Raw genomic sequence first — 144,179 nt, 5'->3', positions numbered from 1 at the left:
TGACAGGGAGAAGGACTTGGGGATCCTAGTTAATGATAAACTTACCTGGAGCAGCCAGTGCCAGGCAGCAGCTGCCAAGGCAAACAGGATCATGGGGTGCATTAAAAGAGGTCTGGATACACATGATGAGAGCATTATACTGCCTCTGTACAAATCCCTAGTTAGACCGCACATGGAGTACTGTGTCCAGTTTTGTGCACCGGTGCTCATGAAGGATATAATGGAACTAGAGAGAGTACAAAGGAGGGCAACAAAATTAATAAAGGGGATGGGAGAACTACAATACCCAGATATATTAGCGAAATTAGGATTATTTAGTCTAGAAAAAAGACGACTGAGGGGCGATGTAATAACCATGTATAAGTATATAAGGGGACAATACAAATATCTCGCTAAGGATCTGTTTATACCAAGGAAGATGACGGGCACAAGGGGGCATTCTTTGCGTCTGGAGGAGAGAAGGTTTTTCCACCAACATAGAAGAGGATTCTTTACTGTTAGGGCAGTGAGAATCTGGAATTGCTTGCCTGAGGAGGTGGTGATGGCGAACTCAGTCGAGGGGTTCAAGAGAGGCCTAGATGTCTTCCTGGAGCAGAACAATATTGTATCATACAATTAGGTTCTGTAGAAGGACGTAGATCTGGGGATTTATTATGATGGAATATAGGCTGAACTGGATGGACAAATGTCTTTTTTCGGCCTTACTAACTATGTTACTATGTTACTATGTTTGAAGTAATGCTTGAAGTCTGTTACTTCCTCAGTGCTCCGGCCACCGGCTACGCGGCTCAGTAGGATGTTGCCGATCTCTGGGCACGACTCCTACTGGTTCTATCTCCTTGTGCTGTGATCTCGTTTCTCACTTCTCCACAATATACTTTGCTTCGTGTCCTTCCTTAGGATGCCGCCGCAAGGTAGTGCAGGCGCGGCTCCGTAACAATCTGTTCTTTCTGCTAGGTCCCTGCCAGGAACCCACCCCTGACAGGTCCTCTCCCGAACTCTCCCGGGCTGCTTCTGACTAACTTCCTATCCAACCCCCAGTTTTACCCAAGTGTGAGGAGTGGCCTAATACATAGAGCCCTTTACTCCCCCTGGTGGCCGGAGTGTGAAGTGTAATGTGTGACTGTGATACCTGGTCGGATGAACTCCTTTAGTGCAATCAGACATAACATCACTCCCCTTAGTGGCAGAGAAACATTACTGCAATGACCAGGACTCTGGGGCGCTGCAACAACATAGCAGACAAGGCAGCCCATGACCAGACAGGCCCTTCTGGCATTTGCCAGAATTGCCAGATGGCCAGTCCGGCCCTGTGTGTCTGTGTCTTCCTGGTTTCATCGAATCGTGGACCATTTATGGTTACAATGTCTCCAGTGATGACAAATGTAATTCCAGAAGTCAACAGGGAAAATATGACACATGAAAAGAAAAAGGAGAATGGGGAGAAGGATGTAAAGGAAGCAAAGTGAAAGGAAGAGGAGAGGCTGATAAGGAAGAAAAAAAGAAGAAAAAGGAGGAGAACAAAAATGAGAAAAGGGCAAAGAACAGGAAAAAGATAGACAGAAGAATAAGGAGAAAAAGAAGAAGAAAAGGAAAGAGAAGAAAAGATAAAGAGGAGGAAAGAAAAGAAGGAAGAAAAATAAAAGTATGAAATTCAGGAGGAGGAGGAGGAGAAGAAGAGAAAAGAAGTAGAAAGAAGAAATGAAAAAGGAGGAGAAATAAAGAAGAAGGAAAGAAAGTAAATGGCAGTGAAAATGGTGGAGGAGAAAAGAATGGAAAAGTAAAAGAGGAGAAAGGGGAAGAAGGAAAATAAGCAAATGAGAAGAGCATGAGAAGATAAAACGGGAGGACCTAGAAGTGAAAGGATGAGAAGAAGAGGAAAGAAAAGGAAAAGATGGTGAAAATAGTGGAGGACTAAAGAATGGAAAGGTAGAAGTGGAGGAAGAAGAACAAGGCATAAAAGAAAGTGGAAGAGGAAGAAAAAGGAAATGAAAAAGTATACAAAAAGACTTAAAAAGATGGCGGAGAAGAGAAGGTAGAAGAAGGAAAAAAAGAAAAGAAAGGAAAAAAAGAAATAGGAGTAAGGGAAGAGTTAAAGGAAGTATACATAGACTAAGCAGATGAATATGAAAAGAACGGAGAAGAGAACGGAGCACATGAGAAGAAGCATGGACGTGTGTACTGAGGTAGTGATGGTCTGGACGGCTCGCTAGTTTTCTTTTCCAGAAACTGATGGAGAACAGATTAGGGGGTTCTATGTACCCCAAGAACAAAAAGAAATGGGGTCTGCAGGCTCTGCTGTGAACAGTGCCTGCCGTCTCCCCCGAGAGTCAGCTCCTGCCTGCCAGAGCCGAGCACTTGTGATGTTCTCCCTCCTAGATCCATCCGTCCCTCTCATCCCCTGGGTCACACGAGGACAAGACTTTCCCCTATGGCAGGAGATAAGCCCATCATCATCCATCATCATCCATCATCATCCATATATCATAAAGCCAAGAAAGAAGAGGAAACCTGGGACTGCTGCATGTCCGGTCACCGAGGAGTCTGGGCGTGAAACTGTATATGCACCCAATGGTAGAGATGGGACTGTATCTATATATTTATCTATCATCTATATATTTATCTGTTACCTATCTATTATCTATATACTTATCTATTATCTATCTATTTATCTATTATCTATCTATTATGCACAGTTCTGCTCAAAAGTTTACACACCCCGGCAGAATTTTTGCTTTCTTGGCCTTTTTTCAGAGAATATGGATAACATCAACACTTTTTCTCCACTTGTTAGTGGTCGGGTGAAGCCATTTATTGTCACTACTGTGTTTTCTCTTTTTAAATCATAATGACAACCCAAAACATCCACATGACCCCGATCAGAAGTTCACACACCCTGGTGATTTTGGCCTGATAACATGCACAGAAGTTGACACAAATGGGTGTGAATGGCTACTAAAGGTAACTGTCAGGATCCATGCATGTACACAACTCATTCCCCAGGTCGGCGCTCTGGAGATTTGTGGCGCCTCCGGAGCCTACGTTGTTGGTATCTCCATCGTGCCACGTTTGCCATAAACCTGAGTCAGGTGACTGCTGAGGTGAACTCTGGTGGATCGAGGCATCCTCACCGTGGGCTGTTATCTGGTGAGGTCCAGGGTTAAGTGTCCAGAGGCCCCTCATTGAAAGGGGGGTACTGTCATGATCCATGTTTGGATCTGTGGCAGATCTGGTTTCCCTCAGATTAAAACCTTTTTCCTTTCAGGTCATCGGGGGTTAATGCAGTTCCTCCCCCGGTGGCCGCTGGTGTAATTACATTGCTGCCTAGTCTGCTGATGCTGGCGGTGACCACTCCCACCTTCCTTTAAGAGGTCACCTGATGCATCAGCTGACTGTTGGTTATACAGGTCCTTTTGGAGACCAACCTGGCAGTAAAAAGAGATTGCTGAGTGCTGTGGTTCTTCAGCTGAATTCTCATATCTGGTGCCTTACTCTGCTGTGCGGTGCATTGCAGCAAAGAAAGCTAAGTGTTGTTTGGTGTTTCCTTTTCCTCGTGGTGTTTGTCTTACCTTACCTTGTGTTGTATTAGTGCAGCGGTGGGACCAGTGCTCTCACCTGCCAGTTCCCTACTTAGGGATAAGATCAGGGCAAGTGAGGGACTAGGTATCCTGCTCGGCGACGGGTTGAAAGAACCAATATAGGGACGCTAGTAAGAGCAGGGCACATCCTCAGGTGAGTGCAGGAGGTGTCCATTCCCCGTTCGCTACCAACAGGGCCCACCGTTTTTATAGTGTCCCCGGTGTACCCTTGTGTGTTTCGCCGATTTGTGACCGTCCCCTCATTGGGTCGTGTCACGCCAGGACAGTCACTTTGTGACAGTAACATCCTCACCTGTGACCTGTTTGCTTGTAATCAGTGTGTGTATAAAAGCTCAGTGAGTTTCTGGGATCCAGACAGACTCTTGCATCTTTCATCCAGCCACTGACATTTCTGGATTGTGACTTGTGAGTCATGGGGAAATCAAAAGAATTGTCAACAGATCTATGGGAAAGGTAGTTGAACTGTATAAAGCAGGAAAAGGATACAAAAAGATATCCAAGGAATTGATAATGACAGTCAGCAGCGTTCAAACTGTGATTAACAAATGGAAAATCAGGGGCTCTGTAAAAACAAAACCACGGTCAGGTAGACTAACAAAAATGTCATCCACAATTGCCAGGAAAATTGTTCGGCATGCAAAGAAAAACCCACAAATAACAGTAGCTGAAATACTGGACTCTCTGAAAACTAGTGGTGTGGCTGTTTCAAGATGCACAATAAGGAGGCACTTGAAGAAAAATGGGCTGCATGGTGGAGTCGCCAGAGGAAAGCCATTACTGCACAAATGGCACAAAGTATCCCACCTACAAAACGCAAACCAGCACAGAGACAAGCCTCAAAACTTCTGGAACAAGGTAATTTGGAGCGATGACACCAAAATTGAACTTTTTGGCCACAACCATAAACCGTACATTTGGAGAAAGGTCAACAAGTCCTATGATGAAAGGAACACCATTCCTACTGTAAAGCATGGAGGTGGATCGCTGATGTTTTGGGGATGTGTGAGCTACAAAGGCACAGGAAACTTGGTTAAAGTTGAAGGAGAGATGAATGCAGAACGTTATCAGCAAATACTGGAGGCAAATTTGCACTCATCAGCCCGGAAGCTGCGCATGGGATGTACTCGGACGTTCCAACATGACAACGATCCAAAACAGAAAACCAAGTCAACCTGTCATTGTCTACAGCAGAACAAACAAAGTGAAGGTTCCGGAGTGGCCATCTCAGTCTCCTGACCTCAGTATCATTGAGCCACTCTGGGAAGATCTCAAGCGCACAGTTCATGCTAGACAGCCCGGGAATTTACAGGAACTGGAGGCTTTATGACTTCAAGCCGTCATTGATGTTAGAGGGGGCAATACACGGTATTAAGAAATGGGGTATGTGAACTTTTGATCAGGGTCGTTTGGATGTTTTCAGTTGTCATTATGATTTATAAAGAGAAAACACAGTAGTTGACAATAAATGGCTTCACCCAATCACTGACCATGAGTGGAGGAAAAGTTTTGGTGTTATCATTCATATTCTCTGAAAAAAGGGCCAAGAAAGCAAAAATTCTGCCGGGGAGCACAACTGTATCTATTATCTATCTAATCTATCTATTATCTATCTTTCAATCTATTTTTTTTTCTATGGATCTTATTTCAATCAGATTGTTGTCAGTGAATGGAAACTACTTGCTGCATGTTCATCTCACAACCTATCTGCATCGATACATTGTAACAGATGCATAGGATAGTATGTAGCCTTCTCAGCTGTGTATCTATGGGGAGGCAGGTGTGCATCTGTCCTGGGTGCCGCCAGCAGTGGGGGGCTTCAGGAAGCCTTTTGTGGTGGTCTCCCAAGTGGCAGCGTTTTCCCTCTCCCCAGTGTGGGATTCTCCAGTTCTCCAGTCAATTGTCAAACTGACAAGGAGAAGATGTAACATGCCGGCTCGCTGCAATCAATTGTGCACACATTTTTCAGGCTCCAGTAAAATTGAGGTCCTGACCACCGGCAAGGTCAAGGCGACATCAGCAGCGTGATCAGGTGACCTGTTCATACTGCTCACGTCTCCAGCACTGTAGAGGAGCACAGTCGGTGATGGGGTAAGTACTGAAATGGAGCTGAAGAGGCAGAGGAGTTTGGGGTTTTTGAGGACAATTGATGAACAGTGTGGGAAAAATGTGTGAGGTGACAGTATAGGGGGAAAGTGTGAGGGAACAGTATGGGGGAGAAAAAGGCGAAGGGACAGTATGGGGTGGGAGGACTGTGAGAAGAAAAATTCAGTGAATAGGATAAACGATATAAGGGTATAAAAAAATATATATATGTATACAGTACAGACCAAAAGTTTGGACACACCTTCTCATTTAAAGATTTTTCTGCATTTTCATGACATTGAAAATTGTACATTCACACTGAAGGCATCAAAACTATGAATTATCACATGTGGAATTATATACTTAACAAAAAAGTGTGAAACAACTGAAATTATGTCTTATATTCTAGGTTCTTCCAAGTAGCCACCTTTTGCTTTGATGACTGCTTTGTTTGGTGATATAATAAAATGTATGTGATCAGTGTTACATGTGGGGAATTTTCCTATTTAAGTTAATCTGACGTCCCCTAGATGGCATTTTGCTTTTTTATTATTGTTTTTTATGGTGTATTGTCATTTGTGGCCTTAATAAAGAAAATATTGTTTTTAATATACCATGTGGATCTCTTCTTTGTCCCTAGCATTTAATAATGTGGGATTTTGTTGTTTTTGCATTTACAGTACAATGTAAACCTATTGAAACCGCAATACGCAGCGCCCATGCTGCAGAAAAAAACGCGCGGAAACGCTGCGGGTTACATTCTGCAGCATGTCAATTCTTTGTGCGGATTCCACTCCGGTTTACACCTGCTCCATAATAGGAATCCGCAGGTGTAAAACCGCAGTGGAATCAGCACAAATTCTGCATAAAGACTGCGGTAAATCAACAGGTAAAACGCAGTGCCTTTTACCTACGGATTTCTAAAATCCGCTGCGGAAAAATCCACAGAGCTCCTTTCTACGTGTGCACATACCCTGAGGGGTGTTATGACTGCCGAAGCACATTCCTATGGGTAACATACAATACAAACCAGGGAGATAGGCGATATTTAAGATACAGGTATCTCATTTCTCCTGATGAAGGAGTTGCGAAACGCGCGTCGGGGCGGCAGGCCTGGGGAATCCTAACCTACTGTCTTTATTGTAAGTTCTTTTCTATCACCCCATGTGTTGCTACGGGACAATTTACATGTCCAACATGCACTATTTGCACTTTATTTGATTTTGGCTTGCTTATACTCCAGGTTGCCCGATTTGGGGCCCTAATTTAATTCCTGTTAGGGGACTATAGCACTAAAACCTTGCGTGCACTTACTTAATTTTGGCACGATCCAGCACTTTATTTAGAGTTTTTCGGTGTCTGACACTATCATGTCTTTTCTTTTCACCAGTTAGCACTAATTGAATTCCCTATATGGGATCATAGGATTTTGACTTCGTAGTGTAAAAGGCAAAATGAATAGGTTCCATATTTATGTGCTCCCTGTGGCGAATTGATTAGTTGGTGACTTTTTATTGCGGTATATTAACTTTGGATTCCCCTTCTCTTTTCTTGCCTGCTTGTGTGCTCTGTTCATTGTATTTTAATCAAGTGTTGCAATATTTTTTGTAATAAAATAAAGCATGTTTTTTTGCATCTAAAAATGTTCTTTGACCTTTCTTGTCTGAATTGACGCTTTAGGGTAATTATTGATTAAGATAGGGACAGTGTGGTGATTGTAGCTGACAGGTGCAGGTATCTCATTCATCTTGTCTGCAGGGATTTACCGGAATTCATTTTCGATCTCGTCTTCACCGGATAAACATGGGACTTCCTGCACCGTGGAGAATATGGTGACTATCACAATGTGATTTGATCAAGGAAATATTGAAAGTTAAACATTTTGTTCAGTACCATTTTCAATTGCCTACTGATATCTGGCAGCATTGCGGAGAGCTGCATAACTGTACTGGAAATACCAAGGTCAGTTTCACTTTATTGGACCAGATGGAGAAAAAAAAGAAAAGAGGAAGATTCTTATCAGAGAAAATGTCGTCTATAAGGAACCCGGATGTAAATGTATGTTTATGATACTTACTAGGTCTTATCAGTGTTGCGGCACCTGTATGGTCCGCAGTCTGATGATTGCTGGTGATGACAACTCCCAGTATCTCTTTACCATTGATAAAGACATACTCGGAGTTGTAGGTTCATGCAATACAGTAATATATGAGTCTGACCTGATATTACAATTGATCGCTGTACTAACCTTGATGTATTCCTTTACTGATGGTGGTTCTGGTGATGTATTTCTGTATTGATGGTGGTTTGCGTAATGTATTCATGAACCGATGGCTGTTGTGATGCTGTATTTCTATACTGATGGTGGTTCTGGTGATGTATTTCTGTATTGATGGTGGTTTGTGTAATGTATTCATGAACTGATGGCTGTTGTGATGCTGTATTTCTATACTGATGGTGGTTCTGGTGATGTATTTCTGTACTGATGGTGGTTTTTGTGCTGTATTCTTGCATTGAGAGTGGTTCTGGTGCTGTATTCATGTACTAATGGAGGTTCCAGTGATTTATTGATGTACTGTTCGTGTTTCTGCTGATATATTCATGTGATGATGGTTGTTCTGGTGATGTATTTCTGTACTTATTGTGGGTGTGATGCTGTATTTCTGTACTGTTAGGGCTTCTGGTAATGTATTTGTATACTGTAGGTGACTCTGCAGATGCATACATATACTGTTGGTGATTCTGGTGATGTGCTCGTATACTCTTGGTGGTCCTGGTGATGTATTTATATATTGTTATTGATTCTGATCCTGTACAGATGTAGCAGTCCATAACTTGTCAGATAATGTGATACATGACTGTGTTAATAAAGTATTGTGCTGTCTGACAAGTTATGGATTACTGCATTTGTATTTGATAAGAGCATTAATTATAACATTATGCACTTTAGAGCTTCGATGACAGTTGGGGCCCTGGTGATGATCGCAGCCCTGGTGATGGCTCTGACCCTGGTGATAGTCCGTGCTCTGGTGATGGTTCTGTCCTTGGTATTAGTAGGAGCTCTGGTGATAGTTGGGGCCATGGTGATGGTTGGGCTCCAGTGATGGTACTGGCCCTTGTGATGGTCAGGGTCCTAGTGATGGTCGGGGCCCTGGTGATGGTTCTGGCCCTGGTGATAGTCAGTGCTCTGCTGTTGGTTCTGGCCCTGGTGTTGGTCTAAGCTCTGGTGATAGTTGGGGCCCTGGTGATGGTCAGGTCTTTGGTGATAGTCAGGGCTGTGGTGCTGGTTGAGGCCCTAGTGATGGTTCTGGCCTTGGTGATGAATCTGGTCATGGTGATAATTTAAGCCATGGTAACAGTTGGGGACCTGGTGATAGCCGGTCTCCTGTGATGATTCTGGCACTGGTGGTGGACTGGGCTCTGGTGATGGTTCTGGCCCTGGTGATGGTCATGGCTCTAGTGATAGCTGGTCCCCTGTTAACAGTCAGGGCTCTGGTAATGGTTCTGGCCCTGGTGATGGTCGGGGCTCTGGTTGTTACGGACTGACTGGGTTGGAGTAGTGATTTTGCAACCACTAGGGGCAGCACCGAGCAGGTAGCGTAGTCTGGAATAGCCAAGGAGTCGATACACAGGAACAGCAATGTAATTTGAAGCAATAAGCAGAAATTGTAGTCCAGGAAGCCAGGGGTTGTTTACCAGGAGCAGCGGTGTAATTTGAAGGAATAAGCAGGAATCGTAGTCAAGGAAGCCAGGGGTCGTTTACCAGGAGCAGCAGTGTCGTTTGAAGGAATAGCAGGTGGAAGGAAACTCAATAATCACGCAAGGAATTGAGAGCGAGGCCAGGTTTAAATAGGGTGTGCAATCAGAATGAGCCAATCAGGAACTCAGGGTGATAAGCAACAGGAAACTCAGGGAGAAGACATCAGCAACAACATAGGTTCAAGTATTTGGATAAGCACAGAACTGTCCAGCGAGCTGAATAGCTTAAAAGGAAGAGCTGCCGACTGATGCACAGAAGCTGCTAGGTTCGAATCCTGACACTGGTGATGGTTCTGGCACTGGTGTTGGTCTGGGCTCTGGTGATAGTTGGGGCCCTAGTGATGGTTGGGGCTCTGGTGATGGTTCTGACCCTGGTGCTGGTTGGGGCTTTGGTGATAGCTGGGTCCCTGGTAACAGGGTTCTGCTGATGATTCTGGTCCTGGTGATAGTTGGGGCCATGGTAACAGTTTAGGACCTGGTGATAATCAAACCTCTGGTAATGGTCGGAGCCCTGGTGATGGTCAAGTCTCTAGTGATAGTCAGGGCTTTGGTGCTGGTTGGGGCCCTGATGATGGTTCTGGCCCTGGAGATAATTGGGGCTATTGTAACAGGGGGACCTGGTGATAGTCGGTCTCTTGTGATGGTTCTGGCCCTGGTGTTGGTCTGGGTTCTGGTGATAGTTGGGGCCCTAGTATTGGTTGAGGTTCTGGTGATGGTTCTGGCCCTGGTGATGGTTGGGGTTTTGGTGATACCAGGGACCCAGCTATCACTAGAACCCAGACCAACACCAGGGCCAGAATCATCACCTGAGCCCAATTATCACCAGAGCCAGAATCATCAGCAGAGACCTGACTGTTACCAGGGCCCCAGCTAACAGTCAAGTCTCTGCTGATGTTTCTGGCTCTGGTGATAGTTGGGCTCTGCTGATGACTCTGGCTCTGGTGATAGTTGGGTTCTGGTGATTATTCTGGCCTTGGTGATGGTCGGGGATCTGGTGATGGTTGGACTCTGGTGATAGCTGGGTACCTGGTAACAGACGGGACACTGGTGATGGTTCTGGCCCTGGTGATAGTCGGGGCTCTGGTGATGGTTGGACTCTGGTGATAGCTGGGTCTCTGGTAACACACAGGCTCTGGCGAGGGTTCTGGCCCTGGTGATAGTCGGGGCTCTGGTGATAGCTGGGTACCTTGTAACCGTCGGGCTCTGGTAATGTTTCTGAATCTGGTGTTAGTCGGGGCCCTGGTGATAGTTGGGGAAAAGGTGATGGTCCGAGCTCTGGTGATGATTCTGGCCCTGGTGATGTTCGGGGGTCTGGTGATAGCTGGGTCCTTGGTAACAGTCAGGCTGTGGTGATGGTTTTGGCTCTGGTGTTGGTTGGGGCTCTGGTGATAGTTGGAGCCTTGATGATGGTCAGGGCTCTGGTGATAGTCGGGGCTCTGGTGATGGTTCTGGCCCTGGTGATGGTTCTGGTTCTGGCCCTGGTGATGTTTGGGGCTCTGGTGATAGCTGGGTACCTGGTAACAGTGGGGCTCAGGTCATGGTTCTGGCCCTGGTGTAGGTCGGGGCCCTGGTGATAGCTGGGTACCTTGTAACCGTCGGGCTCTGGTAATGTTTCTGAATCTGGTGTTAGTCGGGGCCCTGGTGATAGTTGGGGAAAAGGTGATGGTCCGAGCTCTGGTGATGAAACTCAATAATCACGCAAGGAATTGAGAGCGAGGCCAGGTTTAAATAGGGTGTGCAATCAGAATGAGCCAATCAGGAACTCAGGGTGATAAGCAACAGGAAACTCAGGGAGAAGACATCAGCAACAACATAGGTTCAAGTATTTGGATAAGCACAGAACTGTCCAGCGAGCTGAATAGCTTAAAAGGAAGAGCTGCCGACTGATGCACAGAAGCTGCTAGGTTCGAATCCTGACACTGGTGATGGTTCTGGCACTGGTGTTGGTCTGGGCTCTGGTGATAGTTGGGGCCCTAGTGATGGTTGGGGCTCTGGTGATGGTTCTGACCCTGGTGCTGGTTGGGGCTTTGGTGATAGCTGGGTCCCTGGTAACAGGGTTCTGCTGATGATTCTGGTCCTGGTGATAGTTGGGGCCATGGTAACAGTTTAGGACCTGGTGATAATCAAACCTCTGGTAATGGTCGGAGCCCTGGTGATGGTCAAGTCTCTAGTGATAGTCAGGGCTTTGGTGCTGGTTGGGGCCCTGATGATGGTTCTGGCCCTGGAGATAATTGGGGCTATTGTAACAGGGGGACCTGGTGATAGTCGGTCTCTTGTGATGGTTCTGGCCCTGGTGTTGGTCTGGGTTCTGGTGATAGTTGGGGCCCTAGTATTGGTTGAGGTTCTGGTGATGGTTCTGGCCCTGGTGATGGTTGGGGTTTTGGTGATACCAGGGACCCAGCTATCACTAGAACCCAGACCAACACCAGGGCCAGAATCATCACCTGAGCCCAATTATCACCAGAGCCAGAATCATCAGCAGAGACCTGACTGTTACCAGGGCCCCAGCTAACAGTCAAGTCTCTGCTGATGTTTCTGGCTCTGGTGATAGTTGGGCTCTGCTGATGACTCTGGCTCTGGTGATAGTTGGGTTCTGGTGATTATTCTGGCCTTGGTGATGGTCGGGGATCTGGTGATGGTTGGACTCTGGTGATAGCTGGGTACCTGGTAACAGACGGGACACTGGTGATGGTTCTGGCCCTGGTGATAGTCGGGGCTCTGGTGATGGTTGGACTCTGGTGATAGCTGGGTCTCTGGTAACACACAGGCTCTGGCGAGGGTTCTGGCCCTGGTGATAGTCGGGGCTCTGGTGATAGCTGGGTACCTTGTAACCGTCGGGCTCTGGTAATGTTTCTGAATCTGGTGTTAGTCGGGGCCCTGGTGATAGTTGGGGAAAAGGTGATGGTCCGAGCTCTGGTGATGATTCTGGCCCTGGTGATGTTCGGGGGTCTGGTGATAGCTGGGTCCTTGGTAACAGTCAGGCTGTGGTGATGGTTTTGGCTCTGGTGTTGGTTGGGGCTCTGGTGATAGTTGGAGCCTTGATGATGGTCAGGGCTCTGGTGATAGTCGGGGCTCTGGTGATGGTTCTGGCCCTGGTGATGGTTCTGGTTCTGGCCCTGGTGATGTTTGGGGCTCTGGTGATAGCTGGGTACCTGGTAACAGTGGGGCTCAGGTCATGGTTCTGGCCCTGGTGTAGGTCGGGGCCCTGGTGATAGCTGGGTACCTTGTAACCGTCGGGCTCTGGTAATGTTTCTGAATCTGGTGTTAGTCGGGGCCCTGGTGATAGTTGGGGAAAAGGTGATGGTCCGAGCTCTGGTGATGAAACTCAATAATCACGCAAGGAATTGAGAGCGAGGCCAGGTTTAAATAGGGTGTGCAATCAGAATGAGCCAATCAGGAACTCAGGGTGATAAGCAACAGGAAACTCAGGGAGAAGACATCAGCAACAACATAGGTTCAAGTATTTGGATAAGCACAGAACTGTCCAGCGAGCTGAATAGCTTAAAAGGAAGAGCTGCCGACTGATGCACAGAAGCTGCTAGGTTCGAATCCTGACACTGGTGATGGTTCTGGCACTGGTGTTGGTCTGGGCTCTGGTGATAGTTGGGGCCCTAGTGATGGTTGGGGCTCTGGTGATGGTTCTGACCCTGGTGCTGGTTGGGGCTTTGGTGATAGCTGGGTCCCTGGTAACAGGGTTCTGCTGATGATTCTGGTCCTGGTGATAGTTGGGGCCATGGTAACAGTTTAGGACCTGGTGATAATCAAACCTCTGGTAATGGTCGGAGCCCTGGTGATGGTCAAGTCTCTAGTGATAGTCAGGGCTTTGGTGCTGGTTGGGGCCCTGATGATGGTTCTGGCCCTGGAGATAATTGGGGCTATTGTAACAGGGGGGCCTGGTGATAGTCGGACTCTTGTGATGGTTCTGGCCCTGGTGTTGGTCTGGGTTCTGGTGATAGTTGGGGCCCTAGTATTGGTTGAGGTTCTGGTGATGGTTCTGGCCCTGGTGATGGTTGGGGTTTTGGTGATACCAGGGACCCAGCTATCACTAGAACCCAGACCAACACCAGGGCCAGAATCATCACCTGAGCCCAATTATCACCAGAGCCAGAATCATCAGCAGAGACCTGACTGTTACCAGGGCCCCAGCTAACAGTCAAGTCTCTGCTGATGTTTCTGGCTCTGGTGATAGTTGGGCTCTGCTGATGACTCTGGCTCTGGTGATAGTTGGGTTCTGGTGATTATTCTGGCCTTGGTGATGGTCAGGGATCTGGTGATGGTTGGACTCTGGTGATAGCTGGGTACCTGGTAACAGATGGGACACTGGTGATGGTTCTGGCCCTGGTGATAGTCGGGGCTCTGGTGATGGTTGGACTCTGGTGATAGCTGGGTCTCTGGTAACATACAGGCTCTGGCGAGGGTTCTGGCCCTGGTGATAGTCGGGGCTCTGGTGATGGTTGGACTCTGGTGATAGCTGGGTCTCTGGTAACACACAGGCTCTGGCGAGGGTTCTGGCCCTGGTGATAGTCGGGGCTCTGGTGATAGCTGGGTACCTTGTAACCGTCGGGCTCTGGTAATGTTTCTGAATCTGGTGTTAGTCGGGGCCCTGGTGATAGTTGGGGAAAAGGTGGTGGTCCGAGCTCTGGTGATGATTCTGGCCCTGGTGATGTTCGGGGGTCTGGTGATAGCTGGGTCCTTGGTAACAGTCAGGCTGTGGTGATGGTTTTGGCTCTGGTGTTGGTTGGGGCTCTGGTGATAGTTGGAGCCTTGATGATGGTCAGGGCTCTGGTGATAGTCGGGGCTCTGGTGATGGTTCTGGCCCTGGTGATGGTTCTGGTTCTGGCCCTGGTGATGTTTGGGGCTCTGGTGATAGCTGGGTACCTGGTAACAGTGGGGCTCAGGTCATGGTTCTGGCCCTGGTGTAGGTCGGGGCCCTGGTGATAGTTGGAGCCTTGTTGATGGTCAGGGCTCTGATGATAGTCGGGGCTCTGGTGATGCTTCTGGCCCTGGTGATGTTCGGGGCTCTGGTGATAGCTGGGTCCTATGTAACTTTCAGGCTCTGGTGATGGTTCTGGCCCTGGTGATGGTTCTGCCCCTGGTGTAGGTCGGGGCCCTGGTGATAGTTAGGGCCTTGGTGATGGTCAGGGCTCTGGTGATAGTTGGGGCTCTGGTGATGCTTCTGGCCCTGGTGATGTTCGGGGCTCTGGTGATGGCTGGGTCCTTGGTAACCGTCAGGCTCTGGTGATGGTTCTGGCCCCGGTTCTGGTGATAGTTGGAGCCTTGTTGATGGTCACGGCTCTGGTGATAGTCGGGGCTCTGGTGATAGTCGGGGCTCTGGTGATGGTCAGGTCCCTGGTGAGGGCTCTGTTGTTGGTCAGGGCTCTGGTGATGTTCTGGCCCTGGTGATGTTTGGTGCTCTGGTGATAGTTGGGTACCTGGTAACAGTGGGGCTCAGGTCATGGTTCTGGCCCTGGTGTAGGTCGGGGTCCTGGTGATAGGGCCTTGGTGATGGTCAGGGCTCTGGTTATAGTTGGGGCTCTGGTGATAGCTGGGTCCTTGGTAACCGTCAGGCCCTGGTGATGGTTCTGGCTCTGGTGTTGGTTAGGGCTCTGGTGATAGAGCCTTGTTGGTGGTCAGGGCTCTGGTGATAGTCGGGGCTCTGGTGATGGTCAGGTCCCTGGTGAGGGCTCTGTTGTTGGTCAGGGCTCTGGTGAAGTTCTGGCCCTGGTGATGTTTGGGCTCTGGTGTTGGTTGGGGTCTGGTGATAGTTGGAGCCTTGTTGATGGTCAGGGCTCTGGTGATAGTCGGGGCTCTGGTGATGCTTCTGGCCCTGGTGATGTTCGGGGCTCTGGTGATAGCTGGGTCCTTGGTAACCGTCAGGCTCTGGTGATGCTTCTGGCCCTGGTGATGTTCGGGGCTCTGGTGATAGCTGGGTCCTTGGTAACCGTCAGGCTCTGGTGATGGTTCTGGCTCTGGTGTTGGTTGGGGCTCTGGTGATAGTTGGGGAATAGGTGATGGTCCGAGCTCTGGTGATGATTCTGGCCCTGGTGATGTTCGGGGCTCTGGTGATAGCTGGGTCCTTGGTAACCGTCAGGCTCTGGTGATGGTTCTGGCCCTGGTGATGTTCTGGCTCTGGTGTTGGTTGGGGCTCTGGTGATAGTTAGAGCATTGTTGATGGTCAGGGCTCTGGTGATAGTCGGGGCTCTGGTGATGGTCAGGTCCCTGGTGAGGGCTCTGTTGTTGGTCAGGGCTCTGGTGAAGTTCTGGCCCTGGTGATGTTTGGGCTCTGGTGATAGTTGGGTCTCTGGTAGCAGTTAGGGCCCAGTTGGAGATTTTGCATTGAGGCCCTTGAGTTTCCGCTTTCGCCTCTGTCCATGAACCTTTCCGGTTTGGCGGCCCCTTCCTTTCTCACATTTCGCTCTTGGTCCAAGGGATGAACGTGGGACGAGTCTGAAGGGCAATTACTCTGAACAAATTCCTCAGCACCTTGTGTTTTGTTTGCAGATGAGTCCGGAGCTGTGCTCCCCCTCCCCCGCCGCCATCTTATTGACCTGGAGGTTTCTTTTTCATTAAGACTTGTTTTGACAGCCAAGTAATCAGGAGGCTGCGCCAGCACAAAGGCTTCTGGGAGACAATTAGAAGAAAGTGGCAAGAAATGTCTATTTACTGCAGCGTCGCCATCAAGCATCATTACCAGACCAATCTGGATACAAAGCCAACAACAGTTCTCCATCAGGGCCTCAGCTGCTGCAGAACATCCTGAGCACAGGGCACTACAATCACACCAGCTGCTGTGACACTACTACTCCCAGAGATACTGTCAGAAGCTCCCAGACCATGACAGGTGCTGGGGGACCCTTGTAATTATTAGCAACCACCACCCAAACATCACTTGGTACATCGGTGTCCCCCAATGATTCCCCATCTGCCAGGTGTCTGCATGAAAACTCAGCGCCTGGGGGCGACCGTGGACCTTGAAGTGGTCAGCAGCACAGAGTATTTCAGGAGAGGAGTGTGCTGATCTTGTGAAGGTCGCAGATTCAGAGTCACATAATGGAAGATGCAGACTCCGGAGCAGCACAGAACAGAATGGGGAGATGACATTTATTACATCTGACATTATTACTTGTCTTTAAATGGGAGCTGTGAAATGCGCCATCTGTGACATGTGGCAGCTGTGAAATGCGCCATCTGTGAAATGCACCATCTGTGAAATGTACCATCTGTGAAATGCGGCAGCTGTGAAATGCACCATCTGTGAAATGCGCCATCTGTGACATGTGGCAGCTGTGAAATGCGCCATCTGTGAAATGCACCATCTGTGAAATGCACCATCTGTGAAATGCGGCAGCTGTGAAATGCACCATCTGTGAAATGCACCATCTGTGAAATGTACCATCTGTGAAATGCACCATCTATGAAATGCACCATCTGTGAAATGCGCTAGCTGTAAAATGCAGCAGCTGTGAAATGCAGCAGGTAACAAATGCGTCATCTGTGAAATGTGAAATGCAGCAGCTGTGAAATGTGTCAGGTATGAAATGCGCCATCTGTGAAATGCATCAACTGTGAATTACGCCATCTGTGAAATGCGCCATCTGTGAAATGTGAAATGCAGCAGCTGTGAAATGTGTCAGGTATGAAATGCGCCATCTGTGAAATGCGCCATCTGTGAAATGTGGTCGCTGTGAAATGCGCCATCTGTGAAATGTGGTCGCTGTGAAATGCGCCATCTGTGAAATGTGAAATGCAGCAGCTGTGAAATGTGTCAGGTATGAAATGCGCCATCTGTGAAATGCGCCATCTGTGAAATGTGGTCGCTGTGAAATGCGCCATCTGTGAAATGCGGTCGCTGTGAAATGCGCCATCTGTGAAATGCGGCAGCTGTGAAATGTGTCAGGTATGAAATGCGCCATCTGTGAAATGCGGCCTCTGTGAAATGCATCAACTGTGAATTACGCCATCTGTGAAATGCGCCATCTGTGAAATGTGAAATGCAGCAGCTGTGAAATGTGTCAGGTATGAAATGCGCCATCTGTGAAATGCGCCATCTGTCCTACGCCGTGCGCCTTGTTCCTCTGTGTCAGCTCTGGTTTCTCCCGTCTCGATCTCGCAGTAATCAGAGGTGACTGATAGAACATGTCGCTGATGCCACTGATGCTGTCGCCGCTGATTATTTTCTGCTCGGCTTCTGGGAATTGTTTGCGCTGCTTAATGAATTCATCTATTTCAGTAAATTGCTGGTGACGGAATCAGAAGAGTCCAGGAATCGGTCGCTCCACAAACTAATGTAATTTCCATCAGTAAATGCAATCAGGGCCCGGATGAAGGAAGCGGCAGCACAGCGCTGTCCTCACTGCCACAGGTGACATCCATCAGTATGTCCCACCTTCTCAGCAGGAAACGCAGCAATCACGGCGCTGCTCAGACTGCGCCTCCTGGTGCATGAGTAGAATTTCTGACTACAGTGCAGCGTGACACCTGCAGAACAGTGACAATTTCAGGTACAAAGTGAGCCAGCAGCCTCCGCCCATACAGCGTGAACCAGACAAATCTGACATTTGTGCTGGTTTCGGTGTTTTTGTGCCATCTGCGCTAATTTCTTAGAAGTGGGTGGAACTTGAGAAAGTTGTGACCAAGCCCCCATGTCACTATACAGAAGATGTGCTCCGCTCCACAGAGCTGATTCACTCAAGTTCGATTTTCTGGGGGTAAAACTGCTTTAAATTTTGTGCCTTTTTGTGTTTTTACGCCAGTCCCAGCTGACTCCGCCTACTATTTGAAATTTGGGTGGAGCTCAGTTATGAGGGGGCATGGCCAAGTGCGCCAGACAATTTCATCATAATTTACACCACAAAGTTTACGACAGAAAAGAAAATAACATGAAGAGATGCAACAAAGTCGCCTAGAGACGTCCAAGATGTCAGCCATAATGATCGCCGCTCAAGTCCCATCATCTGCCGTCAGCCGTAAATGATCATCAGAAATGATCACCGCTCAAGTCCCATCATCTGCCGTCAGCTGTAAATGATCATCAGAAATGATCGCCGCTCCTGTCCCACCATCTGCCGTCAGCTGTAAATGATCATCAGAAATGATCGCCGCTCCTGTCCCATCATCTGCCGTCAGCTGTAAATGATCATCAGAAATGAACTTCGCTCCTGTCCCATCATCTGCCGTCAGCTGTAAATGATCATCAGAAATGATCGCCGCTCCTGTCCTATCATCTGCCGTCAGCTGTAAATGATCATCAGAAATGATCGCCGCTCCTGTCACATCATCTGCCGTCAGCTGTAAATGATCATCAGAAATGATCGCCGCTCCTGTCCTATCATCTGCCGTCAGCTGTAAATGATCATCAGAAATGATCGCCACTCCTGTCCCATCATCTGCCGTCAGCTGTAAATGATCATCAAAAATGATCGCCGCTCCTGTCCCATCATCTGCCGTCAGCTGTAAATGATCATCAAAAATGATCGCCGCTCCTGTCCCATCATCTGCCGTCAGCTGTAAATGATCATCAGAAATGATCGCCGCTCCTGTCCCATCCGCTGCCGTCAGCTGTAAATGATCATCAGAAATGATCGCCGCTCCTGTCCCATCATCTGCCGTCATCAGAAATGATCGCCGCTCCTGTCCCATCATCTGCCGTCAGCTGTAAATCATCAGAAATGTTCGCCGCTCCTGTCCCACCATCTGCCGTCAGCTGTAAATGATCATCAGAAATGATCGCCGCTCCTGTCCCATCATCTTCTGTCAGCTATAAATGATCATCAGAAATTATTGCCGCTCCTGTCCCATCATCTGCCGTCAGCTGTAAATGATCATCAGAAATGATTGCCGCTCCTGTCCCATCATCTGCCGTCAGCTGTAAATGATCATCAGAAATGATCGCCGCTCCTGTCCCACCATCTGCCGTCAGCTGTAAATGATCATCAGAAATGATCGCCGCTCCTGTCCCACCATCTGCCGTCAGCTGTAAATGATCATCAGAAATGATCGCCGCTCCTGTCCCATCATCTTCTGTCAGCTGTAAATGATCATCAGAAATGATTGCCGCTCCTGTCCCATCATCTGCCGTCAGCTGTAAATGATCATCAGAAATGTTCGCCGCTCCTGTCCCACCATCTGCCGTCAGCTGTAAATGATCATCAGAAATGATCGCCGCTCCTGTCCCATCATCTTCTGTCAGCTGTAAATGATCATCAGAAATGATTGCCGCTCCTGTCCCATCATCTGCCGTCAGCTGTAAATGATCATCAGAAATGATTGCCGCTCCTGTCCCATCATCTGCCGTCAGCTGTAAATGATCATCAGAAATGATCGCCGCTCCTGTCCCATCATCTGCCGTCAGCAGTAAATGATCATCAGAAATGATCGCCGCTCCTGTCCCACCATCTGCCGTCAGCTGTAAATGATCATCAGAAATGATCGCCGCTCCTGTCCCATCATCTTCTGTCAGCTGTAAATGATCATCAGAAATGATTGCCGCTCCTGTCCCATCATCTGCCGTCAGCTGTAAATGATCATCAGAAATGATCGCCGCTCCTGTCCCATCATCTTCTGTCAGCTGTAAATGATCATCAGAAATGATTGCCGCTCCTGTCCCATCATCTGCCGTCAGCTGTAAATGATCATCAGAAATGATTGCCGCTCCTGTCCCATCATCTGCCGTCAGCTGTAAATGATCATCAGAAATGATCGCCGCTCCTGTCCCATCATCTGCCGTCAGCTGTAAATGATCATCAGAAATGATCGCCGCTCCTGTCCCACCATCTGCCGTCAGCTGTAAATGATCATCAGAAATGATCGCCGCTCCTGTCCCATCATCTTCTGTCAGCTGTAAATGATCATCAGAAATGATTGCCGCTCCTGTCCCATCATCTGCCGTCAGCTGTAAATGATCATCAGAAATGATCGCCGCTCCTGTCCCACCATCTGCCGTCAGCTGTAAATGATCATCAGAAATGATCGCCGCTCCTGTCCCATCATCTTCTGTCAGCTGTAAATGATCATCAGAAATGATTGCCGCTCCTGTCCCATCATCTGCCGTCAGCTGTAAATGATCATCAGAAATGATCGCCGCTCCTGTCCCATCATCTTCTGTCAGCTGTAAATGATCATCAGAAATGATTGCCGCTCCTGTCCTATCATCTGCCGTCAGCTGTAAATGATCATCAGAAATGATCGCCGCTCCTGTCCCACCATCTGCCGTCAGCTGTAAATGATCATCAGAAATGATCGCCGCTCCTGTCCTATCATCTGCCGTCAGCTGTAAATGATCATCAGAAATGATCGCCGCTCCTGTCCCATCATCTGCCGTCAGCTGTAAATGATCATCAGAAATGATCGCCGCTCCTGTCCCATCCGCTGCCGTCAGCTGTAAATGATCATCAGAAATGATCGCCGCTCCTGTCCCATCATCTGCCGTCATCAGAAATGATCGCCGCTCCTGTCCCATCATCTGCCGTCAGCTGTAAATCATCAGAAATGTTCGCCACTCCTGTCCCACCATCTGCCGTCAGCTGTAAATGATCATCAGAAATGATCGCCGCTCCTGTCCCATCATCTTCTGTCAGCTGTAAATGATCATCAGATAACTTGTAATTGGTCAATCATTGCTCGGTTATCAGAAAGTGCAATTCTCAACCAATGGTCATAATTATAGCATCACAGAGCAAGAAGACAGAGGAGTCTGGAGGTAGGGAAAGAGGAGTCTGGAGGAGGGGAAAAGAGAAGGACAGAAGAGTCTGGAAGAGGAGGACAGAGGAGACTGGAGGAGGGTAAAATAGGAGTCTGGAGGAAGAGGAAAGAGGAGGAGGACAGAGGAGTGTGGAAGAGTAGGACAGAGGAGTCTGGAAGAAGAGGAGGAGGAGTCTGGAGGACATAGGAGTCTGGAGGAATAGGAAAGAGGAGTCTGGAGGATAGAGGAGGAGGACAGAGGAGTCTGAAGGAGGACAGATGAGTCTAGAGGAGGAGGACATAGGAGTCTGAAGGAGGATAGAGGAGTCTAGAGGAGATCAGTTGAGCCTGTGGCAGGAGGACAGAGGAGTCTCAAAGAGGACACAGGAGTCTGGAGAGGAGGAGACTGGACGAAAAAGACAGGAGAGGAGGATTGAGGAGTCTGGAGAGGAGGATCAAGGAGTCTAGAGAGGTGGACAGAGGAGTCTCAGGAGAAGGGAGGAGAGTGGAGTCTGGAGGAGGAGGACAGAGGAGTCTGGAATGGATCAGAGGAGTCTGGAGGAGGATGACAGAGTCTGGAGGAAGAGGGCAGAGGAATCAAGAGAGGAGGATGGAGGAGTCTGGAGAGAAGGACAGAAGGGTGACGGGAGAAGGGAGGGGAGGAGAGTGGAGTCTGGAGGAGGAGGACAACGGAGTCTGGAGGAGGAGGACAGAGGTGTTGAGGAGATTAGAGGAGTCTGGAAGTAGACAGAGGAGTCTGGAGAAGGACAGATGGGTATTGAAAGTAGGACAGAGAAGTCTGGAGGAGGACAGAGGAGTCTTGAGAGGAGGATGGAGAAGCCTGGAGAGGAGGACAGGAGTCTCAAGAGAAGAGGGGACAGGTGTCTGAAGGAGGAGGACAGAGCACACTGAAGGAGGAAAGAGGTGTCTGGAGGAGATCAGAAGTCGAAGTGGACAGAGGAGTCTGGAGAAGGAGGACAGAGGAATCTGGAGGAGGACAGAGAAATCATGAGGAGTAGGACAGAGAAGTATGGAGAGGAGGATGGAAAAGTCTAGGGGGAAGACGGGGGAGTCTAGAGAGGACAGAAGTGTCTGAAGAGGAGGATGCCGGAGTCTCGGGGAGGGGATGCACATAGGAAACTGGACAAGAGGGACAAAGGAGATCTGGAGGAGGAGGACACAAGAATCTGGAGAGGAGGACAGAGGAGTCTTAGGAGAAGGGAGGAGAGTGGAGTCTGGATGAGAGCATAGGATTCTGGAGGAGGAGGAGGATGAAGTAGTCTAGAATACATCAGAGGAGGACAGATGAATCTGAAGAGGAGGACAGAACAGTCTGGAGGAGGGGGAAAGAGGAGTCTGGAGAGGAGGATGGAGGAGTTGGGAGAGGAGAACTGAGGAGTCTCAGGAGAAGGGAGGAGATTAAAGTCTGGAGGAGAAGGACAGAGGAGTCTGGTGAAGGTGGACAGATGAGTTTGAAAAGGAGGACAGAAGAGTCTGGAAGAGGACAGAGGAATCTGGAGAAGGGAAAGGGGAGTTTGGAGGAGGACAGAGGAGTAGGACAGAGGAGTCTGAATGTGTGGGACAGAGGAGTCTTGAAATGGAATACAGGGAACAGAGGAGTCTGGAGAGGAATCAGAGGAGTCTAGAGGAGGATAAAGGAAAGATATATATCTTGAGCATGGACATGGCAGTGTCAGCACCGGCAGCTGTACCACTTGGCGGTTGCCTTATTCCTTATTGACTGGCCATACTTCTAATGCATCTCTTTGGGGACATAACAGCACATGTTCCCTGCACAGCGCGACTATGTGACCAAGGCCATTAAACTGGCAGAAACGTTTTGCTTGTCGCTTCAAATCACTTGTTGCAAATCTACACTATTAAGCATAAAGCTTCATCTTGACGAGTGCAGTATTTTCTGAATCATTGGTGGAGGAAGAGGACGGTGTAGTTTTGTAGAGGCCAGAGGGTTCTGGAGGAGGAGAGTGCAGTCTAAGGAGAAGGGAGGACAGTGGAGTCTGGAGGACACATTTGTCTAGAGAGGGAAAGAGGATTCTGGAAGGTCACATGAGTCTGTAGAAGGACGGCGGAGTCTGATGGAGCCAGTAGAGACATTTAGAGGTATACATAGGAGTCTGGCAGAGACAAAAAAAAAAGCCTGGAGGAGGAATCAGAGGAGTTTGGAGGATGACAGGGGAATCTGGAGGCGGTAGAAGAGTCAGGAAGAGTCCATAGGAGTCTGTAGGAGATATTAGAGGAGTCTTGTGGCAGAAGAAGGGTCTGGAGGGGCAGAGGAGTCTGCAGTGTCTCTAACAAGAGAAACTGGAAGAGTAGGAAGGCCGCAGATAGGCAAGACTGGAGGTGACAGAGGTACCTCCATGGCTGATCCCCTCGTAATATTGAGACTTACAGAGTTCTGCAGAACAAGAGTCGATCTCTTTGGCGGCTGTGGCTGGGAATGCGCATCTTTACCAGCTGTGGGTCAGGACTTGGGGACATAAACCAAATAAAGTGTTATTATCCCTCTCTGGAAATGATTCATACACGGTCTGTAGTTATCACTAAAAGTCCCTAATATTTCGGCTGTTCTTCGATCTCCCCCCATAAAGTTGTTTGATGCATGACCTTCATCCCTGGCTTCACGACCCTCCTGGAAGATCCTAAAGTCACTACTGGATATTTGGTCCCATTTTTCCAAAGATCTAGAGTCACATAATAAGTTTTATAGATTCACTGATTTATTACACCCAAAGTCCAGGAGACATCAAAAATCCCCAGAAGTCGCTGATCTTGGCTATAATTGCTGGGATTTTGGCATCTGCATCTCCTGGAGGAGACCTCTGTCCTTTTCATGATAAGCAGAGTATCATCAACTGCAGATCTGAGAGAGCAGGACCAGCACAGTCCACAACAAGGACCCCACGTGCCAATTACAACACTGGCACCCACGGCCGGGGGATCTCGGTACTCTGCATCCTCTAAAAGATCCTGAGGCTCCAGCATATGATCAGGATTGCGCTGAGTGACTACAGACAGTGTCAGGTCGGTGCCGTTATACTGATTACACTGATACCTGTGATCAGGATTGTGCTCAGTGACTACAGACAGTGTCAGGTCGGTGCCGTTAAACTCATTACACTGATACCTGTGATCAGGATTGTGCTCAGTGACTGCAGACAGTGTCAGGTCGGTGCCGTTATACTGATTACACTGATACCTGTGATCAGGATTGTGCTCAGTGACTACAGACAGTGTCAGGTTGGTGCCGTTATACTGATTACACTGATACCTGTGATCAGGATTGTGCTCAGTGACTACAGACAGTGTCAGGTTGGTGCCGTTATACTGATTACACTGATACCTGTGATCAGGATTGTGCTCAGTGACTACAGACAGTGTCAGGTTGGTGCCGTTATACTGATTACACTGATACCTGTGATCAGGATTGTGCTCAGTGACTACAGACAGTGTCAGGTTGGTGCCGTTATACTGATTACACATTACGCAGCATGATCGCATCTATAATGTGCATTTAATTATTTTATTTGCTGATATAAATAAATTCATTAAAAAAAAATTGTCTCAAAATGGGGCTGCCCACAGCCCCACCAACAGCCTGACCCACAAGCAGCCCTGGAGCATGAGAATCTCATTAACTTAGAACTTCAAATCGAGATTCCACAACAACCACAAGACGGATTTCATCACCAGGTATCACTGTAATCAGTATAACGGCACCGACCTGACACTGTCTGTAGTCACTGAGCACAATCCAGATCACAGGTATCAATGTAATCAGTATAACGGCACTGACCTGACACTGTCTGTAGTCACTGAGCACAATCCTGATCACAGGTATCAGTGTAATCAGTATAACGGCATCGACCTGACACTGTCTGTAGTCACTGAGCACAATCCTGATCACAGGTATCAGTGTAATCAGTATAATGGCACCGACCTGACACTGTCTGTAGTCACTGAGCACAATCCTGATCACAGAGGCACTTTATTATAAGCTGAAGCAGATAGAAGGGAGCAGTAGATAATGGGTGCAGTCAGTAGTGTAGCCACTGGAGGCAGAGGGTGCGGTTGCCCTGGGACCACCTAAAGCTACCTAAACTCTTAATGCAACACCACAGAGACCTGGTCGTTGCAGTAATGTCGCTCTGCCACTAAGGGGAGTGATGGTAAGTCTGATGGCACTAAAGGAGTCCACCCGACCAGGTATCACAGTCACACATTACACTTCACACTCCGGCCACCAGGGGGAGCAAAAAGTTCTATTTATTAGGCCACTCCTCACACTTTAGTAAAACTGGGGGTTGGATAGGAAGTTAGGGAGAAGCTGGCTGGGATTTGTCCAGGCAACATCCCGTGGCAGGGGGTGTTGCGGGGAAGATTCAGAAGAGTCCCTGTCAGGCGTGGGAACCTGACAGTGACTTAGCAACAAGGACAGATTGTTACAGAGCCGCGCCTGCACTACCTTGCGGCGGTATCTAAAGAAAGGACACAAAGCGAAGTATATTGTGGAGAAGTGAGAAACGAGATCAAAGAACAAAGGAGAACCAGTAGGAGTCGTGCCCCGAGATTGGCAATATCCTACTGAGGCGCGTAGCCGGTGGCCAGAACGCCGAGGAAGTAAGTGACTCCAAGCATTACTTCAAACAGAGGCAGGACAGTTGATTATAGGTTGGCTGTCTAACATACATCACCTAAGAAGACATAGGGGGCAAACGTGGAGAGGGGCGTCTCTAGGGTCTCAGAATAGCTCCGAGCCTTCCCGTTAAACGGGTGCGTCGTAGCCATAACAAACTGGGGGACGAAGCAGAACATCAGAGTAGAAACGACAGTTGCGAAGACTATCCCGAATGCTCAGCAGGGAAGGACTACAACACACAGGCGCTAGTGGTAGGCAATGATTTCCACCTGCAAAGGGAACTCTGGATGTGCCTTTGGACCGGCCGGTCTCAGACAGCCCTGTTAACAGTGCTCTGGATTGAGGATCCTGAAGTCTTCAGTAAAAGGTAAAGAGACTGCAACCCTGTGTCCTCGTTATTAACTGCACCTCACACCATCGCCACCTACACTACTGGGAAGCCCTGGGGATATACTTCACCTGTGGGAAGGTATACCATCTAGCTGCCATTCCATCACCCCAGCGTGCCCCCAAAGCAGCGTCGGTCGCCCTGACTGAACACCACAGGTGGCGTCATGAAACCTTGACAAACTACCATCAACCCTTTCATTGGACGCCCCTTAGCAGGGTCACGGACCGGGACCCACCACCGTGACAACCCCAGAACTGAGACACAGAGGACCGGTACCGAGTAACCTGTGGCCCTGTGTCTGGGGCGCTCCATTAACTGTATTGGTGTGCGGGTGTACACAGATGGACTTTGCAGTAGAGCAGGGAGACACGACCCCCCTGCACTACCACTCTCCGTTCATGCCCCCTGAGAAAGGAGTCTGCTCCGGGTGCGTCGGGGTGGGCTGGTGGACCCTGCTTCTGCACTTAGCCAGGTATTTATCTGTACTCCCATGGCTTTTATTAGATGTTGAACTATTTATTTTGAACCTTGCTGCAACTTAGGCCAGTGTGATGAATGTTATTAAAGGCACAACAACATGATGATTCTGCAGGGTCTTTCCAGCCCAATTTCTGTATGCTGGTTACAGGTGTGCACATACATTCCTTATTATATGAGAAAACAGTGGTGGAATTATTATGTGGGGGCACAGTGGCAATCATTATGTGGGAGCACTGTGGTGGACATTATTATGTGGTGGGTACAGTGATGGACATTATTATGTGGGGGCACAGTGGTGGATATTATTAAGTGGGGCACAGTGATGGACATTATTATGTGGGGGCACAGTGATGGACATTATTATGTGGTGGGTACAGTGGTGGACATTATTATGTGGTGGGTACAGTGGTGGACATTATTATGTGGTGGGTACAGTGGTGGACATTATTATGTGGGGGCACAGTGGTGGATATTATTAAGTGGTGGCACAGTGATGGACATTATTATGTGGGGGTACAGTGGTGGACATTATTATGTGGTGGGTACAGTGGTGGACATTATTATGTGTTGGGTACAGTGGTGGACATTATTATGTGGGGGCACAGTGGTAGTTATTATTATGTGGTGGGTACAGTGGTGGACATTATGTGGGGGCACAGTGGCGGATATTATTAAGTGGTGGCACAGTGATGGACATTATTATGTGGGGGCACAGTGATGGACATTATTATGTGGGGGCACAGTGGTAGACATTATTATGTGGTGGGTACAGTGGTGGACATTATTATGTGGGGGTACAGTGGTGGACATTATTATGTGGTGGGTACAGTGGTGGACATTATTATGTGGTGGGTACAGTGGTGGACATTATTATGTAGGGGCACAGTGGTAAACATTATTATGTGGTGGGTACAGTGGTGGACATTATTATGTGGGGGCACAGTGGTGGATATTATTAAGTGGTGGCACAGTGATGGACATTATTATGTGGGGGCACAGTGATGGACATTATTATGTGGTGGCACAGTGATGGACATTATTATGTGGGGGCACAGTGATGGACTTTATTATGTGGTGGGTACAGTGGTGGACATTATTATGTGGGGGCACAGTGATGGACATTATTATGTGGTGGGTACAGTGGTGGACATTATTATGTGGGAGCACAGTGATGGACATTATTATGTGGGAGCACAGCGGTAGACATTATTATGTGGTGGGTACAGTGGTGGACATTATTATGTGGGGGCACAGTGATGGACATTATTATGTGGGGCACAGTGGTGGATATTATTAAGTGGTGGCACAGTGTTGGACATTATTATGTGGTGGCACAGTGGTGGATATTTTTTGTGAGAGGAACAGTGGTGGTATTATTATGTGGAGCAGCAGGAGGATCTCTGTATTGTTGCCACACATCCTATCTGGATTTCTTTTTACAGCCGGTGGTAAAGTCCTTGGATTCATATGTGCGTGACTCATCTCATTTGATTGAAATTTGTGAAGGCTTAGAAGTTCCCGATAAAGCGATTCTAGCAACCCTAGATGTGGAAGCGCTTTACACGAATATTGCAAGTAAAGAAGCTGCGGAGACACCATCACGTGTTTCTCGACGCAAGCAATGAATAGCCAGGCCTTTCCCCGGGAAGGAACAACCACGGGAAGGGCAGCATCCTAAGAAGGAAAGCCACCTATGCCAAGCATGGTATCCATCCACAGACAGCTGTTTCGGGGTTTTTGCCCCTCATCAGTGTGGAGTAGGAATCTGGCTATTAGGAGCAGTGCCTAGTAAAAAGGCTATAAAGGCACAGATGATTGGCCTCGGGGAGACCAAAACATCCAACACCGCGGAGACACCATCACGTGTTTCTCAACGCAGTGATTCCAGAACACTGCCCCCATCCCTTATGGGAAATATGCAAATGCAAGTAAAGAAGCTGCGGAGACACCATCACGTGTTTCTCGACGCAAGCAATGAATAGCCAGGCCTTTCCCCGGGAAGGAACAACCACGGGAAGGGCAGCATCCTAAGAAGGAAAGCCACCTATGCCAAGCATGGTATCCATCCACAGACAGCTGTTTCGGGGTTTTTGCCCCTCATCAGTGTGGAGTAGGAATCTGGCTATTAGGAGCAGTGCCTAGTAAAAAGGCTATAAAGGCACAGATGATTGGCCTCGGGGAGACCAAAACATCCAACACCGCGGAGACACCATCACGTGTTTCTCAACGCAGTGATTCCAGAACACTGCCCCCATCCCTTATGGGAAATATGCAAATGCAAGTAAAGAAGCTGCGGAGACACCATCACGTGTTTCTCGACGCAAGCAATGAATAGCCAGGCCTTTCCCCGGGAAGGAACAACCACGGGAAGGGCAGCATCCTAAGAAGGAAAGCCACCTATGCCAAGCATGGTATCCATCCACAGACAGCTGTTTCGGGGTTTTTGCCCCTCATCAGTGTGGAGTAGGAATCTGGCTATTAGGAGCAGTGCCTAGTAAAAAGGCTATAAAGGCACAGATGATTGGCCTCGGGGAGACCAAAACATCCAACACCGCGGAGACACCATCACGTGTTTCTCAACGCAGTGATTCCAGAACACTGCCCCCATCCCTTATGGGAAATATGCAAATGCAAGTAAAGAAGCTGCGGAGACACCATCACGTGTTTCTCGACGCAAGCAATGAATAGCCAGGCCTTTCCCCGGGAAGGAACAACCACGGGAAGGGCAGCATCCTAAGAAGGAAAGCCACCTATGCCAAGCATGGTATCCATCCACAGACAGCTGTTTCGGGGTTTTTGCCCCTCATCAGTGTGGAGTAGGAATCTGGCTATTAGGAGCAGTGCCTAGTAAAAAGGCCATAAAGGCACAGATGATTGGCCTCGGGGAGACCAAAACATCCAACACCGCGGAGACACCATCACGTGTTTCTCAACGCAGTGATTCCAGAACACTGCCCCCATCCCTTATGGGAAATATGCAAATGCAAGTAAAGAAGCTGCGGAGACACCATCACGTGTTTCTCGACGCAAGCAATGAATAGCCAGGCCTTTCCCCGGGAAGGAACAACCACGGGAAGGGCAGCATCCTAAGAAGGAAAGCCACCTATGCCAAGCATGGTATCCATCCACAGACAGCTGTTTCGGGGTTTTTGCCCCTCATCAGTGTGGAGTAGGAATCTGGCTATTAGGAGCAGTGCCTAGTAAAAAGGCTATAAAGGCACAGATGATTGGCCTCGGGGAGACCAAAACATCCAACACCGCGGAGACACCATCACGTGTTTCTCAACGCAGTGATTCCAGAACACTGCCCCCATCCCTTATGGGAAATATGCAAATAAAGAAGCTGCGGAGACACCATCACGTGTTTCTCGACGCAAGCAATGAATAGCCAGGCCTTTCCCCGGGAAGGAACAACCACGGGAAGGGCAGCATCCTAAGAAGGAAAGCCACCTATGCCAAGCATGGTATCCATCCACAGACAGCTGTTTCGGGGTTTTTGCCCCTCATCAGTGTGGAGTAGGAATCTGGCTATTAGGAGCAGTGCCTAGTAAAAAGGCTATAAAGGCACAGATGATTGGCCTCGGGGAGACCAAAACATCCAACACCGCGGAGACACCATCACGTGTTTCTCAACGCAGTGATTCCAGAACACTGCCCCCATCCCTTATGGGAAATATGCAAATGCAAGTAAAGAAGCTGCGGAGACACCATCACGTGTTTCTCGACGCAAGCAATGAATAGCCAGGCCTTTCCCCGGGAAGGAACAACCACGGGAAGGGCAGCATCCTAAGAAGGAAAGCCACCTATGCCAAGCATGGTATCCATCCACAGACAGCTGTTTCGAAACGTGACGATTCCATCAGAAAGAACGTCAGCTGTAAGACATTATCTGTAACTGTGCTGTAATCTTATATGTTCTGCAGGGCTGGTATCTACCACTGACCATGTGGCAGTAATATCAGTGCTGGGCTTTGTGTAAAGATTTATTTTCAGTAATACCATGATCATCTGCTGAGTGAGTTGTGGGGTGGGTGGGTGGGGTGTTGTAGATTGCGGGGAGCTGTAGATTATGGGAAGTTGTAGATTGTGGGGAGCAGTAGATTACGGGGAGCTGTAGATTATGAGGAGCTGTAGATTGTGGGGAGCTGTAGATTATGGGGAGCAGTAGATTGTGAGGAGCTGTAGATTATGGCGAGCAGTAGATTGTGAGGAGCTGTAGATTGTGAGGAGCTGTAGATTGTGAGGAGCTGTAGATTATGGGGAGCAGTAGATTGTGAGGAGCTGTAGATTGTAGGGAGTTGTAGATTGTGGGGAGCTGTAGATTGTGAGGAGCTGTAGATTGTGGGGAGCTGTAGATTGTGAGGAGCTGTAGATTATGGGGAGCAGTAGATTGTGAGGAGCTGTAGATTGTAGGGAGCTGTAGATTGTGGGGAGTTGTAGATTGTGGGGAGCTGTAGATTGTGAGGAGCTGAAGATTGTCGGGAGCTGTAGATTATGAGGAGCTGTAGATTGTGGGGAGCTGTAGATTATGGGGAGCAGTAGATTACGGGGAGCTGTAGATTATGAGGAGCTGTAGATTGTGGGGAGCTGTAGATTGTGAGGAGCTGTAGATTGTGGGGAGCTGTTGATTATGAGGAGCTGTAGATTGTGGGGAGCTGTAGATTACGAGGAGCTGTAGATTATGAGGAGCTGTAGATTGTGGGGAGCTGTAGATTGTGGGGAGCTGTAGATTGTGGGGAGCTGTAGATTACGGGGAGCTGTAGATTACGGGGAGCTGTAGATTACAGACAGCTGTTTCGAAACAGCTGTCTGTGGATGGATACCATGCTTGGCATAGGTGGCTTTCCTTCTTAGGATGCTGCCCTTCCCGTGGTTGTTCCTTCCCGGGGAAAGGCCTGGCTATTCATTGCTTGCGTCGAGAAACACGTGATGGTGTCTCCGCAGCTTCTTTACTTGCATTTGCATATTTCCCATAAGGGATGGGGGCAGTGTTCTGGAATCACTGCGTTGAGAAACACGTGATGGTGTCTCCGCGGTGTTGGATGTTTTGGTCTCCCCGAGGCCAATCATCTGTGCCTTTATAGCCTTTTTACTAGGCACTGCTCCTAATAGCCAGATTCCTACTCCACACTGATGGGGGGCAAAAACCCCGAAACAGCTGTCTGTGGATGGATACCATGCTTGGCATAGGTGGCTTTCCTTCTTAGGATGCTGCCCTTCCCGTGGTTGTTCCTTCCCGGGGAAAGGCCTGGCTATTCATTGCTTGCGTCGAGAAACACGTGATGGTGTCTCCGCAGCTTCTTTACTTGCATTTGCATATTTCCCATAAGGGATGGGGGCAGTGTTCTGGAATCACTGCGTTGAGAAACACGTGATGGTGTCTCCGCGGTGTTGGATGTTTTGGTCTCCCCGAGGCCAATCATCTGTGCCTTTATAGCCTTTTTACTAGGCACTGCTCCTAATAGCCAGATTCCTACTCCACACTGATGAGGGGCAAAAACCCCGAAACAGCTGTCTGTGGATGGATACCATGCTTGGCATAGGTGGCTTTCCTTCTTAGGATGCTGCCCTTCCCGTGGTTGTTCCTTCCCGGGGAAAGGCCTGGCTATTCATTGCTTGCGTCGAGAAACACGTGATGGTGTCTCCGCAGCTTCTTTACTTGCATTTGCATATTTCCCATAAGGGATGGGGGCAGTGTTCTGGAATCACTGCGTTGAGAAACACGTGATGGTGTCTCTGCGGTGTTGGATGTTTTGGTCTCCCCGAGGCCAATCATCTGTGCCTTTATTACACGAATATTGGACATGATTTGGGTATGATTACTACATCCTATTTTTTAAGTAAATAATCCACGGGAGACAGGGCCCATGACACTTTCATCCTGCAATTACTCAAATTTGTCCTGGAAAAAAACTATTTTGTGTTCGATAGGGATTATTATAAACAGACATCTGGCACAGCTATGGGGGCGAAATGTGCACCCTCATATGCGAACCTCTTTATGGGGTGGTGGGAGGAGACACGTACAACAATTGGAGGAGTTTTCTAAATATGTGATAAAATGGCTACGTTACATAGACGATATTGTCATCGTGTGGTCAGGGACAGCTGAGGGGTTGCATACCTTCATAGAGGGACTCAACAATAATGTTTGGAACATTAAATTAACATCTTGTTTTTCCACTACTTCTGTTGAGTTCCTAGATTTGAAATTGATGATAGACCAGAATCGGATCAGGACCACACTATTCCGGAAAAGGACAGCCACAAACAACCTCCTCCATTTCGAGAGTTTCCACCCGATGCACCTCAAAAAGGGAATCCCAAAAGGACAATTCCTCAGACTGCGGAGGAACTGCAGCCGCACAGAGGACTTCATCGAGGAGTCTCGCCGTTTGACCGACAGATTTCGAGATCGAGGATACCCTCGCAGGACTATATCAAAGGCTTTTGAGACATCAAGAGAGAAGACAAGGGAGGAAGCCCTAAGATCGCGGGTAAGACCTGTTTCAAATACCATCAATGTAATCACCCAATATAACAACCAGTGGAGTGACATTTACCGCATATTAAATGCAAATTGGGGCATCCTGAGAAGTGAACCAAAACTAAGGCCCTTCATTGGAGATCGACCCAAAGTGGTAGCAAGAAGGGCAAAAAACCTAAAAGACCATCTGTCCAATAGCCATTTTAGACGCCCAGCTACAAGACTTAGATCCAGCCACTCAAATAGAGGTTCTTTTCCGTGTGGGAGCTGCTCAATTTGCCCCAAAATGATTGGGGGCACAGTGGTAGACATTATTATGTGGTGGGTACAGTGGTGGACATTATTATGTGGGGGCACAGTGATGGATATTATTAAGTGGTGGCACAGTGATGGACATTATTATGTGGGGGCACAGTGATGGACATTATTATGTGGGGCACAGTGGTGGATATTATTAAGTGGTGGCACAGTGTTGGACATTATTATGTGGTGGCACAGTGGTGGATATTTTTTGTGAGAGGAAGAGTGGTGGTATTATTATGTGGATCTGCAGGAGGATCTCTGTATTGTTGCCACACAGCAGGTGTAGTAATAGGGACACATATGGCAGCAGCGGCTCAGTATTGGGGTATCAGCAGAGTGAGGAGCTTGTGCAGGTCGGGGATAGATGTGTACGGTGCTGGAAATGTGAGAAGACAGATGTGTGTGTGCTGTAATCTCTGCAGACGAGTCCTGGCTGGAGAAGTCGTCATGTTGGTCTGGGCCAGATGGAAAAGATGTGAAAAGTGACGATTCCATCAGAAAGAACGTCAGCTGTAAGACATTATCTGTAACTGTGCTGTAATCTTATATGTTCTGCAGGGCTGGTATCTACCACTGACCATGTGGCAGTAATATCAGTGCTGGGCTTTGTGTAAAGATTTATTTTCAGTAATACCATGATCATCTGCTGAGTGAGTTGTGGGGTGGGTGGGTGGGGTGTTGTAGATTGCGGGGAGCTGTAGATTATGGGAAGTTGTAGATTGTGGGGAGCAGTAGATTACGGGGAGCTGTAGATTATGAGGAGCTGTAGATTGTGGGGAGCTGTAGATTATGGGGAGCAGTAGATTGTGAGGAGCTGTAGATTATGGCGAGCAGTAGATTGTGAGGAGCTGTAGATTGTGAGGAGCTGTAGATTGTGAGGAGCTGTAGATTATGGGGAGCAGTAGATTGTGAGGAGCTGTAGATTGTAGGGAGTTGTAGATTGTGGGGAGCTGTAGATTGTGAGGAGCTGTAGATTGTGGGGAGCTGTAGATTGTGAGGAGCTGTAGATTATGGGGAGCAGTAGATTGTGAGGAGCTGTAGATTGTAGGGAGCTGTAGATTGTGGGGAGTTGTAGATTGTGGGGAGCTGTAGATTGTGAGGAGCTGAAGATTGTCGGGAGCTGTAGATTATGAGGAGCTGTAGATTGTGGGGAGCTGTAGATTATGGGGAGCAGTAGATTACGGGGAGCTGTAGATTATGAGGAGCTGTAGATTGTGGGGAGCTGTAGATTGTGAGGAGCTGTAGATTGTGGGGAGCTGTTGATTATGAGGAGCTGTAGATTGTGGGGAGCTGTAGATTACGAGGAGCTGTAGATTATGAGGAGCTGTAGATTGTGGGGAGCTGTAGATTGTGGGGAGCTGTAGATTGTGGGGAGCTGTAGATTACGGGGAGCTGTAGATTACGGGGAGCTGTAGATTACAGGGAGCTGTAGATTACAGGGAGCTGTAGATTATGGGGAGCTGCAGATTGTGGGGAGCTGTAGATTGTGGGGAGCTGTAGATTGTGGGGAGCTGTAGATTACAGGAAGCTGTAGATTACAGGGAGCTGTAGATTATGGGGAGCTGCAGATTGTGGCTCCTGACTGAGGGGTGAGGACACAAACAATCAGGAAGTAGCAGTGTATTTTTGATGCGTCTCGGCTGCAGATAATGGCCATGCTGCCCTCGTAATCCCGCACCACAGGGAATGTACGCAATGGTAATAGGAGCACAGCGGGCGCGGGATGTCTATAAATCCACTGTGCCTGCACTGTAAAACGCGGTGCAGGTGTGCTGTGACCACAACTCTGCTATTAGTGATGGTGGGTGCATACCCTGAATGTTGACTGAGTAACTTGTCCTCGATTATTGTGTTTTTCTGAATCTAAAACCTGTTGGAGAAGCCAGAGCAAAAGAGAAGCAAGGCTTCGTTGCACGGACACCGTCATACATGGCAGCCTGAGCTGCACCATCGCTACAGTCCCTGTTATATTATTCTCCCCAGAGATTGTCAGGCAGGAAACACCAGGATAAGTAATACAAGGAGAGATTAACTGGTGCCCCCTGGAGTTGGCGATGCTTGTGCCAGTGGCTGCGGTGCCTATTACATGAGGGGGCAGCTGTCGCCCCCACAAACTCCAGAAAAATGACATGAAAGTTCAATCTGTGAGCGCTGACATCTCCGAGACTGAACTCCAGGGGAATGACCTGACAATTACTGCTGTTGCAGCATACTGCTCTACTACCGAGTCACCTCCAGAGCTGCAATCACCGCTCTGCTGTTACATCACATTATACATCCCAGTCACATCCAGAGCTGCAATCATAATTCTGCTGTTACATCACATTATATCTCCCAGTCACATCCAGAGCTGCAATCACAATTCTGCTGTTACATCACATTATACATCCCAGTCACATCCATAGCTGCAATCACAATTCTGCTGTTACATCACATTATACATCCCAGTCAAATCCAGAGCTGCAATCATAATTCTGCTGTTACATCACATTATACATCCCAGTCACATCCAGAGCTGCAATCAAAATTCTGCTGTTACATCACATTATATATCCCAGTCACCTCTAGAGCTGCAATCACCGCTCTGCTGTTACATCACATTATACATCCCAGTCACATCCAGAGCTGCAATCACAATTCTGCTGTTACATCACATTATATCTCCCAGTCACATCCAGAGCTGCAATCACCGCTCTGCTGTTACATCACATTATATATCCCAGTCACATCCAGAGCTACAATCACAATTCTGCTGTTACATCACATTATATATTTCAGTCACATCCAGAGCTGCAATCACAAGTCTGCTGTTACATCACATTATATATCCCAGTCACATCCAGAGCTGCAATCATAACACTGCTGTTACATCATATTATATATCCCAGTCACCTCCAGAGCTGCAATCATAATTCTGCTGTTACATCACATTATACATCCCAGTCACATCCAGAGCTGCAATCATAATTCTGCTGTTACATCACATTATATCTCCCAGTCACATCCAGAGCTGCAATCAAAATTCTGCTGTTACATCACATTATATATCCCAGTCACCTCTAGAGCTGCAATCACCGCTCTGCTGTTACATCACATTATACATCCCAGTCACATCCAGAGCTGCAATCACAATTCTGCTGTTACATCACATTATATATCCCAGTCACATCCAGAGCTGCAATCACCGCTCTGCTGTTACATCACATTATATATCCCAATACATCCAGAGCTACAATCACAATTCTGCTGTTACATCACATTATATATCCCAGTCACATCCAGAGCTGCAATCATAACACTGCTGTTACATCATATTATATATCCCAGTCACCTCCAGAGCTGCAATCATAACTCTGCTGTTACATCACATTATATATCCCAGTCACATCCAGAGCTGCAATCGTAACTCTGCTGTTACATCACATTATATATCCCAGTCACATCCAGAGCTGCAATCGTAACTCTGCTGTTACATCACAATATATATCCCAGTCACATCCAGAGCTGCAATCGTAACTCTGCTGTTACATCACATTATACATCCCAGTCACATCCAGAGCTGCAATAATAACTCTGCTGTTACATCACATTATATATCCCAGTCACATCCAGAGCTGCAATCATAACTCTGCTGTTACATCACATTATATATCCCAGTCGCCTCCAGAGCTGCAATCATAACTCTGCTGTTACATCACATTATATATCCCAGTCACATCCAGAGCTGCAATCATAACTCTGCTGTTACATCACATTATATATCCCAGTCACATCCAGAGCTGCAATCATAACTCTGCTGTTACATCACATTATATATCCCAGTCACCTCCAGAGCTGCAATCGTAACTCTGCTGTTACATCACATTATACATCCCAGTCACATCCAGAGCTGCAATCATAACTCTGCTGTTACATCACATTATATATCCCAGTCACATCCAGAGCTGCAATCATAACTCTGCTGTTACATCACATTATATATCCCAGTCACCTCCAGAGCTGCAATCGTAACTCTGCTGTTACATCACATTATACATCCCAGTCACATCCAGAGCTGCAATCATAACTCTGCTTTTACATCACATTATACGTATATCCCAGTCACCTCCAGAGCTGCAATCATAACTCTGCTGTTACATCACATTATATATCCCAGTCACCTCCAGAGCTGCAATCATAACACTTCTGTTACATCACATTATATATCCCAGTCACATCCAGAGCTGCAATCATAACTCTGCTGTTACATCACATTATATATCCCAGTCATATCCAGAGCTGCAATCATAACACTGCTGTTACATCACATTATATGTTCCAGTCACATCCAGAGCTGCAATCATAATTCTGCTGTTACATCACGTTATATATCCCAGTCACATCCAGAACTGAAATCATAACACTGCTGTTATATCACATTATATGTCCCAGTCACATCCAGAGCTGCAATCATAACTCTGCTGTTACATCACATTATATATCCCAGTCACCTCCAGAGCTGCAATCATAACTCTGCTGTTACATCACATTATATCTCCCAGTCACATCCAGAGCTGCAATCATAACTCTGCTGTTACATCACATTATATATCCCAGTTACCTCCAGAGCTGCAATCATAACTCTGCTGTTACATCACATTATATATCCCAGTCACCTCCAGAGCTGCAATCATAACTCTGCTGTTACATCACATTATATATCCCAGTCACATCCAGAGCTGCAATCATAACACTGCTGTTACATCACATTATATGTCCCAGTCACATCCAGAGCTGCAATCATAACTCTGCTGTTACATCACATTATATATCCCAGTCACATCCAGAGCTGCAATCATAACACTGCTGTTACATCACATTATATGTCCCAGTCACATCCTGAGCTGCAATCATAACTCTGCTGTTACATCACATTATATATCCCAGTCACATCCAGAGCTGCAATCATAACAATGCTGTTACATCACATTATATATCCCAGTCACCTCCAGAGCTGCAATCATAACTCTGCTGTTACATCACATTATATCTCCCAGTCACATCCAGAGCTGCAATCATAACTCTGCTGTTACATCACATTATATATCCCAGTCACCTCCAGAGCTGCAATAATAACTCTGCTGTTACATCACATTATATATCCCAGTCACATCCCGAGCTGCAATCATAACAATGCTGTTACATCACATTATATCTCCCAGTCACATCCAGAGCTGCAATCACATCTCTGCTGTTACATCACATTATATCTCCCAGTTACATCCAGAGCTGCAATCATAACTCTGCTGTTACATCACATTATATGTCCCAGTCACATCCAGAGCTGCAATCACAATTCTGCTTTTACATTACATTATATATCCCAGTCACATCCAGAGCTGCAATCATAAATCTGCTGTTACATCACATTATATATCCCAGTCACATCCAGAGCTGCAATCACAACTCTGCTGTTACATCACATTATATCTCCCAGTCACATCCAGAGCTGCAATCACAATTCTGCTGTTACATCACATTATATGTCCCAGTCACATCCAGAGCTGCAATCACAACTCTGCTGTTACATCACATTATATGTCCCAGTCACATCCAGAGCTGCAATCATAACACTGCTGTTACATCACATTATATATCCCAGTCACATCCAGAGCTGCAATCACAATTCTGCTGTTACATCACATTATATCTCCCAGTCACATCCAGAGCTGCAATCATAACTCTGCTGTTACATCACATTATATATCCCAGTTACCTCCAGAGCTGCAATCATAACTCTGCTGTTACATCACATTATATATCCCAGTCACCTCCAGAGCTGCAATCATAACTCTGCTGTTACATCACATTATATATCCCAGTCACATCCAGAGCTGCAATCATAACACTGCTGTTACATCACATTATATGTCCCAGTCACATCCAGAGCTGCAATCATAACTCTGCTGTTACATCACATTATATATCCCAGTCACATCCAGAGCTGCAATCATAACACTGCTGTTACATCACATTATATGTCCCAGTCACATCCTGAGCTGCAATCATAACTCTGCTGTTACATCACATTATATATCCCAGTGACATCCAGAGCTGCAATCATAACAATGCTGTTACATCACATTATATATCCCAGTCACCTCCAGAGCTGCAATCATAACTCTGCTGTTACATCACATTATATCTCCCAGTCACATCCAGAGCTGCAATCATAACTCTGCTGTTACATCACATTATATATCCCAGTCACCTCCAGAGCTGCAATCATAACTCTGCTGTTACATCACATTATATATCCCAGTCACCTCCAGAGCTGCAATCATAACTCTGCTGTTACATCACATTATATATCCCAGTCACATCCCGAGCTGCAATCATAACAATGCTGTTACATCACATTATATCTCCCAGTCACATCCAGAGCTGCAATCACATCTCTGCTGTTACATCACATTATATCTCCCAGTTACATCCAGAGCTGCAATCATAACTCTGCTGTTACATCACATTATATGTCCCAGTCACATCCAGAGCTGCAATCACAATTCTGCTGTTACATTACATTATATATCCCAGTCACATCCAGAGCTGCAATCATAAATCTGCTGTTACATCACATTATATATCCCAGTCACATCCAGAGCTGCAATCACAACTCTGCTGTTACATCACATTATATCTCCCAGTCACATCCAGAGCTGCAATCACAATTCTGCTGTTACATCACATTATATGTCCCAGTCACATCCAGAGCTGCAATCATAATACTGCTGTTACATCACATTATATATCCCAGTCACATCCAGAGCTGCAATCATAACACTGCTGTTACATCACATTATATATCCCAGTCACATCCAGAGCTGCAATCACAATTCTGCTGTTACATCACATTATATCTCCCAGTCACATCCAGAGCTGCAATCATAACACTGCTGTTGCATCACATTATATCTCCCAGTCACATCCAGAGCTGCAATCATAACTCTGCTGTTACATCACATTATATGTCCCAGTCACATCCAGAGCTGCAATCATAACTATGCTGTTACATTACATTATATATCCCAGTCACATCCAGAGCTGCAATCACAATTCTGCTGTTACATCACATTATATCTCCCAGTCACATCCAGAGCTGCAATCACAATTCTGCTGTTACATCACATTATATCTCCCAGTCACATCCAGAGCTGCAATCATAAATCTGCTGTTACATCACATTATATATCCCAGTCACATCCAGAGCTGCAATCACAACTCTGCTGTTACATCACATTATATCTCCCAGTCACATCCAGAGCTGCAATCATAAATCTGCTGTTACATCACATTATATCTCCCAGTCACATCCAGAGCTGCAATCACAATTCTGCTGTTACATCACATTATATCTCCCAGTCACATCCAGAGCTGCAATCACAATTCTGCTGTTACATCACATTATATCTCCCAGTCACATCCAGAGCTGCAATCATAAATCTGCTGTTACATCACATTATATATCCCAGTCACATCCAGAGCTGCAATCACATCTCTGCTGTTACATCACATTATATCTCCCAGTCACATCCAGAGCTGCAATCACAATTCTGCTGTTACATCACATTATATCTCCCAGTCACATCCAGAGCTGCAATCATAACACTGCTGTTGCATCACATTATATCTCCCAGTCACATCCAGAGCTGCAATCATAACTCTGCTGTTACATCACATTATATGTCCCAGTCACATCGAGAGCTGCAATCATAACTCTACTGTTACATCACATTATATCTCCCAGTCACATCCAGAGCTGCAATCATAACTATGCTGTTACATTACATTATATATCCCAGTCACATCCAGAGCTGCAATCACAATTCTGCTGTTACATCACATTATATCTCCCAGTCACATCCAGAGCTGCAATCACAATTCTGCTGTTACATCACATTATATATCCCAGTCACATCCAGAGCTGCAATCACATCTCTGCTGTTACATCACATTATATCTCCCAGTCACATCCAGAGCTGCAATCACAATTCTGCTGTTACATCACATTATATGTCCCAGTCACATCCAGAGCTGCAATCGTAACTCTGCTTTTACATCACATTATATATCCCAGTCACATCCAGAGCTGCAATCACAATTCTGCTGTTACATCACATTATATGTCCCAGTCACATCCAGAGCTGCAATCGTAACTCTGCTTTTACATCACATTATATTTCCCAGTCACATCCAGAGCTGCAATCACAATTCTGCTGTTACATCACATTATATCTCCCAGTCACATCCAGAGCTGCAATCACAATTCTGCTGTTACATCACATTATATATCCCAGTCACATCCAGAGCTGCAATCACAATTCTGCTGTTACATCACATTATATATCCCAGTCACATCCAGAGCTGCAATCACATCTCTGCTGTTACATCACATTATATCTCCCAGTCACATCCAGAGCTGCAATCACAATTCTGCTGTTACATCACATTATATCTCCCAGTCACATCCAGAGCTGCAATCATAACACTGCTGTTGCATCACATTATATCTCCCAGTCACATCCAGAGCTGCAATCATAACTCTGCTGTTACATCACATTATATGTCCCAGTCACATCCAGAGCTGCAATCATAACTCTACTGTTACATCACATTATATCTCCCAGTCACATCCAGAGCTGCAATCATAACTATGCTGTTACATTACATTATATATCCCAGTCACATCCAGAGCTGCAATCACAATTCTGCTGTTACATCACATTATATCTCCCAGTCACATCCAGAGCTGCAATCACAATTCTGCTGTTACATCACATTATATATCCCAGTCACATCCAGAGCTGCAATCACATCTCTGCTGTTACATCACATTATATCTCCCAGTCACATCCAGAGCTGCAATCACAATTCTGCTGTTACATCACATTATATGTCCCAGTCACATCCAGAGCTGCAATCGTAACTCTGCTTTTACATCACATTATATATCCCAGTCACATCCAGAGCTGCAATCACAATTCTGCTGTTACATCACATTATATGTCCCAGTCACATCCAGAGCTGCAATCGTAACTCTGCTTTTACATCACATTATATTTCCCAGTCACATCCAGAGCTGCAATCACAATTCTGCTGTTACATCACATTATATGTCCCAGTCACATCCAGAGCTGCAATCGTAACTCTGCTTTTACATCATATTATATATCCCAGTCACATCCAGAGCTGCAATCATAACTCTGCTCGCCTGCTCCGGTCTTCAGGATGCAGCCAGCCGGTGTGGTAGAGATGTTCGGAGCCCGGGGCAGGTGGGCGCTGCTGCCCCTTTTCTGCTGCATTCTTTCTTTTTGCTCCTCATTTTCCAGCATTTTTGGTCTTGTAGTCTGGGGGGTCTTCTGCCCCATGGGGTGCACTCGCCGCCGCCTGATCTAACAGTATGGGCGTCACTATTAACCCCTTAGTGACGGGGCCAAGTGTTTGAAATCTGACCTGTGTCCCTTCATGTGCTGATAACTCTGGAGCTTCTACAAATCCCAGTGATTCTGAGATTGTTTTTTCGTGACACATTTTACTTTATGATAATGGTAAATTTAGGTCGATGTGTTTTGTGTTAATTTATAACAAAAAATCAGAAATTCAACAAAAAATTAAAACATTTGCAATTTTCAAACTTTGGTTATCCCTCTAAGGCTCTTTTCCATTTGCGAGTCTTGCATGTGAAAACCAGGTTCTGTCGCCGGCACTGCGGAGCAGAGCGTGCGCTGCAGAGCCGCACATAGAGCAACACATGGAGCCGCACGCTCCGCTCCGCAGTGCCGAAGCCAGAGCTGGGATTTCACATGCGAGACTCGCAAAGAGCCCAAATCCAGAGAGTCCCCCCACAGCAAAGCATCATAACGTCCCCCCATGGCGGCGTCACTTCAGGACTTTTGTCAAATGTGATTTTATTTTGTTTGCATTTTAGGAAGTTTAGAAATGGAGCAGGAATTTTTCATTTTTTCCAAGGAAATTTACAAAATTTATTTTTTAGGGACCTATCCGGTGTGAAGTGACTTTAGGGGTCCTATATATTGGAAACCCCCAAAAGTGAGACCATTTTAAAAACCGACATATTGAAAACTGCAGTCAGGTATTTATTAACCCTTCGGGTGATTTTCAGGAATTAATACAGAGTGGCATAACTGAAATGAAAATGTGAATTTTTACCTCCTAAATGTCGGTAACAGGTTACAACAGCCGGCAGACTCTGAGGCTCTGTGCCCACGTTGTGGATACACTGTGTTTTACCTGCAGATTAACCGCGGATTTCCTGGGTTTTTTGTGCGGATTCCTATTAAGGAGCAGGTGTAAAACGCTGCGGAATCCGCACAAAGAATTGACATGCTGCGGAATAATAAACCGCAGCGATTCCGCACGCATGTGCACTGCGGATTTTGTTTTCCATAGGTTTACATGGTTCTGTACAACGCATGGAAAACTGCTGCGAAACCGCAACGTGTGCACAGACCCTAAGGCCGCTATTTGGTCATGAGTTGCCATGGTGAACATCAGGACCACACAATCATGATATCAGGGTGCCAGTGGGGTTAAATAGGAAGCCCCCACACACTACTGCCAGCAGCATCTGAGGGGTTAAACAGGTATGCAGGGTGCAGACCCTTTGGCTATAGTACGGGGATGATCGTCTCTCGTATCTCAGGTCAGTAAAAAGACGTATTTGCGGCCAGCGGCAGATTATAATAGGGTCAATCTGTGCGGTAGCCCAGGGCCCAGTGGTGTGGACCCCATAGCATGACCCCGTCACATGACCGGGGGGCCCACAGTGTCTGAACAGCCCGGGGCCCTGGCTACCCTTAATCCATCCCTGTTTGCGGCCATTAGAGGGACAGTCTGTGAGCCGCTACCTGCCATTGTTTATATAGCGATTTGTGATCACATAGTAACATAGTAACATAGTAACATAGTTAGTAAGGCCGAAAAAAGACATTTGTCCATCCAGTTCAGCCTATATTCCATCATAATAAATACCCAGATCTACGTCCTTCTACAGAACCTAATAATTGTATGATACAATATTGTTCTGCTCCAGGAAGACATCCAGGCCTCTCTTGAACCCCTCGACTGAGTTCGCCATCACCACCTCCTCAGGCAAGCAATTCCAGATTCTCACTGCCCTAACAGTAAAGAATCCTCTTCTATGTTGGTGGAAAAACCTTCTCTCCTCCAGACGCAAAGAATGCCCCCTTGTGCCCGTCACCTTCCTTGGTATAAACAGATCCTCAGCGAGATATTTGTATTGTCCCCTTATATACTTATACATGGTTATTAGATCGCCCCTCAGTCGTCTTTTTTCTAGACTAAATAATCCTAATTTCGCTAATCTATCTGGGTATTGTAGTTCTCCCATCCCCTTTATTAATTTTGTTGCCCTCCTTTGTACTCTCTCTAGTTCCATTATATCCTTCCTGAGCACCGGTGCCCAAAACTGGACACAGTACTCCATGTGCGGTCTAACTAGGGATTTGTACAGAGGCAGTATAATGCTCTCATCATGTGTATCCAGACCTCTTTTAATGCACCCCATGATCCTGTTTGCCTTGGCAGCTGCTGCCTGGCACTGGCTGCTCCAGGTAAGTTTATCATTAACTAGGATCCCCAAGTCCTTCTCCCTGTCAGATTTACCCAGTGGTTTCCCGTTCAGTGTGTAATGGTGACATTGATTCCTTCTTCCCATGTGTATAACCTTACATTTATCATTGTTAAACCTCATCTGCCACCTTTCAGCCCAAGTTTCCAACTTATCCAGATCCATCTGTAGCAGAATACTATCTTCTCTTGTATTAACTGCTTTACATAGTTTTGTATCATCTGCAAATATCGATATTTTACTGTGTAAACCTTCTACCAGATCATTAATGAATATGTTGAAGAGAACAGGTCCCAATACTGACCCCTGCGGTACCCCACTGGCCACAGCGACCCAGTTAGAGACTATACCATTTATAACCACCCTCTGCTTTCTATCACTAAGCCAGTTACTAACCCATTTACACACATTTTCCCCCAGACCAAGCATTCTCATTTTGTGTACCAACCTCTTGTGCGGCACGGTATCAAACGCTTTGGAAAAATCGAGATATACCACGTCCAATGACTCACCGTGGTCCAGCCTATAGCTTACCTCTTCATAAAAACTGATTAGATTGGTTTGACAGGAGCGATTTCTCATAAACCCATGCTGATATGGAGTTAAACAGTTATTCTCATTGAGATAATCCAGAATAACATCCCTCAGAAACCCTTCAAATATTTTACCAACAATAGAGGTTAGACTTACTGGCCTATAATTTCCAGGTTCACTTTTAGAGCCCTTTTTGAATATTGGCACCACATTTGCTATGCGCCAGTCCTGCGGAACAGACCCTGTCGCTATAGAGTCACTAAAAATAAGAAATAATGGTTTATCTATTACATTACTTAGTTCTCTTAGTACTCGTGGGTGTATGCCATCCGGACCCGGAGATTTATCTATTTTAATCTTATTTAGCCGGTTTCGCACCTCTTCTTGGGTTAGATTGGTGACCCTTAATATAGGGTTTTCATTGTTTCTTGGGATTTCACCTAGCATTTCATTTTCCACCGTGAATACCGTGGAGAAGAAGGTGTTTAATATGTTAGCTTTTTCCTCGTCATCTACAACCATTCTTTCCTCACTATTTTTTAAGGGGCCTACATTTTCAGTTTTTATTCTTTTACTATTGATATAGTTGAAGAACAGTTTGGGATTAGTTTTACTCTCCTTAGCAATGTGCTTCTCTGTTTCCTTTTTGGCAGCTTTAATTAGTTTTTTAGATAAAGTATTTTTCTCCCTATAGTTTTTTAGAGCTTCAATGGTGCCATCCTGCTTTAGTAGTGCAAATGCTTTCTTTTTACTGTTAATTGCCTGTCTTACTTCTTTGTTTAGCCACATTGGGTTTTTCCTATTTCTAGTGCTTTTATTCCCACAAGGTATAAACCGCTTACACTGCCTATTTAGGATGTTCTTAAACATTTCCCATTTATTATCTGTATTCTTATTTCTGAGGATATTGTCCCAGTCTACCAGATTAAGGGCATCTCTAAGCTGGTCAAACTTTGCCTTCCTAAAGTTCAATGTTTTTGTGACTCCCTGACAAGTCCCCCTAGTGAAAGACAGGTGAAACTGCACAATATTGTGGTCGCTATTTCCTAAATGCCCAACCACCTGCAGATTTGTTATTCTGTCAGGTCTATTGGATAGTATTAGGTCTAAAAGTGCTGCTCCTCTGGTTGGATTCTGCACCAATTGTGAAAGATAATTTTTCTTGGTTATTAGCAGAAACCTGTTGCCTTTATGGGTTTCACAGGTTTCTGTTTCCCAGTTAATATCCGGGTAGTTAAAGTCCCCCATAACCAGGACCTCATTATGGGTTGCAGCTTCATCTATCTGCTTTAGAAGTAGACTTTCCATGCTTTCTGTTATATTTGGGGGTTTGTAACAGACCCCAATGAGAATTTTGTTACCATTTTTCCCTCCATGAATTTCAACCCATATGGACTCGACATCCTCATTCCCTTCGCTAATATCCTCCCTTAAAGTGGACTTTAGACAAGACTTTACACAGAGACAAACCCCTCCTCCTCTCCGATTTTTACGATCCTTTCTAAACAGACTGTAACCCTGTAAGTTAACTGCCCAGTCATAGCTTTCATCTAACCATGTCTCGGTTATTCCCACTATGTCAAAGTTACCTGTAGATATTTCTGCTTCTAGTTCTTCCATCTTGTTTGTCAGGCTTCTGGCGTTTGCGAGCATGCAGTTTAGAGGATTTTGTTTTGTTCCAATCTCCTCACTGTGGATTGGTTTAGAAATGTTCTTACCTCCCTTCTGAGTATGTTTTCCTGGATCTTCTTTGTTCGAGTCTAATGTTTTTCTTCCCGTCCCCTCTTCTTCTAGTTTAACGCCCTCCTGATGAGTGTAGCGAGTCTTCTGGCGAATGTGTGTTTCCCAGGTTTGTTGAGGTGTAGTCCGTCTCTGGCGAGGAGTCCATCATACCAGTAATTCACACCGTGGTCCAGGAATCCAAATCCTTGTTGTCTGCACCATCGTCTTAGCCAGTTGTTTGCATCAAGGATCCTGTTCCATCTCCTGGTGCCATGCCCGTCTACTGGAAGGATAGAAGAAAAAACTACCTGTGCATCCAGTTCTTTTACTTTCTTCCCCAACTCTTCAAAGTCCTTGCAGATTGTCGGTAGGTCCTTCCTTGCCGTGTCATTGGTGCCAACATGTATCAGAAGAAATGGGTGGACGTCCTTGGAGCTGAAGAGCTTTGGTATCCTATCGGTCACATCCTTGATCACCGCACCTGGAAGGCAGCATACTTCTCTTGCAGTTATGTCCGGTCTGCAGATGGCTGCTTCGGTGCCTCTCAGTAGTGAGTCTCCCACCACCACCACTCTTCATTGCTTCTTGGCTGTACTTTTTGCTGTCACTTGTTGCTGTGTGCCCTTTTCTTTTTTGCTTGCTGGTATTGCTTCATTCTTAGGTGTGCCATCTTCATCCTCTACAAAGATTTGATATCGGTTCTTCAGTTGTGTGGTTGGTGATTTCTCCATGGTCTTCTTGCTTCTTTTGGTCACATGCTTCCACTCATCTGCTTTTGGAGGTTCTCTGACACTTTTTGCACCTTCTGTGACCAGTAGAGATGCTTCTGTTCTGTCTAGAAAGTCTTCATTCTCTTTGATGAGTTTCAAAGTTGCTATTCTTTCTTCCAGACCCCGCACCTTTTCTTCTAAAAGGGCCACTAGTCTACACTTCTGACAGGTGAAATTGGATTCTTCTTCTGGTCGATCTGTGAACATGTAGCACATGCTGCAGCTCACCATGTAGGTTGTCACATCTGCTATCATAATAAACTGAGCAGCACACTCCCCGTCTGAAATCCTTGGATTTCACTATACCATAAGTCTCGAATTGGGAGTGTTCACCAGAAGTGCATGGAGGGATACCTCAACCTGTAAGATAAAAACAACGCATGCAATGCAACAATAACATATTGAATAACAAGTCTAGAACGATTTCTTGAAGTAATCCAAAGGATAACCCATCTTCGGATTGGAGAAGCCGCGCTAGGCCAAACTGTCTCCAACCCATTTGTAATCCAAAGGTTGAAGTTCCTTGAAAGAGTTCCTACTGATTGGATGGATAATCAATCCTCAACCGGTATGAGTAAAATAATCTCTGATATAGGCCTAATGAAAGTTTTGGGGTCACCTTGCTTAGTAACTGTCACTTCTACCTTGCGTACCTTGCCATCGTCACTTGGAAAGGTTTTAGAGATAAGTCCCATAGGCCATGTGCTTCTTTCCTCCTTCTGGTCTTTCATGAGGATAATATCTCCTACTTGTAAATTTGGCTTTACTTGTTGCCATTTTCTTCGTTTTTGGAGAAGTGTCAGGTACTCCCTCTTCCATCTATTCCAGAAACAATTAGCCAGATGTTGCACATATTTCCACCGTCTCTGATATTTGTTACCGGACACAGAGTCTTCAGGCGGGTTAGGAACAGTTCCAAGTTTCTGGGTGAGGAGAGTTGCTGGAGTGAGAATTGTAGGAGATTCTGGATCCGTAGATATGGGTACAAGTGGTCTTGAGTTTACTATAGCAGAGACTTCTGCTAAGAAAGTGGTCAAGGTCTCGTGAGTGAGTCTTGAAAGATTTGAGTCCATCAGCATAGATTCCAGTTCCATGTGAAAAACATTCTGCTGCACATTGCGTATCACAATGAGTTCACTCAGAGGAATGTCTTCTGCAGAGAGAGGCTTATGGCAGATATGCCAACTGTGACAATCAGTGTTACTGTCCTTATTGCGATAGCATTGTACAATGTGTACTAACCTTGCAATGGCACGAACCAGCCTCGTCCATCTTGAGAAGCGATCAAAACGCTGACAGTCCAAGCCAACCTTTTCCTTGAATTTGGTGATGAAGGTGCTGACATCAGGACGGATCTCTGGGTCGACATATGGATCCTCAAGGCTGAAGCTGTCTTCAACGGCAGTCTCTTTGCACTGTTCGTTAAGGAACTCCGGTCCGGTCAACCAAGAAGAGCTTGCGAAGGCACCAATAGACAATGGTCTAGTAGCAAGGTCCGCAGGGTTAAGATGGGATGGGACGTGCTGCCATTGCTGGGGTTTGGAGGATTTCCTGATCCTTTCCACTCGGTTACTGACATAGACGTAGAAGCGTTTCGTCTGGTTGTATATGTAGCCCAGAACTACCTTACTGTCTGTGTAGAATCTTACGTCATCCACGTGAATAGCTAGTTCGCTCTGTATGAAGTCTGCAATCTCTATGGCTAGTACAGCCCCACAGAGCTCGAGTCTGGGTATGGTGTGCTCGGGTTTAGGAGCCAGTTTAGCCTTTCCAAACAGAAATCCAACATGGGCTTCATTGTTAGAGTCTACAACCTTCAAGTAAGCGACAGCGGCAATAGCTTCAGTGGAGGCATCAGCGAATACATGAATCTCCTTCCTTTGACTTGTAGTTAGGGATGCTGGAGTGTAACAACGTGGTATGTGGATCTTATCCAAGGCGCAAAGAGATTCTCTCCATGACTTCCACTTTAGTTGTTTGTCCGCAGGGAGTGGTATATCCCAGTCCTTAATGTACTCTGAGAGTTGTCTCAGCAGGAGCTTGCCTTGTATAGTCAGGGGTGCGACAAACCCAAGTGGATCATATAGACTGTTCACCACTGACAGAACCCCACGCTTAGTAAATGGTTTATCTGCACCACTAACCTGAAAGCTGAAGGAGTCATTTAGCAAGTTCCACCTCAGGCCTAGACTTCTCTGTACTGGTGGATTGTCTGAGCCTAGGTTCAAGTCCCTAAATTCTGCGGCATGATCATTAGGGTGAAAGGCCTTCATGACAACAGCACTATTGGAGGCAATTTTATGCAATCTTAAATGAGCTTTAGAAAGCATACCTTGTGTCCGTTGGAGCAGATCTATGGCTTCCTCCACTGTAGGAAGGGATTTAAGACCGTCGTCCACGTAGAAGTCCTTTTCAACGAACTGTTGAGCATCCTTCCCGAACTCTGCTGCACCATCGGAGGCGGTCCTACGTAGGCCGTAGGTGGCGACTGCAGGAGAAGGACTGTTTCCGAAAACGTGCACCTTCATGCGGTATTCGATCATTTCCTTGTTGGTGTCGTTGTCTCGGTGCCATAGAAAACGGAGATAATTTCTGTGATCTTGTTGCATGATGAAACAATGGAACATTTGTTCGATGTCGGCGGTAATGGCGACCGGTTCCTTTCTGAATCTCATGAGCACTCCCACCAGGTTATTAGTCAGGTTCGGACCAGTGAGGAGAACGTCATTCAGAGATACGCCGTCATGTTTGGCGCTTGAATCGAACACCACCCTGATTTGTTTCGGCTTTCTTGGATGATACACTCCAAAGGAAGGTAGATACCAGCATTCTTCATCAGCTTGCAATGGTGGAGCTGGCTCTGCGTGATCATTGCGAAATATCTTGTCCATAAAAGCTATGAAATGTTCCTTCATTTCAGGCTTGTTCCTTAATGTTCTCTGCAGTGAGATGGATCTAGATAAGGCCTGTTCTCTGTTGTTAGGAACCCTGGTCCTTGAAGCCTTGAAGGGTAAGGGAGCAACCCAGCGGTCAGATTCATTTTTGAAGAATCCACTGTCCATGATTTTAAGAAACTCCTTGTCTTCTATGGATAAGGCAACTTTGTTGTCATCTTTTGTTGTGTGAAACACTGTTCTCCCTAAGTCATCACTGTAGGGAGTGGGAATGATGTCAGGCTCCTGGATGCAATCAGAGAACCTCTCTTTCACTTCGTAGTGATGAAGGCATGGCTTAAAGTGAGTTGCGCGACCATTTTGGAGCACATACGTTTTACAGGCGTTGACTTCGGATGCCTTGTGACTCCTATCCAGACATACATCGCCCACGATTACCCAGCCTAGGTCGAGTCTTTGGGCATATGGAGCATCATCTGGGCCGTTGCATTGTTGGCGTACCTTGTGGACCTTCAGAATGTCCCTTCCGAGTAGGATTAGAATATCAGCATTCATGTCCAGAGGAGGAATTTCATTAGTCAGGTGCCTCAAGTGGTGATGATAAAGTGCGGCTTCCGGAGTGGGAATCTCCTCCCTGTTATCAGGTATCTGGTCACATTCAATTAGGGTTGGCAAAGGTATATGCACGTTTCCCTTGATTGAAGAGACTATGTACCCAGAGGCTCTCCTGCCAGAAGTCTCAATACGACCAGAGCAGGTGTTGAGGGTGTATGGAGTCATTTGTCCCTTTATGTTGAAGATCTCAAAGAATTTGGGCCTTGCTAGAGATCGGTTACTTTGCTCATCTATTATGGCATACATTTTGGAGGCCTTGTCGGGTTGTCCTTCTGGATAGACCTTAATCAGACATACCTTGGCACAGCATTTAGGATCAGTCCCTTCTCCACATACCTCAGTACATGAGGAGGAAACAGCGGTTGCAGTTGGGTCAGGGACCTGTGGCTCCCCGCCATGCTTTTGAGCAGGGTTAGATGCTGCAGAAGGTTGTGAGTTGTATGGAGCTGGCGTGGGATGCATGGCTGTGACGTGTTTATCACTGCTGGATTCAGTGCACTTAATGGCGGCCTTACACTCCTTAGCGAGGTGGTCTGAGGAGGTGCAACACTTATAACATATCCCAAGCTCCTTGAGGGTATCTTTACGCTCCTGCAAAGTCCTTGCTCTGAATCCACGGCATTCTTTAAGCGGGTGAGGCCTTTTGTGGATAGGGCACATACGGTAACTGTCCATGACTTTAGGAGCAACATTATTTGTCTTAGTGAAGGCAGGTGTAGTAAGTGGAACGTCAGTCTTTCTCACAGATACTGTGTTCCTTGAATCTCTACGTTTGGCAATGTTATCATACCTTGTAGATGATGATGATGCTGGTGGAGTAGGCTCAGTGAAGTCGAAGCTGGGATCATTCTTCTTCCGAGCTTGGTCACTGATGAACCTGGAAAAATATGAAAAGGGGGGAAAGGACACATTATACTGCCTTTTATACCGTGAGCCGTGGTCTGCCCATTTATCCTGCATGCCGTGTGGCAACTTGGACACTATTGGATTAACGCCATGAGCAGTATCTAGGTAGCTCAGTCCTGAAAGACGTGGGTCTAATTTTGCCAATTCTATTTCCTTTAGCAGGTCGCTCAGATCTTGAAGTTTTCTATTGTCCTTGTTAGTTATCTTTGGGAAGGTTTGCAGTCTTTTAAATAAGGCACATTCTATGGCTTCTGAGCTGCCATAGGTTTGTTCCAGTCTCTCCCAGGCTGCAATAAGACCTGCATCTGAATAGTCCACATGAACTGCCCTTATTGTCTTTATGCGCTCTGCTGATTCAGGGCCTAACCAGTTAACAATCAAATCCAGTTGTTCCTTGCCGGTGAGATTAAGGTCTTGGATCACTGCTTGAAAGGTGGATTTCCAGGCTCTATAATTCTCAGCACGATCATCAAACTTTGAGAGACTAATGTTTATTAACTCCCGGCGAATCATGTATCTGGCGAAGTCAGACATATCCGATCTCCCGGTCATTGTTGCAGGATGAACTTGTGGTATCCGTAGGGAATGTAAGTTCTCTGGCTTATATGACTGCGACAAATCAGGACGAAATGATGCGGCATAAGGGTTAAACTGTGGTTTAGTCTCTATAGGTTCTGCTGGCTGTGGCCTAAATTGTGAGTTAGTGCTGGAAGTTACCTTGTCGGCAGTAGGTGGCGACATTTCTTGACTTGCGGGCGCATCCGTGTTAGAAACTGGAGGTGGTGCTGGTGCAGATGTTACATGTCTTAGCACGTAGTCTGAAGTTCGATCAGCTGCGTCTTCCATTTCTTCTGGAATAAGACAGTCCGGATTATCATCTTGTCCCAGTGCTTGTTCAAGGACCTTCAGTTTAGCAAGGGCTGTTGCTTCTTCCCTTTCTGCTTGGAGTATTTTTAATTTCCTTTGAGCTTCCATCTCATTTCTTTGAGCTTCCACTTTGTTTCTTTGAGCTTCCACTTCCACTTCAGCCTCCCTTTTAGCAAAGGAGCTTTTTACTCTAGCTTCCTCTGCAGCTGCACGGATCTCCAGTAGCTTGTCGGACAATGTTGACTTCCTGGAGTGAGATGATCTGGAAGACCGAGCTGTGATTTTGGTCGATGTTGTGCGATGTGACCTAACTTCTTGGAGGTGAGCGATGCGGAGTTCTGCTTTATCCTGGGCATCTCGCACTAATGAGGTCTTTTCTTGGAGAAGAGTTTCCCTTTCAGTTACTTCTGCATGGGCATCTTCCATGTCACAGTTACTCAGGAATGTGATGAACTTTGCAGACAGTCTCTGGTAGCGATCATAGGCGGCAGATAAACTCTTCAATGTGGCGGTTAAACCTGCAGCGTCACTGTGATAGCGTGGAAGAGCTGCTAAATAGTGATCAACTCTGCCCCATAAATGTTCTAGGTTATCATGGAACTCGTCTCTAGTAGTCTCAAAGTTCTCTCTGGCCTTTTGTGTCGGCTTGGCTACACGTTTGGGTCGTACGTCCTGCTCTGCAGTAAGTGTGGACTCTGCTCCTGCAGCATCTATGGTGTCGGGAACCTGATGTGCTTCACTTGCAGATGGGTCCACGGTGCCCTTTGTGGACATGTTTTAGCTAAGATGGCGGACGGTTAAGACTTGCTAGCAGACAATGCATATGCACACAGACACTGTAGACTTAGGTCTCTTGTTACAATTCTGCCACCGATATACGTGGATGAGATGTGTCTGAGGGATGTGATCACAAATCGCTATATAAACAATGGCAGGTAGCGTTACTCACTAACTGTGCCACCAGTCTCTATCAGCCGCGCGTGGTGATCCGGAAGTATGATGCAGTGATACATTCAACAGGTTTATTTACAGTACCTTGGTGAGAGTGAGGACTGTAGGTTAGAGCTGTTACAGAATCACCAGATAGAGATAATAGAAGCTTCAGGTTAGAGGTAACAAGAGAATCCTTCTCCAGCTCTGCAGCACATGTGGGATCCAAGATGGCACAGAGTACAAAAACAGGAAGAGAAGGAAAAAGATAGGAGGAGCTAAAGACAGAAAGGTGTTGTGGGAAAATTCCATAACAAATATTACAGTGATATAGCAAACGGCCAGTAGATGGCAGCAAAGTATAACAAATGATAGAACCAGGCTTATTAGCACTACATAAAGGTCCATGTATGGCTGAAAGTCTATCATAATAAACTGAGCAGCACAGCTGTCGCCATCTTTACTACATGAACCTGCGGCATCCTGGGAGTGCATTTCTTCGGAGACCTGGGCAGTGGAGCCTTGCAGGCCCCTTGTGCTGTATTTTTAATTCACATTATATCTCCCAGTCACATCCAGAGCTGCATTAACCAATTTACAAACACATCCCATTGGATACTACAGTCACTGTTATGATGGCAATCTAGTGACACAGTGTGCCAGCAATCAGAGCACATACAGTGATCTGACAATAACCCAAAAACAAAAGAACGAGCTCTGAGACGTGGAATCTCTGTAGACCGCAATACCTGAACCTATCCTAAACACAACTAAAGGCAGCTGTGGATTGCGCCTGTCACTACCTATGCAACTCGGCACAGCCTGAGGAGCTGACTAGCCTGAAGATAGAAAAACAAGCCTGGCTTGCCTCAGAGAAATACCCCAAAGGAAAAGGCAGCCCCCCACATATAATGACTGTTAGCAAGATGAAAAGACAAAACGTAGGGATGAAATAGATTCAGCAAAGTGGGGCCCGATATTCTAGATAGAGCGAGGATAGCAAAGAGAACTTTGCAGTCTACAAAAAACCCTAAAGCAAAAAACCACGCAAAGGGGCAAAAAGACCCACCGTGCCGAACTAACGGCACGGCGGTACACCCTTTGCGTCTCAGAGCTTCCAGCAAAACGAATAGACAAGCTGGACAGAAAAAATAGCAACAAAAGCAAAGAAGCACTTATCTAAGCAGAGCAGCAAGCCACAGGAAAGATCCAGAAGCTCAGATCCAACACTGGAACATTGACAAGGAGCAAGGAAGACAGAATCAGGTGGAGTTAAATAACAAAGCAGCCAACGAGCTCACCAGAACACCTGAGGGAGGAAGCTCAGAAGCTGCAGTACCACTTGTGACCACAGGAGGGAGCTCTGCCACAGAATTCACAACAGTACCCCCCCCTTTAGGAGGGGTCACCGAACCCTCACCAGAGCCCCCAGGCCGACCAGGATGAGCCACATGAAAGGCACGAACAAGATCTGGAGCATGGACATCAGAGGCAAAAACCCAGGAATTATCTTCCTGAGCATAACCCTTCCATTTAACCAGATACTGGAGTTTCCGTCTAGAGACACGAGAATCCAAAATTTTCTCCACAATATACTCCAATTCCCCCTCCACCAAAACCGGGGCAGGAGGCTCAACAGATGGAACCATAGGTGCCACGTATCTCCGCAACAACGTCCTATGGAATACATTATGTATGGAAAAGGAGTCTGGGAGGGTCAGACGAAAAGACACAGGATTGAGAATCTCAGAAATCCTATACGGACCAATAAAACGAGGTTTAAATTTAGGAGAGGAAACCTTCATAGGAATATGACGAGAAGATAACCAAACCAAATCCCCAACACGAAGTCGGGGACCCACACGGCGTCTGCGATTAGCGAAAAGTTGAGCCTTCTCCTGGGACAAGGTCAAATTGTCCACTACCTGAGTCCAGATCTGCTGCAACCTATCCACCACAGAATCCACACCAGGACAGTCCGAAGACTCAACCTGTCCTGAAGAGAAACGAGGATGGAACCCAGAATTGCAGAAAAATGGAGAGACCAAGGTAGCCGAGCTGGCCCGATTATTAAGGGCGAACTCAGCCAACGGCAAAAAGGACACCCAATCATCCTGGTCTGCAGAAACAAAACATCTCAGATATGTTTCCAAGGTCTGATTGGTTCGTTCGGTCTGGCCATTAGTCTGAGGATGGAAAGCCGAGGAAAAAGATAGGTCAATGCCCATCCTACCACAAAAGGCTCGCCAAAACCTTGAAACAAACTGGGAACCTCTGTCAGAAACAATATTCTCTGGAATGCCATGTAAACGAACCACATGCTGGAAGAACAAAGGCACCAAATCAGAGGAGGAAGGCAATTTACCCAAGGGCACCAGATGGACCATTTTAGAAAAGCGATCACAGACCACCCAAATGACTGACATCTTTTGAGAAACGGGAAGGTCAGAAATGAAATCCATCGAAATATGTGTCCAAGGCCTCTTTGGGACCGGCAAGGGCAAAAGCAACCCACTGGCACGTGAACAGCAGGGCTTAGCCCTAGCACAAATCCCACAGGACTGCACAAAAGTACGTACATCCCGTGACAGAGATGGCCACCAGAAGGATCTAGCCACTAACTCTCTGGTACCAAAGATTCCAGGATGACCAGCCAACACCGAACAATGAAGTTCAGAGATAACTTTACTAGTCCACCTATCAGGGACGAACAGTTTCTCCGCCGGACAACGATCAGGTTTATCAGCCTGAAATTTTTGCAACACTCGCCGCAAATCAGGGGAGATGGCAGACACAATGACTCCTTCCTTGAGGATACCCGCCGGCTCAGATGAACCCGGAGAGTCGGGCACAAAACTCCTAGACAGAGCATCCGCCTTCACATTTTTAGAGCCCGGAAGGTACGAAATCACAAAATCGAAGCGGGCAAAAAATAACGACCAACGGGCCTGTCTAGGATTCAAGCGCTTGGCAGACTCGAGATAAGTAAGGTTCTTATGATCAGTCAATACCACCACGCGATGCTTAGCTCCTTCAAGCCAATGACGCCATTCCTCGAATGCCCACTTCATGGCCAGCAACTCTCGGTTGCCCACATCATAATTACGCTCAGCAGCCGAAAACTTCCTGGAAAAGAAAGCACATGGTTTCAACACTGAGCAACCAGAACCTCTCTGTGACAAAACCGCCCCTGCTCCAATCTCAGAAGCATCAACCTCGACCTGGAACGGAAGAGAAACATCTGGTTGACACAACACAGGGGCAGAACAAAAACGATGCTTCAACTCCTGAAAAGCTTCCACAGCAGCAGAAGACCAATTAACCAAATCAGCACCCTTCTTGGTCAAATCGGTCAATGGTTTGGCAATGCTAGAAAAATTACAGATGAAGCGACGATAAAAATTAGCAAAGCCCAGGAATATTGGCAGACTTTTCAGAGATGTCGGCTGAGTCCAATCCTGGATGGCTTGGACCTTAACCGGATCCATCTCGATAGTAGAAGGGGAAAAGATGAACCCCAAAAATGAAACCTTCTGCACACCGAAGAGACACTTTGATCCCTTCACAAACAAAGAATTAGCACGCAGGACCTGGAAAACCATTCTGACCTGCCTCACATGAGAGTCCCAATCATTTGAGAAGATCAAAATGTCATCCAAGTAAACAATCAGGAATTTATCCAGATACTCACGGAAGATGTCATGCATAAAAGACTGAAACACTGATGGAGCATTGGCAAGTCCGAACGGCATCACTAGATACTCAAAATGACCCTCGGGCGTATTAAATGCAGTTTTCCATTCATCTCCTTGCCTGATTCTCACCAGATTATACGCACCACGAAGATCTATCTTAGTGAACCAAGTAGCCCCCTTAATCCGAGCAAACAAGTCAGATAACAATGGCAAGGGATACTGAAATTTAACAGTGATCTTATTAAGAAGGCGGTAATCAATACACGGTCTCAGCGAACCATCCTTCTTGGCTACAAAAAAGAACCCCGCTCCTAATGATGACGATGGGCGAATATGCCCCTTCTCCAGGGATTCCTTCACATAACTGCGCATAGCGGCGTGTTCAGGCACGGATAAATTAAATAATCGACCTTTAGGGAATTTACTACCAGGAATCAAATTGATAGCACAATCACAATCCCTATGCGGAGGTAGGGCATCGGACTTGGGCTCTTCAAATACATCCTGATAATCAGACAAGAACTCTGGGACCTCAGAAGGAGTGGATGACGAAATAGACAAAAATGGAACATCACCATGTACCCCCTGACAACCCCAGCTGGATACCGACATGGAATTCCAATCCAATACTGGATTATGGGTTTGTAGCCATGGCAACCCCAACACGACCACATCATGCAGATTATGCAACACCAGAAAGCGAATAACTTCCTGATGTGCAGGAGCCATGCACATGGTCAGCTGGGCCCAGTATTGAGGTTTATTCTTGGCCAAAGGCGTAGCATCAATTCCTCTCAATGGAATAGGACACCGCAAAGGCTCCAAGAAAAACCCACAACGTTTAGTATAATCCAAATCCATCAGATTCAGGGCAGCGCCCGAATCCACAAACGCCATGACAGAATACGATGACAAAGAGCATATCAAGGTAATGGACAGAAGGAATTTGGATTGTACAGTACCAATGACGGCAGACCTATCGAACCGCTTAGTGCGCTTAGGACAATCAGAAATAGCATGAGTGGAATCACCACAGTAGAAACACAGCCCATTCAGACGTCTGTGTTCTTGCCGTTCAACTCTAGTCATAGTCCTATCGCACTGCATAGGCTCAGGTTTAACCTCAGGCAGTACCGCCAAATGGTGCACAGATTTACGCTCGCGCAAGCGTCGACCGATCTGAATGGCCAAAGACATAGACTCATTCAAACCAGCAGGCATAGGAAATCCCACCATGACATCCTTAAGAGCCTCAGAGAGACCCTTTCTGAACCAAGCTGCCAGCGCAGATTCATTCCACAGAGTGAGTACTGACCACTTCCTAAATTTCTGACAATATACTTCTATATCATCCTGACCCTGGCACAAAGCCAGCAAATTTTTCTCAGCCTGATCCACTGAATTAGGCTCATCGTAAAGTAATCCGAGCGCCAGGAAAAACGCATTGACATTACTCAATGCAGGGTCTCCTGGCGCAAGAGAAAATGCCCAGTCCTGAGGGTCGCCGCGCAAAAAAGAAATAATAATCAAAACCTGTTGAACAGGATTACCAGAAGAATGAGGTTTCAAGGCCAGAAATAGCTTACAATTATTTTTGAAATTAAGAAACTTAGTTCTATCACCAAAAAACAAATCAGGAATAGGAATTCTTGGTTCTAACATAGATTTCTGATCAATAGTATCTTGAATCCTTTGTACATTTGTAACGAGATTATCCATTGAAGAGCACAGACCCTGAATATCCATGTCCACACCTGTGTCCTGAAACACCCAAATGTCTAGGGGAAAAAAAAGACTGAACACAGAGCTGAGAAAAAAAAATGATGTCAGAACTTCTTTTTTCCCTCTATTGAGAATCATTAGAGTGGCTCCTTGTACTGTTATGTAGGCAATCCAGTGACACAGTGTGCCAGCAATCAGAGCACATACAGTGATCTGACAATAACCCAAAAACAAAAGAACGAGCTCTGAGACGTGGAATCTCTGTAGACCGCAATACCTGAACCTATCCTAAACACAACTAAAGGCAGCTGTGGATTGCGCCTGACACTACCTATGCAACTCGGCACAGCCTCAGGAGCTGACTAGCCTGAAGATAGAAAAACAAGCCTGGCTTGCCTCAGAGAAATACCCCAAAGGAAAAGGCAGCCCCCCACATATAATGACTGTTAGCAAGATGAAAAGACAAAACGTAGGGATGAAATAGATTCAGCAAAGTGAGGCCCGATATTCTAGATAGAGCGAGGATAGCAAAGAGAACTTTGCAGTCTACAAAAAACCCTAAAGCAAAAAACCACGCAAAGGGGGCAAAAAGACCCACCGTGCCGAACTAACGGCACGGCGGTACACCCTTTGCGTCTCAGAGCTTCCAGCAAAACGAATAGACAAGCTGGACAGAAAAAATAGCAACAAAAGCAAAGAAGCACTTATCTAAGCAGAGCAGCAGGCCACAGGAAAGATCCAAAGCTCAGATCCAACACTGGAACATTGACAAGGAGCAAGGAAGACAGAATCAGGTGGAGTTAAATAACAAAGCAGCCAACGAGCTCACCAGAACACCTGAGGGAGGAAGCTCAGAAGCTGCAGTACCACTTGTGACCACAGGAGGGAGCTCTGCCACAGAATTCACAACAAGTCACATCCAGAGCTGCGGTCATAGACTTGTTGTTACCTCGCACTGTGCCATTGGGCCGGTTGTACCTAGGAGGGACGTAGATGAGCGGCTGCTTTGTCTTCGGAAGAGCTCCTGATGGTTACGGACTCTGTTCAAACTGCATAGGTTCTGGATCCATGGTTCTGGATCCTCGGGCAGATCGGATCCTGACACTGAGTCACTGACATGGCTGGATTCAGATACTGGAACACGCTCCAACAGGACGGACTCTGGAACACTAACCAGGACTGACACTGGTGCAGGTTCAGGTACTGATGCGGTTTCAGGCTCGGGCCCTGGCCGCACAGGGACCAGGGGTTCAGGCTCGGGCCCTGGCCGCACAGGGACCAGGGGTTCAGGCTCGGGCCCTGGCCGCACAGGGACCAGGGGTTCAGGCTCGGGCCCTGGCCGCACAGGGACCAGGGGTTCAGGCTTGGGCACTGGCCGCACAGGGACCAGGGGTTCAGGCTCAGGCCCTGGCCGCACAGGGACCAGGGGTTCAGGCTCGGGCCCTGGCCGCACAGGGACCAGGGGTTCAGGCTCGGGCCCTGGCCGCACAGGTACCAGGGGCTCAGGCTCAGGCCCTGACCACACAGGGACCAGGGCTTCAAGCTCGGGCCCTGGCCGCACAGGTACCAGGGGTTCAGGCTCGGGCCCTGGCCGCACAGGGACCAGGGCTTCAGGCTCGGGCCCTGGCCGCACAGGTACCAGGGGTTCAGGCTCGGGCCCTGGCCGCACAGGTACCAGGGGTTCAGGCTCGGGCCCTGGCCGCACAGGTACCAGGGGTTCAGGCTCGGGCCCTGGCCGCACAGGGACCAGGGGTTCAGGCTCGGGCCCTGGCCGCACAGGGACCAGGGGTTCAGACTCGGGCCCTGGCCGCACAAGGACCAGGGGTTCAGACTCGGGCCCTGGCCGCACAGGGACCAGGGGTTCAGGCTCAGGCCCTGGCCGCACAGGGACCAGGGGTTCAGGCTCGGGCCCTGGCCGCACAGGTACCAGGGGCTCAGGCTCGGGCCCTGACCGCACAGGGACCAGGGCTTCAGGCTCGGGCCCTGGCCGCACAGGTACCAGGGGTTCAGGCTCGGGCCCTGGCCGCACAGGGACCAGGGGTTCAGGCTCGGGCCCTGGCCGCACAGGGACCAGGGGTTCAGGCTCGGGCCCTGGCCGCACAGGGACCAGGGGTTCAGACTCGGGCCCTGGCCGCACAGGGACCAGGGGTGCAGACTCGGGCCCTGGCCGCACAGGGACCAGGGGTTCAGGCTCGGACCCTGGCCGCACAGGGACCAGGGGTTCAGGCTCGGGCCCTGGCCGCAAAGGTACCAGGGGTTCAGGCTCGGGCCCTGGCCGCACAGGGACCAGGGGTTCAGGCTCGGGCCCTGGCCGCACAGGGACCAGGGGTTCAGGCTCGGGCCCTGGCCGCACAGGGACCAGGGGTTCAGGCTCGGGCCCTGGCCGCACAGGGACCAGGGGTTCAGGCTCACGTACTAGCTATACAGAATACTAGGACAGGACACCTGGAGCATGCAGTCGTACATGCACAATGTAAGGAACTACACGGGTTGCTCAGGGACCTCCCTAGTGGCTGGGGGCATTTTCAAAGTATGTGCCTGCATCTTTAACAACAGGGGAGCGCCCACACATGGCGTGCACAGAAGCTGGACAGTAAGCAGGAAAAGGGGAGCTCACTGTCCGATCAGGGCGGTGAGTGTCGGCTTCCTTGCATGCAGAGGGAACAGGGATCATCCAGAGGAGTCGGCATTAGTGTTACACTTTCTTAGTATTTCCTTCCTTATCTTTTCCACCTAGTGCCACTATCTTATTAATTCCTTCTTTTTCTTTTCTTTTTGCTGCTTCTATTTCCTTCCATCTTTTTCCATTTGTTTCCCTCTTCCTGCTGCTCTCTAGTTTTTCCTTTCCGTCTGTATACTTCTTTATGCTGCTATCTTGTTTCCTTGTCTTCATTTTTCTACCACTGTCTTTTTTCTTCCCTTCCTCCTTTTGACCTCTTCCTGCTGCTCTTTTGTTATCTTCCTTGTTTCCCTCTTCCCACTCCTCTCTTGTTGTTTCCTTCCTTTCTTCTCACTCTTCTTGCTGCACTTTGGTTGTTTATTTCCTTGTTTCTTACTTCAGTCACTCTTTTGTTGTTCCCTTTATTCCTTCTTGCTCTTCCTGCTGCTCTCTTGTGCTTCCCTTTTTTCTTCCTTCATCTTCCCACCACTATATTACCCTTCTCTTCCTTCCTTTTTCCTCTTCCCAACACTCTCTTCTTGTTTCCTTCCTTCCTCTCCTCTCTTCTGTCTGCACTCTTGTTTCTCTACTTGGTTCCCTCTTCCCGACTCTCCCTTATTGTTCCCTTTCTTCTTCTTTCCTCTTCCCACCACTCTCTTCTTGTTCCTTCCTCTCTTCTCTTCTGGCTGCACTCTTGTTGTTTCCCTCTTCCTGATTCTCCATTCTTGTTCCCTTTCTTCTTCTTCCCACCCCGGTCTTCATGTTCCCTTCCTTCTTCTCCTCTCTTTGGACTGCACTCTATTTTCCCTCTTCTCGAATCTCTCTTCTTGTTCCCTTTCTTCTTCTTTCCTCTTCCCACCAATCTCTTCTTGTTCCCTTCCTTCCTCTCTTCTCTTCTGGCTGCACTCTTGTTGTTTCTTTACTTGTTTCCCTCTTCCCAACTCTCTCTTCTTGTTCCTTCCTCTCCTCTCTTCCTGCTGCACTTTTGTTGTTTCTTTCATTGTTTTCCTCCTCCTGCTGTTCTTGTTGTGCCCTTCCTTCTTTTTCCCTCTTCCCTCCACCCTGTTGTTTGTCAATCCTTCCTCTCCCTACTTCCGGCTGCTCTATAGTTTCTTCTTTCCTTCCTTTCTTCTTCCTGCTGCACTCTTGTTGTTCCTTTCATTTCTTTTCCCTCCCCCTGCCACGCTCTTCTTGTTCCCTTCCTCTTCTTTCCTCTTCCCATCCGGTCTTCATGCTCCCTTCCTTCCTCTCCTCTCTTCGGACTGAACTCTTGTTTCCCTTTTCCGACGCTCTCTTGTTTTTCCCTTTCTTCTTCTATCTTCTTCCCAACTCTCTCTCTTCTTGTTCCCTTTCTTCTTCTTTCCTCTTCCCATCCGGTCTTCATGCTCCCTTCCTTCCTCTCCTCTCTTCGGACTGCACTCTTGTTTCTCTAATTGTTTCCCTTTTCTGACGCTCTCTTGTTTTTCCCTTTCTTCTTCTTTCCTCTTCCCAACCCTCTCTTCTTGTTCCCTTTCTTCTTCTTTCCTCTTCCCATCCGGTCTTCATGCTCCCCTCCTTCCTCTCCTCTCTTCGGACTGCACTCTTTGCTTGTTTCCCTCTTCCCACCACTCTCTTCTTGTTCCCCTCCTTCCTCTCTTCTTTTCTGACTGCACTCTTGTTTCCCTTTTCCGATGCTCTCTTGTTTTTCCCTTTCTTCTTCTTTCCTCTTCCCATCCGGTCTTCTTGTTCCCTTCCTTCCTCTCCTCTCTTCAGACTGCACTCTTTGCTTATTTCCCTCTTCCCACCACTCTCTTCTTGTTCCCTTCCTTCCTCTCCTCTCTTCGGACTGCACTCTTTTCTTGTTTCCCTCTTCCCACCACTTCTCTTCTTGTTCCCTTCCTTCCTCTCCTCTCTTCGGACTGCACTCTTTTCTTGTTTCCCTCTTCCCACCACTCTCTTCTTGTTCCCCTCCTTCCTCTTTTCGGACTGCACTCTTTTCTTGTTTTATTATTATTATTTATTGTTATAGCGCCATTTAATCCATGGCGCTTTACATGTGAGGAGGGGTATACATAATAAAAACAAGTACAATAATCTTAAACAATGCAAGTCATAACTGGTACAGGAGGAATGAGGACCCTGCCCGTGAGGGCTCACAATCTACAAGGGATGGGTGAGGATACTCTCCTCTCTTCGGACTGCACTCTTTGCTTGTTTCCCTCTTCCCACCACTCTCTTCTTGTTCCCCTCCTTCCTCTCTTCTTTTCTGGCTGCACTCTTGTTGTTTCCCGCCACTCTCTTGTACTTCCCCTTCCTGCTCCTCTCAACCTTTCCACCTTGACTAGTCTTGGGTTACATTAAGATGTCCTCTTACTATCCCATGACTGTGCTGAAACATGAGGCTTTTATGATGTCACAGTAATTACACAACAGTCTTAAATATATCCTGGGCTTTTATGGCTGTCTGAAAAGGAAACACTGAAAGAAGCCAAGGGATTAGTCTAATTAGCAGTCCTCCTCCATCTACAGTATTTCCAAATCCATCCGCACTCCTGCAGCTGTGAAAAAAGCTGTGGCCACAAGGACGAGAAAAGTCCCAACATCTCTGCAGTATACATCAAGGACTCTTCATAGCCGTCATGTCAGCTCATGTGCTTCATCCGCTCCATCAACACTGACCATACAAGGGATCATCTAGTGACACCTCAGACATCAGACGATTCGCCCATCCATAAACGCACAAATAGGGAAGTCGCCTAATATTGCGGCAACTACCGGGCATAGAAAGCCGAGATCCAATCTAGGCAAAATATGAGAATATGAAGCAGCAGCTCCCGGGAACCAGGTCAACGACGATGGGTGAAGAATGCAGAAACTCCTTATCTCTCATGTAGAGCACAAGTCATGGTGGACAAAAACAGCTCATAATCTACAGCGCACAGTGACATAGCGCCCATATTCTGGTGGGGGCAGTGACATATAGAGCCCATATTCTGGTGGGGGCAGTGACATAGAGCCCATACTCTGGTGGGGGCAGTGACATATAGAGCCCATATTCTGGTAGGGGCAGTGACATAGAGCCCATATTCTGGTGGGGGCAGTGACATATAGTGCCCATATTCTAATGGGAACAGTGACATATAGAGTCCATATTCTGGTGGGGGCAGTGACATATAGAGCCCATATTCTGGTGGAAACAGGACGTAACCTGAAGTACAGTTTACAGGCCTCACGGAACACAACAAACTTGTCACGCCCCCCAGAGAACCTGTCGGGCAATGTGATCTTAGGCTCCACTATGGTTTGCCTCAGAGATGAGATTCCCACACCAGATGTATCAGGGTGCTGCAAAACCACCATGTGTAAATCTGCCACCTCCAGACTGAGATGCCGCAGTTGCCCTGTCAGAGCAGAGAATGGATCCATCATGGATCAGAGAAAATGGTAGCGGTCAGAGCTAATGTCACGACTCAGCTGTTGAGTGAACCAGGACCAGGGACTGCTTCCCTGTCCTTAACACTAGGGGGCGCCCTAGCTCACCCTATTCCCCTGGATACTTATGAAGGTGAAGACGTCGCGTCCTCCGCCATTGCCTTATCTCCTGAGTTAGCCCTCCATCTGTTCTCTTCCCCCACCCGGGGAAGAGGGGCGCTACTGTTCACTGAAGCACACCAACCCGACAAGCAAGGCAACACAAACAAGGGGGTATCTGAAAATACCAGGCATACAAATATTCACTCACATATAACAGAAGAATGCACCAGGGAGTGGAGGATGGGAAAAAAACAATGTAAGAGGAGGAAAGGGAATTATCACACTTACAACAATCACTGATAAACCCACCAAATTCCTCATATAAACACCTCTCCTCCTAAGCCATGCAGCATAAGTTAGCTTTGACATGGGTTTGTATCAAGACCCAGATTATAAAGGGGATAGGAGTGACTAACCGAGCTCAGCTGAGAGCTCAGACTCCCAGAACTCCCAACATGGCCGATAAACCCCTGTTCTGCCAAAAGAAATAGACACCATTTCAATCAGAGGCTGTGGTCTTCTGGCTCCTCTGTGTCACGGTAACCCCGCGACAAATGTAGTGCAGAAATGTGGAGCACTTTGTGGATAAGAGTGATGACTTTATATTGTAATTTGTAGTGGATGGGTAATCGATAGTGATGGGCGAGCGTGCTCACCACTGCTCGATACTCAATCGAGCTTTTGGGTACAGTGCAGAGTATCGCATGGTGCTCGGGTCTAATAATAATAATAATCTTTATTTTTATATAGTGCTAACATATTCCGCTGCGCTTTACAGGTTGCACACATTATCATCACTGTCCCCGTTGGGGCTCACAATCTAAATTCCCTATCAGTATGTCTTTGGAATGTGGGAGGAAACCGGAGTGCCCGGAGGAAACCCACGCAAACACGGGGAGAACATACAAACTCTTTGCAGATGTCGTCCTTGGTGGGTCTCAAGTAAATTACATAAAGAACCATTTTTTAACCTAAAAGTTTGCATTTAAAATGTTATGTCTAATAGCCCATGTGTTATGGGGCTCAAATTACCTGTCTTATCCTCTACGCTTGCAATCCACGCCACACCACTGATTGCATGAAGGCCTCAGTATTCATGATTCTTGCCACTTCTTCGACCTTGTTGGTGATCTTCTGCCTCATCTTCGCTTCATTTCTCTCTCCATAATCATTGTCTTCTCCGCTGAGCTGGGTCTTCTCATAAAATGTTCAGGATGTGATAAAGCTTCCGTCTGGTCAATTGTGGATCAAGTGGAGGAAGCTTTGGGGTAATTCGGTGAAGAATCCACCATTTCAGCTACTTTCTTATTGTAGCAACGTCAAGTTCATTCACCAAGAGGATGAATATTAGTGCCAACTAAGAAAGTTCTAATCAAGAATAAGAGTAGAACACAGCCAAGAACCTTCCTCCAACCAATTACCACAAGTGTGCGGTAATGATATGTTGTCACTGTCATGGTTGAGCGACTGCCTATACTGGCCGCCGTGACCATTCATCTGAAGGATCTCAGGACTTTCTCATGGGGTGACCACCAGGGAAACATCATATTTCATGATCTCTTCTGTGTAAAGAGGGCCTGAAGAACAATCACCCCATCTCCACCTCGCACACCTGTTCTACTATTCCTACTTGGAATGTCGAGGGCTCCTCTCCCTTCAGGTCCGACATTGTCTTGTTATCTGTAACGTTCCATGTGATGGTGTAAGAAGGAGCCATTGTTTTTATGTTCTTTTCACACTAACAGAAAAGATCAAAATGTGGATTTTCGGCACTATTTATTCTCATTAAATGGGACCTCAGTAGGAGATTTCAGTAGGATTTACTGTCTACCTGGGAAATTAGTCGGCTCCTTGAGGTGTTGGGGAGGTCTTCTATTTTCCCAGGAAACCTCGTAGACATCCCGTGAGAGTTGTGCTGTATGGATATAATATAGCAGTGCCTCAACCAGTGAGATGATTCTCTTTGCTTTGGATAGAGAAATGCACCAAGAAAAACTTCAAAAATTAACATTTTTAATGGCTTTTATTTTTCTTCCGGCATATAAACTAAAATTACACTGTAGGGTGAAGTGTAACAACGTTTCCGGTGACATGCCCTTCTTCAGGCTGGGTAGAGATTAATATACATATACTGTACTAGATTGTGGCCCGATTCTAACGCATCGGGTATTCTAGAATATGCATGTCCCCGTAGTATATGGACAATGATGATTCCAGAATTCACGGCAGACTGTGCCTGTCGCTGATTGGTCGAGGCAACCTTTATGACATCATCGTCGCCATGGCAACCATTATGACATCTACGTTGATACTGTGCCCGTCGCTGATTGGTCGAGGTGAATTCGCGGCAGACTGTGCCCGTCGCTGATTGGTCGAGGCAACCTTTATGACATCATCGTCGCTATACTGTGCCCGTCGCTGGCGGCCTCGACCAATCAGAGACGCGGGATTTCCAGGACAGACAGACAGAAAAACCCTTAGATAATTATATATATAGACTAGATTGTGGCCCGATTCTAACGCATCGGGTGTTCTAGAATATGCATGTCCCCGTAGTATATGGACAATGATGATTCCAGAATTCGCGGCACACTGTGCCCGTCGCTGATTGGTCGAGGCAACCTTTATGACATCATCGTCGCCATGGCAACCATTATGACATCTACGTCGATACTGTGCCCGTCGCTGAATCAGAAACGTGGGATGTCTACGTCCTTTATGACATCATCGTCGCTGTGCCCGTTGCTGATTGGTCGAGGCCTGGCGGCCTCGACCAATCAGAGACACGGGATTTCTACGTCGATGCTGTGCCGGTCTCTGATTCGTCGAGGCCTGGCGGCCACGACCAATCAGAGAGCCGGGATTTCCAGGACAGACAGACAGACAGACAGACGGAAAAACCCTTAGACAATTATATATATAGACTAGATTGTGGCCCGATTCTAACGCTTCGGGTATTCTAGAATATGCATGTTCCCGTAGTATATGGACAATGATGATTCCAGAATTCGCGGCACACTGTGCCCGTCGCTGATTGGTCGAGGCAACCTTTATGACATCATCGTCGCCATGGCAACCATTATGACATCTACGTCGATACTGTGCCCGTCGCTGAATCAGAAACGTGGGATGTCTACGTCCTTTATGACATCATCGTCGCTGTGCCCGTTGCTGATTGGTCGAGGCCTGGCGGCCTCGACCAATCAGAGACACGGGATTTCTACGTCGATGCTGTGCCGGTCTCTGATTGGTCGAGGCCTGGCGGCCACGACCAATCAGAGAGCCGGGATTTCAAGGACAGACAGACAGACAGACAGACAGACAGACGGAAAAACCCTTAGACAATTATATATATAGACTAGATTGTTGCCCGATTCTAACGCTTCGGGTATTCTAGAATATGCATGTTCCCGTAGTATATGGACAATGATGATTCCAGAATTCGCGGCAGATTGTGCCCGTCGCTGATTGGTCGAGGCAACCTTTATGACATCATCGTCGCAATGGCAACCATTATGACATCTACGTCGATACTGTGCCCGTCGCTGATTGGTCGAGGCTGCCAGGCCTCGACCAATCAGCGACGGGCACAGCGACGATGATGTCATAAAGGATGTAGACATCCCGCGTCTCTGATTGGCCTGGCGGCCTCGACCAATCAGAGACGCGGGATTTCTACGTCGATACTGTGCCCGTCGCTGATTGGTCGAGGCCTGGCGGCCTCGACCAATCAGGGACGCGGGATGTCTACGTCGTTTATGACATCATCGTCGCTGTGCCCGTCACTGATTGGTCGAAGCCTGGGGGACGTGAGATTTCCAGGACAGACAGACAGAAAGACAGACAGACAGACAGACAGAAAAACCCTTAGATAATTATATATATAGATAGATAGATGTTCTTGTTAGAACATTTACATTTTATAATCAGGATAATATTACATGTAGATAATACATCGTCAATAAATAGAGAAAAGAGGAGGAACTTGGGTAACTTAGTATCAGGACCAGGGGCACCACTCACACTTCTGAGGGTCTGCAAGAAGGAAATAACGGAAGTGTCGGCTAAGTAACGAACCAATGAGTCGCTACGACAAAAGTGTAGAATCATCCCTAGGTGTAAGCGTAGAGCGGCAGGTATGGGATATCTATCCTCAATCGTCTGTGACACAACTGTAAAGTGCAGTCACAGGGTTCCCATACAGCGGGGATACCTATGGGTGGGAGAGGTCCCACCTGGCTGAAAAGAAGAAAAATCCGCTTGTGCCTGAAACCAGTGTCAGGGTTAGGGGTAGGGCATGTAGCCAAAATGAAGTGACAGACAACTTCACTAACTGACCCTACACATCACAGGGAACGCACCAGGATGCCATGCAGGGAATTGCTGGGCCGTCTGGCATCCAGAGAGTGCGGGAGTTGCTGTTACCCATGGGAGAAGGCACCTCGGAGACAAATCATGGTCACATGGTAAGTATCAGACATCAGGGTAAAAAAAGTTCTAAAAGCAATCACATCTGTAGACAAGCAAAAAAAGTGGCAGAAAGAGTTCACGAAAATTACTGTTACAACTGAGCAGAAATTGTGTCTCAGCCAGAACTGAAAAAAGAAGGAATATGATAGGAGGCGAGATAAATGTGAGCGGAAAACAATAAAAAGTGATATCATGTAAATAATATCATGAACAAGTGTAATAGTTTGGATGTGAAGGAAAAAATAAAAAGCCTAAATAATCTTCCATGTTGTGCCTATTCTCAGGGCTGTTCCACGAGTCAGGGCTCCGTGTGATCTGCTGCAGTGGATCATGAGTCTCTTCTCTGCCATGTACATTGCACCTTGTGTCCACTGCTCTTAGTTTTCATAACATGTAATCATCATCCAGGTCTCCGCAAGGCAGAGAACATTACAAATGTCTAATTAATAATCATTTTGTGGCTGAGTCATCGGATAAATAAAACTTGTCTAGAATGGCTTCCTGGCTGAGCGGCGATGAAATGGGATCTGGTGAGCTCGTGTCTCGCCTTTTCCTGCAGCTCCGTTGTGTCCCAATATCTATGGGATGGAGAATTGCTCAGGACGAGACACGAGAACATGGAGCATCCCCAGTGTAGAGGAGGGAGCGGTATTGTCAGGAGGTGCTGGTGTTGGCCTGCTCAATCTTCTGGGGGCTCCTGCATGCGAACAGGAGAAGAGAAGTAAATTGTGCCACATAACACATGGACTATCAGGGTATGTGCACACGTCAGGATTTTTTGCGTTTTTTTTTTGCGGATTTTCCCGATAAAAACGCTATAAAATCGCTTAAAAAAGCAAATAATATGCATCCTATCATTCTGCATGTTTTGTGCACATGTTTGCGTTTTTTTCCGCAAAAAAAACGCATTCCGCAAAAAAAAGTAGCGTGTTCATTATTTTTGCGGATTTTTTGCAGATTTCCCATTAAATTGGAGTGTCCGGAAAAAAACGCAAAAAATCCGCAAAAAATCCGCACAAAAAACGCATTTCTGGCAGAAATATCCTGATTTTGTCAGGAAATTTCTGCAAGAAAATCCTGACATGTGCACATACCCATTAGACATAAGATGTTAAAAGCAAAGTTGTAGGTCAACAAGGTAGTTTTACGTAACTTATTACACCAGCCCTAAACTTCACCCTAGTCCCAACCTATTTCCTAACTTAACCCAAGTTCTAGCCTATGTACTAACTTTTTCACTAGTCCTAAACCCATGACCTAACCTTAACCCTAGTCCTAATCTATTTCCTAACCTTAACTCTAGTCCTAACCAATGACCGTTATAACCTTAACCCTAATCCTAACCATTGACCTAACCTTAACCCTAGTCCTAACCAATGACCTAACCTTAACCCCAGTCCTAACCAATGACCTAACCTTAACCCTAGTCCTAGTCCTAACCAATGACCTAACCTTAACCCTAGTCCTAACCAATGACCTAACCTTAACCCTAGTCCTAACCAATGACCTAACCTTAACCCCAGTCCTAACCAATGACCTAACCTTAACCCCAGTCCTAACCAATGACCTAACCTTAACCCTAGTCCTAACCAATGACCTAACCTTAACCCTAGTCCTAACCAATGACCTAACCTTAACCCCAGTCCTAACCAATGACCTAACCTTAACCCCAGTCCTAACCAATGACCTAACCTTAACCCTAGTCCTAACCAATGACCTAACCTTAACCCTAGTCCTAACCAATGACCTAACCTTAACCCCAGTCCTAACCAATGACCTAACCTTAACCCCAGTCCTAACCAATGACCTAACCTTAACCCCAGTCCTAACCAATGACCTAACCTTAACCCTAGTCCTAACCAATGACCTAACCTTAACCCTAGTCCTAACCAATGACCTAACCTTAAACCTAGTCCTAACCAATGACTTAACCTTAACTCTAGTCCTAACCAATGTCTTAACCTTAACCCTAGTCCTAAACAATGACTTAACCTTAACTCTAGTCCTAACCAATGTCTTAACCTTAACTTTAGTCCTATCCAATGACCGTTATAACCTTAACCCCAGTCCTAACCAATGACCTAACCTTAACCCCAGTCCTAACCAATGTCTTAACCTTAACCCTAGTCCTAACCAATGACTTAACCTTAACTCTAGTCCTAACCAATGTCTTAACCTTAAACCTAGTCCTAACCAATGACTTAACCTTAACTCTAGTCCTAGCCAATGTCTTAACCTTAACTCTAGTCCTAACCAATGTCTTAACCTTAACCCTAGTCCTAACCAATGACCTAACCTTAACCCCAGTCCTAACCAATGACCTAACCTTAACCCCAGTCCTAACCAATGACCTAACCTTAACCCTAGTCCTAACCAATGACCTAACCTTAACCCTAGTCCTAACCAATGACCTAACCTTAACCCCAGTCCTAACCAATGACCTAACCTTAACCCCAGTCCTAACCAATGACCTAACCTTAACCCTAGTCCTAACCAATGACCTAACCTTAACCCTAGTCCTAACCAATGACCTAACCTTAACCCCAGTCCTAACCAATGACCTAACCTTAACCCCAGTCCTAACCAATGACCTAACCTTAACCCCAGTCCTAACCAATGACCTAACCTTAACCCTAGTCCTAACCAATGACCTAACCTTAACCCTAGTCCTAACCAATGACCTAACCTTAAACCTAGTCCTAACCAATGACTTAACCTTAACTCTAGTCCTAACCAATGTCTTAACCTTAACCCTAGTCCTAACCAATGACTTAACCTTAACTCTAGTCCTAACCAATGTCTTAACCTTAACTTTAGTCCTAACCAATGACCGTTATAACCTTAACCCCAGTCCTAACCAATGACCTAACCTTAACCCCAGTCCTAACCAATGTCTTAACCTTAACCCTAGTCCTAACCAATGACTTAACCTTAACTCTAGTCCTAACCAATGTCTTAACCTTAAACCTAGTCCTAACCAATGACTTAACCTTAACTCTAGTCCTAGCCAATGTCTTAACCTTAACTCTAGTCCTAACCAATGTCTTAACCTTAACCCTAGTCCTAACCAATGACTTAAACTTAACTCTAGTCCTAACCAATGTCTTAACCTTAACCCTAGTCCTAACCAATGACTTAAACTTAACTCTAGTCCTAACCAATGTCTTAACCTTAACCCTAGTCCTAACCAATGTCTTAACCTTAACTCTAGCCCTAACCAATGTCTTAACCTTATCCCTAGTCCTAACCAATGACCGTTATAACCTTAACTCTAGTCCTAACCAATGTCTTAACCTTAACCCTAGTCCTAACCAATGACTTAACCTTAACTCTAGTCCTAACCAATGTCTTAACCTTAACCCTAGTCCTAACCAATGACTTAACCTTAACTCTAGTCCTAACTAATGTCTTAACCTTAACCCTAGTCCTAACCAATGACTTAACCTTAACTCTAGTCCTAACCAATGTCTTAACCTTAAACCTAGTCCTAACCAATGACTTAACCTTAACTCTAGTCCTAACCAATGTCTTAACCTTAACCCTAGTCCTAACCAATGACTTAACCTTAACTCTACGAGTTGGCGACTCTGGGTTCAGCACCTGTTCACACTCAGTCTATGTTTGGATGTGCAGGTCAGGTTTTTGAAATGTTAACCTTAACTCTAGTCCTAACCAATGACCTAACCTTAACCCTAGTCCTAACCAATGACCGTTATAACCTTAACTCTAGTCCTAACCAATGTCTTAACCTTAACCCTAGTCCTAACCAATGACTTAACCTTAACTCTAGTCCTAACCAATGTCTTAACCTTAACCCTAGTCTTAACCAATGACCTAACCTTAACCCTAGTCCTAACCAATGACCGTTATAACCTTAACTCTAGTCCTAACCAATGTCTTAACCTTAACCCTAGTCCTAACCAATGACTTAACCTTAACTCTAGTCCTAACCAATGACTTAGGCTACAACTAGGGTTAAGGTTATGTCGTAATCCTAACCACAGTTCTGTCCATAAGTGTTGTACTGATTCCAACCCTAGCCACATCCCTAGTCCTAACTTATCCTAGCTCTGACGCTAGTCCACCCTAGTTAGGGTTAGAAAAAACATAAAAGTTTATTATATTGTTTGTGTTTTTGCTTTTTACGCCTGGCTACTGTTATCATCTAATTTGCTGAATGAGCGCTCACACTGGCCCCCTGTGTTGTTTGATCAGTGGGGGTGGAAGGCGAAAGTTTGCACCCCTTTAGAATTTGCTGCAGCCGCCCTTATGCCCCACACTACAATCTCTAGGACCATGGGCCATCCATGGATGATGGGATATTGTATTGGGTGATGATCTTCGCTGGTGCACTCGGCGAGCTCCGCTGATCTCTGGATGTCTCTGGTGATGAGGGGTCCCGGGATGAGTGCACATTCCTCGTCCTCCTTGCGTGTCTGCGCTCGTGTTATTGGTTGATGCACGGCCATGATACAGATACATCATCTGATAGTCGTCAGACTGTACACATTGTCCCAGCGAGCCGTCCAGATAAGACGCCTCATTCCCTTCATATCCCAGAATGTAAATAGCTGGGAAAGACGGAGCAAACACATCCTTCGCGTGCGACCGAAGCTGTGCTATCATCTCATCAGGGGGTCATCAGACGGCTGAAAATCTGGCAGGAGTCACACATGGCGTGGAGCATCGTATATACCAGGGGGTGATGGCAGAGTATATATAGGCCCCATCTTACTCATATGGCACCTGCCAAGAGTGGTCACCAGGCTACATCTCAACGCCAAAGCAACAAGAGAACGGCCCCTCATTAATATTAGTATTCTGCAAGAATGATTGATCACGTCTGATCTCGAAGGATGCGCCGATGGATTGAATGGTCAGTTCTGATCTGTAAGGATGAGGTTTACCGTGAGAGAGCGGGACCAGAAGACCACAGCGTCTGATTTCTCCTACTCCTGTACTGATTAGAAGCACTTCACCTTCATATTAAACAGTGCAGGTTTCTGCTAGCAGTGCAGGAGTTAATCTGTTCAGTTGAGAGCTCCTGGAGCTTTGCTGCATTGATGGTCTCAGCTGTTCAGTGTTGGCAACTCCCCTCTGCTACACATACTCACCATGGATTGCCAGAGGTTGGTTGTTAGGAGGCACTTGGAGTGTTGTTCAGAATACTGTTGCTTGGTGATTTGTTTATGTGCATATCCTTATTTTCTCCTATGTGGTTTTTCCTTCCTTGACTTCCCGGTTTTTCACTCTGTTGGTTTTGAGTGCATAGTTTTATGATTGATATTTTCATTTATCCCTGTGCATCTTCCCTTGTAAGTCTGGTTTGTGTGTTCTTATACACTACAACTCTCACTTCCCCGGATGGGGGAGAACACAGATAAAGGCTGATTTATGAGCTCAGCAAGGCACGTGGCTCCAACATCTTCACCATCAGAAGTAATCCGGGGAGCAGGGATAGCTAGGGCAACTCCAGCTTTAGATATATCAGATAGGAGCCCCTATCCCAGGGATATCCTTTGACAGTGCCGAGACAGTTGAGGTGTGTGCATGGATTGATTGATCACTGGTGATCTGTAAGGGTTGTCCATGTTTTAATTGGTTGGGTCTCATCTGTATGGATGGATATGTGCATGGATTAGTCAGGTCTGATCTGTAGGGATGGGGTGCATCAATTGATTATTCAGGACTGATCTTTGGCGATGGTGGTGTCTATGGATTGATTGATCAGGTCTGATCTGTAGGATTGGTGTGTCCATGGATTGATTGGTCAGGTCTGGTCTATAGATATGGGGGTGTCCATGGATTGATTGCTTAGTCAGTTGTTATCTTTCGCGAAGGTGGTGTACTTGGATTAATTGGTCAGGTCTGATGTGTATGGTCAGGGTGTGTGTTTATTGATTAGTCAGGTATGATCTGTAGGATTTGAGATCTCCATAGATTGATTACTCAGTTGTGATCTGCAGGGATGGCGGTGTCCTTAGATTTATTGGTTATGTCTGATTGGTAGGAGTGGGGGGCACAGGGATTGATTGGTCAGGTCTGGTGAGTATGGTCAGGGTGTGTGGATTGATTGGTCAAGTCTGAGCTGTAGGGATTGGCGTGTCCATGGATTGATTGGTCAGGGCTGATGTGTATGGTCAGGGTGTGTGTGGATTGATTAGTCATGTCTGATCTGTAGGGATTGGCGTGACCATGGATTGATTGGTCAGGTCTGGTGAGTATGGTCAGGGTGTGTGTGTGTGTGGATTGATTGGTCAGGGCTGATCTGTAGGAATTGGCGTGTCCATGGATTGATTGGTCAGGGCTGATGTGTATGGTCAGGGGGTGTGTGTGGATTGACTAGTCAGGTCTGATCTGTAGGGATTGGTGCGTGTGGATTGATTAGTCAGGTCTGTTCTGGATTGAGCACAGGGACTATTTCCCAATGCCTGGAGCTCGCTGAAGAGTATAATCACATTCCTAGAAAGCGACATGAATCAGTCTGTATCTGGGTCTCTTGTGTAGGTATCTAAGCCACGTGTTTACGTTTAGAAGAACAAGATGTGGGTACCTAAGCTTCTTGTCCAGGTGGGCATGGCCGGTGTCTGCAGGGGTGGTGAGGAGCAGCACAGACCCTTTGCTGAGATCCTGGGCCAGAATGATATCAGTGCTCTCCGTGGCTCGGGGGCTATATATATGTTTGGCTCCGGTCACATCATTGATGGCTTCAGTCCAGGCCTCTCCTTGTGCCACATGAAAGGAAGTGATGGAAACAGAAGACGGGAAAACTCTCTGTGGTTGATCTCAATCCTCAGACAAGGGAAAATCAGTGACTTCACCCCAAATGTTGCCTGGGAGAGTACAGGAAAGAAATCACTAACTGCTTGGCAGCTTCTTGATAATCAGGAGATGCTTTGCCGTCAGCTATGGACATTCTTTCTAGATAACCCAATGGCTCCACATCCTAGGTCCAGACTACATGATCCAGACTTCATGAAGGGTGTGGACGCCGGACCGCTCGCATTCCAATAGATCATTGTGACAATTCTGTAGGACCAGATCACTTATGTCTACGAGGATCCATGGACAGAAAGATGCAGAAAGAGATCACATCAATCAGTGCAACTACTGGCAGCTAATAGTTAAATGGAGCATGTGCCGTAAGAAGCCAGTAATAACCATGGACAGTTCTGGAGACAACAATCGCGCTATGTGCACAGTCTTCCACGGTTTCTCTATGTAATGTGAACAGTGACGTGCGTCTTCTGTATTGTGTGATGGTAATGTACATCGTATAAGAATGTAAAGTGTTAATGTATAATGTGAGTAGTGTGGGGTAAAGCCAGGATTACACTGGGGATAAGATAGGTGCTGGTTATATATGTATATATAGTAAGTGGTTCAGTAACAGCGCAGAACATACGATAAGGACAATAGGTTTAGTCTATAGGCTAGGAGAGAGTTAATGGATAGGACTAGCCCAGTGGGTGGGGACTACTGTAAATACAAGGTGGGCACTTCCTGGCAGTAACAGGAGACAGAGAAGTGCTGTAACAAGTCCCAGTCCAGTGGGCTGCTAGGGTCAGCATGTGTCCACCATTCCAGGCAGTGGGACACCATACAAGGATCCAGAGCAGACTCTCCTGTCACTCCCGGAGCCCGAGATCTGGCATAGGGGCGGCCGGGCACATCATGTGCTGTGATGTACAGGAGAAGACGGACAGGGACTCGCCAAGACATTGCTTGTTGCAATGAACTTGGTGTCCCCTGAGCTGTGTGAGGCCTGGAGACAGCAGAGGCCTGAAGGCAATGGAAACCTGGAGGCTGCAGAGGCCTGGAGACAGTGGAGACCTGGAGACAGCGGAGACCTGGAGGCAGCGGAGGCCTGGAGACAGTGGAAGTTTGAAGGCAGTTGAGACAGCGGAGGCCTGGAGGCAGCGTAGGCCTGGAGGCAGCGTAGGCCTGGAGACACAGCGTAGGCCTGGAGACACAGCAGAGTCCTGGAGACACAGCGGAGTCCTGGAGACAGCGAAGGCCTGAAGACAGCGGAGACCTGGAGGCAGCGGAGGCTTGAAGGCAGTAAAGACAGCGGAGGCTTGAATACAGTGGAGTCCTGGAGGCAGCAGAGGCCTAGAGACAGTGAAAGCTTGAAGGCAGTAGAGACAGCGAAGGCCTGACTAGCTGAGACCTGGAGGCTGCGGAGGCCTGGAGGCAGCGGAGACCTGAAGACAGCGGAGACCTGGAGGCAGCGGAGGCTTGAAGGCAGTAAAGACAGCGGAGGCTTGAATACAGTGGAGTCCTGGAGGCAGCAGAGGCCTAGAGACAGTGGAAGCTTGAAGGCAGTAGAGACAGCGGAGGCCTGTAGACAGCTGAGACCTGGAGGCAGCGGAGGCCTGGAGGCAGCGGAGAACTGGAGGCAGCAGAGACCCGGAGTCCTGGAGACACAGTGGAGTCCTGGAGACAGCGGAGGCCTGAAGACATAGGAGACCTGGAGGCAGTGAAGGCTTGAAGGCAGTAGAGACAGCGGAGGCCTGACTAGCTGAGACCTGGAGGCTGCGGAGGCCTGGAGGCAGCGGAGACCTGAAGACAGCGGAGACCTGGAGGCAGCGGAGGCTTGAAGGCAGTAAAGACAGCGGAGGCTTGAATACAGTTGAGTCCTGGAGGCAGCAGAGGCCTAGAGACAGTGGAAGCTTGAAGGCAGTAGAGACAGCGGAGGCCTGTAGATAGCTGAGACCTGGAGGCAGCGGAGGCCTGGAGGCAGCGGAGAACTGGAGGCAGCAGAGACCCGGAGTCCTGGAGACACAGTGGAGTCCTGGAGACAGCGGAGGCCTGAAGACATAGGAGACCTGGAGGCAGTGAAGGCTTGAAGGCAGTAGAGACGGCGGAGACCTGAAGGCAGCGGAGGCCAGACAATAGTGGAGGCCTGGAAGCAGCGGAAGCTTGGAGGCAGCAGAGGTCTAGAGACAGCTGAGACCTGGCGGCAGTGGAGACAGCGGCCTGTGGCCTACAAGTGAGCGTAATGCACCCGCACCTGACTGCACACTGGGACTCTGATACTCTTTCTCTGTAAAGTGCCCGAGTGTAAGGCGACAGCAGCCCGGCCACGACTGCGGCTCTCGTCCATTTTAGAAGCTGATCATCTCGGAGTGAGGGAGAACCTCAGACTAATCATCGGATGTGATTTTTGCTGGACCTAAGACTTGTTCTCTATCTGGAAGCGATCATTTTAGCCTCATGGATATAGTGAAGATAATGGTTGTCTGTTCCAGGTAATGGTTCCGGCCCATCAATGGCCGCCTTATAGGATATGGAAACCTTCAGGGACACGTTTTTGTACTTACATGAATGTATTTTGGGATACAAATTCTTTGTTTCATTTCATTTTGCACTGTGTGACTTTTGTAGGCTCTCCTTTTTCTGACGGAGAATTTGTAAGTCTTTCATCTACCTTTTTCCGGGGTTCTCTGTGCTGATTTATGATCACATTAAAGGTCAGCTCAGCTATGATATTGGTCATAAATCAGCCCAGAGAAGTTTGACGACAGACTGAAAAAGAGTTACAAGCTCACTGATTGTAAGTTAACTCATTCTGCAGCGATTAAAGTACAGGGGATGGGGGTAGGCTTTAAAAACCAAACACTGCAAATTTTGTAAAGAAACTTAATAGCAGAAATTATTTTTTCATCCCAAAATACATGCATTTGAAAGGGTACTTCAAGAATGTAATAAAATAGCTCCCGTTACATAATTCAAACAGCAGCATTGTGTCAGGACGGGCTGCAGTGTGAAGACATACAGCTCCCGAGCCCTGCGCCTCAATGACAGAGCAGCTGTATTGTTAGCATACGCACCTCAATAAGATGAGGAGAAGGGCCAGGACTCTGCTGACTGACTACACACTGAGGACTGAGGCTGGAGGAAAATTCCTTTGTGCTCAGTCGAGATTCTTTATTTCTTCTGCCATCACAGCTCCTCTGCTAATGGAGATATGTCTGCTTATGATACAACTCCTCTGTCAGCTGAGACATAGGTCCCGGGAGCTGGGTTTCTTAAGACTGCAGCCCATCCTGATGTGACGCTGCCGTTTGAATTATGTAATGGGGGAGAGAGAATCAGAAAGAAGCCAAGAGAGAAACCAACATTGAACACACCCGCAGAACTCACAGAGAGCTGTAAATGCCTGATCTGTAGGGGCAAAGCATCGCACTCCACACAACGGCGCTTTGTACGGAGAGGAGAATACGGACCCCCATGACACATGGGCTCAGTGATGAGCCTTCCATAAAGTCTACCTGCAGAGTTTCCTCAGAGATTGTGTTTCATTTTGGGGCTTTTTATTCCGGACATTGAGCTCCTATCATTCCGTATAGTGACAGATGTCCGAGTAGACCCCTGCCAGGACCTCCCGCTCCACAAACCTTCATATGTATGAGTCAAACACATCCACGATGTTAGCTCTGCTTGTCTCCGCGATACAGCGCTCACTGCAAACAGAGAGTGACAATGGGGAGGGTACAAACTCTGACAGGTACATGAGCAGAGGAGGGGCAGGGACAAGATGAACACAGGCAGCACCAGTCCAGGAAGGAGACAGGGCCGATCTGGAGAAGGAAATCCCTGACTACCAGCAGATTCTGGAACTGATGGACTTTTGTGGGATTTTTGGGAGTGTTTCTCTGTTGCCACGTGAGAAGGTTCTGGTTGCTTCAGTGTCCCATGTCCCAGTAGATAATGATCGTGGACATTCTCGATGGCCGGAACGTTCTCATCCCTTCTCTGGTTTTATGTTTTTATAAGAGCTTTATTTCTTATTATTTCTCCATCGTCAGATACAAGCGTTTGATCTTGAGATTTTGCAGAACTAAATTTTCATGGGAAGAAGCAGATGATCTCATTAAACACTGACACAATGAATCTTTACATATATTCTCAGGAAACCTTCAAGGACTCTGGACGCGGGGTCACCAGTGAAGCGGCCATAGCCTCAATGTGCGTGGCGCGGTGCCAGGCCACTTATCTGTCCCACGCTGCACTGCACACATCTTCTGGACATGGGGGCAACTCAGCCCCAAAGAAAAGGCTCTTTCACATAGATAGAAATATTTCTGGAGTAAGCCTGGGAACGTGGAGCGCGTATTTACTGTGAAAACAGGAAAGATCTCAGGCGGCCGCCGAGCAGAAGTCATTACAGGAGGGGCGGACATCGGTCTGAGGCTCACGGCCCGGCCCAGGGAAGTTTAGTCATACCCATCATCCTTGACCCCACTCACAATGTATCACTACTCCCATCATCCCCGACCCCAGAGCTCACAATCTAATCTCCTATCACACAGTGTATCACTACTCCCATCATCCCCGACCCCGGAGCTCACAATGTATCACTACTCCCATCATCCCCGACCCCGGAGCTCACAATCTAATCTCCTATCACACAATGTATCACTACTCCCATCATCCCCGACCCCGGAGCTCACAATCTAATCTCCTATCACACAATGTATCACTACTCCCATCATCCCCGACCCCAGAGCTCACAATCTAATCTCCTATCACACAATGTATCACTACTCCCATCATCCCCGACCCCGGAGCTCACAATCTAATCTCCTATCACACAGTGTATCACTACTCCCATCATCCCTGACCCCAGAGCTCACAATCTAATCTCCTATCACACAATGTATCACTACTCCCATCATCCCCGACCCCAGAGCTCACAATCTAATCTCCTATCACACAATGTATCACTACTCCCATCATCCCTGACCCCAGAGCTCACAATCTAATCTCCTATCACACAATGTATCACTACTCCCATCATCCCCGACCCCAGAGCTCACAATCTAATCTATCACACAATGTATCACTACTCCCATCATCCCTAACCCCGGAGCTCACAATCTAATCTCCTATCACACAATGTATCACTACTCTCATCATCCCCGACCCCGGAGCTCACAATCTAATCTCCTATCACACAGTGTATCACTACTCCCATCATCCCTGACCCCAGAGCTCACAATCTAATCTCCTATCACACAATGTATCACTACTCCCATCATCCCCGACCCCAGAGCTCACAATCTAATCTATCACACAATGTATCACTACTCCCATCATCCCTAACCCCGGAGCTCACAATCTAATCTATCACACAATGTATCACTACTCTCATCATCCCCGACCCCGGAGCTCACAATCTAATCTCCTATCACACAGTGTATCACTACTCCCATCATCCCCGACCCCAGAGCTCACAATCTAATCTCCTATCACACAGTGTATCACTACTCTCATCATCCCCGACCCCAGAGCTCACAATCTAATCTCCTATCACACAATGTATCACTACTCCCATCATCCCTAACCCCGGAGCTCACAATCTAATCTCCTATCACACAATGTATCACTACTCCCATCATCCCCGACCCCGGAGCTCACAATCTAATCTCCTATCACACAATGTATCACTACTCCCATCATCCCCGACCCCAGAGCTCACAATCTAATCTCCTATCACACAGTGTATCACTACTCCCATCATCCCTGACCCCGGAGCTCACAATCTAATCTCCTATCACACAATGTATCACTACTCCCATCATCCCTGACCCCGGAGCTCACAATCTAATCTCCTATCACACAATGTATCACTACTCCCATCATCCCCGACCCCAGAGCTCACAATCTAATCTCCTATCACACAGTGTATCACTACTCCCATCATCCCCGACCACAGAGCTCACAATCTAATCTCCTATCACACAATGTATCACTACTCCCATCATCCCTGACCCCAGAGCTCACAATCTAATCTCCTATCACACAGTGTATCACTACTCCCATCATCCCCGACCACAGAGCTCACAATCTAATCTCCTATCACACAATGTATCACTACTCCCATCATCCCTGACCCCAGAGCTCACAATCTAATCTCCTATCACACAATGTATCACTACTCCCATCATCCCTGACCCCAGAGCTCACAATCTAATCTCCTATCACACAGTGTATCACTACTCCCATCATCCCCGACCACAGAGCTCACAATCTAATCTCCTATCACACAATGTATCACTACTCCCATCATCCCTGACCCCAGAGCTCACAATCTAATCTCCTATCACACAATGTATCACTACTCTCATCATCCCTGACCCCGGAGCTCACAATCTATTCTCCTATCACACAATGTATCACTACTCCCATCATCCCCGACCCCAGAGCTCACAATCTAATCTCCTATCACACAGTGTATCACTACTCCCATCATCCCCGACCCCGGAGCTCACAATCTAATCTCCTATCACACAATGTATCACTACTCCCATCATCCCCGACCCCGGAGCTCACAATCTATTATCCTATCACACAATGTATCACTACTCCCATCATCCCCGACCCCGGAGCTCACAATCTAATCTCCTATCACACAATGTATCACTACTCCCATCATCCCCGACCCCAGAGCTCACAATCTAATCTCCTATCACACAATGTATCACTACTCCCATCATCCCCGACCCCGGAGCTCACAATCTAATCTCCTATCACACAATGTATCACTACTCCCATCATCCCTGACCCCGGAGCTCACAATCTAATCTCCTATCACACAGTGTATCACTACTCCCATCATCCCCGACCCCGGAGCTCACAATCTAATCTCCTATCACACAGTGTATCACTACTCCCATCATCCCCGACCCCAGAGCTCACAATCTAATCTCCTATCACACAGTGTATCACTACTCCCATCATCCCCGACCCCAGAGCTCACAATCTAATCTCCTATCACACAATGTATCACTACTCCCATCATCCCCGACCCCGGAGCTCACAATCTAATCTCCTATCACACAATGTATCACTACTCCCATCATCCCCGACCCCAGAGCTCACAATCTAATCTCCTATCACACAATGTATCACTACTCCCATCATCCCTGACCCCAGAGCTCACAATCTAATCTCCTATCACACAATGTATCACTACTCCCATCATCCCTGACCCCAGAGCTCACAATCTAATCTCCTATCACACAATGTATCACTACTCCCATCATCCCCGACCCCAGAGCTCACAATCTAATCTCCTATCACACAATGTATCACTACTCCCATCATCCCCGACCCCAGAGCTCACAATCTAATCTCCTATCACACAATGTATCACTACTCCCATCATCCCCGACCCCGGAGCTCACAATCTAATCTCCTATCACACAATGTATCACTACTCCCATCATCCCCGACCCCGGAGCTCACAATCTAATCTCCTATCACACAATGTATCACTACTCCCATCATCCCTGACCCCGGAGCTCACAATCTAATCTCCTATCACACAATGTATCACTACTCCCATCATCCCCGACCCCGGAGCTCACAATCTAATCTCCTATCACACAATGTATCACTACTCCCATCATCCCCGACCCCGGAGCTCACAATCTAATCTCCTATCACACAATGTATCACTACTCCCATCATCCCCGACCCCAGAGCTGACAATCTAATCTCCTATCACACAATGTATCACTACTCCCATCATCCCCGACCCCAGAGCTCACAATCTAATCTCCTATCACACAATGTATCACTACTCCCATCATCCCTGACCCCAGAGCTCACAATCTAATCTCCTATCACACAGTGTATCACTACTCCCATCATCCCTGACCCCGGAGCTCACAATCTAATCTCCTATCACACAATGTATCACTACTCCCATCATCCCTGACCCCGGAGCTCACAATCTAATCTCCTATCACACAATGTATCACTACTCCCATCATCCCTGACCCCAGAGCTCACAATCTAATCTCCTATCACACAATGTATCACTACTCCCATCATCCCCGACCCCAGAGCTCACAATCTAATCTCCTATCACACAGTGTATCACTACTCCCATCATCCCCGACCCCAGAGCTCACAATCTAATCTCCTATCACACAATGTATCACTACTCCCATCATCCCTGACCCCGGAGCTCACAATCTAATCTCCTATCACACAATGTATCACTACTCCCATCATCCCTGACCCCGGAGCTCACAATCTAATCTCCTATCACACAATGTATCACTACTCCCATCATCCCTGACCCCAGAGCTCACAATCTAATCTCCTATCACACAATGTATCACTACTCCCATCATCCCCGACCCCAGAGCTCACAATCTAATCTCCTATCACACAGTGTATCACTACTCCCATCATCCCCGACCCCAGAGCTCACAATCTAATCTCCTATCACACAATGTATCACTACTCCCATCATCCCTGACCCCGGAGCTCACAATCTAATCTCCTATCACACAATGTATCACTACTCCCATCATCCCTGACCCCGGAGCTCACAATCTAATCTCCTATCACACAATGTATCACTACTCCCATCATCCCTGACCACAGAGCTCACAATCTAATCTCCTATCACACAATGTATCACTACTCCCATCATCCCTGACCCCAGAGCTCACAATCTAATCTCCTATCACACAATGTATCACTACTCCCATCATCCCTGACCCCGGAGCTCACAATCTAATCTCCTATCACACAATGTATCACTACTCCCATCATCCCTGACCCCAGAGCTCACAATCTAATCTCCTATCACACAATGTATCACTACTCCCATCATCCCCGACCCCAGAGCTCACAATCTAATCTCCTATCACACAATGTATCACTACTCCCATCATCCCCGACCCCAGAGCTCACAATCTAATCTCCTATCACACAATGTATCACTACTCCCATCATCCCCGACCCCAGAGCTCACAATCTAATCTCCTATCACACAATGTATCACTACTCCCATCATCCCCGACCCCAGAGCTCACAATCTAATCTCCTATCACACAGTGTATCACTACTCCCATCATCCCTGACCCCAGAGCTCACAATCTAATCTCCTATCACACAATGTATCACTACTCCCATCATCCCCGACCCCGGAGCTCACAATCTAATCTCCTATCACACAATGTATCACTACTCCCATCATCCCCGACCCCGGAGCTCACAATCTATTATCCTATCACACAATGTATCACTACTCCCATCATCACCGACCCCGGAGCTCACAATCTAATCTCCTATCACACAATGTATCACTACTCCCATCATCCCTGACCCCAGAGCTCACAATCTAATCTCCTATCACACAATGTATCACTACTCCCATCATCCCCGACCCCAGAGCTCACAATCTAATCTCCTATCACACAATGTATCACTACTCCCATCATCCCCGACCCCAGAGCTCACAATCTAATCTCCTATCACACAATGTATCACTACTCCCATCATCCCCGACCCCAGAGCTCACAATCTAATCTCCTATCACACAATGTATCACTACTCCCATCATCCCTGACCCCAGAGCTCACAATCTAATTTCCTATCACACAGTGTATCACTACTCCCATCATCCCTGACCCCAGAGCTCACAATCTAATCTCCTATCACACAATGTATCACTACTCCCATCATCCCCGACCCCGGAGCTCACAATCTAATCTCCTATCACACAATGTATCACTACTCCCATCATCCCCGACCCCGGAGCTCACAATCTATTATCCTATCACACAATGTATCACTACTCCCATCATCACCGACCCCGGAGCTCACAATCTAATCTCCTATCACACAATGTATCACTACTCCCATCATCCCTGACCCCAGAGCTCACAATCTAATCTCCTATCACACAATGTATCACTACTCCCATCATCCCCGACCCCAGAGCTCACAATCTAATCTCCTATCACACAATGTATCACTACTCCCATCATCCCCGACCCCGGAGCTCACAATCTAATCTCCTATCACACAGTGTATCACTACTCCCATCATCCCCGACCCCAGAGCTCACAATCTAATCTCCTATCACACAATGTATCACTACTCCCATCATCCCCGACCCCAGAGCTCACAATCTAATCTCCTATCACACAATGTATCACTACTCCCATCATCCCCGACCCCAGAGCTCACAATCTAATCTCCTATCACACAATGTATCACTACTCCCATCATCCCCGACCCCGGAGCTCACAATCTAATCTCCTATCACACAATGTATCACTACTCCCATCATCCCTGACCCCGGAGTTCACAATCTAATCTCCTATCACACAATGTATCACTACTCCCATCATCCCTGACCCCGGAGCTCACAATCTAATCTCCTATCACACAATGTATCACTACTCCCATCATCCCTGACCCCGGAGCTCACAATCTAATCTCCTATCACACAATGTATCACTACTCCCATCATCCCCGACCCCGGAGCTCACAATCTAATCTCCTATCACACAATGTATCACTATTCCCATCATCCCTGACCCCGGAGCTCACAATCTAATCTCCTATCACACAATGTATCACTACTCCCATCATCCCTGACCCCGGAGCTCACAATCTAATCTCCTATCACACAATGTATCACTACTCCCATCATCCCTGACCCCGGAGCTCACAATCTAATCTCCTATCACACAATGTATCACTACTCCCATCATCCCCGACCCCGGAGCTCACAATCTAATCTCCTATCACACAATGTATCACTACTCCCATCATCCCCGACCCCGGAGCTCACAATCTAATCTCCTATCACACAGTGTATCACTACTCCCATCATCCCCGACCCCAGAGCTCACAATCTAATCTCCTATCACACAATGTATCACTACTCCCATCATCCCTGACCCCAGAGCTCACAATCTAATCTCCTATCACACAGTGTATCACTACTCCCATCATCCCCGACCCCAGAGCTTACAATCTTATCTCCTATCACACAATGTATCACTACTCCCATCATCCCTGACCCCAGAGCTCACAATCTAATCTCCTATCACACAATGTATCACTACTCCCATCATCCCCGACCCCGGAGCTCACAATCTAATCTCCTATCACACAATGTATCACTACTCCCATCATCCCCGACCCCAGAGCTCACAATCTAATCTCCTATCACACAATGTATCACTACTCCCATCATCCCCGACCCCAGAGCTCACAATCTAATCTCCTATCACACAGTGTATCACTACTCCCATCATCCCCGACCCCGGAGCTCACAATCTAATCTCCTATCACACAATGTATCACTACTCCCATCATCCCCGACCCCAGAGCTCACAATCTAATCTCCTATCACACAATGTATCACTACTCCCATCATCCCCGACCCCAGAGCTCACAATCTAATCTCCTATCACACAATGTATCACTACTCCCATCATCCCCGACCCCGGAGCTCACAATCTAATCTCCTATCACACAATGTATCACTACTCCCATCATCCCCGACCCCGGAGCTCACAATCTAATCTCCTATCACACAGTGTATCACTACTCCCATCATCCCCGACCCCGGAGCTCACAATCTAATCTCCTATCACACAATGTATCACTACTCCCATCATCCCCGACCCCGGAGCTCACAATCTAATCTCCTATCACACAGTGTATCACTACTCCCATCATCCCCGACCCCGGAGCTCACAATCTAATCTCCTATCACACAGTGTATCACTACTCCCATCATCCCCGACCCCAGAGCTCACAATCTAATCTCCTATCACACAATGTATCACTACTCCCATCATCCCTGACCCCGGAGTTCACAATCTAATCTCCTATCACACAATGTATCACTACTCCCATCATCCCTGACCCCGGAGCTCACAATCTAATCTCCTATCACACAATGTATCACTACTCCCATCATCCCTGACCCCGGAGCTCACAATCTAATCTCCTATCACACAATGTATCACTACTCCCATCATCCCCGACCCCGGAGCTCACAATCTAATCTCCTATCACACAATGTATCACTACTCCCATCATCCCTGACCCCGGAGCTCACAATCTAATCTCCTATCACACAATGTATCACTACTCCCATCATCCCTGACCCCAGAGCTCACAATCTAATCTCCTATCACACAATGTATCACTACTCCCATCATCCCTGACCCCAGAGCTCACAATCTAATCTCCTATCACACAATGTATCACTACTCCCATCATCCCTGACCCCGGAGCTCACAATCTAATCTCCTATCACACAATGTATCACTACTCCCATCATCCCTGACCCCAGAGCTCACAATCTAATCTCCTATCACACAATGTATCACTACTCCCATCATCCCTGACCCCAGAGCTCACAATCTAATCTCCTATCACACAATGTATCACTACTCCCATCATCCCTGACCCCGGAGCTCACAATCTAATCTCCTATCACACAATGTATCACTACTCCCATCATCCCCGACCCCGGAGCTCACAATCTAATCTCCTATCACACAATGTATCACTACTCCCATCATCCCTGACCCCGGAGCTCACAATCTAATCTCCTATCACACAGTGTATCACTACTCCCATCATCTCTGACCCCGGAGCTCACAATCTAATCTCCTATCACACAGTGTATCACTACTCCCATCATCCCCGACCCCGGAGCTCACAATCTAATCTCCTATCACACAATGTATCACTACTCCCATCATCCCTGACCCCGGAGCTCACAATCTAATCTCCTATCACACAATGTATCACTACTCCCATCATCCCTGACCCCGGAGTTCACAATCTAATCTCCTATCACACAATGTATCACTACTCCCATCATCCCTGACCCCGGAGCTCACAATCTAATCTCCTATCACACAGTGTATCACTACTCCCATCATCCCCGACCCCAGAGCTCACAATCTAATCTCCTATCACACAATGTATCACTACTCCCATCATCCCTGACCCCGGAGCTCACAATCTAATCTCCTATCACACAATGTATCACTACTCCCATCATCCCTGACCCCAGAGCTCACAATCTAATCTCCTATCACACAATGTATCACTACTCCCATCATCCCCGACCCCAGAGCTCACAATCTAATCTCCTATCACACAATGTATCACTACTCCCATCATCCCCGACCCCAGAGCTCACAATCTAATCTCCTATCACACAATGTATCACTACTCCCATCATCCCTGACCCCAGAGCTCACAATCTAATCTCCTATCACACAATGTATCACTACTCCCATCATCCCTGACCCCAGAGCTCACAATCTAATCTCCTATCACACAATGTATCACTACTCCCATCATCCCCGACCCCGGAGCTCACAATCTAATCTATCACACAATGTATCACTACTCCCATCATCCCTGACCCCAGAGCTCACAATCTAATCTCCTATCACACAATGTATCACTACTCCCATCATCCCTGACCCCAGAGCTCACAATCTAATCTCCTATCACACAATGTATCACTACTCCCATCATCCCCGACCCCGGAGCTCACAATCTAATCTATCACACAATGTATCACTACTCCCATCATCCCTGACCCCGGAGCTCACAATCTAATCTCCTATCACACAATGTATCACTACTCCCATCATCCCTGACCCCAGAGCTCACAATCTAATCTCCTATCACACAATGTATCACTACTCCCATCATCCCTGACCCCGGAGCTCACAATCTAATCTCCTATCACACAATGTATCACTACTCCCATCATCCCCGACCCCAGAGCTCACAATCTAATCTCCTATCACACAATGTATCACTACTCCCATCATCCCTGACCCCAGAGCTCACAATCTAATCTCCTATCACACAATGTATCACTACTCCCATCATCCCCGACCCCAGAGCTCACAATCTAATCTCCTATCACACAATGTATCACTACTCCCATCATCCCCGACCCCGGAGCTCACAATCTAATCTTCTATCACACAATGTATCACTACTCCCATCATCCCCGACCCCGGAGCTCACAATCTAATCTCCTATCACACAATGTATCACTACTCCCATCATCCCCGACCCCGGAGCTCACAATCTAATCTCCTATCACACAATGTATCACTACTCCCATCATCCCTGACCCCAGAGCTCACAATCTAATCTCCTATCACACAATGTATCACTACTCCCATCATCCCTGACCCCAGAGCTCACAATCTAATCTCCTATCACACAATGTATCACTACTCCCATCATCCCCGACCCCAGAGCTCACAATCTAATCTCCTATCACACAATGTATCACTACTCCCATCATCCCCGACCCCGGAGCTCACAATCTAATCTTCTATCACACAATGTATCACTACTCCCATCATCCCCGACCCCGGAGCTCACAATCTAATCTCCTATCACACAATGTATCACTACTCCCATCATCCCTGACCCCAGAGCTCACAATCTAATCTCCTATCACACAATGTATCACTACTCCCATCATCCCCGACCCCGGAGCTCACAATCTAATCTCCTATCACACAGTGTATCACTACTCCCATCATCCCTGATCCCAGAGCTCACAATCTAATCTCCTATCACACAATGTATCACTACTCCCATCATCCCCGACCCCAGAGCTCACAATCTAATCTCCTATCACACAGTGTATCACTACTCCCATCATCCCCGACCCCAGAGCTCACAATCTAATCTCCTATCACACAGTGTATCACTACTCCCATCATCCCCGACCCCAGAGCTCACAATCTAATCTCCTATCACACAGTGTATCACTACTCCCATCATCCCCGACCCCAGAGCTCACAATCTAATCTCCTATCACACAATGTATCACTACTCCCATCATCCCCGACCCCAGAGCTCACAATCTAATCTCCTATCACACAATGTATCACTACTCCCATCATCCCCGACCCCGGAGCTCACAATCTAATCTCCTATCACACAGTGTATCACTACTCCCATCATCTCTGACCCCAGAGCTCACAATCTAATCTCCTATCACACAATGTATCACTACTCCCATCATCCCCGACCCCGGAGCTCACAATCTAATCTCCTATCACACAATGTATCACTACTCCCATCATCCCCGACCCCGGAGCTCACAATCTAACCTATCACACAATGTATCACTACTCCCATCATCCCTGACCCCAGAGCTCACAATCTAATCTCCTATCACACAGTGTATCACTACTCCCATCATCCCTGACCCCAGAGCTCACAATCTAATCTCCTATCACACAATGTATCACTACTCCCATCATCCCCGACCCCAGAGCTCACAATCTAATCTCCTATCACACAATGTATCACTACTCCCATCATCCCCGACCCCGGAGCTCACAATCTAATCTCCTATCACACAGTGTATCACTACTCCCATCATCCCTGATCCCAGAGCTCACAATCTAATCTCCTATCACACAGTGTATCACTACTCCCATCATCCCCGACCCCGGAGCTCACAATCTAACCTATCACACAATGTATCACTACTCCCATCATCCCTGACCCCAGAGCTCACAATCTAATCTCCTATCACACAGTGTATCACTACTCCCATCATCCCCGACCCCGGAGCTCACAATCTAATCTCCTATCACACAATGTATCACTACTCCCATCATCCCCGACCCCAGAGCTCACAATCTAATCTCCTATCACACAGTGTATCACTACTCCCATCATCCCCGACCCCAGAGCTCACAATCTAATCTCCTATCACACAGTATCACTACTCCCATCATCCCCGACCCCGGAGCTCACAATCTAATCTATCACACAATGTATCACTACTCCCATCATCCCCGACCCCGGAGCTCACAATCTAATCTATCACACAATGTATCACTACTCCCATCATCCCCGACCCCAGAGCTCACAATCTAATCTCCTATCACACAGTGTATCACTACTCCCATCATCCCCGACCCCAGAGCTCACAATCTAATCTCCTATCACACAGTGTATCACTACTCCCATCATCCCCGACCCCGGAGCTCACAATCTAATCTATCACACAATGTATCACTACTCCCATCATCCCCGACCCCAGAGCTCACAATCTAATCTCCTATCACACAGTGTATCACTACTCCCATCATCCCCGACCCCAGAGCTCACAATCTAATCTCCTATCACACAGTGTATCACTACTCCCATCATCCCTGACCCCAGAGCTCACAATCTAATCTCCTATCACACAGTGTATCACTACTCCCATCATCCCCGACCCCAGAGCTCACAATCTAATCTCCTATCACACAGTGTATCACTACTCCCATCATCCCTGACCCCAGAGCTCACAATCTAATCTCCTATCACACAATGTATCACTACTCCCATCATCCCTGACCCCGGAGCTCACAATCTAATCTCCTATCATACAATGTATCACTACTCCCATCATCCCCGACCCCGGAGCTCACAATCTAATCTATCACACAATGTATCACTACTCCCATCATCCCCGACCCCGGAGCTCACAATCTAATCTATCACACAATGTATCACTACTCCCATCATCCCCGACCCCAGAGCTCACAATCTAATCTCCTATCACACAATGTATCACTACTCCCATCATCCCTGACCCCGGAGCTCACAATCTAATCTCCTATCATACAATGTATCACTACTCCCATCATCCCCGACCCAGAGCTCACAATCTAATCTCCTATCACACAATGTATCACTACTCCCATCATCCCCGACCCCAGAGCTCACAATCTAATCTCCTATCACACAATGTATCACTACTCCCATCATCCCCGACCCCAGAGCTCACAATCTAATCTCCTATCACACAATGTATCACTACTCCCATCATCCCTGACCCCGGAGCTCACAATCTAATCTCCTATCACACAGTGTATCACTACTCCCATCATCCCTGACCCCAGAGCTCACAATCTAATCTCCTATCACACAATGTATCACTACTCCCATCATCCCCGACCCCAGAGCTCACAATCTAATCTCCTATCACACAATGTATCACTACTCCCATCATCCCTGACCCCGGAGCTCACAATCTAATCTCCTATCACACAGTGTATCACTACTCCCATCATCCCCGACACGGAGCTCACAATCTAATCTCCTATCACACAATGTATCACTACTCCCATCATCCCCGACCCCAGAGCTCACAATCTAATCTCCTATCACACAGTGTATCACTACTCCCATCATCCCTGACCCCAGAGCTCACAATCTAATCTCCTATCACACAGTGTATCACTACTCCCATCATCCCCGACCCCAGAGCTCACAATCTAATCTATCACACAGTGTATCACTACTCCCATCATCCCTGACCCCAGAGCTCACAATCTAATCTCCTATCACACAGTGTATCACTACTCCCATCATCCCCGACACGGAGCTCACAATCTAATCTCCTATCACACAGTGTATCACTACTCCCATCATCCCTGACCCCGGAGCTCACAATCTAATCTCCTATCACACAATGTATCACTACTCCCATCATCCCTGACCCCAGAGCTCACAATCTAATCTCCTATCACACAGTGTATCACTACTCCCATCATCCCTGACCCCAGAGCTCACAATCTAATCTCCTATCACACAATGTATCACTACTCCCATCATCCCCGACCCCGGAGCTCACAATCTAATCTCCTATCACACAGTGTATCACTACTCCCATCATCCCTGACCCCGGAGCTCACAATCTAATCTCCTATCACACAGTGTATCACTACTCCCATCATCCCCGACCCCAGAGCTCACAATCTAATCTCCTATCACACAGTGTATCACTACTCCCATCATCCCTGACCCCGGAGCTCACAATCTAATCTCCTATCACACAGTGTATCACTACTCCCATCATCCCTGACCCCGGAGCTCACAATCTAATCTCCTATCACACAATGTATCACTACTCCCATCATCCCCGACCCCAGAGCTCACAATCTAATCTCCTATCACACAGTGTATCACTACTCCCATCATCCCCGACCCCAGAGCTCACAATCTAATCTCCTATCACACAGTGTATCACTACTCCCATCATCCCTGACCCCGGAGCTCACAATCTAATCTCCTATCACACAATGTATCACTACTCCCATCATCCCCGACCCCAGAGCTCACAATCTAATCTATCACACAATGTATCACTACTCCCATCATCCCTGACCCCAGAGCTCACAATCTAATCTCCTATCACACAATGTATCACTACTCCCATCATCCCCGACCCCAGAGCTCACAATCTAATCTCCTATCACACAGTGTATCACTACTCCCATCATCCCTGACCCCGGAGCTCACAATCTAATCTCCTATCACACAATGTATCACTACTCCCATCATCCCCGACCCCAGAGCTCACAATCTAATCTATCACACAATGTATCACTACTCCCATCATCCCTGACCCCAGAGCTCACAATCTAATCTCCTATCACACAATGTATCACTACTCCCATCATCCCTGACCCCGGAGCTCACAATCTAATCTCCTATCACACAATGTATCACTACTCCCATCATCCCCGACCCCGGAGCTCACAATCTAATCTCCTATCACACAATGTATCACTACTCCCATCATCCCCGACCCCAGAGCTCACAATCTAATCTATCACACAGTGTATCACTACTCCCATCATCCCCGACCCCAGAGCTCACAATCTAATCTCCTATCACACAGTGTATCACTACTCCCATCATCCCTGACCCCAGAGCTCACAATCTAATCTATCACACAGTGTATCACTACTCCCATCATCCCCGACCCCAGAGCTCACAATCTAATCTCCTATCACACAGTGTATCACTACTCCCATCATCCCTGACCCCAGAGCTCACAATCTAATCTCCTATCACACAATGTATCACTACTCCCATCATCCCTGACCCCAGAGCTCACAATCTAATCTATCACACAGTGTATCACTACTCCCATCATCCCCGACCCCAGAGCTCACAATCTAATCTCCTATCACACAGTGTATCACTACTCCCATCATCCCTGACCCCAGAGCTCACAATCTAATCTCCTATCACACAATGTATCACTACTCCCATCATCCCTGACCCCGGAGCTCACAATCTAATCTCCTATCATACAGTGTATCACTACTCCCATCATCCCTGACCCCAGAGCTCACAATCTAATCTCCTATCACACAATGTATCACTACTCCCATCATCCCTGACCCCGGAGCTCACAATCTAATCTCCTATCACACAATGTATCACTACTCCCATCATCCCCGACCCCGGAGCTCACAATCTAATCTCCTATCACACAATGTATCACTACTCCCATCATCCCTGATCCCAGAGCTCACAATCTAATCTCCTATCACACAGTGTATCACTACTCCCATCATCCCTGATCCCAGAGCTCACAATCTAATCTCCTATCACACAATGTATCACTACTCCCATCATCCCCGACCCCAGAGCTCACAATCTAATCTCCTATCACACAATGTATCACTACTCCCATCATCCCTGACCCCAGAGCTCACAATCTAATCTCCTATCACACAATGTATCACTACTCCCATCATCCCTGACCCCGGAGTTCACAATCTAATCTCCTATCACACAATGTATCACTACTCCCATCATCCCTGACCCCAGAGCTCACAATCTAATCTCCTATCACACAATGTATCACTACTCCCATCATCCCTGACCCCGGAGTTCACAATCTAATCTCCTATCACACAATGTATCACTACTCCCATCATCCCTGACCCCAGAGCTCACAATCTAATCTCCTATCACACAGTGTATCACTACTCCCATCATCCCTGATCCCAGAGCTCACAATCTAATCTCCTATCACACAATGTATCACTACTCCCATCATCCCCGACCCCAGAGCTCACAATCTAATCTCCTATCACACAATGTATCACTACTCCCATCATCCCTGACCCCAGAGCTCACAATCTAATCTCCTATCACACAGTGTATCACTACTCCCATCATCCCCGACCCCAGAGCTCACAATCTAATCTCCTATCACACAATGTATCACTACTCCCATCATCCCTGACCCCGGAGCTCACAATCTAATCTCCTATCACACAATGTATCACTACTCCCATCATCCCTGACCCCAGAGCTCACAATCTAATCTCCTATCACACAATGTATCACTACTCCCATCATCCCTGACCCCGGAGCTCACAATCTAATCTCCTATCACACAATGTATCACTACTCCCATCATCCCCGACCCCGGAGCTCACAATCTAATCTCCTATCACACAGTGTATCACTACTCCCATCATCCCTGATCCCAGAGCTCACAATCTAATCTCCTATCACACAATGTATCACTACTCCCATCATCCCCGACCCCAGAGCTCACAATCTAATCTCCTATCACACAATGTATCACTACTCTCATCATCCCTGACCCCGGAGCTCACAATCTAATCTCCTATCACACAGTGTATCACTACTCCCATCATCCCTGACCCCAGAGCTCACAATCTAATCTCCTATCACACAGTGTATCACTACTCCCATCATCCCTGACCCCAGAGCTCACAATCTAATCTCCTATCACACAGTGTATCACTCCCATCATCCCTGACCCCAGAGCTCACAATCTAATCTTACGATGTATCTGCAGCGCCCCAGGGTCCTGGTCGTCGCAGTGGTATTGCTTTCCTCTCGGTGAGAGTGATGCTACGTTTGGAGGCAAGAAAGGATAACTGCATCCAGGTACCACAAACATGCAACACATTTCACACTCCAGGCCACCAGGGGGAGCTTTTGCTCCTATTTATTAGGTCACTCCCCACATATATATAACTGGTAGCCTGTAGGGAAGGTTAGTCAGTTCCTGACAGAGCTCCAGACAGGAGTTCTGTTAGTTTGTTCCAGACCAGAGTCTGAGGAGGACAGAAAGTTAACGGAGCTGTGCATACCCTCAGAGCTGCTGGTCCCAGAAAGAGACATTGAAAGGCAGAATTGAATTGCAGCGAGCGTGAAGGAAGTCGAAGCAAAGGAGAGGATACCAGAAGGGGACCAGCCCCTCTCAGGCTGCCTCCGTCTGAGGCGCAAAATCCCGGTAGCCGGAACACAGAGGTTGTGAGGACCTCTACGCCTTATTTCAGAGACCAGCAGGACAGCTAATTGCACGTTACCTGTCCGCACCTACACCCAGGGGGCACGGTGACACCTACAGAGCCGAGTTATCTATTCTAAGAGACCCTATAAACAGGCTCAAGTCACCAGTCATACGGGTATTGTCCTATCCTATATGGGGGACAGAGAGAACGAAACACCACATCTGTGAGGACCTTATGTGAAGCCATAGGCAGTAAGGGACTACACCACCGCAGCGCAAGGGAAGGCTATTGATTTCCACCTGGACAAGGGAACTCTGGACTTGCCTCCAAACCAGCCGGACTCTGCCTGCCCTGTGATCTGGTGCCCTGGACTGTGTATGACGAAGTCTTCAGTAAAGACTGCAACCTTGTGTCGTTATTACCTCGCCTCACACCATACCACTATCTATACACCGGGAAGCCCTGGGGATATACTTCACCTGTGGGAAGGTATACCATCTAGCTGCCATAACTGTTGTGAATTCTGTGGCAGAGTTCACTCCTGTGGTCACAAGTGGTACTTCGGCTGATTCTCTCTGGGAGCTTCCGTTTGTGGAGGAAAGTGGTACTGCAGCTTCTGAGTTTCCTCCCTCAGGTGATCGGGTGAGGTCGTTAGCTGCTTCTCTACTTAATTCCACCTGATGCTTTGATTCATGCTTCCTGTCAATGTTCCAGTGTTGGACTTGTGTTTCTCTGGATCATTCCTGTGGCCTGCTGCTCTGCATAGCTAAGTGCTTCTTTGCTATTTGTTGCTATTTTTTCTGTCCAGCTTGTCTATTTGTTTTGCTGGAAGCTCTGGGACGCAAGGGGTGTACCTCCGTGCCGTTAGTTCGGTACGGAGGGTCTTTTTGCCCCCTTTGCGTGGTTTTCTTTAGGGTTTTGTGTAGACCGCAAAGTTATCTTTCCTATCCTCGTTCTGTCTAGAATATCGGGCCTCACTTTGCTGAATCTATTTCATCCCTACGTTTGTCTTTTCATCTTACTCACAGTCATTATATGTGGGGGGCTGCCTTTTCCTTTGGGGTATTTCTCTGAGGCAAGGTAGGCTTATTTTTCTATCTTCAGGCTAGTTAGTTTCTCAGGCTGTGCCGAGTTGCATAGGGAGCGTTAGGCGCAATCCACAGCTGCCTCTAGTTGTGTTTGGAGAGGATCAGGAATTGCGGTCTACAGAGTTTCCACGTCTCAGAGCTCGTTCTATTATTTTGGGTTATTGTCAGATCACTGTATGTGCTCTGATCGCTATGTACATTGTGTTCCTGAATTGCCTATCATAACAGTACAGGAAGCCAAAAGTACTAATGATTCTCAATAGAGGGAAAAAAGAAGTTCTGAGACCATTTTTTTTCCTTTGCACTGTGTTTTGTCTTTTTTTTCCCCTAGACATTTGGGTGGTTCAGGACACAGGTGTGGACATGGATATTCAGGATCTGTGCTCTTCAATGGATAATCTCGTTATAAATGTACAAAAGATTCAAGATTTGGTGGTTCAGAAGCCTATGTTAGAATCAAGAATTCCTATTCCTGATTTGTTTTTTGGTGATAGAGTCAAGTTTATGAATTTCAAAAATAATTGCAAGCTGTTTTTGGCCTTGAAACCTCACTCCTCTGGTGACCCAGCTCAACAAGTGAGAATTATTATTTCTTTTTTGCGTGGTGACCCTCAAGACTGGGCATTTTCCCTTGCGCCGGGAGATCCTGCATTGAGTAATATCGATGCGTTTTTCCTGGCGCTTGGGTTGCTGTACGATGAGCCTAATTCAGTGGATCAGGCAGAGAAAAATTTGCTGGCTCTGTGTCAGGGTCAGGATGAGATAGAGGTATACTGTCAGAAATTTAGAAAGTGGTCTGTACTCACTCAATGGAATGAAGCTGCGCTCGCAGCGATTTTCAGAAAGGGTCTCTCTGAAGCCCTTAAAGATGTCATGGTGGGATTTCCTATGCCTGATGGTCTGAATGAATCTATGTCTTTGGCCATTCAGATCGGTCGACGCTTGCGTGAGCGTAAAGCTGTGCACCATTTGGCGGTATTACCTGAGATTAAGCCTAAGCCTATGCAGTGCGATAGGACTTTGTCCAGAGTTGAACGGCATGAACACAGACGTCTGAATGGGCTGTGTTTCTACTGTGGTGATTCCACTCATGCTATCTCTGATTGTCCTAAGCGCACTAAGCGGTTCGCTAGGTCTGCCACCATTGGTACAGTACAGTCAAAATTTCTTCTGTCCGTTACCTTGATATGCTCTTTGTCATCATATTCTGTCATGGCGTTTGTGGATTCGGGCGCTGCCCTGAATTTGATGGACTTGGATTATGCTAAGCGTTGTGGGTTTTTCTTGGAGCCCTTGCAGTGTCCTATTCCATTAAGAGGAATTGATGCTACGCCTTTGGCCAAGAATAAACCTCAGTACTGGACCCAGCTGACCATGTGCATGGCTCCTGCACATCAGGAGGATATTCGCTTTCTGGTGTTGCATAATCTGCATGATGTGGTCGTGTTGGGGTTGCCATGGCTACAAGTCCATAATCCAGTATTAGATTGGAAATCTATGTCGGTGTCCAGCTGGGGTTGTCAGGGGGTACATGGTGATGTTCCATTTCTGTCAATTTCGTCATCCACCCCTTCTGAGGTCCCAGAGTTCTTGTCTGATTACCGGGATGTATTTGATGAGCCCAAGTCCGATACCCTACCTCCGCATAGGGATTGTGATTGTGCTATCAATTTGGTTCCTGGTAGTAAATTCCCAAAAGGTCGATTGTTTAATTTATCCGTACCTGAGCACACCGCTATGCGCAGTTATGTGAAGGAATCCCTGGAGAAGGGGCATATTCGCCCGTCATCATCGCCATTAGGAGCAGGGTTCTTTTTTGTAGCCAAGAAGGATGGTTCGCTGAGACCTTGTATAGATTACCGCCTTCTAAATAAGATCACGGTTAAATTTCAGTATCCCTTGCCGTTGTTATCTGATTTGTTTGCTCGGATTAAGGGGGCTAGTTGGTTCACCAAGATAGATCTTCGTGGTGCGTATAATCTGGTGCGAATTAAGCAAGGTGATGAATGGAAAACTGCATTTAATACGCCCGAGGGTCATTTTGAGTATCTAGTGATGCCGTTCGGACTTGCCAATGCCCCATCAGTGTTTCAGTCCTTTATGCATGACATCTTCCGAGAGTACCTGGATAAATTCCTGATTGTGTACTTGGATGACATTTTGATCTTCTCGGATGATTGGGAGTCTCACGTGAAGCAGGTCAGAACGGATTTTCAGGTCCTGCGTGCTAATTCTTTGTTTGTGAAGGGATCAAAGTGTCTCTTTGGTGTGCAGAAGGTTTCATTTTTGGGGTTCATCTTTTCCCCTTCTACTATCGAGATGGATCCTGTTAAGGTCCAGGCCATCCATGATTGGACTCAGCCGACATCTCTGAAAAGTCTGCAAAAGTTCCTGGGCTTTGCTAATTTTTATCGTCGCTTCATCTGCAATTTCTCTACTATTGCTAAACCATTGACCGATTTGACCAAGTAGGGTGCTGATTTGGTCAATTGGTCTTCTGCTGCTGTGGAAGCTTTTCAAGAGTTGAAGCGTCGTTTTTCTTCTGCCCCTGTGTTGTGTCAACCAGATGTTTCTCTTCCGTTCCAGGTCGAGGTTGATGCTTCTGAGATTGGAGCAGGGGCTGTTTTGTCGCAGAGAGGTTCTGATTGCTCAGTGATGAAACCATGCGCTTTCTTTTCCAGGAAGTTTTCGCCTGCTGAGCGAAATTATGATGTGGGCAACCGAGAGTTGCTGGCCATGAAGTGGGCATTCGAGGAGTGGCGTCATTGGCTTGAAGGAGCTAAGCATCGCGTGGTGGTATTGACTGATCATAAGAACTTGACTTATCTCGAGTCTGCCAAGCGCTTGAATCCTAGACAAGCTCGTTGGTCATTGTTTTTTGCCCGTTTTGACTTTGTGATTTCGTACCTTCCGGGCTCTAAAAATGTGAAGGCGGATGCTCTGTCTAGGAGTTTTGTGCCCGACTCTCCGGGTTTATCTGAGCTGGCGGGTATCCTCAAGGAAGGAGTAATTGTGTCTGCCATCTCCCCTGATTTGCGGCGGGTGCTGCAAAAATTTCAGGCTAATAAACCTGATCGTTGCCCAGCGGAGAAACTGTTTGTCCCTGATAGGTGGACGAATAGAGTTATCTCTGAACTTCATTGTTCGGTGTTGGCTGGTCATCCTGGAATCTTTGGTACCAGAGATTTAGTGCCTAGATCCTTTTGGTGGCCGTCTCTGTCACGAGATGTGCATACTTTTGTGCAGTCCTGTGGGATTTGTGCTCGGGCTAAGCCCTGCTGTTCTCGTGCCAGTGGGCTGCTTTTGCCCTTGCCGGTCCCGAAGAGACCTTGGACACATATCTCTATGGATTTTATTTCTGACCTTCCCGTTTCTCAAAAGATGTCAGTCATTTGGGTGGTCTGTGATCGCTTTTCTAAGATGGTCCATCTGGTACCCTTGTCTAAATTGCCTTCCTCCTCTGATTTGGTGCCTTTGTTCTTCCAGCATGTGGTTCGTTTGCATGGCATTCCAGAGAATATTGTTTCTGACAGAGGTTCCCAGTTTGTTTCGAGGTTTTGGCGAGCCTTTTGTGGTAGGATGGGCATTGACTTGTCTTTTTCCTCGGCTTTCCATCCTCAGACTAATGGCCAGACCGAACGAACCAATCAGACCTTGGAAACATATCTGAGATGCTTTGTTTCTGCTGATCAGGATGACTGGGTGTCCTTTTTGCCTTTGGCTGAGTTCGCCCTTAATAATCGGGCCAGCTCGGCTACCCTGGTTTCACCGTTTTTCTGCAATTCTGGGTTCCATCCTCATTTCTCTTCAGGACAGGTTGAGTCTTCGGACTGTCCTGGTGTGGATACTGTGGTGGACAGGTTGCAGCAGATTTGGACTCAGGTAGTGGACAATTTGACCTTGTCCCAGGAGAAGGCTCAACCTTTCGCTAATCGCAGACGCCGTGTGGGTCCCCGACTTCGTGTTGGGGATCTGGTTTGGTTATCTTCTCGTCATATTCCTATGAAGGTTTCCTCTCCTAAGTTTAAACCTCGTTTTATTGGTCCGTATAGGATTTCTGAGGTTCTTAATCCTGTGTCTTTTCGTCTGACCCTCCCAGATTCTTTTTCCATACATAACGTATTCCATAGGACATTGTTGCGGAGATACATGGCACCTATGGTTCCATCTGTTGACCCTCCTGCCCCGGTTTTGGTGGAGGGGGAATTGGAGTATATTGTGGAGAATATTTTGGATTCTCGTGTTTCAAGACGGAAACTCCAGTATCTGGTTAAATGCAAGGGTTATGATCAGGAAGATAATTCCTGGGTTTTTGCCTCTGATGTCCATGCTCCCGATCTTGTTCGTGCCTTTCATGTGGCTCATCCTGGTCGGCCTGGGGGCTCTGGTGAGGGTTCGGTGACCCCTCCTCAAGGGGGGGTACTGTTGTGAATTCTGTGGCAGAGTTCACTCCTGTGGTCACAAGTGGTACTTCGGCTGATTCTCTCTGGGAGCTTCCGTTTGTGGAGGAAAGTGGTACTGCAGCTTCTGAGTTTCCTCCCTCAGGTGATCTGGTGAGGTCGTTAGCTGCTTCTCTACTTAACTCCACCTAATGCTTTGATTCATGCTTCCTGTCAATGTTCCAGTGTTGGACTTGTGTTTCTCTGGATCATTCCTGTGGCCTGCTGCTCTGCATAGCTAAGTGCTTCTTTGCTATTTGTTGCTATTTTTTCTGTCCAGCTTGTCTATTTGTTTTGCTGGAAGCTCTGGGACGCAAGGGGTGTACCTCCGTGCCGTTAGTTCGGTACGGAGGGTCTTTTTGCCCCCTTTGCGTGGTTTTCTTTAGGGTTTTGTGTAGACCGCAAAGTTATCTTTCCTATCCTCGTTCTGTCTAGAATATCGGGCCTCACTTTGCTGAATCTATTTCATCCCTACGTTTGTCTTTTCATCTTACTCACAGTCATTATATGTGGGGGGCTGCCTTTTCCTTTGGGGTATTTCTCTGAGGCAAGGTAGGCTTATTTTTCTATTTTCAGGCTAGTTAGTTTCTCAGGCTGTGCCGAGTTGCATAGGGAGCGTTAGGCGCAATCCACGGCTGCCTCTAGTTGTGTTTGGAGAGGATCAGGAATTGCGGTCTACAGAGTTCCCACGTCTCAGAGCTCGTTCTGTTATTTTGGGTTGTTGTCAGATCACTGTGTGTGCTCTGATCGCTATGTACATTGTGTTCCTGAATTGCCTATCATAACACATAACATCACCCCAGCGGACCCCTTAAAGCAGCGTCGGTCGCCCTGACCGAATACCACAGGTGGCGTCATGAACACAAACTTTATCCGTTTAAAGACCTTTTCCTTTTATACGGACGTCCCAGGGCCACGGACCGGGTAAGCCACCATGGCATCCCCCTGTGAATCGCAGGACCCGGTACCACCCTTGGGGGGGGCGATCCATATCACTACTCCCATCATCACTATTCCTAGGAGCTTGTAATGTAGTCTGTATAATGTCGCACACTAGTGAGGTGCGGCTAGGAGCTCACAGCCCCGATGGGATCTACCACTATGTATAGTGTTCCTGTCCATTGCTGAAGCAGAGGAGTCTCTGGGCCCACTATTGCTCTATCACTAGTCTAATAAAGACTGGCCCCTGTCCTCTGCGGCCTCGCTTCTTGCTGGATTTAATTAGAGAACTGTGCTTGTGTGAGGGAGGGCCTGGGCCGTAGTCGTGGCTGAGAGTACCGTCAGGGTCCCATTGGGCTGGCTGAAGTTCTGCTGCTGGCATTGTTGCATGTAAAGAGACTTATAACGTATAACTTTCCGTTGTTGGCATCCTTTTCAGATACAGCATCAGCATAGAGTTTCATACAGTTCACATTCTCTACTTTCCCTGCACTTCTTTCTTCGATCCTCAGTACGTGCCTGGGTTGTACCGCCTCTTGGGGTAACGCAGCATCCTCCCTGTCCAGACTCACTACTCTTGGGAGTTCCCTCGTCTGTTTCACACCGCATCTGAGGACATCAGCCCATGTGATGATCTGCCACATGATGAGCGACCTGCGTCCCCGTACCATATAGGACCTCTACTCTCACTTCTGCTCCCACACTGCTCTCACATGGCTGCTTCAGCTGAGCTTCTGTCCATCCGGACTCTAGATGGCTGGGTTTGTCTTAACGTTGCGGAGATATCTGCCCTACACGGGCCCCCACTGCCCTACAACAGGAAGACCTCTTAACCACAGCTAGCTCCTCCTAAATGACTATGTACACTAATGTGCCCCATCGATTTGGGGTACTACATTTACCCTATAGTTACATGCATAACACATAGCAGAATGACATATATACACAGCAGTAAAACATTAAACTCTACTTCAAGGGAATAGGGACGTGGAACAGTTTCTGCACCCCCTTACATTTGCAGCAGCTGACAACCCTTGTGCACCTGTAGCGCTTCATAAGGTGCCCGCGGCCACCTATGAGCTGGGACTATTGAGTTCCTCAGGGGCGGGATCTATGGCTTTCTCTCCTAAGTACAGTGAAATGTCCTAGTACTGGTTTGCCCCTAGTCTCTCTGTTGTAGAAGAGATGGACACTTCAGCCACTGGTGTGCGCGACTTGACACCAACGGGTCTGTACAAGTGTACACAGTATAATGGGTCCCAGAATAAACATCCAATGCATGCCCCCTACCATCTTAATCACGTCCATCTCTTATAAAGGACTTATCATTTTTTCCTTTGCTGCCCACCTCCTCATCTCTTGTGGGGGGAGAACAAGGCATCTCTGGCCTGATTCTTCCCTGTTCTCGGATGTCACATTTCTGGTGGGGATGGAGGACCTTGTATGGATTCTGTGTGGAGCCCCAGAGGCTATGTCCTATGGCAGGCAATGTGATTGGTTCCCACATCCCATCAGGCACCCCATGACACCTACCCTGGCCTCCTCGGTGGTATGTATACGTGTATATATTGTAGAGGAGACATGTGATATAGTAAAGGAGAATTCGCCTTTTAACACTGTGGGAACGTTGCACGCTTCGACGTCACCACGAAGCCACGTAACCACTAATGGAATAATTAGGCCTTTAATTTGCAGTCGAACAGAAACATTTATCCTCCCGATCCTCTGGTCTGACCTTGACGAGCGACATACGGGAACATAAAATGGCTTCATTGTTGCAGATTGTGATCTCTGTAATCAGGATGAAGTGGCCCTGCCTCTGCTGCGATGTGTTCCTCCAGGAGGGCACAGTGCACAGCCAGCTCCATGGCCAGGAGAGGTTGGCAGGAGTTCGACCACAGTAATTACTTCTGAGATGGGGAGATAAGTTTTATCAGCACAATCTGAATGGTTCTGACCTGTTAGGCACTGGAGGAGGACACCATCTGCTCTTGACGTCATTGCCTCCAGCTTGTGAATGCTTCAAGAATCAGGAGGAGGTGAAATCTGCTGAATAATGACAAGCAGCAGCTGCTGACAATGAGGAGAGTCTACGGGTCCAAAAAAGTCACTCCTGGAAGTCAGAACACCATGTGGCACAACCCGTGGGCAAAGGCGCTTGCAGTCCTACAAGATGGGCCCAAGTGGGAAGGGCGTGATGTGAAGCCATGGAGCGTTTCTCACTTGGGTCATAGTAAAGTATGGTAGACATCTCCCTCATCGTGACAGTCTTAGACTGTAGTGTTCAATAAAACATCTGAGCATCTCCATGTTAGAGATAAGTTGAGTCGTGCACAAAGAAAACTCTAAAGGCTTCCAGGACATGGGACACAACTCCTGTCTACATCTACGATATAGGGTAAAAGAATGGTCCTACTTCTCCATAAGAGTCTGACTTATGGTATGCCCACTGGCAACACTGAATCTGAGAGCAGAGGGGCAGCTGGTCTCTGAACAGTATGCAGCGCCCCAGAGTCCTGGTTCGTTGCAGTAATATTATTCTTCCACCAGGGGGAGTGATGTAATGTCTGAAGGCAATGAAGGAGATCTTCTGTCCAGGTATCACAACCACTACATACATTTCACACTCCAGACCACCAGGGGGAGCAAAGGTTCTATCTACTAGGCCACTCCTAGTAAGTGAGAGTTTCTGGCTGGGGACCGATGAGGAAAGGTCTCCAGGTCGAGCTGGCTGGAGTGATCTCCAGTCAGATCCAGACTGCGGTTTGAGGAGGACGAGGGTACACGGAGCTGCACCTGCATCCCATGTGGCAGCATCCTAGGAAAGGACACAAAAGGAAGTGTGTGGCAGTGAGTGAACAACGAAGTCATAGCAACAGGAGTGAAACATTAGAGGGAGACCAGCTAGAAGCAGACTGCCTCTTTCTGAAGCGCAGAACTGGTAGCCAGAACACCGAGGGAGTAAAGAGCTCTATGCCGTTACTTCAGAGACTGGCAGGACAGTTAATTCCATGTTAGCTGCCCGACCATTTACACAGGAGGCTCGGTGGCAACTTGTGGGGGCCGGGGCGTCTCATATGTGTTTTGTTCTATCCGACCACAGGGAACAGTGAGAGGAGTAACAACAGTGAGGACCTTATTGGAGCTTATGCAAGTAGGGACCTACTGTATTACTGTGTGCTAGGGGAAGGCTACTGATTTCCACCTGGATAAGGGGACTCTGGATTTGCCTTCAGACCGGCCAGACTCTGCCTACCCTGTGGTCCCTACCCTGGACTGTGGATGCTGAAGCCTTCAGTAAAGGTAAAGAGACTGCAACCTTGTGTCCTCGTTATTCACTGCGCCTTACATCATCCACCATCCACCATCATCACTCTGGGAATCCCTGGGGACATATTTCACCTGTGGGAAGGTATACCATCTAGCTGCCTTAACATCACCCCAGCGGACCCCTAAGCAGTGTCGGTCACCCTGACCGAATACCACAGGTGGCATCACGAACATTATCCTATAAACTGTTGTCCCTTTTATTGGATGCCCCTCAAAGGGCCACGGACCGGGTCTAGCCACCGTGACATCCCCATTGACTACAGAAGGGCCCGGAACCGAGTACCCCGCTGCCCTGATGTGGGGGTGCTCCAAGTAAACAGACATTGCCACACAAGAGAGGTCACAAGGAAGCAGCTGGTGAAGATACTCAGATCCATGTGCCACCTCTTCTCTGCTAGGACCAGTGCCTGGGGCTCTTCTGAGGTCGGACTCCAGCTATCGAGCATTTGTTTATCTATAACGTGCTCCTCAATATCGCTATTATATCTATAGGTGTCAGTGGAATATTACATTTGTGGTGAAGATTGTCGGGCATCCATCTTTCCATCCATTTCTCCAAAGCTGATCTCACACAATAGAAGGAAAAGTCTTACAACTTCCATGAACGCAGAATTTTCTGAAACAATATGGCAGCCGTTAATGACAGGAAGACTATATGTGGGAAGACGCCGAGATCTCCAGGTGGTACATGGTCTCCATGTGTTTAAAAAAGGCCCAGTCTCGTAAATACAAAATCACAAAATCACAGATAGAAGAAAGCTCCCAGGATATCAGTCGGGGTCTCGTGTCTACAGTTACTCCGGCAGGGAGCACAACTGGACCCCAGAAACCTAGAGACCACCCAAGATGGAGGTGGAGCAACGACTGCACTACAGTGATGGGATCATGTCAGACTGCGCTCTCCATACTGACTATTATCCCTTATGAATGAGGCCCCCAGTTGGTTCTGTGACATGTGGGGTCACTGGTTTGAAAGGAGGTCCCAATCATTGGCAACCTCTCTGCCCACCTCCAGGAGCAGCCTCCATAACTTCTGGCCTTCCTGCATTGATGTAGGCTGATGGATCCAGACATGGGAAGATGTGGGGTCCCTGTGTCAAGCGCTGTCCTGCTCCACCAGGACCCACAAATTCTGCAGGGTCACCTTTAACGCCTATAGAGGATCCGTTGATTTTTGCTTGTGAAGCTGATTTTTCACAATTGTTTGTAAATAGAGTTTTGGCTGTGGTTTGGTCCATGTTTCCACCACAGACCACCAGGCCCTTTCCCTTCACCTTTCTTGTACATCTACTCAATGAATGTCCACTATGGTTCTCTTCTATCAGACATCACCTCTGTGGAGAAAATGGAGGCCCTCTGCCTATTCCTCTTGACTGGATGACCTTGGACACCTTTGTTGTACATCTTCCAGGCCTGCAGATGTTTTCAATAATTTTCCATCCCCCAGTGTTTATCACCGTGCAGCCCCCCCCCCCCGACCTGCAGCCATTATTACTATTCACCGTGTGGCCTCCGACCTGCAGCCATTATTACTATTCACCGTGTGGCCCCCCGACCTGCAGCCATTATTACTATTCACCGTGTGGCCCCCGACCTGCAGCCATTATTACTATTCACCGTGTGGCCCCCGACCTGCAGCCATTATTACTATTCACCGTGTGGCCCCCGACCTGCAGCCATTATTACTATTCACCGTGTGGCCCCCGACCTGCAGCCATTATTACTATTCACCGTGTGGCCCCCGACCTGCAGCCATTATTACTATTCACCGTGTGGCCCCCGACCTGCAGCCATTATTACTAGAGTTGAGCGACTTTTACTTTTTTAGGATCGAGTCGGGTTTCGCGAAACCCGACTATCTCAAAAGTGGAGTCGAGTGGAATCGGCCGATTATCGCGAAAAGTCGGGGATCGACCGAAACACGAAACCCAATGTAAGTCAATGGAGAAGCATAGTCGGCAGTGAGTGGAGGCCAGGAAAACACCTACAGTGCCCATTTTAATGGCAAAAACCCATTCTTGTTACTGAAGCTTGTCAATCTTAATTTACCTTATAATAATAGTAAGGCATTGGAAATTTGGGGTCATTTGGCTAAAGTTGTGGGGGGTAGGGCTGGTTCAAGTAATTAGTGGGCCCAGGAAACGCGGAATACGTCACGGCGGTGGAGCAGGGAGAGGTAAGTATTTCAACTTTGCAAGTTCTGTGATCCTGAGCAAGCAGGGGGGGCCCACTCGTTGGCATTGGCACTGGCACAGGGCCCCTCAAAGTACAGCGGTGTGTTTGCACGGCGGGGGCGCCTCCCACCGGCAGCGACACTTTTGCGTACTATGAGGGGCCCTGTGCCAGTGACATCGCTAACAAGTATTCCCCCCCACCTGATGAAGGAACCTGCACCTTCATCTGCACCTTCCTCTTTGTCCCCGTGTAAGGTGGTATGGTATGCGGGAAGGGGAACCTGACTTTCAGCAGGGTCACATTCTGGCTGTGTAGCGTGCACGGGGAATGTAGCGTTATGGGTCAATGTACCAGCAGACTCATCTATCACTGGCTGGGCAATGGGCAGGATGAGGAGGAAACACAGATATAGGCCCAAATAATAAAGTGGGCTAAATGCAGTTCAAAATTGGTAACAGGCCTAACCAGGGGGCATTGCTTTGTTCAGTGGAGGAAAACTGTAATGAGAGGCTGACACAGTGAGTAGGCCCAAATCAGTAAGTAGGCTAAATGCAGTTCAAAATTGGTAACAGTAGTAAACCGGCGGCACAGCTTTGTTCAGTGGAGGAGAACAGCAAGGAGCCGCAGACACCGTTAGTAGGGCCAACAAAATAAGTAGGCCAAATGCAGTGTAATTTAAAAACTACTTAATGAAAGCCTGAAGATAGAAGCTAAGGCAAGTAAACCAGGAGAACAGCACGGAGCGGCAGACACCGTTAGTAGGCCCCAACCAAACTAGTAGCCCCACTGCAGTGTTATATTAACAACTACTTAATGAGAGCCTGAAGAGAGCCTGAAGCTCGGGAAAGTAAACCAGGAGAACACCTTGGAGCGGCAGACACCGTTAGTAGAACCCAACCAAACTCGCAGCCCCAATGCAGTTTTCAAATTCCGATAGGCTGAAAACCTGACAATTGCAGCTCAGCTTTTTTAAGAGGACAGCTGTATTGAGTGGCACAGACAGACACTGGTACTAGGCCTTACACCACAAAGTTGGCTCGATGCAGGTTTAAAAAAGGTTACAGGGGTACACGGGCAGCATTGGTGTGGTCAGCGGAGGACAATTGGAAGGAGTGATCGTAGACTGACTTAGTAGGCCTAAAATAACAAAAAATTAGGCTCAATGCAGTTTCAATTATCTTGCAGGGGTACACAGGCAACATTGGTGTGGTCAGCGGAGGACAATTGGAAGGAGTGATCGTAGACTGACTTAGTAGGCCTAAAATAACAAAAAATTAGGCTCAATGCAGTTTCAATTATCTTGCAGGGGTACACAGGCAACATTGGTGTGGTTAGCGGAGGACAATTGGCAGGAGGGACCGCAGACAGACTTAGTAGGCCTAAAATAACAAAAAATTAGGCTCAATGCAGTTTCAATTATCTTGCAGGGGTACACAGGCAACATTGGTGTGGTCAGCGGAGGACAATTGGCAGGAGGGACCGCAGACAGACTTAGTAGGCCTAAAATAACAAAAAATTAGGCTCAATGCAGTTTGAATTATCTTGCAGGGGTACACAGGCAACATTGGTGTGGTCAGCGGAGGACAATTAGAAGGAGTGTCTGACACAGTTAGTACTCCAAAATAATAAATACATGTTAATGTCTCACCAAAAAAAAATAAAATAAATAAACAGGTGGCATACCTAGGTACAGGGGTGGGCTCCTCTGCTGACTTGCAGGCATTGGTATTTGTCGGAAAGTATTAACTGGTGTAAATGTAGGACAGGGCCCCTGAATATTTTTACTAGCTCATCATACATGTCAACAAATTGTTATGGGCAGTGCCATTGAAGGATTTCACCGCATAGACTAAACAGCGGTGGAGCAGTGAGAGATAATTTTGCAAGTGGTAGAGCACAGTTTGAGCTGGGGGGTGGGGGGCACTCTCTCGTGGGCGGCGGTACTGGCCCAGGGCCCCTCATGTTACGACGGTGTGTCTGACGTTGGGTGCGCGCCACCACCGCCAGAGACACTTCATTGTACTATGAGGGACCCAGTGCCATCACCCAAAAGTGGGCACACCCACCTCTTCAGACAAACGGCACTCTCACGGGTGCTTGCGCCAACTGGCGAGACCACAACCCCGTGGGCGGAGTCGGCCCATTTAGGGAGGTTTAAAAATGTCGTACGCTGGACATACAGCAGCTACAAATTGAGAAATTGGAACAGTCAGTAAGAGGAGGCCAAAAGCAAGACCTTTTTACAGGAAAGCTAGGTGTCAGCCAGGAAAGGTGGGGCAAAATAATTTGAAATCCATGATTGGTTCATTTTAATGAAGGTTAGATCATCAACATTTTGGGTAGCCAGACGTGTCCTTTTTTCGGTCAGTATTGAACCAGCAGCACTGAATACTCTTTCTGATAGGACACTAGCTGCTGGGCAAGCGAGCTCCTACAATGCATATTCTGCCAATTCAGGCCAAGTGTCTATTTTGGATGCCCCATCCCCATCATCCTCCTCTTCGCCTGCCACCTCGTCCAGTAGACTTCCCTGACCAGACAATGGCTGACTGTCATCAAGGCTACCCCCGTCCTCGGCTGCAGACGCCAGCTCCTTTATGTGCGTCAAACTTTGCATCAGCAGACACATTAGGGTGATGCTCATGCTTATGATGGCGTCGTCTGCACTAACCAGGCGTGTGCATTCCTCAAAACACTGAAGGACTTGACACAGGTCTTGTAGCTTCGGCCACTGCACACCTAACAACTCCATGTCTGCCATCCAACTGCCTGCCCGTGTATGTGTATCCTCCCACAAATACATAACATCACGCCTCTGTTCGCACAGCCTCTGAAGCATGTGCAGTGTGGAGTTCCACCTTGTTGCAACATTGATGATTAGGCGGTGCTGGGGAAGATTCAAAGATCGCTGATGGTTCTGCATACGGCTGGAGTGTATGGGTGAACGGCGGATGTGCGAGCAAAGTCTTCGCATCTTCAGGAGCAGGTCGGGTAACCCCGGATAACTTTTCAGGAAGCACTGCACCACCAGGTTTAAGGTGTGAGCCAGGCAAGGAATGTGTTTCAGTTGTGAAAGGGAGATGTCAGCCATAAAATTCCTTCCGTTATCACTCACTACCTTGCCTGCCTCAAGATGTACACTGCCCAGCCATGACTGAGTTTCTTGCTGCAAGAACTCAGACAGAACTTCCGCGGTGTGTCTGTTGTCGCCCAAACACTTTATTTCCAACACAGCCTGCTGACGCTTGCCACTAGCTGTTCCATAATGGGACACCTCGTGTGCAACAGTGGCAGCTGCGGATAGAGAGGTCGTGCGACTGTGGTCTGTGGACGAGCTCTCGCTTCTGCTGGAGGACGAGGAGGAGGAGGAGGGGTGGCGAACGCCTACAGCCAACTGTTTCCTAGACCTTGGGCTAGGAAGAACTGTCCCAAAATTGCTGTCCCCTGTGGACTCTGCATCCACCACATTAACCCAGTGTGCCGTGATGTACACGTAACGCCCCTGGCCATGCCTACTGGTCCATGCATCTGTTGTCAGGTGCACCTTTCTACTCACAGATTGCCTGAGTGCATGGACAATCCGGTCTTATACATGCTGGTGTAGGGCTGGGATGGCTTTTCTCAAAAAGAAGTGTCGACTGGGTAGCTCGTAGCGTGGTACAGCGTAGTCCATCAGGGCTTTGAAAGCTTCGCTTTCAACTAACCGGTAGGGCATCATCTCTAACGAGATTAGTATAGCAATGTGGGCATTCAAACCCTGTGTACGCGGATGAGAGGATGAGTACTTCCTTTTCCTAAGGAGAGTCTCTTGTAGGGTGAGCTGGACTGGAGTGCTGCATATGGTGGAACTAGCGGGGGTGATGGTGGACATGGCAGACTGAGAGAGGGTTGGTGATGGTATTCTTGCAGTTGGCCTACATACAGTGTTTCCTACCACGAACTTGGTGATTCCATGACTGCTTTGGCCTTGCGACGAAACCTCCACATTTGCTGCAGGTGGTGTGGTAAACGGTGGGCTTACAGTGACGGAAGGGATGTAGCGTTGCTGACTAGCTTCATTATGAGAGGGTGCAACAACGTTAAGGGACGTTTGGTAGTCTTGCAAGTGCATGGTGGTTAAATGGCTACGCATGCAACTTGTATTTAGACTTTTAACATTCTGACCTCTGCTGAAGGTCCTTGAGCATTTCTTACAGATGACTTTGCACTGATCATTTGGATCTTGTTTAAAAATATGCCAGACTGCACTCTTCCTACTATCGGATACCTTTTCAGGCATTGCACACTGAGCTACGTTAACCGGATGGCCACGCTGTCCTACAACTGTTTTTGGGTTTGACACACGTTTTTGGCCAGATACGGGCCTGCCAGATGGAACCTGTTGCGATGTTGATGCCTGCTGCGGCTCCTCCTCCTCCGCTTCAGAGCTACTGCCAGCGGCACCCTGTTCCCCCAATGGCTGCCAATTGGGGTCAACAACTGGGTCATCTATCAACTCCTCTTCTATGTCCTGTGCACCTTCCTCTGTGTCACCGTGTAAGCCGGTGCTATAGCGTTCGGGAAGGAGCACCATAGTCTCATCAGGGTCAGATTCTGGCTCAGTACACTGCGAGGTCAATGTTGTGATCTGAGTCAATAGAACAGCATAATAATCTAGCTGGGGCTGTGCATCTGTGCACTCCATGTCCGATTCATCTTGTAATGGGCATGGCCTGTTAACTGTTTCACTTTCTAACCCAGGAACGGTATGTGTAAAGAGCTCCATGGAGTAACCCGTTGTGTCGCCTGACGCATCCTTCTTTGTTGTTCTGGGTGAAGAACACAAGGAAGCGACTTGTTCTTGACTAGGAACATCCACTGACGACGCGCTGCTTTTAAATTTTGCACTTTCCAAAGAGGAGGCGAAAGAGCTAGAGGCAGAGTCAGCAAGGAAACCCAAAACTTGTTCCTGCTGCTCCGGCTTTAAAAGCGGTTTTCCTACTCCCAGAAAAGGGAGCGTTCGAGGCCTTGTGTAGCCAGACGATGACGCTGGCTCAATAACTCGAGACTTAGGTGCTATATTGCTTTTCCCACGACCACCTGATGCTCCACCACCACTACCATCATTACCAGCTGGCAATGACCGCCCATGGCCACGACCTCTTCCACCAGACTTCCTCATTCTTGGAAAAATTTAACCAAACTAACAAACGTTATATGGTACTGTAAAACCAGTTAGAAGGTGTACGTAAACTTGTTGTGGATTTAAATCTCCCTTGATAGGTGTGTGAGACTGCAGGGAAAATCAGGCCCACTGTATTACAGTACACAGCTTCAGTGGCAGACAGTGGCTGACAGATATGCCACAAACAGGACTGATGCAGATGCACACACTGGCAATATAAATCTTCCTCTTTATGTTTGGGAGACAGCAGAAAAATCAGGCCCACTGTATTACACTACACAGTTTGATTGGCAGAAAGAGGCTGACAGATATGCCACTAACAGGACTGACGCAGATGCACACACTGGCAATATAAATCTCCCTTTTTTATATGGGAGACTAGTGAATAAATCAGGCCACCTGTATTACAGTATAGTTTCTGTGACAGAAAATGACTGACAGATACCACAGACAGGACTGGCACAGATGCACAGATTAGGCAATATTAATCTCCCCTTTTTTTTATATGGGAGACTAGTGAATAAATCAGGCCCACTGTATTACAGTATAGTTTCTGTGACAGAAAATGACTGACAGAGATACTACAGACAGGACTGGCGCAGATGCACAGATTAGGCAATATCAGGCCCACTGTAATGACTGACAGATACCACAGACAGGACTGGCGCAGATGCACAGATTAGGCAATATTAATCTCCCTTTTTTTATGGGAGACTAGTGAATAAATCAGGCCCACTGTATTACAGTATAGTTTCTGTGACAGAAAATGACTGACAGATACCACGGACAGGACTGGCACAGATGCACAGATTAGGCAATATTAATCTCCCCTTTTTTATATATGGGAGACTAGTGAATAAATCAGGCCCACTGTATTACAGTATAGTTTCTGTGACAGAAAATGACTGACAGATACCACAGACAGGACTGGCGCAGATGCACAGATTTGCCAATATTAATCTCCCCTTTTATTATGGGAGACTAGTGAATAAATCAGTCCCACTGTATTACAGTATAGTTTCTGTGGCAGAAAATGACTGACAGATACCACAGACAGGACTGGCACAGATGAACAGATTAGGCAATATTAATCTCCCCTTTTTTTATATGGGAGACTAGTGAATAAATCAGGCCCACTGTATTACAGTATAGTTTCTGTGACAGAAAATGACTGACAGATACCACAGACAGGACTGGCGCAGATGCACAGATTTGCCAATATTAATCTCCCCTTTTTTTATGGGAGACTAGTGAATAAATCAGTCCCACTGTATTACAGTATAGTTTCTGTGACAGAAAATGACTGACAGATACCACAGACAGGACTGGCACAGATGCACAGATTTGCCAATATTAATCTCCCTTTTTTTATGGGAGACTAGTGAATAAATCAGTCCCACTGTATTACAGTATAGTTTCTGTGACAGAAAATGACTGACAGATACCACAGACAGGACTGGCGCAGATGCACAGATTTGCCAATATTAATCTCCCCCTTTTTTATATGGGAGACTAGTGAATAAATCAGGCCCTCTGTATTACAGTATAGTTTCTGTGGCAGAAAATGACTGACAGATACCACAGACAGGACTGGCACAGATTAGGCAATATTAATCTCCCCTTTTTTTTATATGGGAGACTAGTGAATAAATCAGGCCCACTGTATTACAGTATAGTTTCTGTGACAGAAAATGACTGACAGATACCACAGACAGGACTGGCGCAGATGCACAGATTTGCCAATATTAATCTCCCCTTTTATTATGGGAGACTAGTGAATAAATCAGTCCCACTGTATTACAGTATAGTTTCTGTGGCAGAAAATGACTGACAGATACCACAGACAGGACTGGCACAGATGAACAGATTAGGCAATATTAATCTCCCCTTTTTTTTATATGGGAGACTAGTGAATAAATCAGGCCCACTGTATTACAGTATAGTTTCTGTGACAGAAAATGACTGACAGATACCACAGACAGGACTGGCGCAGATGCACAGATTTGCCAATATTAATCTCCCCTTTTTTTATGGGAGACTAGTGAATAAATCAGTCCCACTGTATTACAGTATAGTTTCTGTGACAGAAAATGACTGACAGATACCACAGACAGGACTGGCACAGATGCACAGATTTGCCAATATTAATCTCCCTTTTTTTATGGGAGACTAGTGAATAAATCAGTCCCACTGTATTACAGTATAGTTTCTGTGACAGAAAATGACTGACAGATACCACAGACAGGACTGGCGCAGATGCACAGATTTGCCAATATTAATCTCCCCCTTTTTTATATGGGAGACTAGTGAATAAATCAGGCCCTCTGTATTACAGTATAGTTTCTGTGGCAGAAAATGACTGACAGATACCACAGACAGGACTGGCACAGATTAGGCAATATTAATCTCCCCTTTTTTTTATATGGGAGACTAGTGAATAAATCAGGCCCACTGTATTACAGTATAGTTTCTGTGACAGAAAATGACTGACAGATACCACAGACAGGACTGGCACAGATGCACAGATTAGGCAATATTAATCTCCCCTTTTTTTATGGGAGACTAGTGAATAAATCAGTCCCACTGTATTACAGTATAGTTTCTGTGACAGAAAATGACTGACAGATACCACAGACAGGACTGGCGCAGATGCACAGATTTGCCAATATTAATCTCCCCTTTTTTATATTGGAGACTACTGAATAAATCAGGCCCACTGTATTACAGTATAGTTTCTGTGACAGAAAATGACTGACAGAGATACTACAGACAGGACTGGCGCAGATGCACAGATTAGGCAATATCAGGCCCACTGTAATGACTGACAGATACCACAGACAGGACTGGCGCAGATGCACAGATTAGGCAATATTAATCTCCCTTTTTTATATGGGAGACTAGTGAATAAATCAGGCCCACTGTATTACAGTATAGTTTCTGTGGCAGAAAATGACTGACATATACCACAGACAGGACTGGCGCAGATGCACAGATTTGCCAATATTAATCTCCCCTTTTTTTATGGGAGACTAGTGAATAAATCAGTCCCACTGTATTACAGTATAGTTTCTGTGACAGAAAATGACTGACAGATACCACAGACAGGACTGGCACAGATGCACAGATTTGCCAATATTAATCTCCCCTTTTTTTATGGGAGACTAGTGAATAAATCAGGCCCACTGTATTACAGTATAGTTTCTGTGACAGAAAATGAATGACAGATACCACAGACAGGACTGGCACAGATGCACTGATTGGCAATATAAATCTCCCTTTTTAGGTGTGGGACAGTGCAGAAAAATACAGGCCCACTCTTTTACACTACACAGTTTCAGGGGCAGAAAGTGGCTTGAAGATATATATAAAAAAAAAAAAAAAAAAAGGGGACTGTACTACAATTACTATCTCCCTACAATAATCTCAGGAAAGTATGGCAGGCAGCAATAAAAAGGACAGCTGCACACAAAAGTGTGGACAAACAAACAAGAGAACTGTGCAGAAAGGAAGGAACAACAGGATTTGTGCTTTGAAAAAAGCAGTTGGTTTGCACAGCGGCGTACACACAGCAATGCAGCTATCAGGGAGCCTTCTAGGGCAGCCCAATGAGCTACAGCGCTGAGGAAAAAAATGTAGCCTCCACTGTCCCTGCAAAGAAAAGGTGGTGTTGGACAGTGGAAATCGCTACAGCACAAGCGGTTTGGGGGTTAATGGACCCTGCCTAACACTATCCCTGCTTCTGACGAAGCGGCAGCAACCTCTCCCTAAGCTCAGATCGGCAGCAGTAAGATGGCGGTCGGCGTGCACGCCCCTTTATAGCCCCTGTGACGCCACAGACAGCAAGCCAATCACTGCAATGCCCTTCTCTAAGATGGTGGGGACCAGGACCTATGTCATCACGCTGCCCACACTCTGCGTCCACCTTCATTGGCTGAGAAATGGCGCTGAACGCGTCATATGAAACGCGACTTTGGCGCGAAGGTCGCGTACCGCATGGCCGACCCCACACAGGGATCGGGTCGGGTTTCATGAAACCCGACTTTGCCGAAAGTCGGCGACTTATGAAAATGACCGATCCGTTTCGCTCAACCCTAATTATTACTATTCTGGAATATTGCCGCCCGTCTCGTTATGGGGTTGTTTGGAGTCGCTTGGCCTGGAAACAAGCACGCATGGCATGAGGAGAGCGCGGCCCCAGACAGGCACTGGTGCTGGAGAGGTGCTCCGGCCTTATCGCCTCATCCACAAGTGCAGCACAGCGGAGATAAGCATCTTATCAGCCCCAGGAATGAGTTCATCTCAGCGTCAAGTGGCGGCAGGAAGGCGGAAGTGCGTCCTGTCTCCTCCGACCACTCGGAATTCACCTCTTGTTTCTATGTTGTTGACACAGAGGAATTCACTGCAGAAGTTCTGTTAAGATGGAGTCATGGCGGCCGGTGTCCTGGGCTGCACAGACAGTGTGCTCCACGGGTTACCTGTGACTGATGATGGGGAAGTAGTCATGGATGTCAGGAGACGCCTCTGTGCAGGGACATGGAATTGTCACCGCATGTAATGACATTGGTCAAAATCCGCAGCGGAGACCAGAAATGGCCATGCTGCGGCTCGTAATCCCGCACCGCGGAGGAGTGTACGCAGCGGTGATAGGAGCACAGCAGGCGCAGGATCTCTATAAGGCTATGTGCACACGTATTCTGGTCCACTGCCGATTTTTCCGCAGCAGATTTGATACATCCGCAGTGCAAAACCGCTGCGGATCTATTGCGGATTTACCGCGGTTTTTCTGCGGATTTCACTACGGTTTTACAACTGCGGTTTTCTATAGGAGCAGCTTTAAAACCGCTGCGGAATCCGCAGAAAGAAGTGACATGCCGCGGAATGTAAACCGCTGCGTTTCTGCGCGTTTTTTTTCCGCAGCATGTGCACAGCGTTTTTTGTTTCCCATAGGTTTACATTGAACTGTAAACTCATGGGAAACTGCTGCGGAACCGCAGCTGCGGAAACACTGCGGATCTGCAGCATTTTCCGCAGCGTGTGCACAGAGCCTAAATCCACTGTGCTTGTAGTGTAGGATGCAGCGCAGGTGAGCTGTGACCGCAGCGCTGCTCCTCCTGATGGTGGGCGCATAGCCTTACCAGGCCTCAAATGTCCAGTGCCCCTCTATAACGCTACATGCCCAGTTAGGGGCAACATATGGCCATATAAAGTATGATGCCAACAAAAATGCCCCCCAAATCTGATACCCCCAGGGATTTCTCCCACAGTACCCTCCACACACAAAATGAGGCCCCCATAGCCGCCACCACACATAGTACCCTGCACACACTGTACGACGCCTTCATAGTATGATACCTCCACAGTACCCTCCACACACAGTATGACGCTCCATAGTATGATGCCCCCACAGTACCCTCGTCACACAGTATGAGGCCCCCATAGTATGATGCCCCCACAGTACCCTCCACACACAGTATGAGGCCCCCATAGTATGATACCTCCACAGTACCCTCGTCACACTGTACGACGCCTTCATAGTATGATGCCCCCACAGTACCCTCGTCACACTGTATGACACCCTCATAGTATGATACCTCCACAGTACCCTCCACACACAGTATGACGCTCCATAGTATGATGCCCCCACAGTACCCTCGTCACACTGTATGACACCCTCATAGTACGAGGCCTCCACAGTACCATCCACACACTGTATGACGCTCCATAGTATGATGCCCCCACAGTACCCTCCACACACTGTATGATGCTCCATAGTATGATGCCCCCACAGTACCCTCAACACACAGTATGACGCTCCATAGAATGATGCCCCCACTGTACCCTCCACACACAGTATGACGACCCCATAGTATAATACCTCCACAGTACCCTCCACACACACAGTATGACGCCCCCATAGTATGAGGCCCCCACAGTACCCTCCACACACTGTATGACGCTCCACAGTATGATACCCCCACAGTACCCTTCACACACTGTATGATGCCCCCAGAGTACCCTCCACACACAGTATGACGCCCCCATAGTATAATACCTCCACAGTACCCTCCACACACAGTATGATGCCCCCATAGTATGATGCCCCCACAGTACCCTCCACACACAATATGATGCCCTAATAGTATAACACCTCCACCTCATTACAGCTGCTGTGCTGAGACATCAGAGCTCAGATACACAGGGAGAATGATGGAACAAGCGTGGTGCCGCTATTACTGCACGTCCTGCGCCCAGCGGGGCTGATAGAATGGCCCCTTGGCCTGGATCTTATTCATCTCTGTGATCCTTGGGACACATCTAGTACCAGATGTCATCATCATGTGCCCTGCACTCAGGAATACACTGCAGACTATATTACAGATCAACTGTGCTCTACCACTGGTGCAAGACTGTACAGCACAGAGAGGCAGTGTACTGTACAGCACAGAGGCAGTATACTGTACAACACAGAGAGGCAGGCAGTATACTGTACAGAAGAGGCAGGCAGTGTACTATACAACACAGAGAGGCAGTATACTGTACAGAACAGGCAGGCAGTGTACTGTACAGAACAGGCAGGCAGTATACTGTACAGAACAGGCAGGCAGTATACTGTACAGAACAGGCAGGCAGTATACTGTACAGAACAGGCAGGCAGTATACTGTACAGAACAGGCAGGCAGTGTACTGTACAGAATAGGCAGGCAGTATACTGTACAGAACAGGCAGGCAGTATACTGTACAGAACAGGCAGGCAGTATACTGTACAGAACAGGCAGGCAGTATACTGTACAGAACAGGCAGGCAGTATACTGTACAGAACAGGCAGGCAGTATACTGTACAGAACAGGCAGACGGTGTACTGTACAGAACAGGCAGGCGGTATACTGTACAGAACAGGCAGGCAGTATACTGTACAGAACAGGCAGGCAGTATACTGTACAGAACAGGCAGGCAGTATACTGTACAGAACAGGCAGGCAGTATACCGTACAGAACAGGCAGGCAGTATACTGTACAGAACAGGCAGGCAGTATACCGTACAGAACAGGCAGGCAGTATACTGTACAGAACAGGCAGGCAGTATACTGTACAGAACAGGCAGGCAGTATACTGTACAGAACAGGCAGGCGGTATACTGTACAGAACAGGCAGGCAGTATACTGTACAGAACAGGCAGGCAGTATACTGTACAGAACAGGCAGGCAGTATACTGTACAGAACAGGCAGGCAGTATACCGTACAGAACAGGCAGGCAGTATACTGTACAGAACAGGCAGGCAGTATACTGTACAGAACAGGCAGGCAGTATACTGTTTTGAACAGGCAGTATACTGTACAGAACAGGCAGGCAGTATACTGTACAGAACAGGCAGGCAGTATACTGTACAGAACAGGCAGGCAGTGTACTGTACAGAACACGCAGGCAGTGTACTGTACAGAATAGGCAGGCAGTATACTGTACAGAACAGGCAGGCAGTATACTGTACAACACAGAGAGGCAGTGTACTGTACAGAATAGGCAGGCAGTATACTGTACAGAACAGGCAGGCAGTATACTGTACAGAACAGGCAGGCAGTGTACTGTACAGAACAGGCAGGCAGTGTACTGTACAGAATAGGCAGGCAGTATACTGTACAGAACAGGCAGGAAGTGTACTGTACAGAATAGGCAGGCAGTATACTGTACAGAACAGGCAGGCAGTATACTGTACAGAATAGGCAGGCAGTGTACTGTACAGAATAGGCAGGCAGTGTACTGTACAGAACAGGCAGGCAGTATACTGTACAGAACAGGCAGGCAGTATACTGTACAGAATAGGCAGGCAGTATACTGTACAGAACAGGCAGGCAGTGTACTGTACAGAACAGGCAGGCAGTGTACTGTACAGAATAGGCAGGCAGTATACTGTACAGAACAGGCAGGCAGTGTACTGTACAGAACAGGCAGGCAGTGTACTGTACAGAACAGGCAGGCAGTATACTGTACAGAACAGGCAGGCAGTATACTGTACAGAATAGGCAGGCAGTATACTGTACAGAACAGGCAGGCAGTATACCGTACAGAACAGGCAGGCAGTATACCGTACAGAACAGGCAGGCAGTATACTGTACAGAACAGGCAGGCAGTGTACTGTACAGAATAGGCAGGCAGTATACTGTACAGAACAGGCAGGCAGTGTACTGTACAGAACAGGCAGGCAGTGTACCGTACAGAACAGGCAGGCAGTGTACCGTACAGAACAGGCAGGCAGTATACTGTACAGAACAGGCAGGCAGTATACTGTACAGAACAGGCAGGCAGTGTACTGTACAGAACAGGCAGGCAGTGTACTGTACAGAACAGGCAGGCAGTGTACTGTACAGAACAGGCAGGCAGTGTACTGTACAGAATAGGCAGGCAGTGTACTGTACAGAACAGGCAGGCGGTATACTGTACAGAACAGGCAGGCGGTATACTGTACAGAACAGGCAGGCAGTATACTGTACAGAACAGGCAGGCAGTGTACTGTACAGAACAGGCAGGCAGTGTACTGTACAGAACAGGCAGGCAGTGTACTGTACAGAACAGGCAGGCAGTATACTGTACAGAACAGGCAGGCAGTATACTGTACAGAACAGGCAGGCAGTATACTGTACAGAATAGGCAGGCAGTGTACTGTACAGAACAGGCAGGCAGTATACTGTACAGAACAGGCAGGCAGTATACTGTACAGAACAGGCAGGCAGTATACTGTACAGAACAGGCAGGCAGTATACTGTACAGAACAGGCAGGCAGTATACTGTACAGAACAGGCAGGCAGTATACTGTACAGAACAGGCAGGCAGTATACTGTACAGAACAGGCAGGCAGTGTACTGTACAGAACAGGCAGGCAGTGTACTGTACAGAACAGGCAGGCAGTATACTGTACAGAACAGGCAGGCAGTATACTGTACAGAACAGGCAGGCAGTGTACTGTACAGAACAGGCAGGCAGTATACTGTACAGAACAGGCAGGCAGTATACTGTACAGAATAGGCAGGCAGTATACTGTACAGAACAGGCAGGCAGTGTACTGTACAGAATAGGCAGGCAGTATACTGTACAGAATAGGCAGGCAGTATACTGTACAGAACAGGCAGGCAGTATACTGTACAGAACAGGCAGGCAGTGTACTGTACAGAACAGGCAGGCAGTGTACTGTACAGAACAGGCAGGCAGTGTACTGTACAGAACAGGCAGGCAGTGTACTGTACAGAACAGGCAGGCAGTATACTGTACAGAACAGGCAGGCAGTATACTGTACAGAACAGGCAGGCAGTGTACTGTACAGAATAGGCAGGCAGTGTACTGTACAGAATAGGCAGGCAGTGTACTGTACAGAATAGGCAGGCAGTGTACTGTACAGAATAGGCAGGCAGTGTACTGTACAGAACAGGCAGGCAGTATACTGTACAGAATAGGCAGGCAGTATACTGTACAGAACAGGCAGGCGGTGTACTGTACAGAATAGGCAGGCAGTATACTGTACAGAACAGGCAGGCAGTATACTGTACAGAACAGGCAGGCAGTATACTGTACAGAACAGGCAGGCAGTATACTGTACAGAACAGGCAGGCGGTGTACTGTACAGAATAGGCAGGCAGTGTACTGTACAGAACAGGCAGGCAGTATACTGTACAGAACAGGCAGGCAGTATACTGTACAGAACAGGCAGGCAGTATACTGTACAGAACAGGCAGGCAGTGTACTGTACAGAATAGGCAGGCAGTGTACTGTACAGAACAGGCAGGCAGTATACTGTACAGAACAGGCAGGCAGTATACTGTACAGAACAGGCATGCAGTGTACTGTACAGAACAGGCAGGCAGTATACTGTACAGAACAGGCAGGCAGTATACTGTACAGAACAGGCATGCAGTGTACTGTACAGAACAGGCAGGCAGTGTACTGTACAGAATAGGCAGGCAGTGTACTGTACAGAACAGGCAGGCAGTGTACTGTACAGAACAGGCAGGCAGTATACTGTACAGAACAGGCAGGCAGTATACTGTACAGAACAGGCAGGCAGTATACTGTACAGAACAGGCAGGCAGTATACTGTACAGAACAGGCAGGCAGTGTACTGTACAGAATAGGCAGGCAGTATACTGTACAGAACAGGCAGGCAGTATACTGTACAGAACAGGCAGGCAGTATACTGTACAGAACAGGCAGGCAGTGTACTGTACAGAATAGGCAGGCAGTGTACTGTACAGAATAGGCAGGCAGTATACTGTACAGAACAGGCAGGCAGTGTACTGTACAGAACAGGCAGGCAGTGTACTGTACAGAATAGGCAGGCAGTGTACTGTACAGAACAGGCAGGCAGTGTACTGTACAGAACAGGCAGGCAGTATACTGTACAGAACAGGCAGGCAGTATACTGTACAGAACAGGCAGGCAGTATACTGTACAGAACAGGCAGGCAGTGTACTGTACAGAATAGGCAGGCAGTGTACTGTACAGAATAGGCAGGCAGTATACTGTACAGAATAGGCAGGCAGTATACTGTACAGAACAGGCAGGCGGTGTACTGTACAGAATAGGCAGGCAGTGTACTGTACAGAACAGGCAGGCAGTATACTGTACAGAATAGGCAGGCAGTATACTGTACAGAACAGGCAGGCGGTGTACTGTACAGAATAGGCAGGCAGTATACTGTACAGAACAGGCAGGCAGTATACTGTACAGAACAGGCAGGCAGTATACTGTACAGAACAGGCAGGCAGTATACTGTACAGAACAGGCAGGCGGTGTACTGTACAGAATAGGCAGGCAGTGTACTGTACAGAACAGGCAGGCAGTATACTGTACAGAACAGGCAGGCAGTATACTGTACAGAACAGGCAGGCAGTATACTGTACAGAACAGGCAGGCAGTGTACTGTACAGAATAGGCAGGCAGTGTACTGTACAGAATAGGCAGGCAGTGTACTGTACAGAACAGGCAGGCAGTGTACTGTACAGAACAGGCAGGCAGTATACTGTACAGAACAGGCAGGCAGTATACTGTACAGAACAGGCAGGCAGTATACTGTACAGAACAGGCAGGCAGTGTACTGTACAGAACAGGCAGGCAGTATACTGTACAGAACAGGCAGGCAGTATACTGTACAGAACAGGCAGGCAGTATACTGTACAGAACAGGCAGGCAGTGTACTGTACAGAATAGGCAGGCAGTGTACTGTACAGAATAGGCAGGCAGTGTACTGTACAGAATAGGCAGGCAGTGTACTGTACAGAATAGGCAGGCAGTGTACTGTACAGAACAGGCAGGCAGTATACTGTACAGAATAGGCAGGCAGTATACTGTACAGAACAGGCAGGCGGTGTACTGTACAGAATAGGCAGGCAGTATACTGTACAGAACAGGCAGGCAGTATACTGTACAGAACAGGCAGGCAGTATACTGTACAGAACAGGCAGGCAGTATACTATACAGAACAGGCAGGCGGTGTACTGTACAGAATAGGCAGGCAGTGTACTGTACAGAACAGGCAGGCAGTATACTGTACAGAACAGGCAGGCAGTATACTGTACAGAACAGGCAGGCAGTATACTGTACAGAACAGGCAGGCAGTGTACTGTACAGAATAGGCAGGCAGTGTACTGTACAGAACAGGCAGGCAGTATACTGTACAGAACAGGCAGGCAGTATACTGTACAGAACAGGCATGCAGTGTACTGTACAGAACAGGCAGGCAGTATACTGTACAGAACAGGCAGGCAGTATACTGTACAGAACAGGCATGCAGTGTACTGTACAGAACAGGCAGGCAGTATACTGTACAGAACAGGCAGGCAGTGTACTGTACAGAATAGGCAGGCAGTGTACTGTACAGAACAGGCAGGCAGTATACTGTACAGAACAGGCAGGCAGTATACTGTACAGAACAGGCATGCAGTGTACTGTACAGAACAGGCATGCAGTGTACTGTACAGAACAGGCAGGCAGTGTACTGTACAGAATAGGCAGGCAGTGTACTGTACAGAACAGGCAGGCAGTGTACTGTACAGAACAGGCAGGCAGTATACTGTACAGAACAGGCAGGCAGTATACTGTACAGAACAGGCAGGCAGTATACTGTACAGAACAGGCAGGCAGTATACTGTACAGAACAGGCAGGCAGTGTACTGTACAGAATAGGCAGGCAGTATACTGTACAGAACAGGCAGGCAGTATACTGTACAGAACAGGCAGGCAGTATACTGTACAGAACAGGCAGGCAGTGTACTGTACAGAACAGGCAGGCAGTGTACTGTACAGAACAGGCAGGCAGTATACTGTACAGAACAGGCAGGCAGTATACTGTACAGAACAGGCAGGCAGTATACTGTACAGAACAGGCAGGCAGTATACTGTACAGAACAGGCAGGCAGTGTACTGTACAGAACAGGCAGGCGGTGTACTGTACAGAATAGGCAGGCAGTATACTGTACAGAACAGGCAGGCAGTGTACTGTACAGAATAGGCAGGCAGTATACTGTACAGAACAGGCAGGCAGTATACTGTACAGAACAGGCAGGCAGTATACTGTACAGAACAGGCAGGCAGTGTACTGTACAGAACAGGCAGGCAGTGTACTGTACAGAACAGGCAGGCAGTGTACTGTACAGAATAGGCAGGCAGTGTACTGTACAGAACAGGCAGGCAGTGTACTGTACAGAACAGGCAGGCAGTATACTGTACAGAACAGGCAGGCAGTATACTGTACAGAACAGGCAGGCAGTATACTGTACAGAACAGGCAGGCAGTATACTGTACAGAACAGGCAGGCAGTGTACTGTACAGAATAGGCAGGCAGTATACTGTACAGAACAGGCAGGCAGTATACTGTACAGAACAGGCAGGCAGTATACTGTACAGAACAGGCAGGCAGTGTACTGTACAGAACAGGCAGGCAGTATACTGTACAGAACAGGCAGGCAGTGTACTGTACAGAACAGGCAGGCAGTATACTGTACAGAACAGGCAGGCAGTGTACTGTACAGAACAGGCAGGCGGTGTACTGTACAGAATAGGCAGGCAGTATACTGTACAGAACAGGCAGGCAGTATACTGTACAGAACAGGCAGGCAGTATACTGTACAGAACAGGCAGGCAGTGTACTGTACAGAACAGGCAGGCAGTATACTGTACAGAACAGGCAGGCAGTGTACTGTACAGAACAGGCAGGCAGTATACTGTACAGAACAGGCAGGCAGTGTACTGTACAGAACAGGCAGGCGGTGTACTGTACAGAATAGGCAGGCAGTATACTGTACAGAACAGGCAGGCAGTGTACTGTACAGAATAGGCAGGCAGTATACTGTACAGAACAGGCAGGCAGTATACTGTACAGAACAGGCAGGCAGTATACTGTACAGAACAGGCAGGCAGTGTACTGTACAGAACAGGCAGGCAGTATACTGTACAGAACAGGCAGGCAGTATACTGTACAGAACAGGCAGGCAGTATACTGTACAGAACAGGCAGGCAGTATACTGTACAGAACAGGCAGGCAGTATACTGTACAGAATAGGCAGGCAGTATACTGTACAGAATAGGCAGGCAGTATACTGTACAGAACAGGCAGGCAGTGTACTGTACAGAACAGGCAGGCAGTGTACTGTATAGAACAGGCAGGCAGTGTACTGTATAGAACAGGCAGGCAGTATACTGTACAGAACAGGCAGGCAGTGTACTGTATAGAACAGGCAGGCAGTGTACTGTATAGAACAGGCAGGCAGTATACTGTACAGAACAGGCAGGCAGTGTACTGTACAGAACAGGCAGGCGGTGTACTGTACAGAACAGGCAGGCAGTATACTGTACAGAACAGGCAGGCAGTGTACTGTACAGAACAGGCAGGCAGTGTACTGTACAGAATAGGCAGGCAGTATACTGTACAGAACAGGCAGGCAGTATACTGTACAGAACAGGCAGGCAGTATACTGTACAGAACAGGCAGGCAGTGTACTGTACAGAACAGGCAGGCAGTATACTGTACAGAACAGGCAGGCAGTATACTGTACAGAACAGGCAGGCAGTATACTGTACAGAACAGGCAGGCAGTATACTGTACAGAACAGGCAGGCAGTATACTGTACAGAATAGGCAGGCAGTATACTGTACAGAATAGGCAGGCAGTATACTGTACAGAACAGGCAGGCAGTGTACTGTACAGAACAGGCAGGCAGTGTACTGTATAGAACAGGCAGGCAGTGTACTGTATAGAACAGGCAGGCAGTATACTGTACAGCATGCAGAGCTTCCTTCTTATGCAGCTATAGGAACTTAAAGTGATCAGATAGGAAGAAATGTGACTAAAGAAAGGAAACCATCAGCATGAAGCTGATACATTCCGCCCATGTTCCTCCAGGTGGCACTAATGGGTCATTCCCTGGGGATGATGGAGGAATTGTCCAGGTGGGGGATGGAGGCAGCCGGGACTGGAGAATTCCATTCGTGAATATTAAGAAACGTTACATAAGAAGTGTCACAGAGGAGCCTGCCAGCTCATATCCATGAAATCACACTTAGGGTGCCCGCCTGGGGCCCGCGCTTGGCCCACACCCCGACCTCCTGGGGAAACACAAGACTGCCAGGTGAAGAAGCCAAAATTCAAGCAATCGCTGCATAACATCTCACATTATACAAGTGATAAGGAATAAATGAGGTCAGCAGCCACCGAGCAGCCGGAGCGCCCCCTGTGGTGAGCGGAGACAATGTCAGCCCCTCACACCCTGCGCTCTGCCTCATCCTGCTGATCTGACATCCGAAAAAAAATGGCGAAACGCCCTGGGACACGCGTCCGACCCTCCACATTCACCCCCACCAGCGTCCGACCCTCCACATTCACCCCACCAGTGTCCGACCAGCCACATTCACCCCACCAGTGTCCGACCAGCCACATTCACCCCACCAGCGTCCGACCAGCCACATTCACCCCCACCAGCGTCCGACCCTCCACATTCACCCCCACCAGCGTCCGACCAGCCACATTCACCCCACCAGTGTCCGACCAGCCACATTCACCCCCACCAGCGTCCGACCAGCCACATTCACCCCCACCAGCGTTCAACCAGCCACATTCACCCCACCAGCGTCCGACCAGCCACATTCACCCCCACCAGCGTCCGACCAGCCACATTCACCCCCACCAGCGTCCGACCAGCCACATTCACCCCCACCAGCGTCCGACCCTCCACATTCACCCCCACCAGCGTCCGACCAGCCACATTCACCCCCACCAGCGTCCGACCAGCCACATTCACCCCCACCAGCGTCCGACCAGCCACATTCACCCCACCAGTGTCCGACCAGCCACATTCACCCCACCAGCGTCCGACCAGCCACATTCACCCCCACCAGCGTCCGACCCTCCACATTCACCCCCACCAGCGTCCGACCAGCCACATTCACCCCACCAGTGTCCGACCAGCCACATTCACCCCCACCAGCGTCCTACCAGCCACATTCACCCCCACCAGCGTCCTACCAGCCACATTCACCCCACCAGCGTCCGACCAGCCACATTCACCCCCACCAGCGTCCGACCAGCCACATTCACCCCCACCAGCGTCCAACCAGCCACATTCACCCCCACCAACATCCGACCAGCCACATTCACCCCCACCAGCGTCCGACCAGCCACATTCACCCCCACCAGCGTCCTACCAGCCACATTCACCCCACCAGCGTCCGACCAGCCACATTCACCCCACCAGTGTCCGACCAGCCACATTCACCCCCACCAGCGTCCTACCAGCCACATTCACCCCCACCAGCGTCCGACCAGCCACATTCACCCCCACCAGCGTCCGACCAGCCACATTCACCCCCACCAGCGTCCAACCAGCCACATTCACCCCCACCAACATCCGACCAGCCACATTCACCCCCACCAGCGTCCGACCAGCCACATTCACCCCCACCAGCGTCCGACCAGCCACATTCACCCCCACCAGCGTCCAACCAGCCACATTCACCCCCACCAACATCCGACCAGCCACATTCACCCCCACCAGCGTCCGACCAGCCACATTCACCCCCACCAGCGTCCAACCAGCCACATTCACCCCCACCAGCGTCCGACAAGCCACATTCACCCCCACCAGCGTCCAACCCTCCACATTTACCCCCACCAGCGTCCGACCAGCCACATTCACCCCCACCAGCGTCCGACCAGCCACATTCACCCCCACCAGCGTCCAACCAGCCACATTCACCCCCACCAGCGTCCGACCAGCCACATTCACCCCACCAGCGTCCGACCAGCCATATTCACCCCCACCAGCGTCCGACCAGCCACATTCACCCCCACCAGTGTTCTACCCTCCACATTCACCCCCACCAGTGTCCGACAAGCCACATTCACCCCCACCAGCGTCCGACCAGCCACATTCACCACCACCAGCGTCCGACCCTCCACATTCACCCCCACCAGTGTCTGACCAGCCACATTCACCCCCACCAGCGTCCGACCAGCGACATTCACCCCCACCAGCGTCCAACCAGCCACATTCACCCCCACCAGCGTCCGACCAGCCACATTCACCCCATCAGCGTCCGACCAGCCACATTCACCCCACCAGCGTCCGACCAGCCACATTCACCCCCACCAACGTCCGACCAGCCACATTCACCCCCACCAGTGTCCAACCAGCCACATTCACCCCCACCAGCGTCCGACCAGCCACATTCACCCCACCAGCGTCCGACCAGCCACATTCACCCCACCAGCGTCCGACCAGCCACATTCACCCCCACCAGCGTCCGACCAGCCACATTCACCCCCACCAGTGTCCTACCCTCCACATTCACCCCCACCAGTGTCCGACAAGCCACATTCACCCCCACCAGCGTCCGACCAGCCACATTCACCCCCACCAGCGTCCGACCCTCCACATTCACCCCCACCAGTGTCCGACCAGCCACATTCACCCCCACCAGCGTCCGACCAGCCACATTCACCCCACCAGCATCCGACCAGCCACATTCACCCCCACCAGCGTCCGACCAGCCACATTCACCCCCACCAGCGTCCGACCAGCCACATTCACCCCCACCAGCGTCCAACCAGCCACATTCACCCCCACCAGCGTCCGACCAGCCACATTCACCCCCACCAGCGTCCGACCAGCCACATTCACCCCCACCAGCGTCCGACCAGCCACATTCACCCCACCAGCGTCCGACAAGCCACATTCACCCCATCAGTGTTTCACCCTCCACATTCACCCCATCAGTGTCCCACCCTCCACATTCACCCCATCACCGTCCCACCCTCCACATTCACCCCAGCACCGTCTCACCCTCCACATTCACCCCATCAGCGTCCCACCCTCCACATTCACCCCAGCACCGTCCTATCAGCCACATTCACCCCCATCACCGTCCCACCCTCCACATTCACCCCATCAGCGTCCGACCCTCCACATTCACCCCAGCACCGTCCTATCAGCCACATTTGCCCCCATCAGTGTCCCACCCTCCACATTCACCCCCATCAGTGTCCCACCCACCACATTCACCCCATCCCGTCCCACCCTCCACATTCACCCCCATCAGTGTCCGACCCATCACGTTCACCTCCAGGAGTTGTAGGTTTGCATCCACCCACATAAAAATCTCACATAAATTCGGCTCCACTTAAGTTGTAGTGGATTTGTGTCTATTGTACATTTTTTGCTGCCATGTTTTTCTTGCTCCACATTAGGCTATGCTCGCATGATGCGTTTTTGATGTGTTTTTTTAATGCAGATGCAGAGTTTGTCCAGGAAAAGCAAAGCATGGCTGCACAGAGCGACAGCTGTAGTACCAGACACAACCTGCAGACAGGGGTGGCGCTGTTTTTTAGCAGCACTCCTCTCCGGCTCCACTGGAATACCCTCACAGCGGAGACAGGTTCACACCTCTCCATGTTCCCTCACTCGTCTCCTTCTCCCCACTGGAGTCATTTCCCATCATCTTCTGTCTCCACTTCTCGTCTCTTCTCACTCATCGTCATCTTAAATGCTGCACAAGAAAAATCATCAAAGTTCCTGACAGACGAGTCGGAGGACGGACATCGCTGACATCCGGGCACCGTGCGTCTCCAGAAATTGGACGGCGCTCTGCTCATTGCGGCTGCTCCGGAGCCTCCACGTCCACAACATGGAGAAAATGCTCCAAATGTAAAACAACCGAAAATCTCAGAGCAAAAGGAAGTCTCCTGTACGGCAAGGGCAAAGGTGAATGAGCTGCCACCTGCTGCAAGTGGGCGAATGATTGAGCTGCCACCTGCTGCAAGTGGGTGAATGATTGCGCTGCCACCTGCTGCAAGTGGGCGAATGATTGCGCTGCCACCTGCTGCAAGTGGGTGAATGATTGAGCTGCCACCTGCTGCAAGAGGGTGAATGATTGAGCTGCCACCTGCTGCAAGAGGTCGAATGATTGAGCTGCCACCTGCTGCAAGAGGTCGAATGATTGAGCTGCCACCTGCTGCAAGAGGTCGAATGATTGAGCTGCCACCTGCTGCAAGAGGTCGAATGATTGAGCTGCCACCTGCTGCAAGTGGGTGAATGATTGCGCTGCCACCTGCTGCAAGTGGGCAAATGATTGAGCTGCCACCTGCTGCAAGAGAGCAAATGATTGTGCTGCCACCTGCTGCAAGAGGTCGAATGATTGAGCTGCCACCTGCTGCAAGAGGTCGAATGATTGAGCTGCCACCTGCTGCAAGAGGGCGAATGATTGAGCTGCCACCTGCTGCAAGAGGTCGAATGATTGAGCTGCCACCTGCTGCAAGAGGTCGAATGATTGAGCTGCCACCTGCTGCAAGAGGGCAAATGAATGAGCTGCCACCTGCTGCAAGAGGTCGAATGATTGAGCTGCCACCTGCTGCAAGAGGTCGAATGATTGAGCTGCCACCTGCTGCAAGAGGGCGAATGATTGAGCTGCCACCTGCTGCAAGAGGACGAATGACTGAGCTGTCACCTGCTGCAAGAGGGCGAATGATTGAGCTGCCACCTGCTGCAAGAGGGCAAATGATTGCGCTGCCACCTGCTGCAAGTGGTCGAATGATTGAGCTGCCACCTGCTGCAAGAGGTCGAATGATTGAGCTGCCACCTGCTGCAAGAGGTCGAATGATTGAGCTGCCACCTGCTGCAAGAGGACGAATGACTGAGCTGTCACCTGCTGCAAGAGGTCGAATGATTGAGCTGCCACCTGCTGCAAGAGGGCAAATGATTGAGCTGCCACCTGCTGCAAGAGGGCAAATGATTGCGCTGCCACCTGCTGCAAGAGGTCGAATGACTGAGCTGCCACCTGCTGCAAGAGGTCGAATGATTGAGCTGCCACCTGCTGCAAGAGGGTGAATGATTGAGCTGCCACCTGCTGCAAGAGGTCGAATGATTGAGCTGCCACCTGCTGCAAGAGGACGAATGACTGAGCTGTCACCTGCTGCAAGAGGTCGAATGATTGAGCTGCCACCTGCTGCAAGAGGGCAAATGATTGAGCTGCCACCTGCTGCAAGAGGTCGAATGATTGAGCTGCCACCTGCTGCAAGAGGTCGAATGATTGAGCTGCCACCTGCTGCAAGAGGGCGAATGATTGAGCTGCCACCTGCTGCAAGAGGACGAATGATTGAGCTGTCACCTGCTGCAAGAGGTCGAATGATTGCGCTGCCACCTGCTGCAAGAGGGCAAATGATTGAGCTGCCACCTGCTGCAAGAGGGCGAATGATTGAGCTGCCACCTGCTGCAAGAGGTCGAATGATTGAGCTGCCACCTGCTGCAAGAGGGCGAATGATTGAGCTGCCACCTGCTGCAAGAGGTCGAATGATTGAGCTGCCACCTGCTGCAAGAGGGCAAATGACTGAGCTGTCACCTTCTGCAAGAGGGCAAATGACTGAGCTGCCACCTGCTGCAAGAGATCGAATGATTGAGCTGCCACCTGCTGCAAGAGGGCAAATGACTGAGCTGCCACCTGCTGCAAGAGGGCGAATGACTGAGCTGTCACCTGCTGCAAGAGGGCAAATGACTGAGCTGTCACCTGCTGCAAGAGGTCGAATGATTGAGCTGCCACCTGCTGCAAGAGGTCGTATGATTCCGCTGCCACCTGCTGCAAGAGGACGAATGATTGAGCTGCCACCTGCAGCAAGTGGACGAATGATTGCGCTGCCACCTGCTGCAAGAGGACGAATGATTGAGCTGCCACCTGCTGCAAGTGGATGGATGATTGTGCTGCCACCTGCTGCAAGAGGATGAATGATTGAGCTGCCACCTGCAAGTGGACGAATGATTGCGCTGCCACCTGCTGCAAGAGGACGAATGATTGAGCTTCCACCTGCTGCAAGTGGACGAATGATTGAGCTGCCACCTGCTGCAAGTGGACAAATGATTGAGCTGCCACCTGCTGCAAGTGGATGGATGATTGCGCTGCCACCTGCCGCAAGTGGATGGATGATTGAGTTGCCCTGTTATTTGGCTGAACATACTGTGTCTAGTTGTGCTTACAGCTGTGGGTTTGCTACAGTGTGTCTATGTGGGTCACAGCGCTCAGCCTAGAGTTTAGGACAGGAGAGGGATTTGGCCATGTTTGCCTCAGGCTGACACATTGTAACGTTTGTCTGCAGTGACATTTTGTCGCACATTTTGCCTGTCAGCGGGGTGATCAGCCTGAGATGTGGCGCTGACGGCCGCAAATCATTAGTGTTCATCACCGAGGTCGAGCTCAGGTCCTGATGGCGGAAATCATCTCCTATAGGAGCCCAGTGTCAGTCAGTGGCCGGGAGAGCAGCAGAGATTGGTGCATGGTACGGAGCAGTGTGTGCGGTGAAGCCTTGATCCACTAATCTCCAGCAACATCAGGAATATGAGGAATGAGGCATCATCATGAGAAGGAGGAGAAGAAGACGAAAGAAGGAAAGGAGAGTGAGAAAAGGAGAAAGACAAGGGAGGAATAAGAGGGAGAATAGGACAAACCCCCCGCTGTGCCAGGTGTCAGCTCTGGACAAGGTGTTAGCCTTTGCAGGTGATCAGTGACTGTTCCCATTCAGTGAAGGAAAGAAGTGGTATTGTTTTTCCTCGCAGAGAGTGACATGTTAAGCATGCCGAGATGAGGAGACTTAAAGCCGCAATGCTCTTCTGGGAAATATGCAAATATTCTCTTCAGAGAAGAAGAGGAATAGAACTCTAGCGCCACCTATTGGAAGTAGCAATCCTACAAGTCAATAACGAGCCTTGTCCCATAACTTAGGATAATAGCCAAACCAGAATCTCAATTTGCAGACACTGTGTTTCGGGGTACTGCCCCTCGTCAGTGCAAAGTGTGAGATCTGGTTTGGCTGTGTGAGAGTGAAGGAAAGAATAAACAAGTGCACTCAGTGGTCCGGGGGGCGCAGGACTGATTACTGCAATGTATCAAGGAGAAGGAAATCAGCTGCACTCAGCAGAGAGATTCATACGCAGAAAAAGTCTCCGCATTTATTGTACTCGTATATGAGAAAGATGATAACAGAGGTCGCTTAGGTCCAGGTTACTCTCCAACCCGGCCGGGGCCTTTTACAAACCTCACAGTGAGACTAATACATACAAGTTATTGTGCTGTACATATATATATATATATATATATATATATATATATATATATATATGTGATTGTATCAACAGCATAAAAATCACATGAAAGCAATCTGAGGAGCACACTTGGTAGAGAGGAGGTGGAGGCTGTGCAGGTGTAGCACAGGTAATTGGATGCAGCGACTCAGAGGCACAGAGCAAGGGTTAACATTTTGATGCAATCATTACAGGGAGCAACAGGGAGAAAATCAAATTAATACCAAGCAATACAAAGGGTAAGAACAGCTGAAGGTGGCAGTATATATGTATAAGTCAATTTCACTGAGCGCGGCTCGCGTGCCCGTCTCTTCTCCTGGGTGGCTGGCTGCCAAATGAGGCTGGTGCTGAGTTCTTCTGGCTTCCCTGCCTAACAAATCGTTCTACTTCTGGCGATAGCGGGCGGTCACCGGTCTGACCCGCTGAGCCCCTGGTCTGTTATGCTGCTGCGCAGCCAAGAGTGGTCCACGGCAATCCTCCACTTGGCGTGCACTCCTCCGCACGCCCGACAATGTCTTCGGGTCCTTACTGCATCCCGACCTTTATCGCTGCCGAGCGGCCTATCCTTACTCGTGGTGCTGCGCCAGTCCTCACTGTCACCTCTCTCTGGCGGGAACTCTCGCACTAACCTCCTTATCCTCCCCTGTCTCACCACGCCCCCTCTACACAGGTCAAGGGTCCGCTCGGTTCCCCATCTCCTTCCCACCTGCTACAGTAGGCCCGGCACCAGCAGTTCTGGACCCCAGTGCCTTGTCAGCACCCATAACCCGGTCTTCTTCTCTTCACCCCTGTTCTCCTTTAACGCGCCATTCGATGGGTTGGAGCTCTTTCACCAGGCATTCACATTCCTTCACTTCTTGGACGATCCGTTGCCAGATGAATTGATCTTGCTCATAACGGGTGGGAGGTATTACGGATCTGCAACACAGAACTGGGATAGAAGGGGGAAAACTGACCCTGCACTGAGACTAGGCTGATACCCTATGATGGAGTGGGCGACCCATTCCTTGCGAATAGACCCACCGACGATCCTAGGTGAATCTCAGCGAAGACCTAGAGATAGGGGGAAGGAGGTCCCTGAAAGATCTAAGGACTGGGTATAAAAAACAGGTCACCTCCCAATAGAAAACACAGAGACGGCTGCAGAAACCAACTGAAAACAACTAAGGATAGCAGAACCAGAGGTCCCAGAACTGCACAATATCAAACCCAGAAAGCTATCAAAGCACCTAGCCAGAACTCCAGCGGATTAACACTGTTGTCCAGCAAGGAATGGGAGGCAGGTGCTGGGTAATAAAGGGTGATACAATCACCTGACCTAGGGCAACCCAGCAACAGGGGAAAAAGACCAGCAGCCAGAAAACCACAACAACATGGCGGATGGTGAAAAACAAAACAGATTCTAACAGGAGGCACTCCAGCGGTCATTCGCTGTGATCGGCATAATCCAGGTTGACTAATGGGAGGTGGGGAGCTACTTTGGTCCAATGGGCCAGTCGCTCCCGTGGTTTCAAATATTGGTACTTCAGTGCTCACTTCTCTGGGAGAGGCAGGCAGCAAATCGTTGAGATCTGGGGGCGAGGCTGGCATCTCTTCTTCGTCAAAGTCGAGAACCGTCGAAGTAGTTACCATGGTAGTTTTCGGCGATTCTTCTCCATCCTCAGGTCCTTTGGACAGGCAGGGCCGCAACATGCTATGGTGAACTACCCGAGTGGCGCCCCTTCCATCCGTTCAGGCTGGACTTCATACACCGGCCCGTCAGAGCCAACTTGTCGTGTTACTCAATGCAGGGTCCGTTCCTCTCAGCTTTCCAGCTTTCCTCAATGCCGCTTGTTCCGGGACAACACCCAGTCTCCTGATCTCAGAGCTGTCCCTCGAATAGGTGACACCTCATGATGCTGGAGTTCTTGAAACTTTTTCTGCACCAGCCAACGGACAGTCTGCAGTCGATGTTGGTGCTCCACGACCCAAAAAGACACCCTGTCCGTGGGTAGTCCTCTTTGGGGTCCAACTCTAACTTGGTGATCACTCACCCTGATCGCCTGAACAGCAGGGTATACAGAGTGAACCCCGTCGTATTGTGGCACCCCAGGAGTTCTGGTACCCTAGTAGTGCTGGCTTCCACTTGGGGAGGGTAGTGCTACGTCTGGAAACAAGAGGGATCTCTTTGGAAGGTTAAACCTCACACACAACACCTTCTGAATCCAGGCCAGGAGGAGGCGCTCAAAACCCTGTTTTAGGGCAGCTTCCCTGGATAAAGATCCTGGTTTGGAGGAGGAGCTAGTTTAGTCTGGATCAGACAGTCTGGAGAGCAGACAGGAAAGGAGCAGAGGAGAGATTTCAGGGCTCAAGGAGGCTACAAGTGGGCCTCTGAGGAGCCAAAGCGCAGAAACCTGGTACCGGGAGCCCGAGGCTGTGCGGAGCTGCAAGCCCCATAGCAGAACCGAAGGTCACAGAACTACACAGGTACTGCCCAAATTAAGCCTGTGGTACAGCAGCACCCCGGAGCCTGGAGTCACCATGCAGAGACCCCAGAAGGAACGGCTCAAGCTGCCTACCATACAGATACCTGTCCCAGGACAGGGGAAAGGACCAGGACCTTGTTAGGACATTCCAGACAGCAAGGGACTATAGCAAGCGCACAGTGGAAGGCTCCCAACCTGACTTGCCAAGGGGATTTCACTTGTTTCCGGGCTGCCTTGGCTCCTAATGTACCTGTTGCTGGTACCCTGGACTGTGGCCTGCCAACTACAGTAAACCAGGTAAAGACTTTACAACTTGTGTCCTTTACTCATTTTACCGGCCTACACCATCATCGCCATACACTTCAGGACCCCTGGGGACCCCGCTTCATCTGTGGGAAGCGTCGCCATCATTGTTGCAACAACATCCCCAGAGAACCCCTTTAATGCAGCGTCGGTCCCATAATTGATTGAACACTACAGGTGGCGTCACGACAGGCTTTACAATATCCCTTTAAAGTCCATTCCCCTTTTACAGTGAGTCCCAGGACAACGGACCGGGTCGCAGACACCGTGACATCCCCTTTAATAGCCGAGCGGACCCAGTACCGAGTACCCTGCCCTGGTGCGCGACTCAGTGCTATTCACTCGATTATTGTATACCCATACTATATCAGCCACGAATTCTGGCCATCGTATCTTCCGATCTTCCTCTAACGTTCGAAATCTCTGGATCAGCGTCTGATTGAGATGTTCACAGGCCCCATTCCCCTGTAGGTGGTAAGGAGTGGTTCTTGACTTCTCAATCCGGTATAAACGGTGCAACTCTTCCATCACTCGGCCCTGGAAGCATGTGCCTTGGTCGGAATGGATCCTCTTAGGCTACTTTCACACATCAGGTTTTCAGTGTCAGGCTAAATCCGGCGAATGTTGGAAAAACTGGATCCGGCGCAGATTGTGAAAAACTGATGTGACGGATCCGGTTTTTTGACGGATCCGGCTAGCCTATCTAGATTATTGGATAAAAAAAAAAAATTTGGAGCATGCTCAGTTTAAAAATCCGGATCAGGCTGCCGGATCCGCCTTTTTTCGCATCCGGCACCTTCCGGCTCCCATAGGCTTCCATTCTATCAAACAGCCGGAAGCGCTGGAGACAAAAAACGTTGCAATGGACGTTTTTTCAAGAAACTGGAAGCGTCAGATTTGCCGGATCTGGCGAAAACCGGACGAAACGCATCCGGTGCAATCCAGCACTAATACAAGTCTATGGGAAAAAAACCTAATCTGGCGGCAACATTCGCCTGATCCGTTTTTTTTAAAATTAGCCGGATTTAGCCTGACACTGACGCAGATGATTAAGCAGTCTGGTCTCTGGTCGGTGTTACCACAGCAAACTTTGTGAAATGGTCGGTCATTACCAGGCAATGTTCATATCCGAGATGCCCAGGGCCTATGGTCAAGTAATCGATCATCAGAACCTCCAAGGGGGCAGAAGTCATAATGGTCTGTATCAGGGCCCTCTGTTCTGAGGGTTTGGCTAGCTTGCAGCTCCGACATTCTTGGCAAGCATCCTCCACCGCAGCCGCCCCTGCCTGTAAAAACTGGGGAATGAATGGCAAGCAGGGGAATGTAGCTACCTAGACTTGCAGTGCTGTGGCCCCTGCTGGTATAACCTCAGATGAACTCGAGCGTGGGAATTTTTCTGAATCTTTTCTCACGCTCGAGTTCATATGAGTTTATGCCAGCAGGGGGCGCAGCACCGCAAGTCTAGGTAGCTACGTTCCCCTGCTTCCCATTCATTCCCCAGTTTTTACAGGCAGGGGTGGCTGCATTAGCAGGCTCCTGCTTGTAAAATTATTTAACCCCTTCTGATGGATTTACAGCGTGGGACATGACTGAATGTCGGAAGGTATGTATATTGTTTTTTTTTAATTTTAACTTTGTTTCAGGTGACAAGGGTCTTCAATTGGATTGAGTGTTTAATAAACTATTACAACACCCTGTGTCTTTATTTCAATAAAATATTTTTTTCCTAATGTGTGTGTGTTTTATTAACGATTTACTACTATTGGATTAATAATGGATAGGTGTCATAATTGACGCCTCTCCATTATTAATTTGGCTTCATGTCACCTTACAATAGCAAGGTGGCATTAACCCCTTATTACCCCATATCCCACCGCTACACGGGAATGGGAAGAGAGTGGCCAAGTGCCAGAATAGGCGCATCTTCCAGATGTGCCTTTTCTGGGGTGGCTGGGGGCAGATGTTTTTAGCCAGGGGGGGGGCCAATAACCATGGACCCTCTCCAGGCTATTAATATCTGCCCTCAGTCACTGGCTTTACTACTCTGGCGGAGAAAATTGTGCGGGAGCCCATGCCAATTTTTTCCGTGATTTAACCCTTTATTTTAACAGCTAGAGCGGCCAAATTTTGCATATACACACTACTAACATTACTAATGAGGAATATGTAAAAAATAAGGGATATGAAATGGTTTACTGTATGTAACCAGGTCTCATATCATGTTGGGTTTGGGAAGGAGATAGCAAAAGCTGGTAATTGAATTATTGGCTTTTCTGCTATCTAGCGCAGTATGAAATATAAATATAGATTCAAGATTCAAAGAAGCTTTATTGGCAGGACCAAATACACATCAGTTTTGCCAAAGCAAGTGTATAGAGGCAATAGATACAGGTCCTTCTCAAAAAATTAGCATATAGTGTTAAATTTGATTATTTACCATAATGTAATGATTACAATTAAACTTTCATATATTGTAGATTCATTATCCACCAACTGAAATTTGTCAGGTCTTTTATTGTTTTAATACTGATGATTTTGGCATACAACTCCTGATAACCCAAAAAACCTGTCTCAATAAATTAGCATATCAAGAAAAGGTTCTCTAAACGACCTATTACCCTAATCTTCTGAATCAACTAATTAACTCTAAACACATGCAAAAGATACCTGAGGCTTTTATAAACTCCCTGCCTGGTTCATTACTCAAAACCCCCATCATGGGTAAGACTAGCGACCTGACAGATGTCAAGAAGGCCATCATTGACACCCTCAAGCAAGAGGGTAAGACCCAGAAAGAAATTTCTCAACAAATAGGCTGTTCCCAGAGTGCTGTATCAAGGCACCTCAATGGTAAGTCTGTTGGAAGGAAACAATGTGGCAGAAAACGCTGTACAACGAGAAGAGGAGACCGGACCCTGAGGAAGATTGTGGAGAAGGACCGATTCCAGACCTTGGGGAACCTGAGGAAGCAGTGGACTGAGTCTGGTGTGGAAACATCCAGAGCCACCGTGCACAGGCGTGTGCAGGAAATGGGCTACAGGTGCCGCATTCCCCAGGTAAAGCCACTTTTGAACCATAAACAGCGGCAGAGGCGCCTGACCTGGGCTACAGAGAAGCAGCACTGGACTGTTGCTAAGTGGTCCCAAGTACTTTTTTCTGATGAAAGCAAATTTTGCATGTCATTCGGAAATCAAGGTGCCAGAGTCTGGAGGAAGACTGGGGAGAAGGAAATGCCAAAATGCCTGAAGTCCAGTGTCAAGTACCCACAGTCAGTGATGGTGTGGGGTGCCATGTCAGCTGCTGGTGTTGGTCCACTGTGTTTCATCAAGGGCAGGGTCAATGCAGCTAGCTATCAGGAGATTTTGGAGCACTTCATGCTTCCATCGGCTGAAATGCTTTATGGAGATGAAGATTTCATTTTTCAGCACGACCTGGCACCTGCTCACAGTGCCAAAACCACTGGTAAATGGTTTACTGACCATGGTATTACTGTGCTCAATTGGCCTGCCAACTCTCCTGACCTGAACCCCATAGAGAATCTGTGGGATATTGTGAAGAGAAAGTTGAGAGACGCAAGACCCAACACTCTGGATGAGCTTAAGGCCGCTATTGAAGCATCCTGGGCCTCCATAACATCTCAGCAGTGTCACAGGCTGATTGCCTCCATGCCACGCCGCATTGAAGCAGTCATTTCTGCCAAAGGATTCCCCACCAAGTATTGAGTGCATAACTGAACATTATTATTTGATGGTTTTTTTGTTTGTTATTAAAAAAACACTTTTATTTGATTGGATGGGTGAAATATGCTAATTTATTGAGACAGGTTTTTTGGGTTATCAGGAGTTGTATGCCAAAATCATCAGTATTAAAACAATAAAAGACCTGACAAATTTCAGTTGGTGGATAATGAATCTATAATATATGAAAGTTTAATTGTAATCATTACATTATGGTAAATAATGAAATTTAACACTATATGCTAATTTTTTGAGAAGGACCTGTATATATATGTGTATGTGTCTCACTGACATATATATATATATATATATATATATATATATATATATATTTAGACTGTATTTATGTTTTTACTAATATTTGAGGCCATGGATCCATTCTATGTCCGTTTTGCAACCTGGCGAGAAAATCTCGCCGTACGGATGTCACACGGATAATTTGATGCGAGGAAATCGCATCCTCGCACTGCACACGGATCACTGTTTTGTAAACATTTGTGCGATTCTCGTCCGTGTAAATCGGACCGTATTTTCATACGTTGTGTGTGTCCCCGGCCTAAGGCTTGCTTGCCTCCACACAACACAAAACATAGAAAAAAAAATGGCTGGACATTTATTTCCCCTCCAGCCACCCCCTGGAGGTGGAGATCA

The 144,179-nt window shown here is 47.9% G+C and overlaps 1 protein-coding gene across 1 annotated transcript; it reads left to right on the top strand.

Moving 5' to 3' along the window:
- The first annotated feature begins 77,432 nt into the window (after positions 1 to 77,432).
- Positions 77,433 to 133,034, top strand: LOC138680855 (uncharacterized). The gene is made up of 3 exons (XM_069768081.1): positions 77,433 to 77,595; positions 79,439 to 79,543; positions 130,267 to 133,034. Exons 1-3 carry the CDS (start codon positions 77,433 to 77,435, stop codon positions 133,032 to 133,034), a joined length of 3,036 nt encoding a protein of 1,011 aa, XP_069624182.1.
- The last annotated feature ends 11,145 nt before the right edge of the window (positions 133,035 to 144,179 follow it).

This window comes from Ranitomeya imitator, chromosome 5 (assembly GCF_032444005.1).
Source record: "Ranitomeya imitator isolate aRanImi1 chromosome 5, aRanImi1.pri, whole genome shotgun sequence".
In the NCBI taxonomy this organism is placed as follows: Eukaryota; Metazoa; Chordata; class Amphibia; order Anura; family Dendrobatidae; genus Ranitomeya; species Ranitomeya imitator.
This window is presented reverse-complemented; position numbering and strand designations above follow the sequence as displayed.

Excerpts from the sequence above, each read along its gene's own strand:
- LOC138680855 (XM_069768081.1), top strand. The coding sequence starts at position 77,433 with ATGTCTACGAGGATCCATGGACAGAAAGATGCAGAAAGAGATCACATC. Across the intron at positions 77,596-79,438 it reads TATGTGCACAGTCTTCCACG|TGCCCGAGTGTAAGGCGACA; the intron begins GTTTCTCTATGT and ends TTCTCTGTAAAG. Across the intron at positions 79,544-130,266 it reads CCTCAGACTAATCATCGGAT|CGTCCGACCCTCCACATTCA; the intron begins GTGATTTTTGCT and ends CACCCCCACCAG.